The sequence below is a fragment of the Haliotis cracherodii genome, unplaced genomic scaffold, assembly GCF_022045235.1.
Source record: "Haliotis cracherodii isolate W230 unplaced genomic scaffold, xgHalCrac1.p SCAF_13, whole genome shotgun sequence".
Classification (NCBI taxonomy): Eukaryota; Metazoa; Mollusca; class Gastropoda; order Lepetellida; family Haliotidae; genus Haliotis; species Haliotis cracherodii.
In genome coordinates, this window is record NW_027266268.1 from 34,705,057 (window position 1) to 34,849,235 (window position 144,179).

Genomic DNA, 144,179 nt, shown 5'->3' on the forward strand with positions numbered 1-144,179 from the left:
ATACATCAACACGAGTTGATAAAAGTGGAGATTGTTTTTATCATCAAACATCATTGTTTCAACTTTTTCGGTTTGTAGACAATAATAAGCAGTGTCTACGCGTAAAAGTACTGTTAACAGCTTCAGTAGTAGAGCCATTAGTGATGTCATTCGATTGTGACGTCTTGGTAATTTCATTGCAGTGAAATCTACAATGTCGATATTGCTTGATCTCACCAAAGCGATATCTCCTGTGGGAGCCAGTTTTAGATGATAAGTATACCTTACCCATTACCTACTTACATGTCAGTATTAACGGCATTACGTTTTGTTTACCTGATTGGCTCGGATGGTACAACTTATTCCATTTTCAATATTTTTTATTCTAAAGTGAGTGAGTTAAGATTTATAGTCACATCAGCAATATTTCAGCCACATCGTGACTTATTCTAAAGGCTGATCATGGTGCAATGTTGGGAATTATAGCTCAAATGGATAGAATTGTCATTAAAGCGCCCGCATGTTATCAGAAATGAGCGGGCCACTGTAACTTGATAATGCCCTCATATTGCTTGACGATGGGCCTTATCACGCCCGTTGATAGCTGACGTCATATTGATGTTCAATAATGACGTAATTTGGTTCATTGTAAAAGTGGGTCAGTGACATTCGTTGTGTGTTGATTGCAGTAAATGTTTCAAAACCTACATTGTTTTTTAATTTTATTCGATAAAAACTTCTTTCAATTTTAGATATAATAACGGTTACGCTATTTTTCAGGGCATTATTATTCGCCCTCCTTCGTCCTATGTCCTGAAAAATAGCGTTACCCTTTAATACCACACCCACCCCACCCCACCCCCCACACACACAATCACGCACATAGCCACTAACATACGACCACCTTACCTCACCTTCTACACGGGTTAGTTCGATTGTAAGCATATACATCGAACAACAGCTCAAGTGATCACTTTGAACTGCATTCTCTAGGCGTGGAAGAAGAATCCCTCCGACACAGTTATGTGGATTTAGATTTAGAGCAGAGCTGCTACGAATAATCCTAAATGTGATCAATGAGTCCCCCATCCGCACACACCCACGCACACCACCCACTAACATAGGACCACCTCACCCACCCACCCACAACCCATCCACACGCATAAGTTCGAGTAAGGCAAGCTGATCCCATCGAACAACAGCTGTTGATCACTCCGCAATTTATATACGGACATGACCCCATTAGGCTGGGAAGCATGATAGCGGAACTTGAAAGTAAGACAACTGAAGAGATATTAAGTGTTGTAGGTAATGAAATTTAATGCAATATTTCTGTACGCAGTCATTTGTTCAACAACCACAGCTGTTAAACACATTTTTCGAACCGTGTAATAATTCCAACTGACAGCAGACAGAAGGACCAATGTCACAAATTTCACATTCAAACAAACTAGTTTGGCTGACAAATTGAACATTGACAACATATTGTGGGTGACTGACTGTCCTGACTGTACAAACTTGACCGACAGACCGACTGTTATAATGTTCACTGGTTTACAAAGTTGACTTTGACTGAATGACTGAATGACTGAGACTGGTACAAGCTGCAATAAAATAAACAAAGCCTAATAAGTAGAAAGTTCAAACCAAATTAAATTAATCTTCAAAAGAAATAATACATGAAAGTGAATAAAGCATGAAAAAAGCATGAAAATACCATATTATTTACACCATAATGCAGACAGCATTGTTAACATAGTATGGATATTATTGTGGCATTTTCCGGATTTCAAGCAGTTACAACTATCGAAATCTTTTGCCGATAAAACATCCAAATTTACCGTTTTACAACATGTAAGCTACAGAAGAAATATATATTGGCTAAAAACAAAGCATTCTCCGTTCATACTCACAAAATGGTGGTGCCTTAAATCCCCACGAAAGTTTGTCGATAACCGCAGCTATCAACTTCTGAACAAAACGTGGTTTCCAAAATAGTGGCCAAAATCCTAAACGGCACAAACCAAAACCGAGAAATGGAAACAGCGTGAAAAGTCTGGCAAAAACCCAAACCCAAACCGGTAATTCAAACTTGCGAAAACTGCCTTGAAATACAAAAATTGTTTCAATTCCCAACAACATTATTTGTATGAAATGTTCGCAGATGTGGAGGTACAGGTGGACTGCAGAAAATAAGCTAAACTCCTGTTCAGCTAACCCCAATGCAGCAACCGCAGCCCATCATCCGTTGCCAAGCAACAGTTGCTAACCAATGCAGCAACCCTACCGTTGCCAAGCAACCCATGTTACTATGCAGCTAGCGATGCCAGGCAAGTACCATTGCCAAATAATGAGACAGGGCAACTATTGTTGCCAAGCTGACCATCCGCTCTAAAGCGGACACTGAGCAATCTGCAGAACGGATAAATTGTTTCTTGCTGTACAGCGGGCAACCCTGTCCTACATAATTCATAACTTTGGATGCATCCCAAGATGCCAAATGTTACTTGTTTACAGTCCAACAGTACCCAGTACCGAAAAAATGAAATTTGATAATAAAAAAACAAAGCAGATGACAATAAAACCGATCGCTCAAACGCATCACGGCAACGGCCATGGTGACCCGATGCACGTGAATTCCGTGCAAATAGAAATGCACATGCGTTCCCCCATTTCTTGCCCTATAAAAATCCAACCTCATCGGATACCATTCGTTATTGAATTGCTACCACATCCCAAGATTGACAAGAAATCAGCGACACCAAGCCCTTGGACGATTGCAAACTGGACAAACCGCCCGGCATGTAGCCAATGCATTTCAAATCCACGTAAAGACCAAATACAGGCTCCAGCAACGGTACCAGACCACCAGCACTGCAGATGACCGACCACATAATCGAAGATAAAGGGTCACCACCCGACGTCAGGATCGCCAGATTGTGCGACAGCATCTTCAAGATCGCTTTGTTTGTTACTGCTGCGGAAACTGCTCGACAGACCATGGGGACACACCAGGGACATATTAGTGAAGACACTGTGCGATGATGATTGACAAACAGACACATCCACTGTCACAGGCCACACCGAGGACCCATTCTGACACCGGGACCGTCTTAAGTAGGCAACACAGCACCAGAATTGGCGCCACCAGCAGTGGAGAAGAGTCCTCTTCTCAGACGAGAGCCGTTACTGTATCTCAACAGCAGATGGTAGAGAAAGTGTCTGGAGACGCTGTGGAGATCGTTATTCGGATGCTTGTGTTGTTGAGAGAGACTCGTGGGGTGGTCCGAGCATCATGGTGTTGGTTGGAATTGGTCTTGCACAGAGGGTCGGCCCTGTGGTCTTTCAGAACATCGGTCCAGGGAGAGGCTATGGTCTCACAGCAGAACGGTACATTGATCAAGTCTTGAGACCACACGCCATACCTCATTTGGCACGTCGCCGCAACCACGAGTTTCAGCATGATAACGCTCGTGTCCACACTGCCAGAGCAACAAGACACTTCCTCCAGCAGAATGGCATCAGAACCATGCAGTGGCTTGCCCACAGTCCCGATTTAAATCCCATTGAGCTCCTGTGGGACGAGATTCAGACGGCTGAATGACGTCCGACCAAGACCGACAACTGCAGTTGAACTGCATCAGGCGTTCCTCAGAGTGTGGGCTCAAGTGCCTATGGCCTTCATCAACCGCCTCAACCATTCCATGTATCGACGTTGCATGGCAGTCATCCATGCACATGGCCGACACATGAGATACTGACTTGTGATGCCATTTTCTCAGAGACTAGTGTTGTGTTTCACTTTAAGAACACTTCACACTTTAATTTCAACCTTGATGATCAATTTTGCCAAGTTTCATCTTGTTAATATGTCTCAAAGTATGTTCACAGTTTTTTGGACAAATAAGGTTTCTCATATATCTATCCATGGTGACGTTTCTTGTGCGGTTTAGTATAATCATAAAAGCTTCAATGCCCAGACAATTCTTTTCATTTCAAATTCATCGCACAAATACGTCAGGCTTCAGCCACCTTAATTAATGTTATCACAGCGGGCGGGTCGATGCATGTGCATCACATACAAAAAGGCTTGTTTGAATGCAAAGGTGTGAAAATGCATATCAGTTGTCAACTTGGTGTTGATAGTTCAGCATGTGTGTGTGAATATATGTCGATCATAGCACCCGAGTGACGTTTGTACAGACAATATTGTCACGCATTTAGCTGGAAAACAGGTTTTGACCCAAAGTGATCTTGAAAGTGAAACTTTGTTATTTCGATCTGTGGACTTCAAGATGGGAGAGAGGTGTGACATGCGACACTCAAAGACGAGCATCAAAGTTATATGTACATAAGCTGCTATTCAATGCATCAGACATGGTAATATATACCAGAACAGGAGTATGTCATCACATTCTGACTACAATAATCTACGTTTAGAAATGCCTAAATGCTTCTTATAATCCGATCCACTGAGGTCTTAAACAACGAGTAGTTGAAATTGGAAAAATAAGGTTCAGTTACATTTTAAACCGATTAAACTGAATAAAGGACAAACGGCAAAGGCAGCTTTTGATGGTTCTTGTGCACGACTTTATTGGAGGCGAGATTAAAGGTATCGTCTTTTATTTAAAGCACAACAGATAGTGCCGTACACTGTCGCCAAAACGACCTCTCGGCAGAAAAAGGGAAGGAAAACAATTCAACGTTGTCCATAATCATGAGTTATGAAGTCCATTGACCAGAAGTCCATTGTACACAAACTCACAATATATTACGACGAACGCTCCTCGCCATATCCGGCTTTTTTCATAAGTGTATAAATAGAGAATCTCACCCGAGTGACTATTGATATCAAATACATCAACATGAGTTGATAAAAGTTGAAAAGTGGAGATTGTATTTATCATCAAACATCATTTTTCCAACTTTTTCAGTTTGTAGACAGTAATAAGCAGTGTCTTCGCGTAAAAGGTACTGCTAACAGCTTCAGTAGCAGAGCCATTAGTGATGTCATTCGATTGTGACGTCATGGTAATTTCATTGCATCTATATCTACAATGTAGATATTGTTTGATCTCACCCAAGTGATAACTACTGTGGGAGCCAGTTTTGGATGATAAGTATACCTTACCCATTACCTACTTACATTTCAGTAGTAACGGCATTACGTTCTGTTTCCCTGATTGGCTCGGATGGTACAGCTTATTCCATTTTCAGTATTGTTTATTCTAAAGTGAGTGAGTTAAGATTTATAGTCACATCGGCAATATTGCAGCCATATCGTGACTTATTCTAAAGGCTAATCATGGTGCAATGTTGGGAATTATAGCTCAAATGGATAGAATTGTCATTAAAGCGCCCGCATGTTATCAGAAATAAGCGGGCCACTGTAACTTGATAATGCCCTCATATTGCTTGACGATGGGCCTTATCACGCCCGTTGGTAGCTGACGTCATATTGATGTTCAATAGTTGATAACGTATGTTGATTGCAGTAAATGTTTCAAAACCTACATTGTTGTTTATTTTTATTCGATAATCAATTCTATCCATTTTAGCTATAATAACGGTAACGCTATTTTTCAGGTCATTATCATTCACAGACGCCCTCGGTCTTTTCAACAGCACTCCTTCGTCGGGCAGTTAATGGGAGACCTCGGGCTTCTGCAAATGATAATGCCCTGAAAAATAGCGTTACCCTTTTATTATATACCCGATGTATCTATATCTGTAATAGGTTAATTATTATTAACCTAGCTAAATGTCGGTTTAATAATCGATGGTCGGACGCAACATCAACATGAAAGTCGATATCTGATATTCAAATTTGGCCTTCCCGGCCCATAACCTTCCTTCAGAGTTGAGAAATTGCGTAATGAGAAGTGAAATAAACAACCCTTAATAAACATATCGTAACTCTTTATATTAACCAATATGGCTATTGCACACATGATCTTTCAACCATCCTAAAGCTTGTATTCATGTGTTTGAAAATTGTTCGTGAGACTTTATCATTAAATACTTGCTTGATATCGAAAAGATGAATAAATGGTCGCCCGCTCCGAAGCAAACTGCTTCATTCTATCTGCTTTGTGAAAATTCCATTAATTATCACGTATTAGATAATTTAACATAGACTTTCGACAGTCGTAGCCCTACTGTCGCTTTGTGAAACGGGGCCCAGGAATATTCACAGTGAACAGCGTTGGTCTTTAACTGGCTGTGGCATACATGTAAGAGTCACTCAATTGAATGTTCATCTTATTTGTCATTGATAAACAAATAAAATGATTTTAAGGAATAATAAAAGTGGCATAGTAACTACAGCTTTATGGGAGCTGTAGCCATCTCAAAATGACATCTTCTATAATCATACTTATGGTCGCTGATTAAACCAGTTACACCAGTTACAGTTTGCAGATGTGTTGAAGTTTAACATATCCACTAAGTCAACTGAGACTGTAGGGTAGCGTGTTCCTCACTATTTAAAACACAGCATATATCCAATAAATCTTATGAACGGCTTCTGACAGAACCCAGGACTTTTATCTATACACTGTTTAAAACGCTGCAGTCAGATGAATATTTGCGTTGTGTACAGGATGTGAGTTAGACTAAGGCTTAGACTCGGAAAACATTAATCTATGTGGTGATTACTACGAAAGATTACGATAATATCATTCGAAAAAAAATAAAGACGGAAATATTTTTCGTTGCTATCGTGCATGAGAAATGGTTTTGATTTGATATATTTTGTTTAATGAATATTTAGTAGTGATATGTAATGCTATTAAATCAACTTAAACATTATCGACAAAGCGCATAAACTGACGATCCTGGATGCAAAGCACTGCCTCTTGTCATACATATTATTCGTAACTTCGGAACAGAAACAGTCGCGAAGCAAATCCTCTGTGAACTGATTCTAAATATAACGTTGGTTAGATTGTGAAGTACTGACAAACTCTGAACTGCTCTTGATATTAATGAGTAAAAATTGAAACAATGGACACTATTCATGTTATATGAGAGGATGACTTTAGAACGGTAACAGGCGTTAATATATATAAACTGACGTCCAAAAGAAACTTTACCAGAGTTTGAAATTACTCTTGCTCAAAAACAATAAAACATACATGCATGAAGTAAAGTGTATTGAGAAGATCAATATATCAACATAATCAACACTGTAAATGACAATCATACCGCGACCGAGAATGACGTCAGAGCCCCCCGTTGGGTGTGGTACAAAACTCGAGCTTTCAGAATTATGGACAATAGGCAGACGACATAAACAATCGCTCACGTTCAATAACAAGTCCTTAGTAGCGTGTGTGACCACCAAATGCCTCAATACACGCAAAAACTCCTCGACGCACAGAAAAAGTCAGTCGTCTGATGAGGTCAGGTGGGATTTGACGCCATTCTTCTTGGAGGGCCAAGATCAGTTCTTGCCGGTTGGCTGGAGAGTGTGGTCGTTGTCGAACACGACGATCCATCAAGTCCCAGAGGTGTCCTATTGGAGACATGTCGGGTGAGCGTGCAGGCAACGGCAGGGCGTTGACGTTGTTGGCTGCGAGGAAGTTAGTGACAATTCTGGCTGTATGGGCTCTAGCGTTGTCATGCTGATAAATGACACCACGTGGCTGCTGTTGGAGAAAGGGTAGGACAACTTGACGAAGAATGTTATCCATGTAACGCTGAGCTGTTAAGTTTCCGTCAACGATGACCAGCGGTGTCCTCTCCTGCCCACAGATCCCTCCCAACACCATGACACTCCCTCCACCATATGGTACGACCTCCTGCACGCAACACGCCGGCGTTCGTTCACCCCTTCGGCGGTAAACACGTTGTCTTCCATCAGCCCTAAACATACAGAATCGACTTTCGTCAGTGAAGACAACCCTCTGCCAGTCACGTCGTTGCCAACGTCGTACAGTCCGGGCCCATCTCAATCGCAGACGACGATGTTGCGCTGTCAATAGCCGTCCTCTGTATGGTCTAAAAGCCCTGATTCCATGAGCCCTGAGTCTCCTGGCCACTGTTTGTCGACTAACCCTGTGACCTAAGGCATTTGTCGCCGATGACGTCACTGTCAGGAAGCGATTTCGGAGGTGCAAGGTACGCAAGTACCGGTCATCATGGGGCGTTGTCACCCTGGGTCCGCCTGTTCTTGGCCTGTCAGCGGTCCGCCCTGTCTGTCTGTAACGTTGCATCAAGTTGGTAACGGCAACACGGGAGCAACCGAAGGTTCATGCAATATGGGCGTGGGTGGCTCCCATCTGTACCATACCCAAGGCTCGTTCTCGTTGTTCGAGTGTGAGTCGTGGCATTTCTTTTGTGTTTTTTTATCACTGTGGATGTCTGACTTGCCGTTGCAATCGTTTTATACCCTTACCCGCACGTGCATTTGCACGTCCGTGGTGCACGTGTTTTTCACTTTTTCGCGTGTTATGTCGCAAACATGTAACAGACGATTAACATTTTCTGCATACACTATTGTTGTATTTAGTTAATGTGTTTTAGATAGACTTCATCGACAAAAAATTTATACTTTGTCTGAAATTTATATAAATAGTTCGTAAAGTTTCTTTTGGACGTCAGTTTATAACATAAGAGAACAATGTGTGGTACATCCAGTATCTTATATTTAATGGAATTTATTTATAAGTAAATTCATCGGTTCTCCTTTAAATCATGTTTCTTAAAGGTAAATGTAAGAATGTAAGAAGAACTTGTATACCCATACCGTGAAAAAGCCGCAGTTGACATTTAAGGGATAAATTTAACTTCCGCCCTTGACATCAATCATAGAACATAGCTTTTGTTGCTTGTTCTGTTCACTTATTCTTTCTTAAGGTGAATTTCTATTTATTTTTCAGGTAACACCAAGGTAGTTATAGGAATCAACATTTTCCAAAACATCATGACCAATTTTTGAAATTATGTTATAATCATATTTTTAATCAAACAAATATTAATGTTTTAGTTTCGGTAGTATTAACCTTAAGCCTCCAGTGTATACAATGTATATGAAATGAGTCTAACATATGTTTTAGATCATAAGCATTTGTGGCCAATGACACTGCATCATCTTCGTACAGTAATATAAATATTGTGATAATATTTTTTATTCATCATGGAATTCATCTGTTTTCAATTAGACACCTTTACATAAATCCTGTACAAGTGCCGCTTCGGGATGATTTAAAAATATTGCAAACAAGACAGGCGACAGGTTTTCTCCTTGTCTTACTCCAGATTTACATGAAAAGTAAATGTAAGAATACAATCTGGTACACTACCATATCACTTTATAGCATATAATAAAAAATTGGCATCTCTGCTTTGATCGGTTTGGTTGGCAGCCTAGACATCCATTGAATAGACATCTTTATGTCGGAGTGTGACAAGTAATCTGTTAACAATAACAGAACATAGTCGACTAAGTAATAATATCACGCAGATCACCGTAGAGGGTTTGAGGTAAATAATGCGACAAAACTCTTTCCATAACCAAGAGAAAGTCGATTTTACAACACCACGTTTTACACTCTTCAAAATAAGAAACGCACAGGTAGTATGTGGTTCATTGAAGCTGACTACACAAAAAAATCCGTTATATAAATTGGATATACATATATGTTATTGGAAAATGTTGGTGGCCTGATATGCGACAAAAGGTGCGTCAAAACGCTGACATTATCGATTTTCACTTGTTCAAATGTGTCATGGAGGAAAACGGTAAAGCGAAATGCACCTGCACGTTATGGCATTCGTAACTCGTGGTAGTAGCTATAAAAAGGCAAGCATAAGCCAATAATTTATCATTCAATTGTCAACATTTTTCAAGTTCGAAAATGCCGAGACTCAGCACTGCCGATCGGAACATCGCCATAGGACATACCCAAAGAGGTGAATCGCAGTCTTCTGTTGCAAGCCACTTCAACGTCCACCGCTGCACGGTTCAATTCCACTGCATACCGTCCGAGAACCGGCCGACCAAGAGTTACCACCCCTGCATAGGATCGCTACGTTCGACTGTTCCATCGACAGCGACGGCGACGCTTGTGTTGGTACCATACCTTACTTGGAATATCAGAAACTGGAGACGAGTGTGGATTAGCGATGAATCGCGATTTCCTCTTCACCGGCGAGATGGAAGACAACGTGTGTATCGTTGTCGAAAATGAGCGTTTTGCCCCACATTGTGTTCGTGAATTCGACAAATTCGGTAACGGTACTGTCGCGGTGTGGGGGCCATATCCTACACCGCGAGATCTCACTTGGTTGTAATTCAGGGAAATTTGACAGCAAATCGCTACATGAATCAAATTCTTCAACCTCACCTTCCTCCAATCATTTAGAACCTGCGGGAGCTGTTTCAACGGGACAACGCTCTACCGCACACAGCTCGTGTCTCGGTAGACTACCTTCATAATGCCAACATCACGTACTTGTCCTGGTCGTCGAGATCTCCAGATCTCAAACCAATCGAATACCTCTGGGATGAACTCGATCGACGTGTACGTCAACGTCAGAACACGCTGCAGACACTCCCACAACAAATCACCAACAAATGTAACTCCCTTCCAATATCAAGTCGGATAAAAGATGGACTTTCTTCCTATCTGAATGTTGTTATTAAACCATATAGCCTAGTTTACAAAGTCAATACTACCACTAATATTACTACTTGATAAATAATTGCTCCAGGCTTGTAATACATCTTTCAAAAAGTAGTTGTCTACATCAGGAATAATTTTATCAGTGACATATTTAGCGTCTGCCATCCATAATCTGTTAATGTTTGGGATACAATTCAGTGAAAGCAATACCCATTTTGAGTTACTACAAAGTAATATTTTCACCCAGGACAGTTTTTGTGAATCTATCATATCTTTAATAATAGGTACTTTAATCCCAATAATTCGCAATAATTTAAATGTTATAGGAGTCAATTCAAGATTCCACCCATTACAAAGCTTATATTGTGATTTCTTTTTTGAACCAATCCATATCAATTTGGTTTTGTCAGTGTTAACTCTTAATCCTGAAAACCTAGCATAAAAAGTCGAGTGTATGTAACACATTGTAGACGCCTTTTTCAGATCCATCTGACACCAAAGTCGTATCATCTGCAAATTGTGCAAGTAAATGTTCAATACTGCCAGTCTCTATTCCCTTAATATTTTTGTTTTTGTCTTGTCGATTATTGGTTACGTGTGGCCTGCCACTCCGACGATGGTCTCTGACTGCATTCGTCTGTTGCCAACGTTGCCATAAACACCAAATGCTGTTTCTGTGGACGTTAAATTGTCTTGTAACATCACGTTTACTCGATCCTGCTTCAAGCATACCAGTGGCTCGCAGACGTTCATTTTCGTACAGGCGTGGCATTTCGTAATGTTGATTAATTGTGTAATTTTGTTGTTTTTTCTGAGTGGTTATTGTCAGCACAATGCTAAACAATGCATATGGAATCGCGTTAACTCCCGTTTTATACCCATTCTTGGGTAATGAAATGCATGGGGCTTGCATAAAAGTCAACTTTTGCATGGAATGCATGCTTTTCTGTAACAGTTGCGATTTTGTGACTTGATTCCATACATGTACTACGGTATTGAAAACCAAACTTTACTTGTTTGAAAAATACACAAAAATATTGGTGTCAGATGAACTTTTGTTGTTGAGTATAATATTATATCGACTTTACTAGGTACAATAATCTTACTAAAAATCTACCTGTGCGTTTCTTTTTTTTGACGAGTGTAAATGCACTTTATACAAATAACTAAATGCAAACATTAATACTCATGCAAACTGCACAATATAGCAAGTCGTTTAATAAATACATTTATGCGTCACACACTTGTAACTCAACCACCTTTTGCATACTGATGGTCATCAGATCTAGATCCGACCGCGATACAGATCATGATACTATGCAGTAATAGCACACAGAGGAGGACGTTTCACTGGTTCCAACGTGTTGATCATTTGTCTTTCTGTAGAGCAACTGATATGGCGAAGCACGATATTCGACGAGCGACCAGATCTGACTTTGATGCCGTCATGGGGATCGGAGAGGTGTACAATGGCAAGGACTACCTCCGTTACCGCTACAACAGCTTCTTAGACGACCCCAACAACAGGTCATACGTCTACATGGTCGGCCGTGATGTGGTAGGTTCCCAGAACACAATCAGTTGAAAGATTAAATATATTCAATCGAGAAATGAGCAATTTTCAGTATTGCTTGGTAAACACAGTAGCTGCGGGACACTTATAGAACGCTGTACAGAGACACCAGGCACGTTCACATTTAGGTGACTTGACCTTCACTTTCCTGGAGTACCCATCTACAGAGAATATCAGCAAATCGCTATTCTTCAGAGTCAATAATCGAGCCTGGGCTTTTTTCTTATTTTGCGGTCAGAGTTTCTTATTTTTACAACACAAGTATTGTTAATAATGTCTGGAACAAATCATTTGTTTTAATAAAATCCTGTCTTACAGATTGGCTTCTCTGCATCCTTTCTCATTGATGGGGGACTGAGTTTGCTGTCTCGTGGAGGCAGGGTCAAAGCCTCTTTCCAAGGTCAAGGAATTTTTCGATCATTGAAAAAATATGTACGACAGCAGTATAAGAGTATAGAATCCGTCAAATACGAAGTCACGGTTGCAGACAACATTAACTTGAGAGCAAGACCAGGTATAAGACATTCTTTTCCTGAGCTTTCTTGCAAGGTGAGACTTATATATTAGCCTGCAACCTCGGGGTATCGCGGTACTTGTCATGTACGCTGAACGGAACAAAATGTACTCACTAAGCTTTATGATTATTCGTGTTTTCTCTAACAGTGCATATTTTACTGATAAAAGTTCATTATTTACATTAGTAGCTCCGAGTGAAAGCCGGGCCTCGCGCTCAGTTTGACAAGGGAGAGAACTCCATGGTATCGCTATACAGATAAAAGTTGTGTATGGAGGTCCGAATTGGACAAAAAGAGGACATACTTCTACCAATCACTTAGTATGATCATGCCAGACATCAGCGATTTGTCCAGACATGTGCAAAGATAGCACAAGTAAAATTCTAAATGTGTTATCAGTAATAGGTACAATGCATATTTACCGAAAAGTAAGAGAAAAATATTTAAAAAATCAACAACAAAATATCAGAAAGGAAATTCTAAGATTGTTTTGTTTTTTAAAATGGATAACAATAATTTGTCACAAAATGGAAAACTGTTAACAGTCAACAATAAATATATAAAAAGCACTCCTAGTATGCCCAAAATATGTATTTATCGTCTGGCTACTAGTGAAGAACGTATTTCTAAGTTTGGCATTATGGCCCCTATGATCTCCGAATAGATTCTGGGCACAGAGCGGGAAAAAATGTGCGGAATACGTAACTTCCGTTACCTTATTAGTCGCCATGAATATGCAGATGATCTAGTTGGGGTCGAGAGAGAAAGTTTACTTGGGGAACTGTGGGATATATCGTTGGCCATTGACAGATGGGGGTAAGGCAATATTAAAAAAAGATGCCAGAAGTAAGTATCAACGCATTAGTAACTCCTTACTTACAGCAGACGGAACATTCCGAGGAAACTGAAATTGTTTACGTAGTGAGCATTTCCTGGTTACTGATTTGCATTAATAGACAGCCGCTAAGAGGCGTGTCCCGCGTGAACTACCGGAAATCACAAATGCTGCGATACGATGAATGCCGCGGTACCACGGGGTCGAGTATACGTTTTATCGTTTTAGTGTTTTGCTGTATATTTATTATAAGAACTATATCAACATTTATTTTAATTACAAATCGCATCTCTGATACATATGTAGGCTGAAACAACCTTCATATGCCGGTGAATTGAGTGAATGCTGTTCAAAGTCACGTTTCTGTTTTCAAATTGTAACACCCCCCCTGGGGGATTTCGAATTAGATTAGGTCCCCAGCTGATCTGAACTGAAATTTTATTTACACTCAGGCCGACATCAGAGGTACCAAATTATTTCAACAACACAATACATATACATATAAATATGGAATAGATACAAAAAACATCTTTGCCGAGCATGCATGCATATTTATACAGATTCACTGGGGTAGCAATGTATGTGCAATTCAACAAGGGGGGTCGTTCCTTTATAGGTTTAAACAATGACATGATCATTTTACAGAATTTGGACAATTTGAAAAAGTTCGTTTGAGATATGTAATCCATTTATGTTTACATTTTCCAGATAGGTCGTAATTGAATAACAATTTGTATACAAGAAAGGATAATTTAGATGATTTCCCGGAAAGTAATTTTGCCCCAAAACTTATCATTCTCATTTTAGCGATGTTTGATAGATGGAGTCCAAGTTCCCCATGTACCATGAAATTTGGAGTACATTTTCTTAGGGATAAAGGATATTTTAGAAAACGCAAATTGACACCTTTTAGAGTTGAGATGTTTTCAAATCCCAATGCATCGCAGTTGTAGAGAAGAACTGTATAACCATACTGTGAAATAGCCGCAGTTGACACTTAAGTGATAAATTTAACTTCCGCCCTTGGCATCAATCATAGAACATAGCTTTTGCTGCTTGTTCTGTTAACTTATTCTTAAAGTGAATTTATATTTTTTTAAGGTAACACCAAGGTAGTTATAGGAATCAACTTTTTCCAAAACATCATGACCAATTTTGAAAATATGTTTATAATCATTTTTTAATCAAACAAATATTAATATTTCGTTTCGGTATTATTAACCTTAAGCCTCCAATGTATACAATGTCTATGAAATGAGTCTGACATATGTTTTAGATCATAAGCATTTGTGGCCAATAACACTGCATCATCTTCGTACAGTAATACAAACATTGTGATAATATTTTCGATTTGATCATAGAATTCATCTGGTTTCATTTAGACACCTTTACATAAATCCTGTACAAGTGCCGCTTCGAGATGATTTAAAAATACTGCAAACAAGACATGCGTCAGGTTTTCTCCTTGTCTTACTCGAGAAATAATGAAAAGAGTGAGTGAGTTAAAATATAACGTTGCATTGGCATTATTTCAGCCATATAGCGACGAGACCAAGTTGATATTTTCACATACATGAAAAGAAACTTGTTAAATTACCATTACAGGAAACACATAATTTGATATTCTGGTAATATGATAAATAACATTAAAACAGTTTCCAGATAAGTTAGTTTGTAATAGTTTTTGCCAAAGTCCTGATTGCCAAACTGTATCTAATGCTTTTTGAAAATCTACAAACGCGCAAAATATTTGTTCCCAGCTTTTAATAATTCCATGAGGTTATATAGAGCAAAAATGTGATCACTGGTAGAATAAGCCCTTCTGAAACCTGCCTCAGTTTCCGACAGTATAGAGTTCATGTCGATAAATGTTTGCAAACGGTTATATAAAACTACTGTAAAAAAGTTTACCAAAACAGCTCAGCAGGTTGATAGGTCTGTAATTTTGTGGGTTTTGTGGGTCACCTTTACCCTTAAATGGGTTTGATAACACCTACTAACCATCTTTCTGGTAATGTACCAGTATCAAGAACCATGTTAAAAAGTTTGATATAAATATCTATAAAGAAATCAATAGTGGTTTAAATATATTCATAAATCATATTATCAAGACCAGCAACTTTGCTATTTTTACAATTCTCAAACAGTTTGTAATTTCACTGCTTGTAAAAGCTGCATTAAGTATTGTGCTCTCTTCCATGTTTACTTCACTAGATTATCAATATCAAAGTCATCATCGGTTGAAACTTCATTTAAAGATTTAATAGGATGAATAAAGATTCACTATCTGGTAGGTTTTCATCGCCAGGCCGCCGTTCCTTAGAAGTTTCCAAAATGAACGGGGGTAATAAATTTTAACATCATTTGTCTTGAAGATTTTTTAACGCATATTTTGGAATGTTTGACTACTTTTGAAATATCTCGTGGCCTCAAAGTATTTTCCACGGGCGATTTTACAATGTTTTCCAAACTAGATTTTAGAGCGCCTGTGTGATGTTGATTTTATCTTACACTTTTCAACAAATCCGAACACTTTGCCAGCAGTATGAAGAAGCATATCACTTAATTTGTCATTTACGTAAGCATCCTATGTTTGTCGTAAGAAGCAACGTAATTGGTCGTTTGGTCAGGTTTGGTGACATGGTTTGCGATAAGTGTGAATCAATTCCCACAATATCAATTAATGAATTAATCACCCGATTGTTCTCAGAACGACGTCACTTCTGAGTGCGGCGTCATACAACAAACAAACTGTCACAATCAATTTACAAAACCTACTTTAATTACAGAATGTGATCTACTACACCAGCAGCCTGTCTGAGGTGGCAAGGTTACCGCAATCCACATCGTATCCGATGGTAAAGGAAATGACAAAATATGACATGGCGACACTATTCTCCTCCCAACTGTCATGCAGTAAATTGTTTCCCGATGGAAAAGTCACGGTAGATTGGGTGCCACTTCGACCGATGACCTCAAACATAAACTACATTTTTCAGCAAGACTCTCTGATACTTGCATCCACGAACGGCGAAAAGGATGATGTGTCTTTGTTAACCCTTGGAACAGCAACCCCAACCAATGCACGTCGCATGTACCATGTTGACATATTTGGCAGTGACCTCACCGAATTACGTCACCATGTCTTAAGTCATCTTCAGCACATGATGACGTTCAGTCAAGATGATGTTCGTTTATGCTTGGCATCAGAGGAGAAAACGACCCACATAATTCAGGATATTATGAAATCTCTTCGGATTCGTGAACACCTATGCAGATGTAAGAAAATGCATATTTTTGAAAGAGACTTTGTTTATTAACAGTATACACCGACTTCGCTTATGCTCTCTGAACACCTTTGGCCTACTTAATTGTTTTAGCATAAGGGGCTGTAAAGAGAGTGGACATTTTCAAACAGTCGGTGTTTCAAGTGCTAATCGAAGAAAGATTTCGCACATTTATTCCTGATAGATAACAACACATTAATTTTTTAAAAATATCCTCATGTTTTCATTCATACCATGGACCAACGCGAACACAAAATTTGGAATTTTCTTGAACTTACCTGAATAACGTCATTGAAGGTGGTTTGCGTTTCATGCTAGGAACCTTTTTAAATCGTTACATTTGTACAAACTGATTTCAAAAACCATATCTCCGATATCTTAATTGTAACTGAGTATAAATTAGATTTTGTATTGGCAAATAACAGCGCGATGGTAAATTATGAACCATTCCAGGACCCGAACAAACACACATGATCATCCCACAACAGGTGCGAGAAAATGGACGCGACAAAACGTGTTTCAAAATAACATTCATGCGTTGTTGAATATGACAGGATATGTGCGCGTGCGTGATATATCAATATAATGCTACATATATATTTTCAGTGTTAGTTTCACATTGAATTTGGGATAGGTTTCCTTTCAGAATACATTTATAGATTCTAGCAGGATTTTTGAACAATTTCACGGAGCATTTTAACATTTATTCCATAAATATGAAGACCGCCATGATTACGTATTGATTAAAGATTTGTAAATGTTTAATTATGTACAGCTGTTCACAGCTTTTAAAAGTTTAAGTTATACTTTTATTATTAGTTATTATTTCCCACATTGAATATGTGTTTGGACACTAAATATTGGTCAATGCATCAGCACAGTGTTATTGATCAAACTTCAATTCTTATCTTTTGTGTAAACATATTGCATTCAACAATTATCACCTTTCACCTGAACATCAATTATGTGAATAAGTAACTATCTGATGTCATTATTTAATTTTAGTATCCCATGAATAATAAGTCAATAGATAAGATCCTTAACATGTACATACAAAACTCATATGGACAGTAATCTTGTGCATTAAGTGTTTTGTTTCCAAGCAAAACAATTCTAAAATATAATTGTAATATGAATATGAAACATCAATTTCTTGTAACAGTACATGAAACTTTTGCTTATTTAATCACAAGAACCAGGGTGGCTCTTACGCTGATGAAGTACCCAAAGAATGTTAATATCTTTGGAAAAAGGAATAGGGCACATTGACAGTTCTGGCAGTTATGTTCTGTTAGAGAAGAGTACATGGAGAATATCCTACCATACATATTTTTTCTGGGTTCTCACCAGTTAAATAATGTTTAATTAGTCTGGCAGGACTTTCAAGGTCTGTTGCAGTATGCTCAGGTGTGTGACATTGACGCTCATGCATGTCTTTAACGGAACAGGAACCTTTGTGAACTGTGGTCAACAGTTCTTCATCCATCAGTCAATGTGATGTACAAAAATTCCAAATAAATGCAGGTCATCACCAGCCTTGGATCTAACATTCTTGATTATTTGATGGGTTTTTGAACAATCAGTCAGTATAGGTCCATATCATGTTCCATATGCCTCAACCACCTGGGTGAATTGCAAAGCAATGTCCCTGTATACAGGATTACCCTTGTCAGATGTATTTTGTCCTGTCAGCCACACCCCAAGACTTCATGTCACCTTATGTGGTTTATATTGTGCATACATGTACAACTGTAAACCTGTTTTTCCCGTGTGTGCAATCACAATATCACACTCAGTTGGTGTGTATAAAAGTCTTCTTGGCATCATGAAACAGGAATTGCTAAAAGAAAGTTGTATTTGCGATAAAAAAAATCACATTTGTCATAACTTGAATACTCTTTGGTAAAGTGCTTGACATTTTCAGTGTCAATTATATAAAAAATATCATAAGGATTTTTCTTTGACAGACAAACGTTAAACCATCAGACAAGTTAGATAGCATAATAACTTTGAAAGCCCTCATTTCTGAGGTGTCTGCGCATGGGTTGCTCAAGACCGAATAAAATAGAGGTGACTCGTGGATTTCAACTTCTTTCTTCAATCATTTCAGTAGATGCTGGTTCCTTTATCAAGCAAATGATCAACAAATGGGCAGGACATTTTTATATAGCTAAGAGTTACATTTTCCAAGATAAACGAACACAACAAATAAACAAAGGTGACACTGTGACAAATGTTTTTTTTTAGGGCTGAAGCCTGTAACAACATGGTGGTTGACTGCTGTGTGTGGTGCACCATGTCATTCCCAGTTGTTGATCACTTGCCTGATAGATTTACTGGCATCAGTCCATAAACGTTGCATTAAAATTACATCACATATTAAAATGATTTTATTCCAGTATTTGGTTTGGCTAAGCCAAGACATTGGTAACGAAGATTTTGACTACTGCCTCACTCATAATTGGCACTTTTCCCTGACATCATCAACGAAATGCAATTACTACTCACAGTTCAAGTCATTACTAAATGTGGAATCATATATTACTTGTGATATGTCCTCTTACCAACGTAGACTTATAGCCATGTTCCGGTGTAATAATTTCAGACTTGCTGTTGAACTGGGGCGTCACAACAATATCCCATATAATGAACGTGTCTGCACTTTTTGTTGATAGGTCAACAAGTGGTTGTGTGAATATATGTCAATGGCACCCGAGTGAAGTTTGTATAGACAATATAGTCTCATTCTTAGCTGGAAAACAGGTTTTGAACCAAACTGATCTTGAAAGAGAAAGTTTGTTATTTCGATCTGTGGACTTCAAGCTGAGAGAGAGGCGTTACATACGACACACGCGAAGACGAGCATCAAAGTTATATGTACATAAGCTGCTATTCAATGCATCAGACGTGGTAATATATACCAATACATGAGTATGTCATCACATTCTGACTACAATAATCTAGGTTTAGAAATGTCTAAATACTTCTTATAACCCATCCAAGTTACATTTTAAAATGATTAAACTGAATAAAGGACAAACGGCAAAGGCAGCTTTTGATGGTTCTTTTGCACGACATTATTGGAGGCGAGATTAAAGGTATCGTCTTTTATCTAAAGCATAAAAGATAGTGCCGTACACTGTCGCCAATACGACCTCTCGGCAGAAAAAAAGGGAAAGAAAGCAATTCAACGTTGTCCATAACCATGAGTTATGATGTCCATTGACCAGAAGTCCATTGCACACAAACTCACAATATATTACGATGAACGTTCCTAGCCATATCTGGCTTGTTTCATAAGTGTATAAATAGAGAATCTCACGCGAGTGACTATTGATATCAAATACATCAACACGAGTTGATAAAAGTGGAGATTGTTTTTATCATCAAACATCATTGTTTCAACTTTTTCGGTTTGTAGACAATAATAAGCAGTGTCTACGCGTAAAAGTACTGTTAACAGCTTCAGTAGCAGAGCCATTAGTGATGTCATTCGATTATGACGTCTTGGTAATTTCATTGAAATCAGTGAAATCTACAATGTCGATATTGCTTGATCTCACCAAAGCGATATCTCCTGTGGGAGCCAGTTTTAGATGATAAGTATACCTTACCCATTACCTATGTACATGTCAGTATTAACGGCATTACGTTTTGTTTCCCTGATTGGCTTGGATGGTACAACTTATTCCATTTTCAATATTTTCATGGTGCAATGTTGGGAATTACAGCTAAAATGGATAGAATTGTCATTAAAGCGCCCGCATGTTATCAGAAATGAGCGGGCCACTGTAACTTGATAATGCCCTCATAATGCTTGACGATGGGCCTTATCACGCCCGTTGGTAGCTGACGTCATATTGATGTTCAATAATGACGTAATTTGGTTCATTGTAAAAGTGGGTCAGTGACATTCGCTGTGTGTTGATTGCAGTAAATGTTTCAAAACCTATATTGTTTTTTAATTTTATTCGATAAAGACTTCTATCAATTTTAGATATAATAACGGTTACGCTATTTTTCAGGGCATTATTATTCGCCCTCCTTCGTCCTATGTCTTGAAAAATAGCGTTACCCTTTAATACCACACCAACCCCACCCCACCCCACCCCACACACACACAATCACGCACATAGCCACTAACATACAACCACCTTACCTCACCTTCTACACGGGTTAGTTCGATTGTAAGCATACATCGAACAACAGCTCAAGTGATCACTTTGAACTGCATTCTCTAGGCGTGGAAGAAGAATCCCTCCGACACAGTTATGTGGATTTAGATTTAGAGCAGAGCTGCTACGAATAATCCTAAATGTGATCAATGAGTCCCCCATCCGCACACACCCACGCACACCACCCACTAACAAAGGACCACCTCACCCACCCACCCACAACCCATCCACACGCATAAGTTCGAGTAAGGCAAGCTGATCCCATCGAACAACAGCTGTTGATCACTCCGCAATTTATATACAGACATGACCCCATTAGGCTGGGAAGCATGATAGCGGAACTTGAAATTAAGACAACTGAAGAGATATTAAGTGTTGTAGGTAATGAAATTTAATGCAATATTTCTGTACGCAGTCATTTGTTCAACAACCACAGCTGTTAAACACATTTTTCGAACCGTGTAAAAATTCCAACTGACAGCAGGCAGAAGGACCAATGTCACAAATTTCACATTCAAACAAACTAGTTTGGCTGACAAATTGAACATTGACAACATATTGTGGGTGACTGACTGTCCTGACTGTACAAACTTGACCGACAGACCGACTGTTATAATGTTCACTGGTTTACAAAGTTGACTTTGACTGAATGACTGAATGACTGAGACTGGTACAAGCTGCAATAAAATAAACAAAGCCTAATAAGTAGAAAGTTCAAACCAAATTAAATTAATCTTCAAAAGAAATAATACATGAAAGTGAATAAAGCATGAAAAAAGCATGAAAATACCATATTATTTACACCATAATGCAGCATTGTTAACATAGTATGGATATTATTGTGGCATTTTCCGGATTTCAAGCAGTTACAACTATCGAAATCTTTTGCCGATAAAACATCCAAATTTACCGTTTTACAACATGTAAGCTACAGAAGAAATATATATTGGCTAAAAACAAAGCATTCTCCGTTCATACTCACAAAATGTTGGTGCCTTAAATTCCCACGAAAGTTTGTCGATAACCGCAGCTATCAACTTCTGAACAAAACGTGGTTTCCAAAATAGTGGCCAAAATCCTAAACGGCACAAACCAAAACCGAGAAATGGAAACAGCGTGAAAAGTCTGGCAAAAACCCAAACCCAAACCGGTAATTCAAACTTGCGAAAACTGCCTTGAAATACAAAAATTGTTTCAATTCCCAACAACATTATTTGTATGAAATGTTCGCAGATGTGGAGGTACAGGTGGACTGCAGAAAATAAGCTGAACTCCTGTTCAGCTAACCCCAATGCAGCAACCGCAGCCCATCATCCGTTGCCAAGCAACAGTTGCTAACCAATGCAGCAACCCTACCGTTGCCAAGCAACCCATGTTACTATGCAGCTAGCGATGCCAGGCAAGTACCATTGCCAAATAATGAGCCAGGGCAACTATTGTTGCCAAGCTGACCATCCGCTCTAAAGCGGACACTGAGCAATCTGCAGAACGGATAAATTGTTTCTTGCTGTACAGCGGGCAACCCTGTCCTACATAATTCATAACTTTGGATGCATCCCAAGATGCCAAATGTTACTTGTTTACAGTCCACTAGTACCCAGTACCCAGTACCGAAAAAATGAAATTTGATAATAAAAAAACAAAGCAGATGACAATAAAACCAATCACTCAAACGCATCACGGCAACGGCCATGGTAACCCGATGCACGTGAATTCCGTGCAAATAGAAATGCACATGCGTTCCCCCATTTCTTGCCCTATAAAAATCCAACCTCATCGGATACCATTCGTTATTGAATTGCTACCACATCCCAAGATTGACAAGAAATCAGCGACACCAAGCCCTTGGACGATTGCAAACTGGACAAACCGCCCGGCATGTAGCCAATGCATTTCAAATCCACGTAAAGACCAAATACAGGCTCCAGCAACGGTACCAGACCACCAGCACTGCAGATGACCGACCACGTAATCGAAGATAAAGGGTCACCACCCGACGTCAGGATCGACAGATTGTGCGACAGCATCTTCAAGATCGCTTTGTTTGTTACTGCTGCGGAAACTGCTCGACAGACCATGGGGACACACCAGGGACATATTAGTGAAGACACTGTGCGATGATGATTGACAAACAGACACATCCACTGTCACAGGCCACACCGAGGACCCATTCTGACACAGGGACCATCTTAAGTAGGCAACACAGCACCAGAATTGGCGCCACCAGCAGTGGAGAAGAGTCCTCTTCTCAGACGAGAGCCGTTACTGTATCTCAACAGCAGATGGCAGAGAAAGTGTCTGGAGACGCTGTGGAGATCGTTATTCGGATGCTTGTGTTGTTGAGAGAGACTCGTGGGGTGGTCCGAGCATCATGGTGTTGGTTGGAATTGGTCTTGCACAGAGGGTCGGCCCTGTGGTCTTTCAGAACATCGGTCCAGGGAGAGGCTATGGTCTCACAGCAGAACGGTACATTGATCAAGTCTTGAGACCACACGCCATACCTCATTTGGCACGTCGCCGCAACCACGAGTTTCAGCATGATAACGCTCGTGTCCACACTGCCAGAGCAACAAGACACTTCCTCCAGCAGAATGGCATCAGAACCATGCAGTGGCTTGCCCACAGTCCCGATTTAAATCCCATTGAGCTCCTGTGGGACGAGATTCAGACGGCTGAATGACGTCCGACCAAGACCGACAACTGCAGTTGAGCTGCATCAGGCGTTCCTCAGAGTGTGGGCTCAAGTGCCTATGGCCTTCATCAACCGCCTCAACCATTCCATGTATCGACGTTGCATGGCAGTCATCCATGCACATGGCCGACACACGAGATACTGACTTGTGATGCCATTTTCTCAGAGACTAGTGTTGTGTTTCAGCATGTGTGTGTGTGAATATATGTCGATCATAGCACCCGAGTGCCGTTTGTACAGACAATATTGTCACGCATTTAGCTGGAAAACAGGTTTTGACCCAAAGTGATCTTGAAAGTGAAACTTTGTTATTTCGATCTGTGGACTTCAAGATGGGAGAGAGGTGTGACATGCGACACTCAAAGACGAGCATCAAAGTTATATGTACATAAGCTGCTATTCAATGCATCAGACATGGTAATATATACCAGAACAGGAGTATGTCATCACATTCTGACTACAATAATCTACGTTTAGAAATGCCTAAATGCTTCTTATAACCCATCCACTGAGGTCTTAAACAACAAGTAGCTGAAATTGGAAAAATAAGGTTCAGTTACATTTTAAACCGATTAAACTGAATAAAGGATAAACGACAAAGGCAGCTTTTAATGGTTCTTGTGCACGACTGTATTGGAGGCGAGATTAAAGGTATCGTCTTTTATTTAAAGCACAACAGATAGTGCCGTACACTGTCGCCAAAACGACCTCTCGGCAGAAAAAGGGAAGGAAAACAATTCAACGCTGTCCATAATCATGAGTTATGAAGTCCATTGACCAGAAGTCCATTGTACACAAACTCACGATATATTACGACGAACGTTCCTCGCCATATCCGGCTTTTTCCATAAGTGGATAAATAGAGAATCTCACCCGAGTGACTATTGATATCAAATACATCAACATGAGTTGATAAAAGTTGAAAAGTGGAGATTGTATTTATCATCAAACATCATTTTTCCAACTTTTTCAGTTTGTAGACAGTAATAAGCAGTGTCTTCGCGTAAAAGGTACTGCTAACAGCTTCAGTAGCAGAGCCATTAGTGATGTCATTCGATTGTGACGTCATGGTAATTTCATTGCATCTATATCTACAATGTAGATATTGTTTGATCTCACCCAAGTGATAACTACTGTGGGAGCCAGTTTTGGATGATAAGTATACGTTACCCATTACCTACTTACATTTCAGTAGTAACGGCATTACGTTTTGTTTACCTGATTGGCTCGGATGGTACAGCTTATTCCATTTTCAGTATTGTTTATTCTAAAGTGAGTGAGTTAAGATTTAAAGTCACATCGGCAATATTGCAGCCATATCGTGACTTATTCTAAAGGCTAATCATGGTTCAATGTTGGGAATTATAGCTCAAATGGATAGAATTGTCATTAAAGCGCCCGCATGATATCAGAAATAAGCGGGCCACTGTAACTTGATAATGCCCTCATATTGCTTGACGATGGGCCTTATCACGCCCGTTGGTAGCTGACGTCATATTGATGTTCAATAGTTGATAACGTATGTTGATTGCAGTAAATGTTTCAAAACCTACATTGTTGTTTATTTTTATTCGATAATCAATTCTATCCATTTTAGCTATAATAACGGTAACGCTATTTTTCAGGTCATTATCATTCACAGAAGCCCTCGGTCTTTTCAACAGCACTCCTTCGTCGGGCAGTTAATGGGAGACCTCGGGCTTCTGCAAATGATAATGCCCTGAAAAATAGCGTTACCCTTTTATTATATACCCGATGTATCTATATCTGTAATAGGTTAATTATTATTAACCTAGCTAAATGTCGGTTTAATAATCGATGGTCGGACGCAACATCAACATGAAAGTCGATATCTGATATTCAAATTTGGCCTTCCCGGCCCATAACCTTCCTTCAGAGTTGAGAAATTGCGTAATGAGAAGTGAAATAAACAACCCTTAATAAACATATCGTAACTCTTTATATTAACCAAGATGGCTATTGCACACATGATCTTTCAACCATCCTAAAGCTTGTATTCATGTGTTTGAAAATTGTCCGTGAGACTTTATCATTAAATACTTGCTTGATATCGAAAAGATGAATAAATGGTCGCCCGCTCCGAAGCAAACTGCTTCATTCTATCTGCTTTGTGAAAATTCCATTAATTATCACGTATTAGATAATTTAACATAGACTTTCGACAGTCGTAGCCCTACTGTCGCTTTGTGAAACGGGCCCAGGAATATTCACAGTGAACAGCGTTGGTCTTTAACTGGCTGTGGCATACATGTAAGAGTCACTCAATTGAATGTTCATCTTATTTGTCATTGATAAACAAATAAAATAATTTTAAGGAATAATAAAAGTGGCATAGTAACTACAGCTTTATGGGAGCTGTAGCCAACTCAGAATGACATCTTCTATAATCATACTTATGGTCGCTGATTAAACCAGTTACACCAGTTACAGTTTGCAGATGTGTTGAAGTTTAACATATCCACTAAGTCAACTGAGACTGTAGGGTAGCGTGTTCCTCACTATTTAAAACACAGCATATATCCAATAAATCTTATGAACGGCTTCTGACAGAACCCAGGACTTTTATCTATACACTGTTTAAAACGCTGCAGTCAGATTAATATTTGCGTTGTGTACAGGATGTGAGTTAGACTAAGGCTTAGACTCGGAAAACATTAATCTATGTGGTGATTACTACCAACGATTACGATAATATCATTCGAAAAAAAATAAAGACGGAAATATTTTTCGTTGCTATCGTGCATGAGAAATGGTTTTGATTTGATATATTTTGTTTAATGAATATTTAGTAGTGATATGTAATGCTATTAAATCAACTTAAACATTATCGACAAAGCGCATAAACTGACGATCCTGGTTGCAAAGCACTGCCTCTTGTCATACATATTATTCGTAACTTCGGAACAGAAACAGTCGCGAAGCAAATCCTCTGTGAACTGATTCTAAATATAACGTTGGTTAGATTGTGAAGTACTGACAAACTCTGAACTGCTCTTGATATTAATGAGTAAAAATTGAAACAATGGACACTATTCATGTTATATGAGAGGATGACTTTAGAACGGTAACAGGCGTTAATATATATAAACTGACGTCCAAAAGAAACTTTACCAGAGTTGTATTGAGAAGTGTATTGAGAAGATCAATATATCAACATAATCAACACTGTAAATGACAATCATACCGCGACCGAGAATGACGTCAGAGCCCCCCAAAGTTGGGTGTGGTACAAAACTCGAGCTTTCAGAATTATGGACAATAGGCAGACGACATAAACAATCGCTCACGTTCAATAACAAGTCATTAGTAGCGTGTGTGACCACCAAATGCCTCAATACACGCAAAAACTCCTCGACGCACAGAAAAAGTCAGTCGTCTGATGAGGTCAGGTGGGATTTGACGCCATTCTTCTTGGAGGGCCAAGATCAGTTCTTGCCGGTTGGCTGGAGAGTGTGGTCGTTGTCGAACACGACGATCCATCAAGTCCCAGAGGTGTCCTATGGGAGACATGTCGGGTGAGCGTGCAGGCCACGGCAGGGCGTTGACGTTGTTGGCTGCGAGGAAGTTAGTGACAATTCTGGCTGTATGGGCTCTAGCGTTGTCATGCTGATAAATGACACCACGTGGCTGCTGTTGGAGAAATGGTAGGACAACTGGACGAAGAATGTTATCCATGTAACGCTGAGCTGTTAAGTTTCCGTCAACAATGACCAGCGGTGTCCTCTCCTGCAAACAGATCCCTCCCAACACCATGACACTCCCTCCACCATATGGTACGACCTCCTGCACACAATTCGCCGGCGTTCGTTCACCCCTTCGGCGGTAAACACGTTGTCTTCCATCAGCCCTAAACATACAGAATCGACTTTCGTCAGTGAAGACAACCCTCTGCCAGTCACGTCGTTGCCAACGTCGTACAGTCCGGGCCCATCTCAATCGCAGACGACGATGTTGCGCTGTCAATAGTCGTCCTCTGTATGGTCTAGAAGCCCTGATTCCATGAGTCCTGAGTCTCCTGGCCACTGTTTGTCTACTACACCTGTGACCTAAGGCATTTGTCGCCGATTTCGGAGGTGCAAGGTACGCAAGTACCGGTCATCATGGGGCGTTGTCACCCTGGGTCCGCCTGTTCTTGGCCTGTCAGCAGTCCGCCTTGTCTGTCTGTAACGTTGCATCAAGTTGGTAACGGCAACACGGGAGCAACCGAAGGTTCATGCAATATGGGCGTGGGTGGCTCCCATCTGTACCATACCCAAGGCTCGTTCACGTTGTTCGAGTGTGAGTCGTGGCATTTCTTTTGTGTTTTTTTTTATCACTGTGGATGTCTGACTTGCCGTTGCAATCGTTTTATACCCTTACCCGCACGTCCGTGGTGCACATGTTTTTCACTTTTTCGCGTGTTATGTCGCAAACATGTAACAGACGATTAACATTTTCTGCATACACTATTGTTGTATTTAGTTAATGTGTTTTAGATAGACGTCATCGACAAAAAAATTATACTTTGTCTGAAATTTATATAAATAGTTCGTAAAGTTTCTTTTGGACGTCAGTTATAAGAGAACAATATGTGGTACATCCAGTATCTTATTTTTAATGGAATTTATTTATAAGTCAATTCATCGGTTCTCCTTTAAATCATGTTTCTTAAAGGTAAATGTAAGAATGTAAGAAGAACTTGTATAACCATACTGTGAAAAAGCTGCAGTTGACATTTAAGGGATAAATATAACTTCCACCCTTGACATCAATCATAGAACATACCTTTGTTGCTTGTTCTTTTCACTTATCCTTTCTTAAGGTGAATTTCTATTTATTTTTCAGGTAACACCAAGGTAGTTATAGGAATCAACATTTTCCAAAACATCATGACCAATTTTGAATTTTTGTTCATAATCATATTTTTAATCAAACAAATATTAATGTTTTAGTTTCGGTAGTATTAACCTTAAGCCTCCAATGTATACAATGTATATGAAATGAGTCTAACATATGTTTTAGATCATAAGCATTTGTGGCCAATAACACTGCATCATCTTAGTACAGTAATATAAATATTGTGATAATATTTTTAATTCATCATCGAATTCATCTGTTTTCAGTTAGACACCTTTACATAAATCCTGTACAAGTGCCGCTTCGAGATGATTTAAAAATACTGCAAACAAGACAGGCGACAGGTTTTCTCCTTGTCTTACTCCAGATTTACATGAAAAGTAAATGTAAGAATACAATCTGGTACACTACCATATCACTTTATAGCATATAATAAAAAATTGACATCCCTGCTTGGATCGGTTTGGGTGGCAGCCTAGACCTTCATTGAATAGACATCTTTATGTCGGAATGTGACAAGTAATCTGTTAACAATAACAGAACATAGTCGACTACGTAATAATATCACGCAGATCACCGTAGAGGGTTTGAGGTGAATAATGCGACAAAACTCTTTCCATAACCAAGAGAAAGTCGATTTTACAACACCACATTTTACACTCTTCAAAATAAGAAACGCACAGGTAGTATGTGGTTCTTTGAAGCTGACTACACAAAACAATCCGTTATATAAATTGGATATGCATGTATGTTATTGGAAAATGTTGGTGGCCTGATATGCGACAAAAGGTGCGTCAAAACGCTAACATTATCGATTTTCACTTGTTCAAATGTGTCATGGAGGAAAACGCTAAAGCGAAATGCACCTGCACGTTATGGCATTCGTAACTCGTGGTAGTAGCTATAAAAAGGCAAGCATAAGCCAATGATTTATCATTCAATTGTCAACATTTTTCAAGTTCGAAAATGCCGAGACTCAGCACTGCCGATCGGAACATCGCCATAGGACATACCCAAAGAGGTGAATCTCAGTCTTCTGTTGCAAGCCACTTCAACGTCCACCGCTGCACGGTTCAATTCCACTGCAGACCGAGAACCGGCCGACCAAGAGTTACCACCCCTGCACAGGATCGCTACGTTCGACTGTTCCATCGACAGCGACGGCGACGCTTGTGTTGGTACCATTCCTGACAGACTTGGAATTTCAGAAACTGGAGACGAGTGTGGATTAGCTCTTCACCGGCGAGATGGAAGACAACGTGTGTATCGTTGTCGAAAATGAGCGTTTTGCCCCACATTGTGTTCGTGAATTCGACAAATTCGGTAACGGTACTGTCGCAGTGTGGGGGCCATATCCTACACCGCGAGATCTCACTTGGTTGTAATTCAGGGAAATTTGACAGCAAATCGCTACATGAATCAAATTCTTCAACCTCACCTTCTTCCAATCATTTAGAACCTGCGGGAGCTGTTTCAACGAGACAACGCTCTACCGCACACAGCTCGTGTCTCGGTAGACTACCTTCATAATGCCAACATCAAGTACTTGTCCTGGTCGTCGAGATCTCCAGATCTCAAACCAATCGAATACCTCTGGGATGAACTCGATCGACGTGTACGTCAACGTCAGAACACGCTGCAGACACTCCCACAACAAATCACCAACAAATGTAACTCCCTTCCAATACCAAGTCGGATAAAATATGGACTTTCTTCCTATCTGAATGTTGTTATTAAACCATAAAGCCTAGTTTACAAAGTCAATACTACCACTAATATTACTACTTGATAAATAATTGCTCCAGGCTTGTAATACATCTTTCAAAAAGTAGTTGTCTACATCAGGAATAATTTTATCAGTGACATATTTAGCGTCTGCCATCCATAATCTGTTAATGTTTGGGATAGAATTCAGTGAAAGCAATACCCATTTTGAGTTACTACAAAGTAATTTTTTCACCCAGGACAGTTTTTGTGAATCTATCATATCTTTAATAATAGGTACTTTGATCCCCCCAAACTGATGTGGCTGTGACATTACATTTCTTTTAACCTTGTCTGGCTTTCCTTTCCACACAAGAGAAAAACATATTTTTTTTAAAGGTTGTCTATTACTTCATCATTGGGGCTAGGTATAGATGTAAACAAATGATTTAATTTTGATAACAACATTGATTTTAAAACTGTATTTCTACCTACTGGGATCAATAATCTTGTTTTCCATACATTCATTTACCTTTCAATTTTTTTTCAAATTTATCTGTATAGTTTAAGTCAATAATTTCTTCCAAATCAATAGAAAAATTAATTCGCAATAATTTAAACGTTATAGGAGTCAATTCAAGATTCCACCCATTAGAAAGCTTATATTGTGATCTCTTTTTTGAACCAATCCATATCAATTGGGTTTTGTCAGTGTTAACTCTTAATCCTGAAAACCTAGCAAAAAAAGTCGAGTGTATGTAACACATTGTAGAGGCCTTTTTCAGATCAATCTAACACCAAAGTCGTATCATCTGCAAATTGTGCAAGTAAATGTTCAATACTGCCAGTCTCTATTCACTTAATATTTTTGTTTTTGTCTTGTCGATTATTGGTTACGCGTGGCCTGCCACTCCGATGATGGTCTCTGACTGCATTCGTCTGTTGCCAACGTTGCCATAAACACCAAATGTTGTTTCTGTGGACGTTAAATTGTCTTGCAACATCACGTTTACTCGATCCTGCTTCAAGCATACCAATGGCTCGCAGACGTTCATTTTCGTACAGGCGTGGCATTTCGTAATGTTGATTAATTGTGTAATTTTGTTGTTTTTCTGAGTGGTTGTTGTCAGCACAATGCTAAACATTGCATATGGAATCCCGTTAACTCCCGTTTTATACCCATTCTTGGGTAATGAAATGCATTGGGCTTGCATAAAAGTTAACTTTTGCATGGAATGCATGCTTTTCTTTAACAGTTGCGATTTTGTGACTTGATTCCATACATGTACTACGGTATTGAAAACCAAACTTTACTTGTTTGAAAAATACACAAAAATATTGGTGTCACATGAACTTTTGTTGTTGAGTATAATATTATATCGACTTTACTAGGTACAATAATCTTATTAAAAATCTACCTTTCTTTTTTTTGACGAGTGTAGATGCACTTTATACAAATAACTAAATGCAAACATTAATACTCATGCAAACTGCACAATATAGCAATTCGTTTAATAAATACATTTATGCGTCACACACTTGTAACTCAACCACCTTTTGCATACTGATGGTCATCAGATCTAGATCCGACCGCGATACAGATCATGATACTATGCAGTAATAGCACACAGAGGAGGACGTTTCACTGGTTCCAACGTGTTGATCATTTGCCTTTCTGTAGAGCAACTGATATGGCGAAGCACGATATTCGACGAGCGACCAGATCTGACTTTGATGCCGTCATGGGGATCGGAGAGGTGTACAATGGCAAGGACTACCTCCGTTACCGCTACAACAGCTTCTTAGACGACCTCAACAACAGGTCATACGTCTACATGGTCGGCCGTGATGTGGTAGGTTCACAGAACACAATCAGTTGAATGATTAAATATATTCAATCGAAAAATGAGCAATTTTCAGTATTGCTTGGTAAACACAGTAGCTGAAGGACACTTATAGAACGCTGTACAGAGACACCAGGCACGTTCACATTTAGGTGACTTGACCTTCACTTTCCTGGAGTACCCATCTACAGAGAACATTAGCAAATCGCTATTCTTCAGAGTCAATAATCGAGCCTGGGCTTTTTTCTTATTTTGCGGTCAGAGTTTCTTATTTTTACAACACAAGTATTGTTAATAATGTCTGGAACAAATCATTTGTTTTAATAAAATCCTGTCTTACAGATTGGCTTCTCTGCATCCTTTCTCATTGATGGGGTACTGAGTTTGCTGTCTCGTGGAGGCAGGGTCAAAGCCTCTTTCCAAGGTCAAGGAATTTTTCGATCATTGAAAAAATATGTACGACAGCAGTATAAGAGTATAGAATCCGTCAAATACGAAGTCACGGTTGCAGACAACATTAACTTGAGAGCAAGACCAGGTATAAGACATTCTTTTCCTGAGCTTTCTTGCAAGGTGAGACTTATGTATTAGCCTGCAACCTCGGGGTATCGCGGTACTTGTCATGTACGCTGAACGGAATAAAATGTACTCATTAACCTTTATGATTATGTGTGTTCTCTCTAACAGTGCATATTTTACTGATCAAAGTTCATTATTTACATTAGTAGCTCCGAGTAAAATCCGGGCCTCGCGCTCAGTTTGACAAGGGAGAGAACTCCATCGTATCGCGGTACAGATAAAAGTTGTGTATGGAGGTCCGAATTGGACAAAAAGAGGACATACTTCTACCAATCACTAAGTATGATCATGCCAGACATCAGTGATTTGTCCAGACATGTGCAAAGATAGCACAAGTAGAATTCTAAATGTGTTATCAGTAATAGGTATTCAATGCATATTTACCGAAAAGTAAGAGAAAAATATTTAAAAAATCAACAACAAAATATCAGAAAGGAAATTCTAAGATTGTTTTCTTTTTAAAAATGGATGACAATAATTTGTCACAAATTGGAAAACTGTTAACAGTCAACAATAAATATATAAAAAGCACTCCTAGTATGCCCAAAATATGTATTTCTCGTCTGGCTACGTATACTAGTGAAGAACGTATTTCTAAGTTTGGCATTATGGCCCTCATGATCTCCGAATAGATTCTGGGCACAGAGCGGGAAAAAATGTGCGGACTACGTAACTTCCGTTACCTTATTAGTCGACATGAATATGCAGATGATCTAGTTCGGGTCGAGAGAGAAAGTTTACTTGGGGAACTGCGGGATATATCGTTGGTCATTGACAGATGGGGATAAGGCAATATTAAAAAAAGATGCCAGAAGTAAGTATCAACGGATTAATAACTCCTTACTTACAGCAGACGGAACATTCCGAGGAAACTGAAATTGTTTACGAAGTGAGCATTTCCTGGTTACTGATTTGCATTAATAGACAGCCGCTAAGAGGCGTGTCCCGCGTGAACTACCGGAAATCACAAATGCTGCGATACGATGAATGCCGCGGTACCACGGGGTCGAGTATACGTTTTATCGTTTTAGTGTTTTGCTGTATATTTATTATAAGAACTATATCAACATTTATTTTAATTACAAATCGTATCCCTGATACATATGTAGGCTGAAACAACCTTCATATGCCGGTGAATTGCCGGTGAATTGAGTGAATGCTGTTCAAAGTCACGTTTCTGTTTTCAAATTGTAACACCCCCCTGGGGTTGTAGAGAAGAACTGGTATAACCATACTGTGAAATAGCCGCAGTTGACATTTAAGTGATAAATTTAACTTCCGCCCTTGGCATCAATCATAGAACATAGCTTTTGCTGCTTGTTCTGTTAACTTATTCTTAAAGTGAATTTATATTTTTTTAAGGTAACACCAAGGTAGTTATAGGAATCAACTTTTTCCAAAACATCATGACCAATTTTGAAAATATGTTTATAATTATTTTTTAATCCAACAAATATTAATATTTCGTTTCGGTAGTATTAACCTTAAGCCTCCAATGTATACAATGTCTATGAAATGAGTCTGACATATGTTTTAGATCATAAGCATTTGTGGCCAATAACACTGCATCATCTTCGTACAGTAATACAAATATTGTGATAATATTTTCGATTTGATCATAGAATTCATCTGGTTTCAATTAGACACCTTTACATAAATCCTGTACAAGTGCCGCTTCGAGATGATTTAAAAATACTGCAAACAAGACATGCGTCAGGTTATCTCCTTGTCTTACTCGAGAAATCATGAAAAGAGTGAGTGAGTTAAAATATAACGTTGCATCGGCATTATTTCAGCCATATAGCGACGAGACCAAGTTGATATATTCACATACATGAAAAGAAACTTGTTAAATTACCATTACAGGAAACACATAATTTGAAATTCTGGTACATATTATAAATAACATTAAAACAGTTTCTTGATATGTTATTTTGTAATAGTTTTTGTCAAACTGTATGAAAATGCTTTTTCAAAATCTACAAACGCGCAAAATATTTAATAATTAAAGCATTTAATAATTCCATGAGGTTATATAGAGCAAAAATGTGATCACTAGTAGAATAAGCCCTTCTGAAACCTGCCTCAGTTTCCGACAGTATAGAGTTCATGTCGATAAATGTTTGCAAACGGTTATATAAAACTACTGTAAAAAGGTTTACCAAAACAGCTCAGCTGGTTGATAGGTCTCTAATTTTGTGCGTTTTGTGGATCACCTTTACCCTTAAATGGGTTTGATAACACCTACTAACCATCTTTCTGGTAATGTACCAGTATCAAGAACCATGTTAAAAAGTTTGATATAAATATCTATAAAGAAATCAATAGTGGTTTAAATATATTCATAAATCATATTATCAAGACCAGCAACTTTGCTATTTTTACAATTCTCAAACAGTTTGTAATTTCACTGCTTGTAAAAGCTGCATTAAGTAATGTGCTCTCTTCCATGTTTACTTCACTAGATTATCAATATCAAAGTCATCATCGGCTGAAACTTCATTTAAAGATTTAATAGGATGAATAACGATTCACTATCTGGTAGGTTTTCATCGCCAGGCCGCCGTTGCTTAGAAGTTTCCAAAATGAACGGGGGTAATTTATTTTAACATAATTTGTCTTGAAGATTTTGGAATTTTTGGAATGTGTGACTACTTTTGAAATATCTTGTGGCCTCAAAGTATTTTCCACGGGCGTTTTTACAATGTTTTCCAAACTAGATTTTAGAGCGCCTGTGTGATGTTGATTTTATCTTAAACTGTTCAACAAATCCGAACACTTTGCCAGCAGTATGAAGAAGCATATCACTTAATTTGTCATTTACGTAAGCATCCTATGCTTGTCGTAAGAAGCAACGTAATTGGTCGTTTGGTCAGGTTCGATGACATGGTTTGCGATAAGTGTGGATCGTTTCCCACAATATCAATTAATGAATTAATCACCCGATTGTTTTCAGAACGACGTCACTGCTGAGTGCGGCGTCATACAACAAAACTGTCACAATCAATTTACAAAACCTACTTAAATTACAGAATGTGATCTACTACACCAGCAGCCTGTCTGAGGTGGCAAGGTTACCGCAATCCACATCGTATCCGATGGTAAAGGAAATGACAAACTATGACATGGCAACACTATTCTCCTCCCAACTGTCATGCAGTAAATTGTTTCCCGATGGAAAAGTCACGGTAGATTGGGTGCCACTTCGACCGATGACCTCAAACATTAACTACATGTTTCAGCAAGACTCTCTGATACTGGCATCCATGAACGGCGAAAAGGGTGATGTGTCTTTGTTAACCCTTGGAACAGCAACCCCAACCAATGCACGTCGCATGTACCATGTTGACATATTTGGCAGTGACCTCACCGAATTACGTCACCATGTCTTAAGTCATCTTCATCACATGATGACGTTCAGTCAAGATGATGTTCGTTTATGCTTGGCATCAGAGGAGAAAACGACCCACATAATTCAGGATATTATGAAATCTCTTTGGATTCGTGAACACCTATGCAGATGTAAGAAAATGCATGTTTTTGAAAGAGACTTTGTTTATTAACAGTATACACCGACTTCGCTTATGCTCTCTGAAGAGCAAGAATAACAATTTGAAAAATGTATTACAACGGATTAATACACCTTTGGCCTACTAAATTGTTTTAGCATAAGGGGCTGTAAAGAGAGTGGACATTTTCAAACAGTCGGTGCTTCAAGTGCTTATCGAAGAAATATGTCGCACATTTATTCCTGATAGATAACAACACATTAATATATAAAAATATCCTCATGTTTTCATTCATACCAACGGACCAACGCGAACACAAAATTTGGAATTTTCTTGAACTTACCTGAATAACGTTATTGAAGGTGGTTTGCGTTTCCTGCTAGGAACCTTTTTAAATCGTTAAATTTGTACAAACTGATTTCAAAAACCATATCTCCGATATCTTAATTGTAACTGAGTATAAATTAGATTTTGTATTGGCAAATAACAGCATGATGGTAAATTATGAACCATTCCGGGACCTGAACAAACACACATGATCATCCCACAACAGGTGCGAGAAAATGGACGTGACAAAACGTGTTTCAAAATAACATTCATGCGTTGCTGAATATGACAGGATATGTGCGCGTGCGTGATATATCAATATAATGCTACATATATATTTTCAGTGTTAGTTTCACATTGAATTTGGGATAGGTTTCCTTTCAGAATACATTTATAGATTCTAGCATGATTTGGGAACAATTTCACGGAGCATTTTAACATTTATTCCATAAATATGAAGACCGCCATGATTACGTATTGATTAAAGATTTGTAAATGTTTAATCATGTACAGCTGTTCACAGCTTTTAAAACTTTAAGTTATAATTTTATTATTAGTTGGTATTATTTCCCACATGTATGGACACTAAATATTGGTCAATGCATCAGCACAGTGTTATTGATCAAACTTCAATTATTATCTTTTGTGTAAACATATTTCATGCAACAATTATTACCTTTCACCTGAACATCAATTATGTGAATAAGTAACTATCTGATGTCATTATTTAATTTTAGTATCCCATGAATAATGAGTCAATAGATAAGATCCTTAACATGTACATACAAAACTCAGTAATCTTGGACAGTAATCTTGTGCATTAAGTGTTTTGTTTCCAAGCAAAACAATTCTAAAATATTATTGTAATATGAATATTAAACATCAATTTCTTGTAACAGTACATGAAACTTTTGCTTATTCAATCACAAGAACCAGTGTGGCCCTTACGCTGTTGAATTACCCAAAGAATGTTAATATCTTTGGAAAAAGGAATAGGGCACATTGACAGTTCTGGCAGTTATGTTCTGTTAGAGAAGAGTACATGGAGAATATCCTACCATACATATTTTTTCCTGGGTTCTCACCAGTTAAATAATGTTTAATTAGTCTGGCAGGACTTTCAATGTCTCTTGCAGTATGCCCAGGTGCGTGACAATGACGCTCATGCATGTCTTTAACGGAACAGGAACCTTTGTGAACTGTGGTCAACAGGTCTTCGTCCATCAGTCAATGCGATGTACAAAAATTCAAAATAAATGCAGGTCATCACCAGCCTTGGATCTAACATCCTTGATTATTTGATGGGTTTTTGAACATTCCGTCAGTATAGGTCCATATCATGTTCCATATGCCTCAGCCTTCTGGGTGGAGTGAAAAGAAATGTCCCTGTATACAGGATTACCCTTGTCAGATGTATCCCGTCAGCCACACCCCAAGACTTTATGTCACCTTATGTGGTTTATTTTGCGCATCCATGTACAACTGTAAACCTATTTTTCCCGTGTATGCTATCACAATAGCACACTCAGTTGGTATGTATAAAAGTCTTCTTGGCATCATGAAACAAGAATTTCCAAAAGAAAATTTTAGTTGCAATAAAAAAATCACATTTGTCATAACTTGAATACCCTTTGGTAAAGTGCTTGACATTTTCAGTGTCAATTATATTTAACAAATCATAAAGATTTTTCTTTGACAAACAAACGTCAAACCATCAGACAAGTTAGATAGCATTATAACTTTAAAAGCCCTCATTTCTGAGGTGTCAGCGCATGGATTGCTCAAGACCGATCAATCGCCCCTCATAAAATAGAGTTGACTCGTGGATTTCAACTTCTTTCTTCAGTCATTTCAGTAGATGCTGGTTCCTTTATCAAGCAAATGATCAACAAATGGGCAGGACATTTTTATAGCTAAGAGTTACATTTTCCAAGATGAACGAACACAACAAATAAACAAAGGTGACATTGTGACAAAAGGTTTTTCTATAACAACATGGTGGTTGACTGCAGTGTGTGTCCACTATGTCATTCCTAGTTGTTGATCACTTGCCTGATAAATGTTCTGGCTTCAGTCCATAAACGACGCATTGAAATTACATGGGCATCACATATTAGAATGATTTTATTCCAGTTTGGATTTGGTTTTGTTTGGCTAAGCCAAGACATTGGTAACTTGCAATATTTCATGACAGATTTTAAACGAAGACTGCCTCACTCAATATTGGCACTTTTCCCTGACATCATCAACGAAATGCAATTACTACTCACAGTTCAAGTCATTACTAGATGTGGAATCATATATTACTTGTGATATGTCTTCTTACCAACGTAGAATTATAGCCATGTTTCAGTGTAATAATTTCAGACTTGCTGTTGAACTGGGGCGTCACAACAACATCTCACTTTATGAACGTGTCTGCACTTTCTGTTTTTGAAGGGACATGACCATGTTGAAGATGAATTCCATGTTCTTATGATTTGTGATCAGTATTCTAGAGCAAGAAGAAACTCTTTTCCCAAGCGTCTCGTTACCCCTCCCTCTATTGAGAATTTTATAAGACTTATGTCAGCTGAAAACGAACAAATTATAAAAAGCTTAGATTCTACCCCGGAATCTTCACGGATTAATTGGACGTCAACACTGATACCACTGGTAGAGTCAACCAAAAAGTACAGATGACGAAATGCAATAAAAGATGTTTTATTAAAACTGTGTAAAGTGATAAAATGTACAGAATATGTGTGCACATTGACTCATGGAATGACAATGGTTCCAAAGATACATGTGTAAATAATTTTCAGCGATTACACAACACACTGTGTTAATAGCTATGGCACTGAACGTAATACATGTGCACATAGGTGCAGCGCTTACCATAATACAGTGTTCACACTGACACAGTACTGAAGAACCATCGATGTGTACATCGTACAGCGCCAAACAGTAAACATTGTACACATAGGCACAACATTGAAAAGCAGACAATGCACATAGGCACAACACTCACGAAAAGACAATTTACGCATGGACACAGCCCCGATGAGTAGACATAGGCACATTATTGAACAGCAGACAATATGTACATAGAGCTGAGAAGCAGACATTGTACACGTAGGCGTGGAGCTGAGAAGCAGATATTGTACACATAGGCAAGGCTCAGGACAGCAGACATTGTGCACGCAGGCATGGCGCTGAGAAGCAGATATTGTACACGTAGGTATAGCATAGAACAGCAGATATTGTACACGTAGGTGTAGAGCTGAGAAGCAGACATTGTAAACGTAAGCATAGCTGAAAAGCAGATATTGTACATGTACGCATAGCGCTGAGAAGCAGATATTGTACACACAGGCAAGGCTCAGGACAGCAGACATTGTACAGGTAGGCATAGCGCTGAGAAGCAGACATTGTACACGTAGGCGTAGAGCTGAGAAGCAGACATTGTACACATAGGCGTAGAGCTGAGAAGCAGATATTGTACACATAGGCAAGGCTCAGGACAGCAGACATTGTACAGGTAGGCATAGCGCTGAGAAGCAGACATTGTACACGTAGGCATAGAGCTGAAAACCAGACTCATCATCGTCCATACTTTACCAGACTTTTTAAACTACGTTCCCCCAATACTCATGAAAACAAAAGTGTTATATTAGCTGGTTTTAACCAAGGAATCAAGCAACAGCCTGCTTCTAGCGAGGAAAACCACGAGTCCTGTGACCAACGAGTGCTCACTCAAACGGCAACGTGTCACCACAGCACTGCATCCCGGCCCAATGTAATCATGGGTGATGGAGGAACGTGGTGTGTACAGACATACCTCGGAAGTAGTGACGATGTGTACTCGAGGGCACATTACATTGTGCAAGAAGTGAACAGCTGAACAAGTACGTCGTCATCGTGTACTTATAGGCACAGCACTGAACATTACATGGCGCACGAGATGTACAGCTGAATATTACACTGTACGAGGTGCACAGCTGAACATGTACGTCGTCATCGTGTACTTATAGGCACAGCACTGAACATTACATGGTGCACGAGGGGTACAACTGAACATTTACATCAACACTGAACAGGACAGCACTGAAAAGCTAGGCACATAGACATAAGCACAACCGTAACATGTATAGGCTGCATACAGGCCATGTCTCTCCAACGCTTCTACCAAACAAGGCCTTGTGAGAGGACTGTTACACAGCCTCGGTGCTATTCTGCTCGAACTGGACAAAGCAGACTTCTACGGCTCACCCTGCTGTCATTGTCACCTAACCAAGTAATGTCACCATTCAAACACTAACTCAACCATGATACTTTCTGAAGACCAGTGTCTTTGTTTGGAACATTGGGTCAGGTCATATAATCTTGTCCGAATCATTTTCTCAAGACTACCGCTAAAAGTGAATTATATCAATCTGTCAAATATATCAATTTGTTCAGTCAATTCAAAACAATTATTTCGAGGAATTGTGTTCACTATAACATCATTTTCCAAATTGACTGAATTTAGACACTGACTGTATTAGACCTGGCCACAATTGTGAACATTGTAAAGTGTACAGGTAGGTGTTCAGTAACATGATGGTATGTACATTGTAAAGGAAGCTGATGTAAAGAACTGACCATGTCTTTAGAGAGAGTGAGTGAGTTGGACTAAAACCTGTTCCCTCTATTTCTTTGAAAAAGTTCCCCCAAAACACAGACATAGAACAAGCCTAGAATTACACAATTTTCATTTCAAAAAGTGATAAATTATCAGGTAAATGCAGTAATTCTAATGTATCATGTATTTAAAACGAAACATTGCGCTCCTGTTCTGAAAAAAATGTGCACATGAATCCCACACGTCCCATCCACCTCACCCCTCCTGAAGACAACAGCCAGACCTTTTTGAAACACAGCCATCAACTCCTGTACTGAAATATGGACACGACCCTCTTGGCCCGGTTGTGACAAACCCTCATTAATTAATGGGTTCGTTAAACACTAATGGTGCATTAAATTGGAAAAGTTTCATTTGATAAAGGTGGCAATAAAATGGGTAATACAAAGCCATCATATAACTGTCATTAACTAGTGATAATTTAAGCGTAAAATTTATGTCATTAAGTTACAGTATTCCCATACAATTTACCATAATTCCATGGTGCATTAAATTGGAAAAGTTTCATTTGATAAAGGTGGCAATAAAATGGGTAATACAAAGCCATCATATAACTGTCATTAACTAGTGATAATTTAAGCGTAAAATTTATGTCATTAAGTTACAGTATTCCCATACAATTTACCATAATTCCATTTTAGCAAACAACACTTTCTCCTTCCTGTTGTCAGACAGTCGGCATGAGTGATGTCAGTACTCTGGACTGTGGGTTAGTCATAAACACAAAAGTATAACTTCGGACGTTCATTTTGTGATGTACATCACATGTTTCGGGGGCAAAACACATAAGAAAACAGGTTTTGTCTCGATCACACCCTTTTATCTATGTATGAGCTCCTATTGATATGCATGGTTGGTTTGATGATGGTGCCCACAAACCTTCAGTAAGTTAATGGCCTGTATGTACGGATTGGGTCACTAAAAGTTTGATATGACAAAATTTAATGCCCCTTTAGTTAATTGGGGTTTTAGACTTCTTAATCAAGTTTTCATACAACTGGTCCTCATCTATAGCCTCACTTAACACCTCTTCTCACAGACCGCCCATTCATTTACCATGCAGTCTATGTTAGTTTCTCACATTACAGTGAGATGGCCTCCCTTTTTACAGGGAATAAATTTGATAATTGAAATTGATGACAAACTTTACGGCCAAGTAAAGAATTATTGTTTGATAGAATAGCAAGTTCCTCCCCCCAGTCATTTCAGTTAATACTGCTGTCTTTAAGAGTAGACCAACCATTGGCGTTACGTCTACTGTCTGAGTAGACCAACTGTTTCAGATAGGACTATTCCATATACCTCTATATAGAATACAAACTAGACATGTACAGAGACATAAAAAAAGCTGTGTGCATAGACTTTGTGCTGACTCGGACGTTTAGTGACAGCAAGGCCACAATATAGCATCTCAACCTAAGTTTGTACAATTCTTGACTTCATGACTGTCACACACTACAAATCATTCACGCATTCAAAAATAATTTGCATATCACAAACGGTGCTAAATTGTGACTCTATGAGCATGTTTGTATAAACAACATATTCAATAGTACTAAGTTGCTGTGTCAATCATTGTGAGCATGGCACAACATATTCAATAGTACTAAGTTGCTGTGTCAATCATTGTGAGCATGGCACAACATATTCAATAGTACTAAGTTGCTGTGTCAATCATTGTGAGCATGGTACAACATATTCAATGGTACTAAATCAATCAATAAATCATTGTGACCAATGGTCATGAGCTCAGACCAAAAGAGATGAAATTACTATTGGAATGTACCACAAATAATATAAAATAATTCCAATTTAAGCTATTCAGGTTTTGATACATTGAAACTTTTAGGTTTTGGTAAATCTGACCTTCTGACAAGGATAATTTATCAAATTTAGACGAAACACATCAATTTAATTAATCCATTAACAAAGAGTGACTAGATGTTGGATCAAATGTTGCAAATTCAGTCATTTTTCCATATGGTTTTTGAGAGGACGTTTGAGGTGGTCCCACACTTCTGTCCTAGGTGACAGGCTTGATATGTACACTAACTATATACACTAACTCTACATACTCACTCATCTCTGCACATTAAGGCTTCATAACAACATTCTCAGCATTAATAGCATAATTACATGAATATTCCATTGCATGGTGTATATATACATCTATATAGCACATCTGATAAATATACTTGTATATCACATCTTTACGACTAGGATAAACACAGTAGAAGAAAACACATTGTATGCTTTAAGAATGCTTCCAATAGCATTTCAGTTACATGATGGGGTGGAAAGCGTTATGTGAGGCACGGAGTAGACTTTAATGTGAAACCTGTGAGAGCATGCAGGTCATGTATCACAATCAGGTTCATCTCGGAACTAGGATCCTGGCAACAAAGGGACACAACTCTGCACATGGAGTTGCTGCCCCTTTGACCACATGGCACCGATATCTACAATGCTTGACAGGAAAACACAATAAAACAACGTATCATGAGTCTTACACAATCTGTTTCTTATTTAACATTTTTCATTTTGATCAAGCAGAAACAATAAAACAACTGTTTCTCTTGCAATACATTATAACCCTTTAAAAAATTTGCTACCCCAAATTAATCAAGTTTCAAAACAGAACAATATACTTCTATACGGAGGTGTTTTTACTGAAGAAGTGATGCTTTACTGATGGTGTTTTTTACCATGATGACACTTTTAAAAATATACCAGCAATATCGCAGCTAGGGACAGTGAAAATGAACATCACAATTTGTGTCTATTGAACAATTGAGCCCAGTGATGAGTATGAAGAGCCATACCATAAACACAAGACTAACCAACTGACCTTTTACCCTTATTACCATGGTTACAAGAGAGACTGGAAGCCAGAAGTAATTGTCTGTTTACAATAACAGTTTTTAACACTCTACTGTACATTCATAAATTAACAAAATTGCAACACAGATTTTAAATAATATTGCATACGATCAGAAGCTATATGAAAAAAAAGCATCCAAAATATGAAGAAATACTTCTTTGGTGTATTTAATGTAACAAAATATACTGAAATGTAAAGCACTTGTTATATAAAATGTGTCATAATGCTGAGATAAAAAAGACATTCCCATATCTTATAATTCTCTTGCAGAAAGAACAGCAACAGATGAATACTCCTCAAAAGAAGTTAAAGAACACCTGATTCTTTCATATTACTACCATGACAGATTAACAGTAGTAATGTGACAACATGGCGTGTTCCTTAACTTATTTTGAGTGGTACATGATGTAATGAAACTGGACACATGTTTATGTCAGTCTTTCTGAACAATTTACATCTTCCCGAGGCAAGAGAGTTAACTGACTCTAAAAGTCCAGTTTCCATCCTTGCCGAACTAGGCTGGAATTACTGGGCTCGATCATAGCGCCACCAGTGGCTATTACCAGTTATGTCCCCTCTAAGCCTCTCCTATGGACCAATCAGATTCCACCTCTCATATCACTTGCGTTTTCTTCACACAAAATGGTGGCGCCAAGGCAGAATGATCTGATCGATAATCAAGATCTAAATTGTGATAAAACGGGTCTTACATCGCGAAATGCATCAAATTACGTGAGCACCTTGATTAAAAACATGAAAAGATTTGGAAAATATCTGCTGACAACGAGTTGGCGGTGCACATGCTTTGCAAATCCTGCAATCGACCGAAATCTGCATGACAGTTTACGAACCAGATTTTGATTTCGGTGCACGATATTGTTTGGACTATGCATAGACTCGTTAGTCCAGCCAAAATGTAACTCCATAAAACCAGCCTAGTTCGGCAAGGGTGGAAACTGGACTTTTATAGTCAGTTTACTCTCTTGCCTCGGGAAGATGAACAATTTATTGCACAACAGATTTTTATAAACGTTGCCATACTTCATCCCAACTTATATATTATACAACAGAAGTTCACAAAAACAAATCTGGAATAAAGTAATGAAATTTGAAGCATCTTTAGTCGAGTATTCAAAAGTAACCATTTATGTGTGGGCTCAGCCGTCAAAATTCAATTTTGTTTGAGAAATACAACATGAATCGTCTTGATATGGATGTCTGTAGATGACCAAGGTTGATATCCAACAGGTTCTGTGTGACGAGAATGTAAAGTCTTCAACCATCAACACAGGAAACAATCTTTTCATACTTCTGTTTAAATAATTCCACAATTCAATTGACTATCAGATACCTATTTCCATGCCTAAGAAGACCATCACCAATTGATCAAGCACTGAGATATGAACTTCATGCCAGCAAGCAAACACATCTGTTGCCATCAATCATCCTTCTCGATCCTTGTATAATACCAGTAAATCCGGGGGCACGGGTGGCCCAGTCGTCCTAGGCGTCGCGATTCGCTGTGCAGAGTTGCGCCCCTTCGGCACGCCAGAAACCTATGATTGTGGGTTCAAATCCCGGTTCGCCCCGATTATGTTTCTAGGTTTGTCAGCACCATACCGGTGCTCGTGGGTTTCACCGAATACTGTTAAAAGCAGCGTAAAACCCAACTCACTCACTCACTCACCAGTAAATTGATACATGTGAATAATAATATAGCACGAGGATAAAACCACTGTCCTAGGTCTGATGATCTGGGGCAGGGTACCCGTGTCCAATATTCCATTGTATTAGGTCTGCAGATCTATGATTGGGAACATGTGCACAATAATCCATTGTCCCAGGTCTGTAGGTCAGTGATTGGGAACATGTGCACAATAATCCATTGTCCCAGGTCTGAAGGTCAGTGATTGGGAACATGTGCACAAAAATCCATTGTCCTTGGTGTGAAGGTCTGTGATTGGGAACATGTGCACAAAAATCCATTGTCCCAGGTCTGTAGGTCAGTGATTGGGAACATGTGCACAAAAATCCATTGTCCCAGGTCTGAAGGTCAGTGATTGGGAACATGTGCACAAAAATCTATTGTCCCAGGTCTGAAGGTCAGTGATTGGGAACATGTGCACAAAAATCCATTGTCCCAGGTCTGAAGGTCAGTGATTGGGAACATGTGCACAAAAATCTATTGTCCCGGGTCTGAAGGTCAGTGATTGGGAACATGTGCACAAAAATCCATTGTCCTTGGTGTGAAGGTCAGTGATTGGGAACATGTGCACAAAAATCCATTGTCCCAGGTCTGAAGGTCAGTGATTGGGAACATGTGCACAAAAATCCATTGTCCTCTGTGTGAAGATCTGTGATTGGCAACATGTGCACAAAAACCTGGTCCACATGGCCAATGATCTTGAGAACTGTGGGCTGATGTCTGGTGACTCATTTCAAGACTTCTGATATGAACAATACAAGCTTGCTCAACAAAGCATTACAGCAAAACAAAGTCAGCAAACAGGTAGGAATGACACTTCTCTTACACTTCATCACTTCAAAGTTTCCCAAAGGCAAAGCTAGCATACATTATGGCAAATTGCACCCCAAAAGTAACTATTCCTGAACACCATAGATGTCTGAGACATGCATCTCTATCTTGGTTACAATACATACATCAGCTATTTCCTATGTCCCTATCACCTACCACACTGGATGTTCTGTTGAAGTGGACATCCATCAGTAACCCTGAATTTGATCAGTGTCTTAAAAACAGAATCTCCCTGCTGATCGATGAATCATTCATTAACCAAATTGTATAATGTATGTCCATATTCAACAACCAGTATGACCAATATTATGAACAAACAATACAGTGTATTGTCTTATAGTTAACCACCTGAAATTGGCCCCGACAGTTTTTCAATCCCAAAGAAATCATGTATTTCTAACATCAAACTGGTGCTTATTATACAAAGATAATGAGCATGGTCATCAGACTCTTGTTTCAACGTCAATAAAAACATGATAAGAAAGTAACAAAAACTGCCCTCTAAGTTATTTCATAATAATCTCCTGAATATATACCGGGGAATAACAACAATTATGATTCTCAATTTCAACAGGGCCTTATCTACTTCTTCGCATCTTACACTTGGCAAATTACCCTCCGAAAATCTATAAAACAAAACTGGCATGGCCTTCCTACTGGAAAAATGACGTGATGAACACAAGACTATGTGACCTCAAGATGATCCTGATAAAGCAAACACGAGCAACACTCCATAAATAAATCATCAGCTGAGCTCGTACCCAAAAGAAATAGAGAACATCACCCGAGTATCTTCAAAGGTAAAAAATGATAAAGATTCAAATATCCGAGTCTAGTTGAGGATATTTTTACTTTGATCAATGCGTCGTGGGATATTTGAGCTTCGAAGACACGAAGGTGAGATTCTATTAATCATCCAAAGTCATTCTTCCAACTTTTACTGTGTGTAAACTAGGGCTGGCTTAGAAGATTGATAATCGGAATTATCATTGATGGAAAGAAACATTAACAATCCTCGATATGAAATCGATGTCATTGAAAATAACTGATACAAACTATTGTGATGAAATAAAGTTTAGATTTAACGAAACAGACTTGTGATTGTCAATTATTTCAATCGTTGAAGTCAGAAAGCACCTGTTTTGGTTGTATCTCAAATGTCCACAAAGTTATCCATGCATATATGTGTCACTGCTCACCAGTGGCATGAAATATGTTGATTTCTTTCGGGACTTTCTTGCATATTTGTTGAAAGTTATTTCTCTGCTATTTATCGATAATTAGTCAATATTTTGTTTATCGATCTGTAGGATCCATATCGACAGCCAGCCCCATTGTAAACAGTAAAAAGCTGTGTCTTGAGTGCAGGGGTCCGGAAATTGTCATATGCGCCGGACGTATGTTTTCCATATATATCTAAAATGATATTTTTATTATTAATTGTCCGGTGAATTAAACAATATAAATTGAAACAATTCATAATTCATTATTTTATGAATACGTAGATCTAACAACTTGTAATGTGTGTGAAAAGTCGTACTAAAATACGCTATTTGAAGGGGGCGTGGTCTAAATGCAAATGTCCGATTGGGATTTTAAATTTTCTGGACCCCTGCTTGAGTGTAGATAGTAAAGCTACAGCATCAGTGGCACAACGATTAGAGATTAGAAGATATGGCTTGATCTCACCCAAGCGATATCTCCTGTGGAGTTCATGGATGAAAACGGCTATCCCCCACAAGCTCATATTATACCATATTCCTGTCCTTTATGCAGAAGTCAGGCACCCTCCTCAATTATATTATTATATACGAGAACTGAGTATTCTTCAACATGAAAACATATATCAGTAGCACTGTTAATATATCACATTTGTTCGTAAGCCCATGTATATGTAGGTCTGACCACCAGCAGTTAGTGCAGAGGTGGTAGATGACCACTGTGACGGAGACGTCGAGTGTCACAGCGCGGTCCTCTCATTGTAAACTACGATGGCTTCGTTGTGTATGAGTGAGTCAGTGTCATCGGATGCTATCGCTAGGTTACCGCTGCTCCTCATGATGGCAATGGCAGCAGCACTCTCGCTGCGCATCCTATTCTTTCGCTGACTCTTCTCCGTCTGAAAGAATGAAGTCAGTAGAACTCTAAAGACGGCCTCTGTGACAGACTATAATTGTGGCACAAATTGATAAACCCATTGTCCTGTGAAGATTCCAGGATAGAATTGGTCTTCAGTAACCCATGCTTGTCGTAAGAGGCAACCAACGGGATCGGGTGGTCATGCTCGCTGACTTGGTTGATGCGAGTCATCGTATCCCAATTGCATAGATCGAATCTGAACAAGACAATCCATTAATCCATGCAATTGAGATATGGATATGCAATCAACCAAAGCACCGAGTCTGACCCTCCAACCCATAGCCTCTTGTGACAAGCAGAGGTTGCTCGGGACCAATATTCTTACCTGGAATCCACATACATGTATTTGTAACAGGATCATTTATATGTTTGTTAGTTGTAGCAAAATTCCAGCTATATGATGGTAGTCTGTAAATAATCGAGTCTGGACCAGTGATTGACATCATGAGCATTGACATGTGCAATTGGGATACAATGATATGCATCAACCAAGTCAGCGACGTGCATTCACGTGTACGTGTGTGTGTGTGGCTGCTTGTACTAGTCTGGACTGATGCCGATTTATAGTGCTAGCACACTGAGATACCATGCCGCAGTTTAACATGAATACCCCACTCAGACACAGTATACTGACTCCGAGCCGACCAGTCCTTGTTTTAGCCCCTTATTGCCGAGCGCCAGGCAGGGTAACAACAAGTAGCATCTTTTAACGTCTTTTGGTATGACGTGGCCGGATCGAACCCCAGACCTTCCGCTCTCCGGGCGGACGCTCTACCATTAGACCACTGAGGCGGTCTCCAGCTTAGGACATGAAAGTGTCATGTGACAAGGACAACTCTCCTCACCTCTGAATACACCTGGTCTGCTGTCATTGATGGAACACCATGCCGGGGGAGCGTCGCCGACATACGCTCATCAAAATAGGACGGGTTCTCAAAGCCTGAACCTGAACAAAATTTGTAAATTAAAATTAGGAAATGAAAATAATCCTGTCATGAAACTGAATATGATTTCAGAGACTGTCCCCAATTACGAGAATAAACTTCATCTACTCAGCATCAATATACAGGGATTGAATGTTATTTTATGCCAGACATCATAACAGTTCAATCACAACAATATCCCAGGAAACAATTAAGTTTGGGACAGACATACCAGAGGTTGAAAGCATGAACATGATGCATGCCATGACAGACAGATTAGTTTTCATTCAGTATTTGGGTGGTCGGGTAGCCTAGTGGTTAAAGCGTTCGCTCGTCACGCCGAAGGCCAGGTTCGATTCCCATCATGGGTACAATGTGGGAAGCCCATTTCTGGTGTCTCCCGCCGTGATATTGCTGGAATATTGCTTAAAGCGGCGTAAAACCATACTCACTCACTCATTCAGTATTTTGGCCTTGTGGTCCTGAGTACAATTAAATGAATAGAATATAGTTGAAGGACATTTGCTAAATTAACAACTCTTAGAAATCTTACAGAAAATGTGTTACGATGACACACTATCAACCCAGTCACCAACCCTGATGACCCAATAATTTAGGCACCTCTCACCAATTCTGACCCGGAATCACCACAGAGATGACGTTATATCATCACCAACAAAAGAAACTCGAATACAACACATGGTGTAAATTTATGAAGAATTACTCATATTCAAGAAATATTACATTTTTCGATGCACAAATGAACATACTCTTATGTTGTGAGAACCGACAGTCAAAAACACATCACTTGAGACATCATAGATCCATTACTCAAGACGCACCATTTGTCTTGTGCAGGATTAGCGTGTAAAGTTTGGAAATCACGTGCAGAATATTGTGATAAGAATAAGGACACAGTGGCAACACTTGACTGATTATTAGTTTTGTCATTAAGTAGTATACATTGGAAACATTTCTCCTTAACATAGGCATTTCTCCATATGTTTCTATGATTCGCTTTTCTTTTGGCAGTGAATACTGTGAAACTAATGCGTCTCCAAAAGAATGCGACCACTGGCCCCTAGCCAAAAATGCGACTCAATATGAATGTGACACCCACCTCCTCTCAAGCATCAGTGGATTTATGTATAAAAGAAATGTCTTCTGTCATTTTTTCAGAAGAATCCACACCGTAATCCATCCTTACATGAATCCAATCACACACCAAATAGCACCGCTTATTAGCACTGAGTAAAGTAAAGTTGAAATCAGTGTTGTTGAATACATAGCTGTTTGTTTTCAGGGTATGTCTAAGTTGGTATTTCTCCTATCCAAAATGGCTTATTGTTGTTATAAATGTGATGTTTAATAATGCATTTTCGCATTTGATTCACGCTCACGTTAATTTCAAGATTTACAGTGTATAAACCTGAGTCGGTGGACGCTGTACCTGAGGAGATTGCAAACACCGAGTCGCCAGAGATGCTGTTGCGTAAGCTACGGAAGAAGCTGCCTGACCTCTTGACGCCTCCAGGGGATGAAGCCGGTGGGACCTGGGAACAAAAAGGTCAATGGTGATGGAACTCGTGGATATTACCCTTGGATGAAACACACAGTTATTGGTAAGATCTCAGTCCTCCTCAATGATCCTCCTCAAAGGTTTTTTTCGACATCACCATCTCTTATCACTAACTTATCACAGAATATATTCGTGACTGTACAGCTATTTTAGGATCAAGTTAAACGAAACTATGGTAGATGATGGGTCCACGGTATTTATCATAGTTTGTTTGTTTGTTTGTTTGTTTAACACCGCACTCAGCAATATTCCACCAACTTATCAAGTCTGGACCAGACAATTCAGTGATTGACATTCTGAGCATCGATCTACGTAATTGGAATACGAAGAAATGCATCAACCAAGTCAGTTAGCCTGACCAACCGACCATGTTAGTCGCCTCTTATGACAATCATAGTTGCCTTTTACAGCAAGCATGTTGCCTGTCCATCTTCAAAGTTACCTGCCCGCATTCAGTCATCATAAATATTGAAAAGTTGCGAAATCTAAGAGACAAATCACGTCTTGATTCATTAGAAATTATGCAAACAATTACTTGAGAATCTACAAGGAGATATAATAAAACAGATCAGTAAGTAGTCTTAAAATTTTCCGCCAGACAGTAGGGCGAGTGGAGGAAAATGTCATGACGCCTGACAGAAAACTTACTAGCCACGGGCCGGCAAGCAGGCAGTTTTTTCGGACATTGTCTATATGACTGACACAATGATGATGCGACATTACTTTGAACTCACTCATGCTCAATAACTATGTGACAATCCTACTTACCACGTTTATATCTACAGAATTAATGGAGTTGGGTGACTGTGGGATGGGGTCGTGGGAGTTAAAGCTGCCATAGCGTTGCTGTATTTCCTGTGTATTGCTGTCGTCATCATTGTGTGTCGCCATGTCATCATCTCCAGTGTGGGCGGGGTCCAATATTTGTCTACAAAACAGAGAGAAACAGATGATGAACCTTCAAACTGTCTGATTGAAAGAATCATGTTTGTCTCTTTATGCCACAGTCGACAAAGTTCTATACTGTGCCAAAAAGTTTAGGATCATGAATATCTTTGGAGGCACTTTTATGAAATTGTGTGCTCAATCTTCACTACCATAAAATATCCCCGAAATGATTAATGATCCCAATGTGTTTTGTTCAGTATACGCCACACAGAGAACAACCTGTGAATAATCAAGTCGGGACCTGACAAACCTTCTCAAAATTACACTTGTCAGAGGGGTACACAAAGTACGTGATCTAGACTACCAGGTTGTCAGACTTTCATTTTTGTGGAATATTCGGTGGCTGAGTGGGTTAGATCGCTGACTTTGTGTGCTGGCAATTAGGTGCCTCACTCTGGCAGTGTGGGTTCGAATCCCGGACGGGACTCCACCCTAAAAAGTACTAATATCTGTAACTTTACTAAGAAAGTGTTATCCCAAATATAACACTGGTTACTTTTCAAACTAACCATTGCATTTTTAATGCCGCCAAGTATATTTGTCCTGCATGTGATTGTCACTTGACTATGAATTAATAATGAATTATGAAATTTCAACACAATTAATCAAATTAAAATCACATCATTTACTCCAATATGAAACCTCTCTGCTTTAGGATCTGAGGACACCGCCATAGAAGGTCGTGACAGGTGAACACTGACCAAACTTTGACCAGAGTCTGGGCCAGACAATCCAGTGATTGACATCATGAGCATCAACCCACGATGACATGCATCAACCAAGTCAGCAAGCCTGACCACCTGATCCTGTTAGTCATCTCTAACGACAAGCATAGTCTCCTTTTACGGCAAGCATGGGTTGCTGAATTTTACCCCGAATCTTCACAGGTCTATTGAGGCACAATGTACAGTCATTATGTTCATTGTGGACGTTCGGGAAAGTTTGTTTTCAAGATACAGAAATCAGGAATGTTGGTCTGAATGTTTTCCTCACTCACTCCGAAAATATAGAAGCCTTAACACTCACTGGCTCATCAGAATGTTGACCTGACACGCTATCCTCTGGAAGCGCTGTCAGAACTTTGTGTAGAGAAAAATGATGCCAGAGTAAAGATCTGATTTCAATGCAATTGAACACAATGCACATCTCACCTATCAAAGTTTCCTGATTCTCTTTTTGTGATGCGGACCCCGGACACCACGGATTTCACTGAAAGCAAACATCAAGTGATCTTTACAACAAACAATGATTACATCAAATACATCACACGGACAACCTTTCCAGGGTAGTGTTGTAGTTGGAAATTTGAATAAATTTTACCCTTTTGTAAGAAATGTTTTAAAATGAACATGTTTCATTTTATATGACTTCTTTAAAAATTCTGTCATAACTGTCCATTCCTAATGAACAGGTTCGACATTAACACATCAATGCAGATAAAGGGACACTGCTTAGAACAAAATTTTAGTTTTATCCCAGCAATAATAGTAAACTACGTTTATAACAAACACGCTTATAACATGCTGAGTGAGTGAGTATGAATATATTCCAGCAATATCACGGCGGGGGACACCAGAAATGGGCTTCACACATTGTACCCATGTCGGAAATCGAACCCGGGTCTTTGGTGTGACAAGCGAACGCTTTAACTACTAGGCTACCTGACCGCCCCTTATAACATACTGACTGATATAACAACTGCTAATTGGTCCTGGCCATTTGCTGTATATATGCTCATAACAAACGGGGGTTATAACAAACTAAAATTAGTGGTCCCTTTGAGTTGGTTATAACCGTAGTTTACTGTATATTCCACATGTCACATGTCCACATGTCAGCTTGACAGAGCACTAAGTGACTCAGCTTGTAGTTGTTTGTTGTTTAAGCTGCAGTAAGCAATATTCCAGCTATATCATGGTAAATAAATTGAGTTTGACCAGACAATACGTAACGGTTTAATACCAGTTGAATGGTACTAGCCTGAGATACCATGCCACAGTTTGACAAGGTCACCCACTCAGAAACATTATACTGACTCTGATACCTGTCAGCCAGAGTAGCAATAATGTCCCTTTTTAAAATCTTTCGGTACAACACGGACAGGATCAACCAACCACAGAGGCTCCATCCACTAGGCCACAGAGGCGGTTTTAGTGCTATTAGATAATCCTATTTTATAATCAGGATAAGCTGCATGGTGATCAGCAGATCCTGGCAGACATAACCCTGCATAGCATATTGCAGCACATCCTCCCGAGGCAAGGGAGGTAACCGACTCCAAAGAACCACTTTTCAGAACCAGGATGAAATTTCTGGGCTCTATCGTAGCGCCACCAGTAACTATTATGAGTAATGTCCCTTCCATGGCCCCCATATTGACCGATCCGATTCCACCTCTCATATCACTTGCATTTGCTTAAAACAAAATGGTGGTGCCCAGTGAAGATGATCTGATCGATAATCAAGATCTATATTGTAATAAAACAGGTCTTACTTTGCAAAGTGCATCAAATCATGTGTGCACCTTGAATAAAAGATTAGAAAATATCTGTAGATGCTAAGTTGATGGTGCACATGTTTATGCTAAGTTGATGGTACACATGTGCATATCCTGCAATCGATCGAAATCTGCACGGCAGTTTACGAACCAGATGTTGATTTGGTTACACAATTTTGATTGGACTACACAGGCTAGTTCGGCAAGGGTTGGAACTGGACTTATATAGTCAGTTAATTCCCTTGCCTCGGGAAGATGATTTCAGCAACTAAGAATAAAACCACTAGGACAACAACCTGCAATCTGCAGTGTTACCCAATCATCAAATGATTGGCTTAATGTTGCTTTTAGCAATATTCCAGCAATATAACTGCAGGGGACACCAGAAATAATCTTTGCATAGAGAACCCATGTCAGGAATCAAACCCAGCTTTCTGTGTGAGGAGCAACAGCTGTAACAATCGCCCCACTAGTCATTGAAGTTTCACACTTGTGAGTATGGTTTTTCGGCAATATTCCAGCAATATTCCAGCAATATTCCAGCAATATGATGGCGAGGTACACTAGAAATGTGCTTCACACATTGTAACCATGTGGGGAAATGAACCCAAGTCTTCGGCATGGTAAGCAAACACTTCAACCACTAGGCTACCCCACCACACATAATGACACATGAAAAATCACTCAAAAAGCTCTAGGAACATGGGAACATTCTTATAAAGGGCATGCAAGAATGTCCACCAAGCTGCAGGAATAATATCAAACAAAAAAAATAATGAGATCAAGTTTGTGACACAAAAAAAAGGTAAAAATGGTGCTGCAACTTCTAATTCATAGTTTTGGAAGCTTAACCAATGACTCAGAACAAGCAAAACCAAAATAGAGGGAACGAAGAAATCAAAACATAAACTGCAAGCTCTGCAACAAACCAAATCCAGAGATAATGGAATTTGCTGTCTACAATCTCAAATAATAATCTACAAGAACAATATGGTGGAAAGGTACCATTTACAGGACAACTAGTTAAAATGAAGCCAACATACCAACACAGAGGTGAACCCTCTGTTAAAGTACGCCTCATACGCTGCAGGAAAGAAATATCATCAATTATTATCAAATCTAGACATCTGACTGGCCGCACAACATATTGTTAAAAGTTGTGTTCAGTCAAAATATACAGTCTCTGGGATTGTTAAATATATTATTGTGCGTCCCGAGGATGCAGTACATGTATATTTAGTTCTATGTACACAACCTACATTTGAGTGTACTGGACATACAAATGTGCATCTCGTAAAACCCTGCACGCATAAAACATATTAACAATATGTGTTACATAACTTGATATCTGTATGTTTTAGTAGTTGTCAGGAAGACAGTTTTGTGACCTCAGTTGCATGATGAATAAACGAAGAATAAATGAGTGAAATACAAGCTTGTATTATCCCAGTGCTGTCTACCTGGCCAGTAGAAACCCATTCAAGTTGGTGTATGTGCAGTGTTGGAAATAGACATTGGCCCAGAGGCCTGAGGCTGACAGATTTGTGCTTGAGCTGTTAGTTTTAAATTTCAGCAGTTTATTTAAGTAATTATTTTATAAACATTATTTAAGCAATGTGATTAACATAACTTCTATATCTATATTTGTTTGTTTGTTCGTTGTTTAACGCCGCACTCAGCAATATTCCAGCTATATGACGCCGGTCTGTAAATAATCGTGTCTGGACCAGACAATCCAGTGATTGACCTCATTTGGGATATGCAATTGGGATACGATGACATGCATCAACAAGTCAGTGAGACTGACCACCCGATCCCATTAGTCGCTATAAACAGTAGGATTAGACCTTTCAAATGGTGTAGGCCAAGTACATGCAGTCACAATGATATTTTATAAGTTGAAAATGTCCTGATAAATGTATGCTTTATCTTTCACCACCGAGTCTTTGGGAACTCGGTTTAATAGCAGTAAAAGCTTCAGGTTGACTGGTTGTGTTTTGTAAATTATATTATATTATAGAGTATGTCTTCCTGTTTCAACTTAAATGTTTGGGCCTACAGTTTTTTCCACTGGGCCTACAGTTTTTTCCACTGGGCCTACAGTTTTTGAAATGTGCTGGCCCTCAAGGCTCTGAGTTTTCTCTGCTGAGTTTCAGACACTGTGTATGCGTGTATTCATGATGCTTGTCAAGTCACAGATGACAACTGAGGTGTAATTTTTGTTTTCAGCAATATTCAAACAACATAACAGCTGCCTGTAAACAATCACATCTGACCAGACAATCCAATGATTGACATTGTGAATACCAATTCACAAATTTTGGGTATGAAGATGCGAGACCGACAACCCGATCTATTGAGTTGCCTCTTACGAAGCAGGGCATGTTGATGGGCCCAGTTCTACTCTGGAATTCCCACAGGGCTACTGAGGATGGACTGGCAAGTCACCATCAATAAATGCTTGACAGTTGTTTAGTTTGTTCCAATTGTCATTAATATAGTTAACAGGAAATATCTAGCTGAACATAGGTCTAAGGATGTTCAAGATCTTTCAGTCTGTAAAAGTCCCACGGCAATTATAATGACACACACAATCCACATCACATTACACATCATCCAATGATATAACCTTCGAAATACAAAAATTGTCCTCACTGTTACTTACGTAAGCAATATGTCATATTTGCATAAAAAACAATCTCATTAAATTCATATCTTAGTTCTCGCTACCTCTAAACTAAGATCTGAGGACATCCCATTACGGGTCACCTCAGACAGACTTTGCGCGAACTTTGACCGACCAATGGAATGACCAATCAGAAGGCAGCTTTCTCGTGCTTTATGGCACTAATTTCAATTTGGCGACTACGCTTCCAAACATATTTTGACAAATTCTCGCTAACAAAATTTGAAACCTGAACAAAAAAACATTCTCGAATGGCTAATAGATGGTCTAGATTGTAAGGATTCAGTCATTAAACTCGTAACTATGGTTCGGAATACCCCATGTCAAAGTTTTTGAAATTGAATGATTAGAAATCAATTTCCGACTGTCACTTTCATAATCTGGTATGCGATGCTCTGATTGGTCGGATTAAAGGTTGTTCTGATGTGACCCCTAATGGGATTTCTTCAGATCTTTGTTTGGTTGTAGCGAAAACTAAGGTCTGATTTTAATGAGATTGCACAAAAAATCACTTGTTGATAGAGCATGGACCAGAAAAAGTATATAAAATCAAATTTGGACCAGACATTCCAGAGATTGACATTTTGATCAACGTCCATGTACGATGTCAGAGGCCGACCAGCCATTAGAATACCGTAGTCAACGTAATAGGCAGCCCAGGGTGCTCTCAAAATTAGACATAGGGAGCTCTGATTAGAATATAATTTTGGTGAGAAAAAAACCCAGAGAGTTGAAAGATTGTAAATTTTGTGGTTTATGCTTACAGCCTGAAATGATATACAAGAAAAGTTGGTGCGTATTTGGACGACAGATATATTTTCTAGAATTTAATTGCCCATAATTAAGGGTGCATATAACACACAGGTCCGTATTATACACAAATGAATAAGTCTTGTGTACATTGATCAATCGGAAGGGGTGCTAATTTGGATTGTTCACGACACAATATAACAGCAAATATCGCCGTGGGGGCTTATTAAAGCGGGGCGCGGCGCTTATCACATCGAATACGGTAAGTTGCCTCTTACAACCAGCATAGTTTCTTCAGGACTAATTCTAACCCAGAATCCCCACGAGGCACTCTTCCTCTATGAAGTAAACAAGAACTTTTGCTCTTACTGTATTGGTCCCTCCCGGCTTTGCGTTTCTTGAGGCATCTCCAGATGATGATGGCTAGGAGGACGAGGAGGAAAATCCCCCCTGTGAGAGCTCCGGCCACAATCACTGGCAGGTTTCGCCTGGAGTTCTCACCAGGGTCAGTTAACAAATTAGTAGTTGTGTTGACAGAAGCATCTGTTGATATGTCAGTAGTTGGTGGGGGAGGATCATCTGTCAGAGTCTCCGTGTCTGTTCAGGAATAAATAAGTAGCATTGATATCAACATAATAAGATTGAAATATTTGTTAGTAAACAGAGCATGGGCAAGACAGATTCTACCAGTCCCTTATACAAGTCAGCTGGCCCAATATTCTAACACGAATCTGCAAAATACTTGATTCTGATACGTATATCAGAGGTTTCAAATCTCAATAACCACCTCTGATTGAAACAGCTGATTTGAAGACTGCATCACTGCTGCATGTTCAGTGCCAAATAGAATTTAGCATCGTTAAATCTACACGTAACCTCGCTCTACATTGAAAACACAAGTGTGTTTATCTCCTAATTTCAGCTTGATAAACAACGCAAGTACAGCACCATCAACAATAATAACAACAATAAATGGCTGAAATATTCACCAGTAACTAGAGCATAAGCAATACATCAATGACTTGACCCTCAAAATAATTGAATGAATGAATGAGTGAGTTTGTTTATCTATTTCCTGTTTTACGCTGCAGTCAGAAATATTCCCCCAATTTTACTCGCACAAATCAGTGGTTGATATCATGAGCAACGTCCCATGTCATCACCTATTTTTCCCCAAGCGGTGTTGCTTAGTGAGCAATAAATAATTTAGTCTGAGCTGGCAAACCAGTGACAGAAGGTATGAGAAACTATCCAGATCATCACAGGGTTAGAAATTAACACTACCCCGCAAGCCGGGGTTAGTGAAAATTCCTATGTGCTAGCACAAATTTCCACATCACTGCACACTGAGACACAGGCCAAGACAGATGGTTTAACCATCCAGCCCCTTGTTAGTCAGCTTTTATGACATGCATGATCTATTCTAACCCATAATCCACACAAGGATTTATCTAAATCTATCTGTTTTTGAGTCCAAGGTAGATATAAATTTTGAGATCAAGAAATGGACATGGGGGTCCCCAAGAGAGTTAACTGACTTTAAAATTCCAGTTTCCATCCCTGCCAAATTAGGCTGGTATTATGGAGTTATATTTTGCCTTGACTAACGAGTCTATGTATAGTCCAATCAAAATCGTGTAAGGAAACCGAAATCCGGTTCGTCAACTATCGTTCAGATTTCAGTCGATTGCAGGATTTGCGAAGCATGTGCACCGCCAACTTGGCGTCAGCAGATATTTTCCAAATCTTTTCATGTTTTTATCAAGGTGAACAAGTGATTTGATGCACTTTGTGATGTTAGACCCATTTTATCACAAAATAGATCTTGATTATTGATCCGATCGTCTTGATTGGGTGCCGTCATGTTTTTAAAACAAATGCAAGTGATACAAGAGGTGGAATCTGATTGGTCCATAGGAGAGGCATAGAAGGGACACAAGTCGTAATAACCACTGGTGGCGCTACAATCGAGCCCAGGAATTTCAGCATAGTTCAGCAAGGGTGGAAACTGGACTTTTATAGTCAGTTAACTCCCTTGCCTCGGGAAAGTGGTGGGGGGGAGGTCCCGGGCTGGCGACTTATGTACTTCATTGGATTTTTAAGAAATGTACTGATGTCATATCAAGGCAATGATCAGAAGCCTCAGGACTGTTACAGATGGGATTTCAATGCCTGATTGAAGATAACAAACTAGTGGCACTCGGAACTTTCTTACCAGAACAGATGTGTTAGTCATGTGTAAGATGAAAGCTGAAATTGATAAATTTCTGATTTCGAACAGCTGTACTGTTTTGCGATTTGCAATGTAAATTGTTGCGCCAATTCTCAATCTATGGAAGTATGGAATATTTTGCGGCCGGCAAAACCCTAACTAGACAGTAAAAAAATCTGCAGATGATGACAACCTGTGACATGATAACCTGCAACAAACAGTTACATACATGTTGTACTGATCACAGCATACTGGATAGGCCCCTCCCCGGCAACAGTTGCCGCGGTAACCGAGACATTATAGACAGTGGCTGGCATGAGGTCAGTGATGGTGGTGTTCTGTTGGTCTGTCTGATATGATTGTCCTTGACCTTGGTGACTGACTGGTAGCCCTGGCAAGACTGTAAAAGAGACAAGTATCTAATGAAATGGGGATGTAGAGGAGAATCGCTGCCAGATTTAGCCATACTGTCGGCTTATCACAGCTGGGGACACCGAGATATGCTTAGAGTATCCACTTGGGGAACATGTACATATACTCACCAACAAAATACCATAAATACCATACATGTTGGTTAATATTTGAAGACTTACTCATATTCAAGAGATTTTAGATTGGTTCTATGCACAAATGATAAAACTGGTATGTTGTGTGAACCGACGCTCATGAACGCATCACATGTGACGTCATAGATCCATGACTCGAGATGCAGCATTTGTCTGGTGAAGGATTAGCGAATAAAGTTTGGACATATCTACAGTGTGTCACCAGTCCATACCCACCCTGCACTGTGTCCCTGGATCTCTCTACTGGTGTGTTCCCCACAACAACATATCTACAGTGTGTCACCAGCCTATACCCACCCTGCACTGTGTCCCTGGATCTCTCTACTGGTGTGTTCCCCACACCAACATATCTACAGTGTGTCACAAGCCCATACCCACCATGCACTGTGTCCCTGGATCTCTCTACTGGTGTGTTCCCCACACCAACATATCTACAGTGTGTCACAAGTCCATACCCACCATGCACTGTGTCCCCGGAGCCCTCTACTGGCATGTTCCCAACAGGGACGTATGTGACGGTGTAGTGCTGCAACTCCCCGTTCAGCACCTGTGGGGGGAGCCACCATATCAATATACTGGTGTTGGTGGCTGCATGCTCCAACTGTTCCACAGGACCTGGAACTGATGGAACAAAAACACTGATCAGCTGGCCTTGTGTCTTACAGACTATATTCCGAAATACTATGGTGATGAAACCTTTGATATGTTGCAGGCTACATTTTTAATTTTATTTCTGATTGTTAGTGGCAGTTTATTAAGGCTCTCATAAAACAAACCAATCTTCTTCCAACAATGTTTCCTGGATTCAAGACCAGAGCACTTGCCTCGGTCAATACATTGAACAGTGACAAATATTTGAAAGTCCTGAAAGACTGTTACTGTTTGAGACAGATACATTTTCAGTCAGCGCTTCAAAAAGAAATAATCTTATAGGAGGAGAAAGATAATTTAAATTTTCAACAAAGGTATATTTTTCACATTAGCATGTCTAGTGACACATTCAACCAGGCCTTTCAACAAGTCGTGTTCTATTTTCATTCAGCTGCCTGATACTCACTGTCTGGTAGCGTCTTCACTTCTACTGGTTCCGAGAACGGACCTAGCCCTGGCATAACCTGCAGAGTGTAAACAGCAGCACGAACACTGTAGTCAGTCCATGGTGTCAGCTGGCTGGAATACACACCACCATGATGTTAAAATAAATACATTCTAAAGAGTGAATTACTGTAGCTTCATGTCCAAAATCTGACAACTCAATCACAATTAAGCCTTTCCTAATTGCTTAACCCAGTTTTCATCATGCCTCGGTAGAATTTATGGTATCTCTCATCAGTTACCAAGGGATTCTGGTATCAAGAAAGTTCTTCATCCAGACAATATTTCAGAATACGCAAGTCTCTGGTTAAAGCGAGGTTGAACAACATGATAACTAGTCCCTACTAGACACATGACACAAAGACAGATCCATCTTTTGTCTTGACTTATTGCTCGGCTCGCAATAAAACTTTGGTAATTATCAAATGCTGAATTTTATTGAAAATATTCTTCATAATTTTTCCTTCAATAAGTTATTTCTTATGAATATTAGCCTTAAATAAATCCAGCATTCAAATTTTCTTATTATGCCTACTGGATCTTGCCTTCTGTAAACTTAGCAACACAACATTACTTGCCAAATAACAAATAATTTTGGACTTAGAATTAAAAGATATTTCATTCATTCCCTTTGATATGGTTGGTTAGTTGGTTGATTTGTTGTTTAACGCCACACTCAGCAATATTCCAGCTATATGAGGGCGGTCTGTAAAATAATCGAGTCTGGACCGGACAATCTAGTTATTGACATCATGAGCATCGATCCACGCAATTGGGACCAATGACAACCATCAACCAAGTCACCAAGCCTGACCACCCGATCCCGTTAGTCGCCTCTTACGACAAGCATCGTCGCCTTTTACGGCAAGCATGGGTTGCTGAAGGCCTGCCCTGTACACGCGAACTTGGCGATTGCTTGCCCAGAATGGAGCTTGAAGTTTTGAATTACAGGCCATCTGATCCATCTAGTCCCATCTAATGACCACCATAGACTGGTTGGGACCAGCTCTAGCCAGTACCCTGATGGGGTGACAGCAGTGGTTGACGGTCATCCTACTGGACCTGCCTGATATTGACGGCGGTGTCGGAGATGTTGGTGATGGTGATGTTGCTCCATGCTGTGGACGTCCCACCCTTGTGCTGCACCACACAGCCAGACAAGCCAGCGCTCCACTCCCTCACTGGGGGTACCTAGCAGTCAACATCACGTCACAATCAGGATACACTACTTGGAGTCAATTAACCAAATATTTATTGTATACTAGGGCTGTAACGATTCATCGATACTTAGGAACACAATACTTGAATCGTCCGTTTGTGAGATCGCGATGCACTATAAATAGAACAGGAACAGATAGTGTTACCTCCCGTAATAGCAGAAGTAGCATAGCGCCACCTGTAAGCATGGCAGAACACGAGGAAGTTACATTTAACTGTAACATTTATTGACAACCCCTTCATTAAAAACTGTTTTGTTCTTGTGGTTTTCTTTGTTAGAGTTTTTTAGATATATGCATGAAGAAAGAGGTTTAGAGCTGTAATTATGTGATATAATCATTCCTTACTATTTGAAGTAGTGTTTCGTGATACCATAGTATCATCAGTCCATACAGTGTTACAAACACTATCGCAAGACACCAGGCAATACTCAGCTGTCCTATATACTAACGGTACACAAAAAATTATCATTTGAGAAAACAAGTACCCTTAGAATCTACCCCCTGGGATGACCATGACCTTGGACTGGTCAGATGACATAATAACACTAGTACCGTGCAGTCTTACTAACAATCCTCCTTCTGTGACTGGAATACAAATTAAACGCCTCAGTGGACACATACTGACCTCCCAGGTGATTCCCACTCCAGTAGAAGACTTTGAAGTAACTTGTAGGTTTACAGGAATATTTGTTGGAGCTGATAAAAATAAAGGTCAGTCTGTTACAATCATATATTTCTAGACATAAGTTTTAGATTTTATGATGAGGTGAGAATGTGAGGACAAATAGTTTAACGTCACGTTTAAGATTATTGCACTCAAATAGCAACATGCATGCACGTTTGCATGGCTGCTTGTACTAGTCCGGACTTATGCTGGTTTTATAGTGCGAGACCACTGAGATACCATGCCGCAGCTTAACATGGATACCCCACTCCGAGATATAATTCAGATGTTGAGCTGGCCAGTCTTTGTCTCATCGAGCATCAGTCTGCTATACGCAATATTCCAGGCACATCAAAGTTGGACTAATCATCTTGAAGTATGTTCAACATATGTAACGTAACGTAACATATGCATGCAAAGACATTATTTTAATTTGGTCTCATTTAGAAAAATGTTTCGTCCCCTCAATAGAGGTATTATGTTTCTGGTATTCGGATTTGGCCAAAAGTGAAACAACCACGACTATGTTTTTAGTTTTTAGTTTTGACAAGCTCATTTGCTTGATTCACTAACACTAACCTACATGTTACATTATTCGTTTTCTGGAGAGAAAAAAGCAGTTGTCTCTGGTATCAAAATGCACTTTGCCTAGTAGTTCATAAAGGTTGACAAGGTTGACAAGGCAAAGAGGACCCAACCCAAAACACACAACTTGAACTAGAAGCATTCTCAGTCATGTGCAATTTCTACTTTTTTGGGAAAACAGTTAGAGTTACCTGCCCTTGGTTAAACACAAAAGGCTGATGTGACGAGATGAAAATGCAGTGGACAGGGACCGGAAACATGACACTGTTTGGATGAAGGTCCCTACCTTCTTCACATTAAGGAATATGGCCATAGCCGTGAAACCTGTCCTGTCTTTACTTCATATGGTCACATCACAATACAAATGTGGGAAGAATAGTGAGTGAGTGAGTTGGGTTTAACGCCGCTTTTAACAGTATTCCAGTTATATCGTGGCGTGTCAGCTTAATGTGGGGGGAGAGCCCGAAGTGATGCAGGTCTCAGACGTTTACCACTTCGGTGAAACCCACGAGCACGGGTATGGTGCTGACAAACCTAGAAACATAATTGGGGCGAACCGGGATTCGAACCCACAATCATAGGTTTCTGGCGTGTCCAAGGGACGCAACTCTGCACAGCGAATCGCGGCACCTTAGACGACTGGGCCACCCGTGCCCCCAGGGAAGAATAAATAGTTATCCCCGTCATATAGGTTTTCAGACGTTTTAAGAAACACTTGTAATTTTCTTGTTAATCACAAGGAGAACTGTAATACATCTAACTCTTATAAAGGACGACTTTATCTTAAAAAAAGGTCATCATCTGGGTATTTACAATGTCTGTGTGACGCCACACCCCTTGTTTAAGTGCGACAAACATGGCCGTCTGAAAACGTATGTCGTCTGAAAACCTATACCCGACGATACTAATTTCAAAAACGATTTTCAGAATTTATATATGTATTGTGTCAGTACATGACATCACAATACCATACCATACTCCTATCATCATCAAGCATATCACAATGCATCAACACTTGACCATTACTGCCAACATCATCAGTAGTAATTTAGTATCAGGTCAAGAAAAGTTCACCTACTTTCAGGAAGTGTCTGAACAAACACCGGATCAGACAACGGACTCTGACCAGCGGAGTTTTCAGCCTCTATCACCAGAGAGTAGTTCTTCCAGGGAGACAACTCTGTGAGGTTGACGGCGGTGGTAAAGTTGAGGATGTGTTTGTCCGGGTACATGGTATGATACGGCAGCTGTCTGTACCTCACTGTGTACATGGTGATGGGGCCATTCTCGTCTCCAGCAGCAGGTGGCTGCAACACAATAGTCATCAATACCATCCTCTAGTATCCAGGGTATATTTGTCTGTTTATGATAAGTACCCTGGAACCCTTCACCAGCACAGGTTAGTCTTAATTCCAATGACCTAAAATTGGCCATCCAATCAAATTACATTGTTTTTTCATCAGCAATGCCCCATTCAGTCATACGATGTCACACAATCAACCAAGTCACCAAGCCTGACCACCCTATCCATTTAATAGCCTCTCTAAACAAGCATAGGCTATCTATTATAATCTAGAATTCAGGATTCAAACATGACTTCATCATCGTAACAAGTGAACACACTAACCACCATGCCACCTGTTTGGGCAGTATCTCTAAGATCAAAGCATGAAAATGAAACAAAAACATTTTTTACACAGATTCTACTACATCAAACCAAATATGCATAAAATGAATTTACTTTTCAATAATTCAAGATTAGGAACATTGAGAAAACTGTTCAAATTCTGTAAAGCCATCATGCCATTGTTTAAACCTATCAAGTAACCCTCCCTCTTAATGAATCGCACATATATTTCTACCCTAGTAAATCTGTATAAATATGCATGCATGTTCGACCAAGATGTTTTTGTATCTATTCTATATTTATATGTATATTTATTATATTGTTGAAATAATTTTGTACATCTGATGCCGCTGATAGCGGCCTGAGTGTAAATAAAAGTTCAGTTCAGGCAGGGGATAATTGGGCAAAGGACGAACAGTGAAGATGAAGTATTTCTTGTTGCTATTGGCAACTGTTACCTGCCAGGTGACCTCCACAGTGCGGGGACCAACAGCTACCGCAGTCACATGACGGGGACCGGAGGCGGGAGCTGCAAGTCGAAAATCAGAAAGTTCATGTGCTTGCATGTGTTTGGGGGAGCACAACGAAACCGAGGAGAAAAGGTGAGGTGAGGTGAAATGGGGATTAACTTCACGTCCAAGATTATTGTACTTATACAATGACACGTGTGCGTGTGCACACACTAGTCTGGACTGATGCCGATTTTATAGTGCTAGCTCACTGAGATACCATGCCGCAGTTTAACATGAATACTCCACTCAGACACAGTGTACTGACTCTGAGCTGACCAGTCCTTGTTTTATCCCCTTAACGCTGAGCACCAGGCAGGGCAACAACAAGTACCATCTTTTTTATGTCTTTTGGTATGACGCGACCGGGGATCGAACCCATGTCCTTCCGCTCTCCTGGCGGATGCTCTACCATTAGATCATGGAGGTGGTCAAGCAGAAAAGGACAGATAATGTTTTATCAACATTGTAAAACACAACAGTTACATGTTTTCAGATTTATTCATTTTTCAGAGTTGGTTTTTTAAGTTTGTTTTTAGTATTTGATGGTCAGACATTTCACAATTTACACTGTCAGTTCCAAATATCATTTTTGGCATCAAATAGTAAAAAGAACATTCAAATCTGAAAACATGTAATGTTTACGTGCCAGAAGCTTGCTACAGAACTGAGCGACGTACGTGCAGGGCGTGTCTGGAGGGTGAGTGACGGGGAGAAGGGTCCCCACAGGTCCTGTCCCTCGTCGCGGTTGGCTGCTCGCACTCTGACCTCGTACTTTGTGTAGGGGTGAAGGTCAAGCAGGTCAAACTCCTGGTTTGGGAGGCTGGGGTCTAAAATCTCCTGAATGTCGTATTCTGCACAAACATTACATCATAAAAGATTATTTAAACAGTTATTAAAAGTAAGCTTGGTTTAACCCGAGAAGTATATTCTGTACAAAATTCGCTGATTGGCTAAATACCAATGAGAAAACACGAAGCATGACTGTAACACTACACTTTGTACATTAGCGACAAGTGTCATTCCATATTTTGTGTTTCATCAAGCACTAGTAAATGAACTACTCAGAAGAGTTCCTGTTCTTCTGGGTCTAAAGAATCTTCTAACGATGTTCCAACTAACAAATCCACTGAATCCAGAGCGAGCATCAGTGCTAAAACATCTGTTACTACTGAATCATTGTCTGCTGTGTGCGGGGACAACACAAATAATGAAAAGTCAGCAAAATGGTCAACTAGGCCAGTGCCATGTGTATTTCGTGAAGATTGTCTGAAAGATTTGACTGGGTTTGATTTATCAAAAGCATGAACGTGATGACTTTGTTCTGTGTGCCACAAATCCAGGTTTGATGGAACAACAGATTTGGTTAAGGGCAGCTGTAATTTAAAACGAGGAACTATTGTCAAACAGTCACAAAGTGCCAGTCACAGGCTCCGTAGAGACATAACTGTATTCCAAAAGGCGCCCCAAAAAATCTCCTTAATGCTTTTGACACTCTGACGAGAAATGATTCAGAAAAACAAAATCAGATCCACAATAACAAGACAATTTACAGTTGTACACGTGTGTAGAACTCACCTGTGATGCCAGCATCTGTTGCCAGCATTTCCCGGTACTGCACCTGGTATTTCCGGATATTCCCATTCTGCTGTGCCGGCACCTCCCAGGACAGCCTGGCACCACGAGCAGCCGTGGACAGCAGACGTAATGTCACCGGTGCTGACGGCCCTGACACGGACAATGAACCAGCTTAGGTCGAGTTAATATTACCACAATTCTCAATGTAATTCTAATCCTACACAGCCTTAGAAATTGGTTTTCGTTCAGACAGTAGTAAGTACATACCACAAAATAATAATTATCAGTAGAAGAAATACCTTTCTTCTGCTGACGTCACTTCCTGTTGGTGCATTTTCTTCTATTTCTTTTGATTATATAATGTATAGTTTATAGACTTTCTGGTGAAGTTGTATTATGGCAATAAAGGCTATAACTATTATTTTAGTTTTGTGGTGTGTTGATAACGTAGGTTTCAGTAAATAGTCCCAAGGACTAGTGTAAACCTTATTTCACTGGTCCAAGAGTTTGCAGTTAGTCCTGCTTGAACAGGACAATAAATGTCCTATGTGAGCTCCAATTTAACAAAATTTAAGCATTCAGAGGATTATAGCCCTTGAATCAATGAGGACCACTATCATTGGCTTCTTGCATGTCCTCAGAATAATTTAGTAGTCTCAAGCTAACGGACTAGCGTGAATTTCAAAGGCTGTTACGATATTTTGATAACGCACTGAAACATAATTATTGATAATCACAACATTGGCTTGTTCACATAAACTACTCTACCTGCGACAGAAATTGATAACCGTACAATAAATTGTATATTTAACTACTTCTCCTATCTCACACTATTCATTTCTTCCTTCTATTGATCCTTGTGTGGAAACGTCCTAAAACAAAGTTTCCAGCTTCTAAAAACATTTCACCAGAACACATTCCCCACAAGGATCGAAAGGAGCAGAAAGAGATCCATGGTGTGAGAATAGGATAAGTTTAAAAGTTTTATTTTCTAAGCGTGCCACAGGACGCCCATAAAGATGTTATGGTTTACTATTGCAATAGCATGGGGTACTACTGCAATACTATTGCAAAAGTTTAAATAGCCAAAAATAGTAACCCCACTATTGGCCACAAAACACACATTTGCACCAAATTCATTCTGAGACTAACTCCAAAAGAAGAAAACAAAAATAAAAAGCAGTGGGTTTTCTAATTGGTCAAACCCCATTTGTCAGACATCCAATTGTCAGATACGACATTTGTGGGGTGAGACCTTTTAAGTAAAATGTTAAAAAACAGCTTATTTTAGATAATTTAGATAATTTATGGATAACAACTTCTTTATTTACAGTAAAGGCGATGTTTCATTCAAGATCCTTATACCATTGTCAAGCAAGGCTGAATAATAAGCATGGTGCAGGATATATATAGTAGGTGGAGGAATAACAGAGAGATTAACATGAGTAGGTTAAACAGTGACAACAGAACAATAAAACTGTAACAACATGATGGACAGAGAACCATAATGAATAAAATACCATAATTAACACCTGTTGAACATTATCTCAAAATTTACTTTACATTTTGAGGAAAATGAAAAACATATTTGAAACTGGAATTACTTTAAAATTTCTTTTTTGCCCTACCAAACTGAATTTTTGGGTGAAAAACTCTGACCATGCAATCATGTCATATACACAAACAGTGACTAAGGCGACCCCTACCTGCTTCTCGTGTGGTGACAGTGCGTGCATTGCTGGGCGCTCCCAGGCCAGCAGAGTTCTGGGCAGAGATGGTGAAGGTGTACTCGGTGCCAGGGCGGAGGTTCTCCACCTCGTAGTGCAGCAGGGTCTCAGGCAATCGCCCGGGAAACGTCACATACTGTATCTCTGGTCTGCAAAAGGACAGAGAATACAAGCAGAGTTTTCACTCAAAACTAAATGCTATTGTATTTCAACTATACCCAAACAAAGACTATCAAAAATAAACTTTCATACATCCAAAGCATGGTGCCGTTGTACAAAGCGATCATAGCGATAAGGTGATCACAACACCCATATCTAAATTTAACAACATTCGTAGTGCTAAGGTTGTTTTGTACAACAACACCTACATAGACCCTTAAGATGGATAGCATTGCTTCAGAAATTTCATATATTTTAAAAGACTTGTCCAGGGACTAGGGGAAACCCTATTTCACTAGTCCTGGCTCGTTCCAAACTCCTGGCACCTGATCCCTCTAGTTTCCTAGTGAGTGACGGCGCTGTCCCTACCTTCTCTTGTAGTTGACAGCGTAGCCGGTGACGTTGGTGTGAGGCTCCTGGGAGTTGGGGATCCACAGCAGCTCCACAGATGACATGGACAGCGCAATCGCATTCGACAGGACCGGCGGCTTCGGGGGCTCTGAGTTGACACAAGTTGATCATTACTGCTACATCATGTCTTGCACTTGTTTGTTGGCTGTTCAATAACACACTCAGTAAATTCCACCTTTATGATGACAGCCAGTAAACTATAGACTTTGGACCAGTCAACCAGTCATCAATGTCATATTGTTACCACGTCCCAGATCATCAGGTATGATGTCACACAATCAGCCCAGCCACTTGATCCATTAAGTCACCTCTAACGACAAGCAGTAAGCTGGGGACCTATCATAACCAAGAATCCCTGCAGTGTCTTTAGCTTGAAACTTGTAATGATATCACGAATAAAGTATTGTATATCTTGAATTTAACGCAAGCGTGAACTAAATTCGAAAAATGTGAGTGGTCTTTGTAAATTTCTGCTCTGTATTTGAGCAATTCTGTGGCAGAAAAATTCTGCACGGGTTCTGAAGATAATCTTGGCAAGATAGGTACATTTCTACATCATGAGAACAATTTGCAAAACATTCCATGAATGTGGAATCGTATAATACAGCAGAGACTAACGTGAGTATTTCGCAAGATATGCAACAAAGCGGAAAATAATAACACCAGCGCTTAACCACGTAAACAGTTATTCATATCTATGGCAAGCATGTGATACTCGAGACCAATTCTGACCTGGAATCGATAATGATAACTCATGTTGAGTCAGGGCATTTATATTTCGCTCAATTTTCAAAGCGCAACATTATTATTACCAATTGTATCATTGTTCAAACGATTTTCATTCAGCTCCCTGGGAATATGCAACACACACAAGTGAAGACGGTCTCAGGTCTTACCTATATTGATATATATATATCATAAGGCCACTCATATTTAATAGTTCCCCTTTGTATCATTGTTCAAGCGATTTTCATTCAGCTCCCTGGGGAGTATACAACACGTACACAAGTGAAGACGGTCTCAGGTCTTACCTATATTGATATATATATATCATAAGGCCACTCATATTTAATAGTTACCCTTTGTATCATTGTTCAAGCGATTTTCATTCAGCTCCCTGGGGAGTATACAACACTCACAAGTGAAGACGGTCTCAGGTCTTGCCTATTTTATATATATATATCATAAGGCCACTCATATTTAATAGTTACCCTTTGTATCATTGTTCAAGCGATTTTCATTCAGCTCCCTGGGGAGTATACAACACATACACGTGTAGAAGTCTCAGGTCTTACCTACAACATACACCTGGACTGTCCTGGTGGCTGCACCCACATCGTTGCTTGCTCGGCAGCCATACAGCCCTGAAGTGAGGACACATCACTTGTCATGCGTGACATTAAAACACTGAGCAGTGTGAGTGAAAATAACTATGAACACATAAATCTGCTTCATATATCTTGGCGGGCCATGATCATTAGAAATAGTGCCACACTACTGTTACTGTAGCTCACCTGGGTATGTAGTCAACAATTTCAATGTTAACAAGACAGGCACTTAAAAGTAGTTGCTGTCAGCAGTAATTTCCAAAACATTTTGCATAAATACTGAGGATTAAAAAATAACATTACAATCTAATGATTTGAACAAAATATGATCTGAGCATAGGGAGAAAAAACCTGCAAAAGTTCAGATCCCTCAGCCACATATGTCTTTTGAGTTGTTTAAGAGCTTGGTGAAAACAAACTTTAAAATATAGCTAAAAATGGAAACTAAACAAAACAAATACAAAATTTCATTACATTTGGAACAAAAATGGCTGAGTAATGGCCATAAATAGATTTTTCTATATTGCTGAAGTGGCTCATCAGATTGGAACATCTTGAACAATTGGCGTGTCATCATGGATAGGAATAATCATGTAAAAATCAGCTTAATTGGTCTTGTTTTGATGATTACAGGGTAAGGAAATGCATTTTAAGAGAATGTAGAAGCATGTTTAAAGTGTAAAGTCAGAAATGGGTTAAAACGTAAAATATTGTGAAAAATGGAACGTGCCTCACTACCAACAACACGCATGCATACCAAATTTCATTACATTTTTTACAAAACAGGCTGAGTAATGTCAACAGACATAATTTCTAAATTGTCATTTCAAGCACCAGACACTTATCTTAACTGTGACATTATGAATTTGGCCATGCCATCGGCACTAAAACACAAGGAATTTATAATCATTGTCAACTTGAATCATGAGTGAGTGAGTATGGTTTTACACCGCTTTTAGCAATATTCCAGCAATATAACGGCAGGGGACACCAGAAATGGGCTTCACAAATTGTACCCATGTCGGGAATCAAACACGGGTCTTCATCGTGACGAGAGAACGCTTTAACCACTAGGCTACCTGACCGCCTTAAACTTAAAAAACAAACTGACAACGATGACACGATGTTAGGAGGCAAAAATGACTTCTCAGACTACAACAACATCATAAACTGTTGGTTTCTCCCTCCATGCATCTTTTCCTCAGACTTACCAGCATCTTGTTCTGTGGAGAACATTATCCTAAGCTTTCGCAGTGAAGGAAAAGTAACTCTCCCATCTAGAGTTTCCTGAATTATCTCCCCTTTGTGTGTCCATTCAACCTGTGGCGTTGGCGTTCCCTCATTGACACAGTCCAGCAGGATTGTCTCCCCTTTGTCGACTACATTTTGGCCGGTCACGTTCTTGATGGATGGAGGTACTGAAGCAGACACATACTTCATGAGGTGGTTCAAAATTCAGAATATTCAGACAGCCAAGCAATTTTGAGTAATGAACAACATTTTAATCCTCGGATAGTATATAGAATATTTAGTGGGACTACATCAAATTTCAAAACACAGTAGATTTATCTCCATTCTACCATGACGGCATTATAGACCCAGACTCTTTACGGGTGATGGAGGAATGTAGTGGATACAAACTTGGGAAGCTGTCATGACGCATCTTCATCAATAACTTAGCATGTGAGCAGTACAACTAGTACAACTAGGATTCCAAACAAGTGAGTGGGTGAATAAGATTTTACGCCGCTTTTAGCAATATTCCAGCAATATCCTAGCGGGGGACACGAGAAATGGGCTTCACACATTGTATCAATGTGGGGAATTAAACCCGGGTCTTCAGTGAGACGAGTGAACGATTTAACCACCAGGCTACCCTACTGCCCCGATTCGAAAACTATGAGCCCATGTCAGGAACATTGTAACAATGTGTAATATTCTTCTTATTCCCACATGTTCAGAGGTAGGAAGACATTTCATTTCAATATTGCATTCAATGCAATAACATATAACACACCTCTTAAAGCCATAACATTAGTTATAACTATAACAGCATGAATGGGAAAATTTCCAATGCAGGTACATTAACAAAATTTCAGGCAGAATTAAAGAATGCAACTGCAAAATCTGTTGCAGAATTTGAAGATAATGGCTATGGAATTTGAAGAATACTGCCACCAAATTTTGTGTTATCAGGGTGTCCTTACCTTTGAGCTTGATTGTCCCAGACTTTCTGGCCAGGCCGACGATGTTGGTGGCCACACAGGTGTAGGTGCCCACGTGGAGCCAGTCCACATGGGGGATCTTCAGTGTGATCCGGTCCGCCAACAGCGACACGCCTTCAGGCAGGTACTGTGTAGACTGCAATGTTATAATAATAATAATCAGTGCACTTATCAAGGCATTATACACATATCTACAGACCTTTCAAACAGTGCACAGCCTCGTTCAAAACCATTAAACTCAGAAAATCCTGCCCTGGCTGCTCTTGATACAAACAGATATTATTTGCCAAATTCTGTATTGTAAATATCATACGTTATTAACAATAATAATATTATTCGTTATATAATATTTACTTGGACACACATGGTTATAATCTCCTCGGAGTTGTTGTACAAAACAACCTAAGTGCTATGACTGTCATAAGCCTGTTAAGGTGTGAAAGTTAAGATCACCTCAGCGCTAAGATCGCTTTGTACAACGACACCCTGATCATATAATGTTATTCTTGAAGTAGTTGCAGTTTACAACATATTTTCATGACTTAAACAGCAAGGTGACTTTGTTCACATATTTTTCGTATCATGATAGCAAATTTATTTGATCAGTTTAACTCACTGATAACTCTACCCTTTATGTCATAATATAAGATAGCTACGCGATGCATCGCAAAGAACAGTGAAGAACGCAGTGTGGTTTATTTCATGATAAAACATTGTTCTATCATTACGTCATTTATTAAGATTCGAACATGCGCTCGCAACTTGATGACGTCATATATCGGACAATGTTATTTTTGGGAGGGGAGTCACTTGTGCTGACTGCGGTGTTCTATTGTACGATAAACAATTACCGTGAGTTGTTTATGTCTTAAATCAAATAAACATTATTTTGCAATGATCTAAAGGTGATGACATATTGGTACTCACATTGAACAGCCACTGTATCTTGGGCGAGGGCACCCCTTCTGTGTTGCAGGCTTGGAGCACGGACTGACCAATCACGACCACCGTGTCCACTGGGCCCTGTGTTATCTTGGGAGGAACTGGTGCAGCAAGAAGTTATTTCAGCATGGACACTTTGTCAAAGTGTCATTCTATAATCTGAATATCACACATGCTACATCCTGACTAATATAAGTATTTCATGCTGAAACGAGAAACCCAAATGTGTGAGTGAGTGAGCATGGTTTTATGCCACTTTTAGCACTTATTTCAGAAATATCACTGTGGAAGACACTAGAAATAGGCTTCCCACATTGTACCCATGTTGGGAATCTAACCCGGGTCTTCAGTTAAACATATTGGGGGAACCTGATACAAAACGTTGTAATTGTTATCAATACATTATTTATCCAAATCATATAACAACCCTATGCAAAACATATCAACATTTTAATGACATTGAGCTTGCAGCAACCTTGACCTTATTCAGTATGGTTTAGGTCCAACAACTACCAACTCTCAGGATGGAAAAAATTAAAATGAAATGTAAATCAATGATAATCCTTTTTCTCGATAATTTTAATGTCCTTGAACTTTGAGACGTGACATGACATGACACGACACTGGGTGATACTTGCCGAGATATGTGCAAATGGCCTGTTGAAGTAACAGCATCGTTAAAACTGACACTGATGTAACCTTCACAATAACCTGGACCTTTAGCTGGCTTCATCCATAACCTTTTTTGAAACAATTTAGGCCTCATCCAAGGGAATACGTATTGTACATTTGCTGCATCTTCCAGAGGCAAGCGTGTCCACTAGCCAATATCAAATCCTAGTTTCTACCCTTGCCATATCAAGGCCACTTTTCCTGGCTCGACCCTGGCGCCACATCGATGATTGACTGATCATTAAAAGGTATTATAGGTGTTCGGGCAACTTGGCCCATTTACACCTTGCCCATAATAAAGGTTTTCTAAGTACCTAGATATTTTAGAATGTATCAAAACTGCCACACACTTTAATATAAGCGAAAATGACATTCAGAACGTCATTGTGAACAATATTTCCAGAACATAAAAGTCCAGCCAATGAGATGTCAATTATGAGAACTGTTAGAGACTCCACCATTGCCTTACGCTGATTAACATACTTTTGTCAATGCAATAAATAATGAGCTACATTATCAAGCTGATAACACACTGTACAATGTGCAGAAATGTTTTTATTAATAACATTGAGATATGCACCAAGACCACTATGCCCAAGACAAAGTCTGGTTAAGAGAACCTCCCCTCTCCGATTATTTCTAGATATGTGTAATTTAGTGATAAAAGGATCGATGCCAAAGAGCTAACGTCCTTTTAAGGATGATGCCCATCTCTGCTGCCATTTTGTTTTAGCATGGGCCATACCGACGGTACCTAACACTGCGAGAAAGGTAAAATTGTTTCATCCTGTTCTGATTCATCGAATTCTAATGCAGCTATTGCCAATTTATCAGCTTTCTCATTTCCAAGTAATCCAACATGAGCAGGGATCCATGAAAATTCAACATCTAACAGATCTTTACTTAAGTCATTATAAAGGACGGGAATAATGTTGATCAAGTCCTGCCTCGCTACCCGAATTGCTTGCAATGCACTGACAGAGTCACTGAAAAGTACGCGCCACATCGCGAAGATAATGAGTTGTGCCCCTTGTAATGAAAAGGCAATATCCAATCAGATCGCTGTTCTTATCTGTTAAATCACTTTCATACGAAGGTGTACCAGTCGTGGATGTTGATTTTGTGAAATGTTCTCTGATTGGACTGTCTATATGTGCGAGAGTCCAATCATATTTAGCAGAGGGAATTGGGCTTGATGTGGCAAGGGTGGAAACACGACTTTGATAAAAAGGCTAATGGACATTCTTGCCTCGGAAAGATGCATTTGCTGATAAAGCATTCCTACTTTATGAGTAAGTGTAACCACAAACGTTTTAGTGAGCTTTTTCCATCTCCTGACCTTGACCTTTAAATTTGGTAAAAACACACGACACATTAAAAAAAAGGATAAACTCCATTGTAAAATATCATCAATTAAATAATCAATGCATTGTTCCCAAGACAAAACATCACAAGAGGCTTCTGTAACATACACTTTTGCACATGCATTTATTAACACTGCTTAAATAATAGGGCTGCAACGAATACACTGTGAGACGAATACAATTCTTATCACGAATATAGGGTAACGAATACGAATAGCAATTCATGAATACCAAGTAATTCACAAATAACAAGTCAGCAGTTGATGTATTATTTGTTGTAATCAGTGAAACAAAATAACAACATAAATTATTTGACATGGTTTGTTAATTATTAATATATTATACATTTATATACTGCACTTATCCAGGAACTAGTATCTGCACAAATGCGACAATGACCAGTGAACACAATACTGTCAAATTAAATATTATGAGAGTGTTGTCTTGTGAAGACATCTATGCATATAATATGTTCTTATGGATATTTTTAGGTACAGGGTATGTTAATACACATGACTGCATATTCATAAATATTCGATTCTAGTGGCCACGAATAACGAATTCAATTCATGAATGGATACAGTTCGATTCACCGAATACGTGAGTGAATCGTAACAGCCCTATTAAATAACTGTTATTAACAAAACGGCCTACCCTGGACAGAGAGTGTTCCGTTAGCCCAGGTTTCACCAGCTTCATTCTCCGCTCTACAGGCATAGTGTCCCTGGTCGGCGGACGTCACATTCTCTATGTGCAGCGACAGGTCCACAATGGATCTGCGACGATCTCCTTCAATCTGCTTGCCATCTGGAACCAATATCAGAGGAAAATTAAAACTGATTTCTATTTAAAATATTTCTCTTTGAAGTTATTATATTTGTTTTTCATTTTTAATTGCATTTATAAACAAAGATGAGATAGGGTCCTTTTTGGCTCATTGGCAAAATCAAATTTTACAGTCACAGAAAATTTTGAGCTTCAGGTTTGAAAGTTATCAGATGTAGCAATGGCTGCCAACTGGGAGTTATTTTTTAACACTGGATTTCTGTTTTGTTTGCTTGTTAATTTAATGTTGCACTCGGGGCGGTCGGGTAGCCTAGTGGTTAAAGCTTTTGCTCGTCACGCCGAAGACCCGGGTTCGATTCCCGACATGGGCACAACGTGTGAAGCCCATTTCTGGTGTCCCCCGCCGTGATATTGCTGGAATATTGCTAAAAGCGTTGTAAAACCATAATCACTCACTCACTCACTAATGTTGCACTCGGCAATATTACATCTATATGATGGCAGTACCGTAAAAAAATCGAGTCTGGTTCAGACAATCCAGTGATTGATATTGTGAGCAACAATCCACACTGTTCAAAGCAACAAAATCAACCAAGTCACTGAGTCAGACCACCCGATTCACACGGTCGCCTCTTACGACCAGCAAAGGTTCCTGGGTACTATTGTAACATGTAATCACCACTGATCTCAATGGGTTATTGGACTTCTGACATGACCAACTACGTAGATATGTCAAAAATGAGTAAAAACAGCTGCTTTTTCCAAAGTCAAGAGAAATTCTAACAATGAGCAACTCAGTGACCAAGATGATGTATTAATCATATGTTTGTACTGTCTCTGTCATGAAACTTTGCTTGGGTTAAAGATTCATAATTTTGCTCATTTCTTAAATAATCCAGATCTTCTGCACCAAAAAGGTCCCAGATCATATCTTGCTCATTTTTAGCCCCTGGGCGACAGCAAAAGACACACACCAATTGTGAACACTGAACACAACAGACAGCAGTGAATCACTGCTTTCCCAATATTCACTATCACCTCACTGTCACTCATCCTCATCTTTCACAGACACCATGAGATTCTGAGAATATATTTCTACCCTGGAATCCCCATAGGACCGAATCGCCTCCATGGTCTAGTGGTAGGGCATCAGAAGCGGAAGTTCCCGGGTTCGATTCCCGACCACGTCATACCAAAAGACGTTAAAAGATGGTACTTGTTGTTAACCTTCCTGGCGCAGGGCATTAAGGGGCTAAAACAAGGACTGGTCGGCTCGGAGTCAGTACACTGTGTCTGAGATGGGTATTCATGTTAAACTGCGGCATGGTATCTCAGTGGGCTAGCACTATAAATCAGCATCAGTCCAGACTAGTACAAGCAGCCACACACACACATGTTTGCAAGTCGCAATATAAGTGCAATAATCTTGCATAATGATGTTAGACCCCATTTCACCTCACCTCACCCCACCTCACCCCATAGGCCCAGTTTACAGATGCATGTCGTACTAACCTGTGAACCAACGAGCATCTGGTTTGGGATCGCCATACACGTCGCAGGGCAATATGGCCGTGTCGCCAGATGTCACAACAATGGTGCCAAAATCTTTTAAGGTCACTGGTGGGACTGGAAAAAAGATTTTCGCAATTTAAAAAATATACAAAGCGAGGATTTTTACTTCAATAATAATAGGTTCAACAACAACAGAAGGTCCTGTTATGTCTGCCATTAAAACAATCAAGTGGACCTGTCACAACCCGAAGCAGTAGTTTTCAGTCTAATCTCATTGCTGAAAACCTTTCAATGTTGGAATCCTTTTTCATAAAAATGAATTGCAAGTGACTCCATGGCATTTGATTGGCTAACCAAGCAATTTTTTTTTTATCATGGATCCATAAACAGAAAACACTGTTTCTTGATAATAGAATGGGCGGGTCTCGTGTTGCATTATTGCACAGATTTCGTATTGTTGTCACAATTGTTGTGTGTTAATGATTAAATATGCAAGTTATTGTTGTTGGGGTGTTTATTTATAAGAATTGACTTCAGTATGTTTGGGCACTTCTGGAGGTATAAACGATAAAGCCGTCATGGACGCTTTACGTAAATCCACTATGCAGATTGAAGCATGCACATCGGTTTTTAAGTTTATGCCTCCATAAACACAAAAAAACATATTGAAGTCAATTCTTAATTAGATGACACTATCTTTTATCATGATTAGTATACTTACAGACCCTGAGAAAATGAAATAAATATTTGATGTATTCTGACAGAAGAAAAGAATCTGATACTGTTCAGGATTGTACAGAGTGCTGTACTTCTGAGTACTGTATATGGCTGTGTAAAGTACATTTCATGTCCAATCTCATTAAAATCAGATCTTAGTTCTCGCTGCCGCTTAACAAAGATCTGAGGACAACACATAACTGGTCATGTCAGACCGACTTCGCTAACTTTGACCGATCAATGGAATTACTGACAAGAAGTCGACAATAGCCAATCAGAAGGCAGCTTTCTCGTACTTTACAGCACTAATTTCAAATTGGGGACTACGATTCGAAACATATTTTGACAAATTCTCGCTAACAAAATTTGAAACCTGAACAAAAGAACATTCTCGAATGGCTAATATATGGTCTAGATTTTATAGATTGAGTCGTTAAGCTCGTAACTATCGTTTGGAATACCCCGTTTTAAATTTTTGAGGTTGCATGATTAGAAATCACATTCCGACTGTCACTTTCATGATCTGGTAAGCGACACTCTGATTGGTCGGATGAAAGGTCATTCTGACGTGACCCCTAATGGGATGTCCTCAGATCTTTGTTTAGCGGTAGCGAGAACTAAGATCTGATTTTAATGAGATTGATTTCATGTCATTTCATGTCATTGTCAATGTGTTACAAGCTTATAAATAGTACACTCATCCATTAGCCAAATACTGTCCATCTGGAAAGTTTTGCGAGGGGGAAAGTACTGCAAAAACTGTGAGTGACACACACTCATTCACAATGCATTTACATTTGTATATTAAAAATAAACGTTAGTAGGCATAGAGTCAAGCCTCATAATATGACACTCATTATCCGACAATCAGCTTTATCTGACACAGTGCTGATTAGACCCTTTAATCCGACATTCTCGCACTGTGACTCAGCACCTTATTAACAACGAATAACCAAAATTGCTCATAATCAGTCTCGTTTATCAGACACAGTGATCAGCGTACTCCGTGGTCATCTGCCCGCGAGTACACAGCCCATGTTTTGATGCAAGATGAGTCTCTGGATATTACAACGACTTTCGATCACGAACGTTAATACGACTTAATTTTGCTTATCCGACATACTCATCAATTCGACATAATCATATGCAACCTGCCACGTCGTATTAACGGGACTTGACTATATTGCTTCTATTTACTAGCACTCATTGTCCACCAGCCAGTTACATAATTAAATCAATAATCCCTCACAACCTGTTTCCTTAATTACACACTGTCACTAAGAGGCAATAGTCTGATTAGGAAAGTTCACTGACCTGCCACACCTCGTCAAGTTGCTTACATAACACTGAGTAATACAGACATACGCCAGACTATTTTGTTAGATAATCACGTTACTCCAACCTCCTTTGTCAACTACAACACATGCATCAAATACCGTATTCGACGTAATAAGCGCCCCGCTCTAATAAGTGCCACGGCGATATTCGCTAATATATTGACAAGTGAACAATCCCAATTAGCCCCCCTTCCAATTGATCCATGTACACAAAAATTATTTATTCGTGTATAAAACGCACTCTTGTGTTATATGCACCCTTAATAATGGGCAATTACATTCTGGAATAACATATCTGTCGTATATAAACATTTCAGGCTGTCAGCATAAACCACAAAATTTATCTTTCAACTCTTTTTTTCACCAAAATGATATTCTAATAAGAGCCCCCTTTTTCTAATTTTGAGAGTGCCCTGGGCACTTATTACGTCAAATACGGTAGTTAAAACAACACTGACTGACACTGAGCTACCCTTCATCATGCTGCTTCCTACTCATGACAAATAACATGTGCACATGGAGCTTGGATATGTGGTAGTCTCATCAAGGGGGTGTCACAAAACATTTCCAGATACAGTTAAGGTTAGTGTTAGACACTAGGCAATAATTTCATGGCGCAAAACTTTCCAGAATTACAGTACATAGTTCTCTGTGAAGTATAGGCGTTGGTGGGGCAGCAGATTGGTTAAAGTGTTCGCCCATCACACTAAAGTCCGGGTTTGATTCCCCACATGGGTACAATGTGTGAAGCACATTTCTGGCACGATATTTCTGGAATATCGCTTTTTGTTGGTTGTTTAATGCTGCACTCAGCAATACTCCAGCTATATGACGACGGTCTGTAAACAATCACGTCTGGACCAGACATTCCAGTGATTGTTATCATGACCATTGAACCACACAATGACATCTATCAACCAAGTCAGAAAGCCTGACCACCCAATCCTGTTAGTCACCTCTTATGACAAGCATATTCTCCTGTCATGGCAAGCATGGGTTGCTGAAGACCTATCCTAACCCGGATCTTCACAGGTCAGCTATATATATATATCCATACCTATGACATGGACTGACACATTCACGGTCTTGCTTCCGTACATGTTGTGTGTGATGCAGGTGTATGTTCCTTCATGGGACTTGTCCACATTGCTGATCCACAGCTCCTGGTTGCTGGCCCTGAAATCACCAGGAACAGGGTGAGAGAGTGAATGAGTGTATGAATGAACGAGTTAATGATTGGGAGAGTGATCAAGTTAATGATTGGGAGAGAGAATGAGAGAGAGAATGAGTGAGAGAGTGAACAAGTTAATAACTGAGACAGTGAATGGGAGGGAGAGAGAATGAGTGAATGAGTAAAGAGAGAATGAGCAAGTTGAGTTTGATGCCATTTTCCGAATATTATTTCAGTAATATCACAACATATCCACTGAAACCTGTGCGGAAAGCCAGAATAACACTGATTATAGATGTGTAACCAACAAGCACGAGTAGGATTTTATTTACTGGTTGAAACATTCCAGTCAAGGGATGGCAGACCATAAATAATCGCGTCAGGAGGGATGTGACGACACACAATCAAGCATGTCACCGAGTCTGAACACCTAATGCATGAAGTCACCTCTTATGACAAGCATAGGCTGCGGGGCACCTATATTCTTACCCAGAATCCCCTCGGAACTATACATTAATATAAATAATAATCAGGACTAGTAATAGATTTGAACCCATGATCAGTACATACCAAGCCCCTGAAACACAATGTGTGAGTGAGTGAAAAGTATATTCCAGGTATCTTATGACATCTTCCTTAGGCAAGGGAGTCAACTGACCCTAAAAGTCCAGTTTCCACCCTTGCCAAACTAGGCCGGAATTTCCAGGTTCGATCGTCGCACCACCAGTTTTGTTATGTCCCTACAATTTCCCTCCTATTGACCAATTAGACTCCACCTCTCATATCACTTGCATTTGCTTCAAACAAAATTGTGGCACCCAGGCAAGACGATCTGATCGATAATCAAGATCTATTTTGAAATAAAATTGACCCTGAGAAGTGCATCACATCTCCTGAGTACCTTGATTAAAACATGAAAAGATCTGGAAAATATCTGTCTATGCCCAGTTGACGGTACACATGCTTTCCAAATCCTGCAGTCGACCAAAATCTGCACGTCGAAATCCATGTTGTATATGAACCTGATGTCTTGTTTGTTACATGACTTTGATTGGAATATGCATAGACTCATTTGTCCGGCCCAAACTCCAAAATTCAAGCCAAGATGGGCAAGGGTGGAAACTGGACTTTTATAGTCAGTTAACTCCCTTCCTCTGGAAGATGATCTAATGATGGCCTGTAAAATTTGAGTCTGGTCCAGACCAACCAGTGATTGTAAATATGAGCAATGCTCCACGCTGGCAGAGTATAATACTGAACGACAGACTCACCTGAAGCTAATCTGACTGGACGGAGTCAGTTTCCTCCCATCAAACAACCAGGACACTGTAGGAGTGGGTGAACCCTGCACTCGGCAGATCAACTGCAGTAGTCTCCCCTTGACAACTCTCTGGTTCAGAGGAGGTTCAGTGAAAATCGGTGCACCTGCAGAGAAAGTAAACCAAGAGTAAATGAATGTTGTTTATTGCAGGTATATCCCAGCAGGATGTAAAACATCATTATGAGGTCAGGCAAACCAGTGGTTGACATCATGAGCACCTGTGCTACGATTCCAACCATATCATCAAGGACCAATCCAGCATTTTCAAAAGGGAGGGTTCCAAAATATCAAAATCCTCTCTCCAATAATTTTACTACCACCAACATACATCTCTTTTTCAAAAGTGGGGGTCCAGACCCCCAGATCCACCAGTATCCAAAGCTAGTCTACCTTGCTAGGTATCATGGTGACTATCGTGCCTCAGCTTCCGGGACGATACCCCGGCAGGATTTACGTCATCACTTTAGCTACAGGAGGTTGTCCACAATACTAGCCAATATTAAAAAATACGTTGGCTTAAAACACTGGTTACATCAATTATGATTAAGGCCTGGCTATCAATATAGATCATATAAATCGATAATCGTTGATAAAACTGATAAATTATCAATATATATCGGAGAAGTAACTTTGAACAAATATGCGAAAAAGTCAGAAAGCAATCAACATGTTTCACATCACTGATTTCCTCAAGTCTGAATTTGTCTGGGTTTTGTGTGTACCATAACTATAACTTAAGCAAACAGAAAAACATAAAATTTGGTTGTTCTGTAAAATGTGCGGGTTTCCGACCATTTCTACTGGCCTAGGTGACCCATTTAAGCATGGATTACTTTGTGGACATTTAAGATGGTGCTTTCCATCTTCGGCAATTGACTTGATTGACAATATCAAGTCTTTTTCGGTAAATTTAAACTTTATTTTTCATCACAATAATTTATGTAAGATATTATCGATAACACTATTTTCATATCAATACTCATTAACATTTCTTCCCATCAACGATAATTCTCATTATCAATCTTTTTAGCCAGCCCTCAGTATGATAGGAATATGTGTCACAGGGGGAATGTTCAAAAGCCAAAGAAAACACACCTTGTACTGTAACTGTGGCCACCCTGGACGTGCGACTGGTGGGGAGAGCGAGAAGGTTCTCTGCCACACAGAAGTAGTCTCCCTGATCATCGGCTTGCACAGACTGTAACTGTAGATCCCACACTCCAGCACTGGGGGACAATGACTGCTCCCCCGGGACAACAACCAATGGCTGATAGTTCCTGTACCATGTGACTCTAGCAGGAGGCACACTGATTGGTGGAACACAGTTCAAGGTCAAGGACTGGCCAGCAAAGATGGTTGCATCACTTGGCTCAACTTGAAAGTCGACATTTAGGACTGAAATGACAGTAAATAATAGTAATACATTCAGTTACTTGTATAATAATTCTGTCTGATATTCATCAGAAGCCCAATCTAACATTTCTTGAATATGAGTCATTCTTCATATTTTAACAAACATTTATAGTATTCACGTTTCTTTTGTCTGTGAGTATACAACAGAGTCCGGATCAAGCAAACCAGAGACTAAGAGGGTGAGTGAGTGAGTATGGTTTTACGTCACTTTTAGCAATATTCCAGCAACATCTTGCAGGGGACACCAGAAATGGGCTTCACACATTGTACCCATGTCTGGGAATGAACCTGGGTCTTCGGCATGACTAGCGAACGCTTTAACCACTAGGCTACCCCACTGCCCCCTAATATTGTGAGTAATGATCCTTCCCATCAGGGTACAGTGACGCTCGATCAACAAAGTCAACAGAGTCTGACCACCCGATCCAAATAGTTGCCTCTTACCACCTGCACAGGATGCTGGGGACCTATTTTAACCTGGAATCCCTGCAGGGTTGTGGTCAATAGAGTGAGAGATAAACAAACAGGGTGTGTGGAATCATTACTAAATGACTGGTAAATCCAAACACATGTTGTTTATCAGAAAAAATGTTGTTCATCTCTCACTTTTGGTTGACAGGGTGAAAGATGAAGATAAGATTCCACACACCCTGTAAGTATCAGTAAGCATCAGATCCCGTGAAGATTCCGGGTTAGAATTGGTCTTCAGCAACCCATGCTAATCAAAAGAGGTGACTAACAGAATTGGGTGGTCAGCCTCGCTGACTTGGTTCTTGGTTGATGCATGTCATCGTATCTCAATTGCCAAGATCAATGCTCATGATGTCAATTACTGGATTGTCTGGTCTAGACTGAATTATTTACAGACTGTCGTCTGTAGCTGGAATAGTGCTGAGTGTGGTGTTAAACAAACAAACAAACAAACAAACAAACAAACAAACAGTATTTACCTGTGACAGTAACATTAGACCGACGTGAAGTGACAGTTCCCACAGAGTTCACGCCTTGACAGTAATATATCCCAGCATCCTCCAGTAGCACCTTTGTGAATATCAGACTTCCATTGTAAAATATGTAACTTGTTGAACTCCCGTTGGTACCGGCATCGTTCTTAAACCACAAAGTGAGTACATCTTTGCCCTGTGTGAGGCAGTCTAGCACCAGAGATGTATTGACGGGGACGACGACTTGAGCAGCAGGAGGCACCAACAACACTGGCGTCGTGGCGACATCTGAAACAAACGTTACAGCCACTGCTTATACATATTCCGGGCTGCTTCCAATTCACCAAGCGATCTTAGCGCTACGACTGTCACATGTCTACGTTAAAGCATTGGAGTTGCAATCATCTTAGCAATAAGATCAGTTTGTGACTTTTGGATTTATCTGCAGTTGCTTAGGAACTGATATCTGACCCCAAGCCAACAGCGAATGTAAGCAAATATTCCCAAAAGGGAATAAAATAATCCCAATAAATGTTATGATTATTATTTGTATTAACTAACGTGATGGCTTGGTCAAGATGACTTGTATTTCATCGCTAATAGTAGTGAGTGAGTATGGTTTTACGCCGCTTTTAGCAATATTCCAGCAATATCACGGCGGGGGACACCACAAATTGTACCCATGTTGGGAATCGAACCCGGGTCTTCGGCTTGACGAGCGAACGCTTTAACCACTGGGCTACCCGACAGCCCCTCGCTAATAGGACCAATAAGGAGGATCAGGCTCCGAAGCTTAGTTTTACAAGATAAGGTGGTGAGGTGAAATGGGGTTTAACGTCGCATCCAAGATTATTGCACTTATATAGTGACGTGCATGTACGTGTGTGTGTTTGTGTGGCTGCTTGTACTAGTCCGGACTGATGCCGATTTATAGTGCTAGCTCACTGACATACCATGCAGCAGTTTAACATGACTACCCCACTCAGACACAGTATACTGACTCTGAGCCGACCAGTCCTTGTTTTAGCCCCTTAATGCCGAGCGCTAGACAGGGTAACAAAAAGTACCATCTTTTAACATCTTTTGGTATGACGCGGTCGGGGATCGAACCCCGGACCTTCCGCTCTCCGGGCGGACGCTCTACCACTAGACCACGGAGGCGGTCTTACATTATAATGTTTAAACAAACCTGTGTTTCAGGTAACCTACCAACTCAATGTTTCACACTCTTCATCTATTTTTCATTGGAAAAAAAATGTGGATGTTTCTGCATATCTCATCAAATAGAGAGGCTCTAACTATTTTGACAGAATTCGAGAAGTGTTGCAACTCACATCAGGTGTGTATTAAATATCACCTTAAAAAATATTAAATAATTAAAAATATATACCCACTACATAGCTGATGAGTCATTTGCCAATTAGGACAAAATCACTATTTTGTTCAGTATTGAGATTTATTTTATGGTCTCTTCCTCTGAATTGGTCCTCTTATCAGTGAAATACACTATGAAGTTACCTCTACAAAGCCATATTAGTTACAACGTATATGAATTAGGAAATGGCTAATTCTAATTCAGGAAGTTTTAGCGACATTTGCTGAAGAGGCCTAATATGCCCTCTGAGGAGGTGTAGATATATCTCTGCTGAAACATAAGTATATTACATTTTGGCCCGATCAAAACCCTTGCATACCTGACAGGAATATTGCTGCGTCTCCACTACTGACGTTCCGCTTCAAGAGCGTGTTTAGCGCCATACAGCGGAGGATTCCAATATTGGTCCTGTTTATAGTGAGAACCAGCTTCATGGAGTACTGTGCACTCAGCCCCGTGGCGTCGTAGTCTCCGTAGGACGCTGTTACCTGCTCCCCGCCCCGGAACTCCTGGCCATTCAGATCCCAGTACACTTTAGGATAGGGGGCGCTGGAACCTGTGATGCACTCAAACGTCACAGACGCGTTGACTTCTACGCGAACTGATACGGGGCTGAGCTGGAACTTGTTGATATCTGCAAATACAAACACAACCTCTCGGAACTTACATCACCGATATGATTCAAACCAGTTTCATGACAAGGGATGGTATTTGTAACAATGTCAGGGCTCCATTTAAGCAACTTGATTTAACTTGCACCAAGTGCATGTTGACATAAAAACCTATTTGCACCATGTGCATATTCAGATGAAAACCAACTTGCACCAGACAAAACCAGGTTGCACCCTTGTCACATAAATTTATCAAAGTTGAATCACAGGCTGCCCGTGTTACATAAATTAATGACGCATTGTTGTGAAACATACCATAGTTTCTGGAGTATAGTGCACACTTTTTTTCCCAAAAAACACAGCTATGTAGAAGGGGGTGCGCATTATACACGAATAATGAGTTTTGATGTTTTTTCCCCCCATGGAAAGACATTACCGTGAGCACGTAACACCATGTCAACAAATCCATACTGAAGTATGCAAATTATTCATGTCATTACACTGTCTGGCTATAAAAAGTGTTCTTTGTATATCTTGACTTATGTTTGTAACTTATTTCATTAATTTTATTCAAAATTCCTTTTAATATTGTTTTAATTAATTACGGCGAAATCGTGTGTGAAGTGATCGAATGATCGCACAACACACCGTTATTATTTTTTCTGCGCATAATATTCAAATTTCTTTTTTCCAAAATATTGAATCCGCTAGAGGGGGGTGCGCATAATACATGGGTGCGTACTTTACTCAAGAAAATATGGTAATAGGAAAGTGCACATAATCTTGTAGTACCCACATTAAGTATGATACATCACACATAATTTAGGGACGAGTGATGTAGTATGGTAAACAAACCTTAGAGGTACTGAGTGTCAAATGATCAATTTTGTGCGGAGACAAGTGAGTGAGTGAGTATGGTTTTATGCCGCTTTTAGCAATATTCAAGTATTATCACGACGGGGGACACCAGAAATGGGCTTCACACATTGTACCCATGTCGGGAATCGAACCTGGGTGTTCGGCGTGACAAGCGAACGCTTTAACCACTGGGCGGAGACAAGTAAGGGTTAGTCAGACACAAATATGACTTTTTTTACACTTGGTGCATATTTCAACAAAAGGTGAAACTGTTTAATATAGCCAAATTGAGCTTTGTGAAGGCCAATTTTAACCCGGATCTTCATTGGGGTAACTGGCATATATATGTAAATGTACAGTTTGAATAAACATACATCCAGAGTTTCATAGTGTGTCCAACTGGAAGTCATAATCTCGTCGTAGTCAGGTCGTTTACTCTCGTAAGATACCTCTCTGCGTGAAGATCTGAAGACACCCACCTCATGTGAACCATAGTGACCATGATCTCCCACTCTAAGTGAAGAAAGCATGGGTTCTTGTTCCAAATCAGTTGTCAATGCCAGCTTTCCAAAACGATTTGATTAGATCTTCTATGATCACCATTTCGATTTAGAAAATTTGAATTTCACAAAAGAAAACCCACACACAACACAAATTATCAGGAAAAGTTAAAAAAATTACTCTTTCAGCAGAACTCCTGTTTGGGTGTAGATACTAAGGCGGCTAAAATGGGCAGGGATTCTAAAATTTACACAAAAACGTAATGGTCAGAACTCCAGATAAGTTTTTGTGGAATTGAAATTTTACTCTAGGGTTTCGATTTTAATTGAGTAATTACATTTTTCATTGGGAGACCAACATTGTTTCACTCATCTATTCACTCTTTTGAGTTTTTCCCACAATTTGTAAACATTTTAAGATTTAAAAAAAATGAAATAATGTTTTAGATGTATATAACTGTTCTAAATATATGGGCTGGACTCGGAAAGTAAATAAGCTCGTAATTGTGTTTTCGGAAATTAGCTCCTTTGTACGCATGCTGAAAATGCTTCATTGGGTATTTACGCGTGTTGATTTTATACATTTGACTTTTTCATTTAATACATGCGTTTTTGTACACAGGTTAATTGAAAGTAATTGGATTTTTAACATTTATGGGGGTATTTTACCCAAATACGCTGCTTATCTGTACCTCGGATGGTGCTGCGAACATCGTGTAAAATCGGAAAAGGATGCTTAAGTTTGTTTTCGCGATACAGAAGTCAGATGGTATGCATGCTTTGGGATGATAAGCATCCCGAGAATTTAGAAGCCTTTAAAGTTGCGACTTTCAATGGATGTGTCCTCAGATCTTTGCGGGTCTTATCAGAGTAAAAGGTCTGATCTAGTGAGATTGGTTTTGTCACAGCAAGTTCACATCAATCCCAGCAAATATAATACTTACAAGCCAAAATGACTGTTGCAGTTTCTGAGACAGATGAAACATTTCTTGAGCTTGAGATGACACAATCGTAACGACCAATATCAGAGGATGAAAACTGTGGAATCAGCAGAGAATTATTTCCAAATACTGCAGATTTTGTCTGTATCTGGCTGTCATTGAACCTCCATTCATAGACCAGAGTTGTCCCCACTGAGTCCTGGGCCCGACAGTCAAGGCGGACATCACGTCCCGCTATCACAGCCTTGCTCTGAGGACGGCTCAACCATTCTTGAAAAAAGGAAAATAAACATTGGTTCAAAATTAATATTCAAATCCGAGGACGTTTTCCACTTTTATCGACAGATGTGACAAATAAAAGCAACAGAAAGTTTTATTTGTAGTTCTATCTAAGTTAATTGGTTAGCCAAAAATCTGTAAACCAGAAAATATACTCACTGCCAAAAGTAATGCGAACCATAGAGTGAGTGAGTGAGTTTGGTTTAACACCGCTTTTAACATTATTCCAGTTATATCACGGCGTGTCAGCTTAATGTGGGATGAAAGCCCGAAGTGATGCAGGTCTCAGACATTTACCACTTAGGTGAAACCCACGAGCACGGGTATGGGGCTGACAAACCTAGAAACATAATTGGGAGAATCGGGATTCGAATCCACAATCATGGATTTCTGGCATGCCCAAGGGACGCAACTCTGCACAGCGAATCTGAGCATCTGTTCCAACAACATAACAACATCTAATATCTCCTTAATATGAGTAAGTCTTCATATATTAACCAACATGTATGGTATTCGCGTTTCTTTTGGCGGTGAGTATATAACACATACATCAACTCTTGACGGTCTTGTTTGTTGTTGTTGTTTAATGCCACACTCAGCAAAATTCCAGCTACATGACAGCAGACCCGTGAAGATCCGGGGTAGAATAGGTCTTCAGCAACCCATGCTTGCCGTAAAAGGCGACTGTGCTTGTCGTAAAAGGCAAAGTCTAACAGGATTGGGTGGTCAGACTTGCCGACTTCGTTGATGCATGTCATTGATCCCAATTACGTGGATCGATGCTCATGATATTAATCACTGGATTGTCTGGTCCAGACTCGATTATTTACAGACCACCGTCATATAGCTGGAATATTGCTGAGTGCAGCGTTAAACAACAAACAAACCAACCAACATGACAGCAGTATGTAAACAATCGAACCAGACAATCAAGTGATTGATATTGTGTGCAACGATGCACCCAGTCCGGGTGAAATGACACGCAATCAACCAAGACACCAAGTCTGACTATCCAATCCATTTGGTCGCTTCTAAAAACCAGCATAGCTTGCTGGCTACCTGTTCTAACCCGGAATCCCAACAAGGGACTCTTGATGGTAACTGACCTATCTGAGAGGAAACGGCTGGCAGCAGCAGCAGACACAATAATGTTGACCGTAGATTCATCCTCGCTTTACAACCAGGCAGTCTGTAACCAACAACAAAGTACAATCATGGAGGTAATTATCAAGTATTCAGAATCAAGTGCCCTTGGCAGACAAATTGGGATAATTTGGGATAACTTGTTATTTTGTTCAAAATTGGGATTGTTTTAATAGTCATCATTATCTAATAAGATATTCTTAGAGTTTGGGACTCAGCTTCAATGCAATCTTGTAAAATTATGTATTAAATCCTCTTCATTTAAATTGGTCCTGTCATCAGTGAAATGTAAGTCACCTCATCCAGGCCATTTTAGTTATGACTTTAATAACGAGTGAGTGAGTTATGTTTTACGCCGCTTTTAACGGTATTCCAGTTATATCACGGCGAGTCAACTTAATGTGGGAGGAAAGCCCGAAGTGATGCAGGTCTCAGACATTTACCACTTTGGTGAAACCCACGAGCACGGGTATGGTGCTGTCAAACCTAGAAACATAATCAGGGCAAACCAGGATTTGAACCCACAATCATAGGTTTTTGCACAGTGAATTGCGGCGCCTTAGACAACTGGGCCACTCGTGCCCCCTTATTACTTGAATAACATGAAGTAGGATGTTTCTTAATTCCCATTTGGGAATCATGAATTGACAACTGGTGCAGACTTTGGGTCCTAATATTAGCCAGTCGCCAGGTCTGTACATGCCAGACAAATCCCGGTAATGTCCAGCAAGGTATTTAGTGTAAGAAATTAAGACACAAGCGTCATTTACCATGCATGCTAAGACAAAATAAAATAAAAAAGTAACTCTCATTTTGTTTCATTTACTTCAACATTTACTAATAATCATCCAAAATGTCATGAGAAGCTTGCTCATGAAATGGAGGAATGACCTATCATAAGTTGAGAACATTATGAAAATGTCCCAGAGCCACTTGTCCCTAGCAAAATCACTAGACGATGATAGAATGTCAACAATCTGTGCCAGTGTTACAAGCTAAATGTCAATCAATGAATTGCGGAACTTACAATTGACTATTAATCAGGCTTCATTTGGCCATCTGCCATGGAGCCGATACTTCTCCTCTCCTTAATGATTCATAAGAACATCTGCCCAGGAAATTAATTACACAAGTCCGAGTTCCATCATGCATCAATAATTCAGCATCACTAGGTGTGTTATGCCAACAAGGGGAGATGAGTGAACAATCAAAGCACAGTAGGATCTTCACAATTCTAACACAATATGCATAATTCTGATACTATTTCCTCGTAATTCACATATTTCCTATTAAGTAGGAAATAGACACTTGAGAATTACAGGAAAATAGTAGTCATTTGACAAAAGCATTCCACATAATGTTAAATGTATCTGTTAGGCAAATATAAGATTCCTATTCGTAACAGTGTGTCTATGTTATCATTACTCTGCTACTGCTGAGAAAAAATAGTCTTCAACAAATTATTTCTTTTTTTCTTCTAAAGGACAATTTCTGGAAATCTCATAATGATCTTCACTTTCTTCATGATACATGATTGGATATTTAATTGCATGATTGAATAATAGACATATGGGAACACAATCAATTAAAATGTAAAAATATATTTTCTAACTGAAATAATTATTTTATAATTAATGGAAAGGATTTCTTACAGCAGAAACAAAATGTATTTTTAGTGAAAATAAGCCAAACTAATATTTAATCACGACTTTATAATTTAAAATAGCACCTTAACATATTCATGGCCTTTACTTATATACAAATGCACAATGAAAAATGAAAATACTGTCATGAAACGTCATTCACCTTTTAAATGCCATGCAAGCTTCAATCATGAGTCGTCAAATTACCAGACATGTAATTAAACTCTAATTATATTACCAACAGATAACATGCTATGTTTCCTTTAATCTAAAGATGCCGGTTGAAGCAGTTTGCTCGTTCCTAATTCAAATAAAATCATTTACACATGGTACACACATTTGAGTGCACGATGAAACAGACCCTCCCCCTAAATCAACCAATCCAATCAATATAAGGAAGACATGCACAGGTGAATCTACGAATGACAGATACCTACCAGTATGCACATGCATGATAGTCACATCAACATGTTCAAACTGTCGTCTTGTTTACAATGTCCATCAACCAGAATATGTCGTTTCTATGACGACAGTTATTCTGTAGATGATCTATATAGTCCGGTTTCGGTACCATGTGTGATGTATTTTGGTACCGCCTTCCTTGTGTATCACGTGATATAGTCACAATACGCAAAATTTGTGACGTTTTGTGTCAGTTTTCGTTCATACTCCTTCCCTAACGAATGCATCAACGGTTTAGTAATGTATTGTTATTCTAATATAATTAATTACAGGCGAGCTGCAGGAATAATTCGTGGCCAACACAAACAATGGTAACCTCATCCAAGTCCTCGAGTATGATATCGTCTCTTAGACACAACGAGAAATCATACACAAAGTTTCGTAAATATTATTTTATTCATATGGTTCAAGGTTGTCGAGTTGAAAGGTGGCGTTATTACGCACGTGTGTTTAGCGTACATATTTTACGAATTATGTTTATATTCCAATATTGAATCCTGAATTGTTTCACTAGTTTCGTAAAATCAGTAGATCTAGTAAGATTCACAAACAATTGTAACACAGTCATTATAGCTGGAATATTGCGGAGTGCGACGTAACCCTCTGGATGCCGAGGTTTCTTTCTGACGCACATTTTCCTAGGATCGGAAAAGTGAAGGTTGCGCGAGAATTGCACTCACGCGGCACTGGATCTACCTCTGGCTATAAAATTACGCAGAGGTGGAGAATATTAAATTTCCTATTTTATGGTGTAAATTTAACTGTAAATATCAAACCGGTTTTAAAAAAAGACACTCCTAAGTGTTGTCCGAGAATTTTTTCTGCGTTGAAAAACAGTAAATTTCTCCGCTTTTTATCGTACACCGATAAAAGTACTGTGCGACAATTTTTTTTTATTAAGAAGCTTTACGGAAACTGTGAGCGAACAAAATACTGCCTAATATCTGAACGACATAACTACATATCAAATGAAGTTATATGCGTATGTATAACGACATACATTCAATTCCAAAAATAGCATGCCGTAAATGACGAAAACTGCTTTTTCTCTATGACGTCAAAAAGTGACAGAGATGTTACACACGTACAAAGAAAAGGGGGCATAACTCCGCTATGCTTAGCTCTAGTTTGTTGTAACTCGGGTCACTTGGTGAGAATTAGCTGTGGGTAAGGACAACATATTTTCGTGGTGTTTTGTTCAGGAGGAACCAAACTATTCTAACACAAAGATCGATATTGAAACTGTACACGTTTAGTTATAAAATATACTCATAAGAAAGGATGAAATCGTACTTCATAAATAGGAGGTAATAGAGAAATGGATGGCCTTATCTAACCTTTAACTTAGTCCTTAGATTCCAACATTCTCCTGATTGTGTAAGTGTTATTTGACTAATGTTGCATCATTATTAATGGAGCACAAGCCTTATCATCAAATGTAATGAAATACCCTAAACATAACACCATTCCTTTTGACGTCATGGCTGGTTTTATGTCTTTGATAACGTCGGAAAAAGACGACACCGGTATTTTGATTAATATATATCTCCCCTAATTTTCGTTCATGGTATGGAAAATCTCAATGTGTGGAACGGAATTTGACGCTTTTTAGACACAACATAAAATGACTGCTCTCACCAAGTAAATAATGTCTTAATTATGTAAACAATTAGATAGTTTATCGTGTATCTTAATTCGACAAGACACGCACCTGTTTGGCATCAATTTACGTAATAAAATTCCCAAAAGAATATTTCAAAACAACCAAAATTATATTCAATATTGGACATATATTTGTTTCCTGATTATGTTATTATTTCTTACACAATAAAAGATGCAAAGTAAGCTCTATTGGTATAGAATTATCAGGATAATCATATACGTTTGAACCAACGTGGTACCTGGCATGGGTTTTATTTTTATACATTTTACAATTCCTGGAGAAATAAAGTAAACTGTTTACTATCCTGTGATCACAATATTGAAAAAAGAATAAAACCATTGATTATAAAATGCAAAACGAGGGGAATAATTCGTAAATTGTTTGTGACTTACGCGCACCTGGCGAATCGTTAGATATCACTGTTCTGTGTATCAAACGACATAAAAAACAAATCCAAGACCAAAACATTTTAGAAATGTGTGCATATATTTTACCGAAAAATATTATCCATTTTGTTAAAGTAATATATTCAGTTTTAGTTATAAAATAAAATGAAACGGCTTTTCATGGACATTGGTTATGTGAACTTAAAATATTGACTTATTACACATCCCAAGAAATACGTACATGCTGCAGTTACATTTAAACTTCATCTTGTAACACTTCTCCAAAGGAATATCGTAGTCGACACTATAAACCTATCACATTGTTATGTAAACAATGTTCAAACATACAGGAGATTATCAAAGGTTCGTTCATACATGTTGTGACGTATGACATCACTACCTGTGACCCACTTCTACAAAATGGCGTGTACACTGTAAACAGTACGCGGGATTGTACGAGGTGACTTTCGTTGATTCAGGGATCGTATAAACATAAATGTGACATGTAAGTAATCAGAAACATTCTGACAATCTATGTACTGTTATTTGTTGTCATAATTTTCATTGAAACAAACGGAAAAAGTCAGAAATTCCGATAAATACCGTTGTCGTTGTGCGTGATTTTGCGTCAGTCATGGCGTCAACCAGAACGGTAACTTTGACAACTTCTGTTGAAAACTGAAAATTTTATTATAAATTGTATATTTATATACTTATCCTATCTCACACTATGCATTTCTCTTTCTTCTTCCCATTCTGAGTGGAAACGTATCTGAAATAAAAGTTTCCAGCTTCTAAAGTTAATTAAACATGTCATAACTCACATCGCCACGGTCACCTCCCAGATCTCGGTCATGCGCGCTATGCATGCTGGTTGACCTTCTTGCACTGATCACGTGTCTATCCCAGTCAACTCATTCTCTTTCAAGAGCATATAGACTAAGGAATTGCGATGTGGGGATGGACGGGTGGGCATATAACGTGTGAGATAGGATAAGTATATAAATATACAATTTATAATAAAAAAAATAAATTTTTAAACTTATCCTATCTCACACTATGCATTTTATCCCACGGTTGGATTGTGGGGCGCAACTCCCTTGTCTATAGATCACAACCGTAGGATATTTTCGAGGAAGCTGGAACTTAACAGTGGTACAATACTTAATACAGTAACACAGTTAAGTGTCGTAAGACAAAACAAACAAAAAACAAACAAACAAAAAACAACAACTCGTAGACAGGATATGAAGAACACTCTCAAAGAATGTTGAGATCCTGATAAGTGAACAATTGAAAAACAATAAGTCGGGTACAATATAAGTAACATGTTCAAACGTAATCAAGCGTAATCGCATGTCTAAAACGAACGAGTACGACTTATATTCGAGAGAGTATACATCCAGTCGTCGAATCTACAAGACGGGGTATTCTTATCTCCAGAGGACGATAGGTTGGACCCGCTCGGCAGCTCTTTTATCGCTTAGTCAAACCCTCAATCATGTCGGTGATTGAATCGATGGGTAAAAAACGAGAAGAGGAAACGATCAACAATATCCACAAAGGATCATCGATCCGTTACTCAACACACATACCTAAAGTAGAGGTGTTTGAAATAAGGGATCGGGACACCGAAATCGGCCGCGTCTAATGACGACTTCAAGTTGAAGACCAAGGTCTCTACAGACGAGTGATTATACCTTCAAACCGGATACTCAGTCTGGGAAGCCCGAATGAATACAATAAACACCAATAATCATGACAAATGTTTATTATAAATAGAGATGGATGTAATGTAATGCAAATCTGGTTATACATCTCCCTATCTGCGCTGGTGTGTCTTCGAGATCTGTTGTGCGGGTACCAAAGGTCGAAACTGGTGAAGGCCTTGAACGTCCGTCACTGAGATGTCTCGGAGTTAATGGGATCCGAACACCGTATCAGACTTCCAAAAACATCCCTCCATAATTGCGGTCAAGGAGCAGTTACTGTGAAGTGCCATGGTGGAAGCGACAGCACGGGTTTCGTGAGGATTAGATGCGACTGGAGCAGGTAGGCCAGCGAAGGTGTATGCTAGAAGGATCACTGAGCGTATCCAAAACGAGATTGAAGTACGGGATACTTCCGTAGTAGCTGCCGTAGAGAGCGGGATGAATAACCTCTTAGGTAATCGACGAAGTGGTTTCGCCGCTTCCAGATAGATTCGAAGTGCACGTACCGGACACAACGATATGTCTTCGTCAGGGTTTAAGAGGGCAGTCAACGGTGGGAAACTGAATAGTCGATCGGGTTGACCAGGGAGTTGATTTTTGGCGATGAAATCCCATCGTAGTCCCAAAAATACTTTCCCATGTGCAGTTCGTTCGAAACGCACTCTGTTGACGTCTTAAGCGTGAATTTCACTCACTCGAGCCGTCGTTGCAAGGGCCAGAAGGAAAACTTCTTCAAAGAAAGAAAAACTCTGTTCGAAATCTTTCTCCGCGAGAGGTTCATACTCGGCCGAAGTTAGATGGCGAAGTATGATGTTTAGATCCCAAGTTGGTGGTCGAAACTGTGATGTTTGGTCCGCCAACTTGTACGATGTGATCAATGACTGTAATTCTGCGATTGTAGAAATCTTAGTGCCCATTGTAGTTGCGATGACAGAATTGATCGCAGCTAAATAGGTAGCTAGAGTCGAACGTTTTAGTTTACGAGATGATCGAAGATAGTGAAGGTATTCAGCAATTTGTTGCGGGGATGCCTTGGCAGGTGTGGAAATGTCATGTGAATGACAATATGATTCAAATGCCTTCCATTTATGGTCATATAGTGCTTTAGTAGATGACCTGTGCGCCCCCGCAATGGTCTTGGCCACTCGTTCAGAATAACCCTTAGCTATCAATGATTTCTGTAAATGCGCCAGACGCATAGATTGAGAGTTGTTGGCGACGGATTACGGAGCTGAGAGTGTGGTTGATACAGAAGATCGTCCCTTAGAGGTATATGGTGAAACTTTCTGTCTGCGAGACGAATGAGCGTTATGAACCAACTGCGTGTTGGCCAGTAGGGCGCGACCAAAAGTAGAGTGAGGCGATTGGTCGTTGATATCTTCTGTAGAACCCGATGTAGAATGCCGGTTGGGGGAAAGGCGTAAGCATGTAGTCCTTCCCATGGGATTGCTAACGCATCATGGTCCCAGGCTAGGGGGTCTGGGATAGGAGATACGAACTGGGATAGCTGAGTATTGAAGCTGGTTGCGAAGAGGTCGACGTCTGGGCACGGAAATAACTGGCAAATCCACTGGAAAATCACGGGATGTAGACGCCATTCCGTCGGAGATGGTTTGTCGGGTTGGGACAGGGAGCTATGACGTTGACGATGCCGGGAATATGTCTTGCTCGAACTTGAACGTTGAGTGAGTCGATCAGTTTGAAGAAGTCGAGTTCTAGAGATAGAAGTGACGTTGACTTGGTGGATCCCATCTTGTTTATGTACCACACAACCGACAGGTTGTCTGACTGAATCATTAGTGTGGAGGACTGAAGGAGTGTTGACCAATGAGACACTGCCAGAATCACTGCTTTGAATTCCAGATCGTTGATATGAAGCTGGCTTTCTTCTAATGACCACCGCCCTGCCACTTGTAGTTCTTGGCAATGAGCTCCCCATCCGACGGTTGAGGCGTCCACGAACAGGTGGAGGGTCGGGGTGAATGGTTGCAAGGAGACTCCTTCGCATACATTTGATGGAGTTAACCACCATTTGAGGTGTGGGTGTAGATGGTTCGGAAGAGATATTAGAACCTGACAATCGTCGTCCTGAAGGAAGGGCTTGAGGAAGCATTGGATTGGCCGTAAGTGAAGTTGACCTCTCTTGGTGAGGGCTTGTACTGATGTTAAGAGACCGAGAAGTTGTTGCCATTGACGTAAGGAAAGTGGCTGTTTGAGTGCCAATGGAACGAGGCATTGGATTTTCACCCAACGATCTTGGGGTACAAACATCTTGCCCAGACTCGTGTCGAAGAGGGCTCCGATGAACTGGAGACGTTGTGTTGGAATAGTTTCGGACTTTTTTGTGTTGATGATCCAACTTAGTTGATGAAGTAGGCGTTGAGAGAAATCGAGGTGATGAAGTAGAGTGTTCGAATCCTTGTTGGCTTGAATGCAGTCGTCGATGTACGTTTCGAAGACGATTCCTCAAGTGTGTAGGAACTTGACGATGGCTTTTGTGAGGCGAGTAAATAGCCAGGGGGCTGAAGAAATTCCAAATGGGAGCACTCGCCATTGGTAGTGTTGGCCTAGGAACACAAACCGAAGAAAATGGCGGTGCTCTGGCAGGATAGGGACGTGTAAGTACGCGTCTTGTATATCTAGGCTGATCATGAAGTCGCCGGGATGAATAATCGTTCGTAGTAGAGCGAATGATGTCATGCGAAAGTGTGGAGGAGTCTCTAGGTATAGTTTGTTGAAGGTTTTCATGTTGAAGATTAGACGTAGTTGAGGACTGTTTTTCTTGGGAACCAGAAAAATTGGAGAATAGAACCCTGGTATCATTGGCTGAGTGCCCAGACACTCTATTGCGTTCTTTACAAGTAACGTGTTTATGGCGTCTGTGAGAACTGGAAGTTGTTTGGCTGGATACAGATGTTGAGGCGGTTTGCACGTAGTCGGAGGAGTGGTGGCAAGAGGTAGAGGATAACCTGTTTGTAGGAGACGAGACACATATGGGTCGTCTAGGATGGTCCAGTTTAAGGCGAACGTGCCTAGTCTTCCGCCTACGGGAGACGAGAAAATCGGAATGGCTGGAGTCGGAAGGTCCCAGTCGTTCTAATGTTCTAGTGAGTCATTTGTGGTTTGTGTCTCCTGACTGTTAGTGTTTCCTTTACTCCCTGAAAAGGAGACGGTGGGTCCGCCTGATTTCCCTCCTCGCTGATGTTGGCGTGCTCGGCCACGGCCACGAAAAGAAGCAGACCTATTACTCAAGACTTCTCTAAGGTCTTGTTGAGAAGGAGTAAAGGATGGTCGTCTTCGGTCTTTCCTTTGTTCTTCCAGTTGATTTCTCTGGAGACGAAGTAAGTCAACAGTGACTTGCAGAGAAGTGTCTCTTTGAACTTCATGGGCGACCTCCTGTATGTGCCCAGCAAAAAGGGAGGGTGTTGACCATGGCATTTGGTACAGCCTGTTCTTAAATTGATCATCCCATGAGCAATGTTGTAACACCCCCCGTCTACGAAGAGAAGTGATAGATCCCGCATGGTGGGCAAGGAGGTCTAGTATAGCTGTCGTTTTATCCTGGATGAGGGTCACAGCACCTCGAATACAGGATTCTTTCGAGGAAGATGCATGAGCTAGGGCCAATAAAAGTGCTTCAGTTGCTGATAAAATAGTGGAGACCAACTTCGAACAGTGGTGTCGACTTGAACGAGGTCCCTGTCATCCACTGAAGAAGCTGAGTACGGACGCTTTGGAGCTAATGTTGCGATGTCACCATCTAGTTCGGGAGCAATCGTAGACAAGCCATGAGTCCCTGCATCCGCATATACAAAGCATGGAGGTTGAAGCCGATCACGAAGACGGCGAAAGGATCCAAATGCTTTGTCTAAATTGGTGGCCATATCCTGTAGGACTGGTCTCGGATGGAGTGTGATGCGCGGCGACGAGGCTGAAGGCACAACAAATGATGATAAAGTGTCCTCCGTTGAAGTGCTTTTTAACAATTGTAACTTATCTGCTATCCAGATAAGTACAGTGATCGGATCCGCTATGTCGAAGCTCCCAGAAGATGAAGCTGGGGAGGTATAGTGGTCTGATGACTCTGATTTTGGTGGTTGATCGAAAGTACGAACCTCGGTCGGGCTCGATACGTTGGCTGACGTAAGCCCGTCATCCACACTCGTGTCTGACGGTAGGACTCGTCGAATGTCCGAGTCTTGGGATGTGGACGGTAGGTTCGGCTTTGAAGGTGGACTCGTGGATACCTTAGACATGTCGTCTGTGAGAAAAGAGTCAGAGACTCCCTCATCGTCTAACGAGATCATGGGACCAGTTTGATCCCTAGTATTCTGGCCCGCCGGTGAGGGTGATCGGGCCGATCTCGCTTTCTTGACCGGTGTTTTCTTGGCTTTCGTGGATTTTTCTGCAGTCTTAGAAAGACGATCTGACACCCGACGCCGACATTTATGCAGGTACATTTTGAAGGATCCATCCGGTAGATCGGAGCAGAGCTCGCAATCGCAAGGTCAACCAGCATGCATAGCGCGCATGACCGAGATCTGGGAGGTGACTGTGGCGATGCGAGGTATGACATGGTTAATTGACTTTAGAAGCTGGAAACTTTTATTTCAGATACGTTTCCACTCAGAATCGAAAGAAGAAAGAGAAATGCATAGTGTGAGATAGGATAAGTTTAAAAATTGAGACCTTTTCCAACAAATTTCACAAGAAAACTCGGGTACAGAAATTCGTTATTCGACACTGTTTTGTATCATTAAATGTGATATGCAAGGACATTAAATCATTTTTTAAAGAAATCACGTTCGTGACTTTATATATTATAGCGTAGTGGACGAAGGAGGGCAGTTGACAGACCGAGGGCTTCTGCAAATGATAATGCCCTGAAAAATATAGTTGCCGTTATTATAGGTAATGTGGATCGAATTTGTAGCTAATCACCCAAGGAACACTGCAACAACCAGCCGCATACATTTTGTGGCTGTTAAAATAGCTCACAACGGAGAAAGTGAGTGAGTGAGTTTGGTTTTACGCCGCTTTTAGCAATATTCCAGCAATATCACGACGGGGGACACCAGAAATGGGCTTCACACATTGTACCCATGTCGGGATTCGTACCCGAGTCCTCGGCGTGACGAGCGAACGCTTTAACCACTAGGCAACCCGACCGCCCCACAACGGAGATAGAGATTATTTCATGTGCCGAGTGACCTTCATGTTTCTGTCATCGAATGACAATATAAACAAAAGTATCGAAAAATGTTTAGGGTCTCGAAAATTCTTTATTATACATTTAGATATGATTATATACAAAATCAACAAAAAAATATTCTTGAAAACTAGGAGACCACTGTTTGAAGCGAAAGAATACACGCTGGTCAAGAAACGAAAATGGCGCTTTGTGAAACAAACACTCTCGATTGACGAGTTAAATGAAAAATTTACAGTTTATAACGAAACATTTTCGATTGAATAACGAAAGGAAAGAAGTGATATTAACTTCACATATGACCATCTGTCATTATTTTTCCTTGTCAATGTGGCACTAACGTAAAAAGGACGTCAACAGTTTAATTGTGTACTGGCTAGACACTTACAAGCTCCTCAGAGCGATATCCCGTTCGCGCAGCTCTCTAATACACTCTCCTACCCAGAGTTCCATGCGAACAGCATAGTATAATACCTCTGCCACAGGCCAGCGCCACGTGACGATTCCCCACATCTTACACCGTCCATTCAAGATATTGCATATGTTTTTAATCTGTTTCATTTTTGACAAGTCTACATAGATCTATCTAGATAAACATATGTCATAGAATGGTTTACTTTCATTGACAAAATATCCTATATTGTGAAATACTATTAAAGCGCCCCTAAATACTTACATTAGTCCGTTCTATTCTGATTTCTGAAAAAGCGCGTTTGTTTACAAACAAAAGAAAAAAAATTAAGTCCGGTCACGTGATATGCAAATTAGCCTGTGGCAGCGTGTGTGATGCTAAGTCACCACTGCGCCGTAGTTTGCTCTCTATACTACCGAGAGTGTAACGAAGGTGTCACGCGCTGGGAAGGAGCTTGAGACGATAAAGGGAGGCAATTTAAGGGGAGGTAACTCTTGTGTGACAATAGTTCCGTCAAAGTGTTTTGTTCACAGCAGTGAAAGATCAAGTGTTATGTTCACTGCAAAGAAAATATCACTTTTCACACTAAAGTATATAATAAATTACAGTATTTACAAATAGCGACGTCATGGAACATAATATAGGTTGACGTCACAAACAAGAAACGTGACGCCAATAACGCCATATAACAATATAATAGATAGCATCCCGTCGTTAGGGAAAAGCAAGTTGCTATCACGTTACTTGAGAAAAAAATAACTAGTCTGAATAATATTGCTCCTTTTACATGGTGTGTAGCTACAACAATGGCATAAGTGATACACGTAAGAGAGAGAATTTTATGGATTTCAAATTCTTTATTATCATTTATGAGTAACACGCCTCGGAGTATATGCTTACTCCATCAGGCGTTTGAATGCTTTGATTGAAGCCAACAGTTAATTAGCGCTGATTGGTGATTAGCAATGGACAAATGAAAGACAGTACAAATACTGTATTTGCAGCTGCAGGCATTTAACAGATAGAGCTGCCTCCCTATAGTTACTACTGTTTACATAGACCTTACATGCAGGTGATAATGATAATAAGGCTATTTGTATAGCGCAAAATCCACATCACTGAGGGACATGCCCAATGCACAAATTCAGTATATGTACATATATAGAACAGAGAGGGTACATTAAGATAGTAAAAATATACACATTAAGTTGTAGCATTCCAAAAGGTATGTTTTGAGTCCAGGCTTAAACACAGTGATACTAGCTGCACTTTTGAGGCTGAAAAGAAGGGAGTTCCATAGAGAGGCACCAGCATAAGAGAAGGGTCGAGCAACAAAGGACTTAAGTCTGAATTTTGGTACAAACAGGAGAAGTAGGTCATTTGATCGGAGATTTCTGGTTGATTTGTATGAAGAAACATTTCTTGAGATAGGCAGGGCCAGTGTTATGAAGAGACTGGTAGACAAGAGAGAGGATTTTAAAATCAATCCTTTCGCGGATTCGCTGCCAATATAGTGACTTCAAGATGGATGAGATACGTGACTGAAGCTTTGTTCTTAAAAGTTGTCACTATTCGGGCAACTCCATTCTGTATCTTCTGCACATTATATTATTAAGATATACGGAAATATCTACAAAAAGGAAATGAATTGTAACATGAATAACATTCAAATAGGTTGCATATTGTAACCAAGTTAATGAAAGATATTATTTGATTTTGCATGACTATGTGAATCTTGGTAATCAACAAGTTTGAATGTAATTAACAAATATTACTGGCATCAATGCATGTATAGAAAGTATTTCTTAATTCACGAAATCAACTTTTCACCCCAAAGAGATTAATAAAAAATCCTTAGTTTGATGTATTAGTAATGTTTACTGGTGTGTGCATTTTCATTAACGACTTATGATTATTCGCATCGCCAGGAATTGAATCTTTATCCGATATCAGTTGACACAACTGTTAGGGTATTTCGAAAAGATCAAACGATAAAGAATAAATTAATCTAAAAGAATTTAATATCATCCAATTAAATCCCCAGAAGTAGATGCAGAAGTTGATGGCACTCCCAAGAAAGAAAATGAAAGACAAAACTGAACAATCCTGTCTTTTCATCTTCCCAAAGCAAGGAGGAACTTTTCAAGTCTGTTAACTCCCTTGCCTCAGGAAGATGGTGCCCGTTGCGTGAAACCACGGACGTATACGTCTTTGGTGAAACCGATATATGACATGTGATGATATATGATCTGCACATAAATCATCCCTCTAATTCACATCATATCATGCAAATAAAACCGAACAATGTGAGTAACAAAACAGATGACAAATAAGAACACTACTTAAATTGGTTGCAGTCAGGAATGTTTCTTTTTTTACAGTGCTGGTACAGTCTACAGTGTTGACATAAACTGGTCCAGGGTAGTATATGTTTGTTTCAAATAAAATGCTCACTTTATTGAATTTTATTGTGCAGTTCTGTTGTTCTTTGTATGATTGACCCGTGAAGATCCGGGTAGAGAATAGGTCTTCAGCAACCCACGCTTACCGTAACAGGCGACTATGCTTGCCGTAAGAGGCGACTAACGGGATCGGGTGGTCAGGCTCTCTGACTTGGTTGATGAATGTCATCGTATCCCAATTGCGTGGACCGATGCTCATGATGTCAATCACTGGATTGTCTGATCCAGACTCGCTTATTTAGAGACCATCGTCATATAGCTTGAAGATTGCTGAGTGCGGTGTTAAATAACAAACAAACTTAGTGTGGGTTTTTTTTATAGCAAAATGGTGATTGAAAACATATATCATACATTTATTGATGACTTTGTAGAGATATATCACCCTAAAATGCAGTCAAGTCAACACCAGCAACAGTGAATGGCATCAACCAGTGTGCCTACACAATATACTCAGCATATCCCATGTGCACCCCTAGCCCCTAAACTTTATTTCTGTATAAATTACCACCAAAGACAATAAATAGATCTTAGTTGTGCAACCCCCCCCCCCCCCCCCCCCCCCACCACACACACCCCTTTTTAAAAAAAAGAAAAAGCTGTATCCTCCTCTGTAACCCCACCCCTATTAGTACACGGGAACATTGGACCAATGTTGGTACACTGTTGGGCTATTGTCACGTTGACAACATTGGACCAACATGAAAACACTCTGCAAATATTAAATTGGACCAACATCATCTTCTAACATTGGACCAATTGTAATATTCGTCAACATAATCCAATATCGCTGTTTGCTGAGAATGACTAATCGGCTCGCAATCTGTATATATGGTCATATATATTGTGTCTGTGTGGGATATCTGTGTGAAACTGCGGCATTGAATCCCAGTAGGATAGCTCTATTAAAAAAAGCGCAATAATCATGAACGCGACGACCCCGTTTCACGACCCTTTCTTTTTGACAATAAATAGTTGTAAGGAACATACTATATGAAACCGGAACTGGAAATCGACGAGTTAACATGGCAGCTTTACCCACGTGCGATTTCTTCATGTGTTGACATTTTTCACGAAATGCCTGTTAGAATATAGAAACTGCCGCTTTAGCGGCTTCTCGCACACAGGTGAGGACAATACGTACTGGGAATCATTAGTGTTTGTACTTTTGGAATGCTGAATGCTAAATAATTATTTTACGGACTCCTCTGGCCCGCGCTTCGGCTTGCCTTGTAATGTTTTAGTATTTCGCTTGTTTCAATTTTCGTTCAATTTCGTCGTAACTTTAGGGTATGGGATGCACTCAGTCGTTTTTAATGAATGAAATAGTGTATGTGACTTGTAGCTCCAGTGAGTCAGATATTGTCCACATTTGATTTAAATAGAAGTGGAGTACATGGGGCGCTCTTATGTAGCGCTACATCTGTTCTAGCTGAGAGACGCAATAGGGTGCGACAGTCACGACATGATGCTACACCACTTAGGGCCATGTCTTGACTGTTGGACCACATCGTGGCGTTTGGCTAGACGCATCTATGTTCTTGAAATAAATCACTTGTTTTAGACCAGAGTGTAAGGAGGTAAGTCCAATGTTGCTGAAGGGGTAGTTGTGCATGGGTAGGCCTCTATATACACAGATGTGTACCCCAGGTACGTTTGAGTAGTCAGAAATGTACCCTAGCCAAAATCAGAATACAGATAGGTACTAGGGCTGGGACGAGTCCAAATTTACTAGCCGGGTACCAACCCCCCTATTACCCAACCCTACCCGGGTACCCACTGTAGGTCTCAGGAGATGTCTCAAAATGTCTGATTGGGAACATTTTTAGAATAGCCCTGGTAAAACGTATTTAGATACATGTATTTAAACAATCTGGTCATTCATACACTGAAGTTTAATTAAGTTATATCTTTATTCAACCATATGAAAAATCAGAAGGAATGGGTGCATAGTCAGAAAGAAATGCAAACATTAGTGACTTGTAGTGTAACCATAGAGTTTTAGATAACTTTTGTCAATCAACAACATATCACGTGACTAACCACGGGTCCGGGTAGTCCTGTGGGTACCCGGGTCCTACTTAGTACCCACCCGACCCGGGTTACCCGTCACAGCCCTAATAGGTACCCAGTACACTAAATGGCGGACGAGTCCATAAACCTCAACCAGAAATCAAAACCTTTTCATGTTGACATTTGTTGTAGTTCCGGGTCGCCAGATGACGAGTGCATGCTGGATAATGCTGTGCTTCGTGAAATATTACGTCACTGTGTATGCTCGTTTTTTTATATATCTGGGTTTCCAAATCCTGCATGAAATAATTTCAGAGTGTGACGTCCAATGCCTGATTCAATTCTCAAACCAAACCAGTATAGCTCTGCACAGTGAAGCCATGGACGCAAGCGCTGCACAGAGTAAACTAGCTTCAGTCTTGTTTTTTACTAGAGGCAAACTGAAGAGAAAGCTTGTTTTTTTTCATACAGATGAGTTTCAAAAGACTAATTGCCACCTTGCTTATATTAGAAGCCAGTGTTTATCAAAGACTTATTAATATCAAAGGTTACAATATTAAAATGCCTTGGTCATATGAAGTCACTCTCCTTGCAGTCAGCCGAGTACCTCTCACATCGTCTCATCTTGCACAGTCCATTCATGTATTTTTCATGTATCATTTTGGACAAGTCTACACATTTAGATGAACAGACTGTCATGAAATGTTTAACTTTCATTGAGAAAACTGAAGTGTGAAAAACTATTGCCGTTTGCATATTTATCCTCTACTTCTTGTCATCAAAGCCCTACGGAGGTAGCGATGTACGTCACTTTGATGTGTAAAGCTATATTATGTCATGCACCTCACTTTTTGTACCAATGCTGATTAACGATATGAATATGCAGAACAATACTGAACACTATCATTCATACCTATGCTTGTTGATTTCACCAAAGTGGTATACATCTAAAACCCTAATTATTTCGTACTTTCCTCTGATATCAAGCTGACATGCAGTGATAACGGAAACACTGTTCCAAGCTGCAATAAACAAAGATCACTCACTCACTCACAGACAGTCGTGGCTTGCCCACTTGGCATAAGTGTGTGTCTGTGACTGTATGTTTGATTTAATAGATGCTGAACACTTTATTTGACTGTAAGTTTGATTTGAAAGACACAACATTTTTTTTTTGATGTAATGCCAGTAGGCACTGAACACTGTTAGTTTGATTTGAAAGACACACCGCTGTGTTTTTGATGTGATGCTAATAGGCACAGAACACTGTTAGTTTGATTTGAAAGACACAACAGTGTATTTTGGATGTAATAGGTACTGAACACTGTAAGTTTGATTTGAAAGGCACAACAGTGTATTTTGGATGTAATAGGTACTGAACACTGTTAGTTTGATTTGAAAGACACAACAGTGTATTTTGGATGTAATAGGTACTGAACACTGTAAGTTTGATTTGAAAGACACAACAGTGTATTTTGGATGTAATAGGTACTGAACACTGTTAGTTTGATTTGAAAGACACAACAGTGTATTTTGGATGTAATAGGCACTGAACACTGTTAGTTTGATTTGAAAGACACAACAGTGTATTTTGGATGTAATAGGTACTGAACACTGTTAGTTTGATTTGAAAGACACAACAGTGTATTTTGGATGTAATAGGCACTGAACACTGTTAGTTTGATTTGAAAGACAACAGTGTATTTTGGATGTAATAGGTACTGAACACTGTAAGTTTGATTTGTTTAGTTACAGAGTTCAGCAACTGTTTGAACTTGGCATCATGGCTGGGAGTTCTACGGACAGTTTTGAGCAGGACAACAAGTTCTTTAAGGGCTTGTTGGACATGGTACCAGCACGAGTTCTCTTTGATGAAGAAACAAAGAGGAAGATAAGGGGGGAGGACGAGGAGGAGGAAGAAGACTCCGGCCAGCATGGTCAGTATGGTTGTGTAATATAAGATTACACATCGTGGGGATTCATGGGCAGAATAGGTCACTCAGTGTCTATTTGTTGTTTTGTTGAATGTGAACTCAGCAATATTCCAGCTATATGACGGCGGTCTGTAAAGAATCAAGTCTGGACCGGCAAATCCAATCTATGCAATTGGGATGTGATGACATGCATCAAAACCAAGTCAGCGAGCCTGACCACCCGATCCTGTATGTCACATCTTACAACAGCACAGTTGCCTGTTCCGGCAAGCTACGGTTGCTGAAAATTGATTCTGACCCATGGCTGGTGCCCTGATTGCCATGTTGTTGTCAGACAATGAACATGACAACATGATCAACAAAGGACCTAGTTGTAACAACAGCAGTTTCTTTGCAAGTTACACTGTTTGATTAACCTTTTTTTTGGACAAAAGATCAGGTCATGTGTGGCCAAGATATCGTGGGTGAAAAGATTAAACAGTTCATTTGTCAAGACTTGCCTCCCTTAGCTGTGTCAGGATCTGCTGATCTTTGCACCCATTTATGATTATATCCATGGGTCTGCTCTAGCTCATCATCAGTGCCAATGTGTTTCACTGCAAAATGTACATGTCTGCGACCACAAGTGCTTGAGGTTTGCTAACCCAAGCAGCAAAGAGCCAGCCTTTATGATTTTGGTGTAATAGTTACCATGGTTACAATTATGAACCCAAATTTTGAGCCTGTGTTTTTTCTCATTCTTTTTGCAAATTATTTACATGCATTAAGTATCACAGAGAGCAAATTGTAAATGCACAAGCGACATCAGACATTCAGCAGCAAAACTGTACTGACCAATGAGAGCCATGCTTTCAATTCACATGGTGTTAAAATGTCCATTATACAGTAATATGAGGTCTCTGATTGGTTGCAATGTTAAAGGACACTCAGTCATTATATTTAGGGAAGGCATCTCTGCAAAAGCCTTATACATATAACTGATAATGCTGTTGAAAGAGACTGAATTATAGGAAGTTGAATGTCTTTGTAAATATCACCTTTTTTGTAGGCTCAAAAAAGAAAGGGAAACAGGAAAAAAGGAAGAAAACAAAATTTGATCCGTTGCAGAGAAAGACTGTGACCCAGCTCCAGGAAGAACTGGAACAGAGAGAAGGACAGTCTTGTAAGAGTTAACTCCCTTGTCCCACAATGCATTCAGATATTCTTAGGGATTGTTGCGAAGGAATTTTTAAAGGAGTTTGAGAGTCATCATGTTGGAACATAATCATGACAATAAGTCTTGACACCTACAGACTTCGCCAAAATATGATGAAGTTGCCTTACCATTGTTACTATATCATCTCCCGAAAAGTTTTTGTAGTCATGTTTCTAAATAAGTTTTGGTGTGTATGCAGATGAAAATGCCAACTGAAAATCATTTTGAAGAAAAATATTGCTGTTTAGCAAAATGGTTAATTTTCCAGAAAAGTTATTACTCCAGAATTGCTTTGGGATGAACATGATGAAGTTTTCTTCTTTCTTGAATTATGAGTTGGTGAAGTTCTTTTATATCTCAGGTTTCATTTACCTAAATCTATTTTGCAGTCACTCAGTTAAAAAAGAGTAAACACAAGAAGAAGCAACCAGGTGCTGAACAAAAAATCCGCAGCATCACCCACGACCTCGAGGAGCTGAGGTCACGTCTGCAGGCTCGCATCTCCGAACTCTCAGGTAGAGCAACCCTGTATGGCAGAGTCAGGGATTGAGTCAGGGGTAGTCAGGGGTAGAGCATCCCAGCAGGGCAGAGTCAGGGGTAGAGCATCCCAGCAGGGCAGAGTCAGGGGTAGAGTCAGGGTCAGAGCATCCCAGCAGGGCAGAGTCAGGGGTAGAGCTTCCCAGCACGGCAGAGTCAGGGGTAGAGCATCCCAGCAGGGCAGAGTCAGGGTCAGAGCATCCCTGTAGGGCAGAGTCAGGGGTAGAGCATCCCAGCAGGGCAGAGTCAGGGGTAGAGCATCCCTGTATGGCAGAGTCAGGGGTAGAGCATCCCAGCAGGGCAGAGTCAGGGGTAGAGCATCCCAGCAGGGCAGAGTCAGTGGCAGAGTCAGGGTCAGAGCATCCCTGTGGGGCAGAGTCAGGGGTGGAGCATCCCTGTAGGGCAGAGTCAGGGGTAGAGCATCCCTGTATGGCAGAGTCAGGGTCAGAGCATCCCTGTAGGGCAGAGTCAGGGGTAGAGCATCCCAGCAGGGCAGAGTCAGGGGTAGAGCATCCCTGTATGGCAGAGTCAGGGGTAGAGCATCCCAGCAGGGCAGAGTCAGGGGTAGAGCATCCCAGCAGGGCAGAGTCAGTGGCAGAGTCAGTGGCAGAGTCAGGGTCAGAGCATCCCTGTGGGGCAGAGTCAGGGGTGGAGCATCCCTGTAGGGCAGAGTCAGGGGTAGAGCATCCCTGTAGGGCAGAGTCAGGGGTAGAGCATCCCTGTATGGCAGAGTCAGGGGTAGAGCATCCCTGTAGGGCAGTCAGGGATTGAGTCAGGGGTAGAGCAATCCTGTAGGGCAGAGTCAGGGGTAGAGCAATCCTGTAGGGCAGAGTCAGGGGTACTCAGGGGTAGAGCATCCCAGTAGGGCAGAGTCAGGGATAGAGTATCCCTGTATGGCAGACCACCTCCATGGTCTAGTGGTAGAGTGTCTGACCGGAGAGCGAAAGGTCTGGGGTTCGATCCCAGACGCGTCATATAAAATGGCGGCATGGTATCTCAGTGAGCTAGCACTATAAATTGGCATCAGTCCGGACTACTAAAAGAGTTTAGGGGCAGAATACCGTCCTTGTTGTAGGGATTCGAGGTTAGGGGCAGAATACTGTCCTTGTTGTAGGGAGTCAGGGTCAGAGGTTTGGGGCAGAATACTGTCCTTGTTGTAGGGAGTCAGGGTCAGAGGGTAGGGGCAGAATACTGTCCTTGTTGTAGGGAGTCAAGGTTAGAGGTTAGGGGCAGAGTAGTTTTCCTTGTAGGGAGTCAGGGTTAGAGGTTAGGGGCAGAGTAGTTTTCCTTATGTAGGGAGTCAGGGTCAGAGGGTAGGGGCAGAATACTGTCCTTGTTGTAGGGAGTCAGGGTTAGAGGTTAGGGGCAGAGTAGTTTTCCTTGTTGTAGGGAGTCAGGGTTAGAGGTTAGGGGCAGAGTACTGTCCTTGTTGTAGGGAGTCAGGGTTAGAGGTTAGGGGCAGAGTACTGTCCTTGTTGTAGGGAGTCAGGGTTAGAGGTTAGGGGCAGAGTAGTTTTCCTTGTTGTAGGGAGTCAGGGTTAGAGGTTAGGGGCAGAGTAGTTTTCCTTGTAGGGAGTCAGGGTTAGAGGTTAGGGGCAGAGTAGTTTTCCTTGTAGGGAGTCAGGGTTAGAGGTTAGAGGCAGAGTACTGTCCTTGTTGTAGGGAGTCAGGGTTAGAGGTTAGGGGCAGAATACCGTCCTTGTTGTAGGGAGTCAGGGTCAGAGGTTAGGGGCAGAGTAGTTTTCCTTGTTGTAGGGAGTCAGGGTTAGAGGTTAGGGGCAGAGTACTGTCCTTGTTGTAGGGAGTCAGGGTTAGAGGTTAGGGGCAGAGTACTGTCCTTGTTGTAGGGAGTCAGGGTTAGAGGTTAGGGGCAGAGTAGTTTTCCTTGTAGGGAGTCAGGGTTAGAGGTTAGGGGCAGAGTAGTTTTCCTTGTAGGGAGTCAGGGTTAAAGGTTAGAGGCAGAGTACTGTCCTTGTTGTAGGGAGTCAGGGTTAGAGGTTAGGGGCAGAGTAGTTTTCCTTGTTGTAGGGAGTCAGGGTTAGAGGTTAGAGGCAGAGTACTGTCCTTGTTGTAGGGGGTCAGGGTTAGAGGTTAGGGGCAGAGTAGTTTTGCTTGTTGTAGGGAGTCAGGGTTAGAGGTTAGGGGCAGAGTAGTTTTCCTTATTGTAGGGAGTCAGGGTTAGAGGTTAGGGGCAGAGTACTGTCCTTGTTGTAGGGAGTCAGGGTTAGAGGTTAGGGGCAGAGTACTGTCCTTGTTGTAGGGAGTCGAGGTTGGAGGTTAGTGGCAGAGTACTGCCCTTGTACACCATGCTGTTGGTACTTCAAGATGAAGATGAAGGTTCAGGGTCAGGGGTTTATACATTAACAATGTATATACAGAACACTGATTGCTAAAATATTCAGTCGAAAATTTCTATTGATACTTGTTGAATTATCTGGTGGTCCTGACCCTGCAATAAACTTTCAAAGAGTCAACTTTTCGAGTGTCCCAGGCATGAAAACAGGCGTTTGTGACCTTCCATATATCTTCAGGCTGTCTCTGTATGCTACAACTGATCTAGATTTTATAGTAGTATAGCGCCACCTGTAAGCATGGCAGAACACGCAGATGTGGCCACTGAGGACACCTCTTACCTTTGATTATGATCCCTTCATTTAAAACTGTTTTGTTCTTGCAGTTTACTTTTTAAAAGTTTTTGAGATAACAATAAATGTATGAAGCAAGAGATTTTAGAGCAGTATTTCAGTGAGTTCTTCATTTCTTTCTATTTCTTGTGGTATATCGTGGTACAAATGGTATTGTCAGTCTTGTTTTGTGATACGAATTGTATTGCAAGGTAGCAGGCGATACTCAGCTCTAGATACAAACATACATAATTTTGTGTCCATTCTCAATCTCTCTGCAGGGGGCACGGGTGGCCCAGTCGTCTAAGGCCCCGCGATTCGCTGTGCAGAGTTGCGTCCCTTGGGCACGCCAGAAACCTATGATTGCGGGTTCGAATCCCGGTTCGCCCCAATTATGTTTCTAGGTTTGTCAGCACCATACCCATGCTCGTGGGTTACACCGAAGTGGTAAACGTCTGAGGCCTGCATCACTTCGGGCTTTCCTCCCACATTAAGCTGACATGCCACGATATGACTGGAATACTGTTAAAAGCAGCGTTAAACCCAACTCACTCACTCAATCTCTCTGCATAAAGGAAGCACTATTTTGTCTCTGGGGAAAGCCTGACCATACCCTGTGATATATACAGCAGCACTTCCTACTTATATAGTGACTTTGTTGTCTTGTTTCCACAGGAAAGAAGAGTAAGCTGACTGACAGGGAATCCAAGGAGAAGATAAGGCTGATGAAGAAGAATAAGAAGTTGAAACTTAAGTTGCGCGGTGCACAGAAGCAGAATAAACACAAGGGTGAACACGGACAGCAGACAAACGCTGACGATTCCCCATCTCTGTCGGAGCCGTTGATGGTCTCCGAGAAACCTGTGTATAACAAGGAAGGCAAGCTTGTCTTCAGTAAGTTTGATTTCACGGATTCGGGGGAGGTTGAAAAACCAAAGACAGATTTACGGGGCAAAAATTACAAAAGACTGTTAGAAAAATTGGAAAAACGGAAGAAGAAGGCTGAAGAGGTGCGCGAGAAGAGTGTTGATGCTGCGCAAAAGTTGGAGGACAAGACAACGTGGAAAACTGCTTTGTTGAAGGCAGAGGGAGAGAAAGTTAAGGACAATGAGAATCTGCTGAAGAAAGCAGTGAAACGGAAAGAAAAAGATAAAAAAAAGCGTCAGAAATCGTGGGAGTCCCGGACACAGCAAGTGGATCAAGACCAGAAAAAGAGGCAAGACAAGAGGAAGTTCAATTTGGATGCAAGGAAGAAGCAAAAGCTTGATAAGAAAAAGAAAAAGGCGGTTAAAAAGGGGAGGCTCATTCCAGGGTTTTGATATTGAATCTATTTGTACAGGAAAAGAAAATAAAGTTGTACATATTCAGTTTGGCTTTATTTGATTTGTTTTATATTAGTCTTTTTCTGTTAATCTGTGTGGGGGTATTGGTAGCATCATTGGGCTGACACATATGATCGTTTGTTCGAATCCTGCTTCACCCCGATTATTTCTAAGTTTGTCAGCACCATGCCCATGCTCATGGGTTTCTCCAACACTGTAAACGTCTGAGACCTGCATCACTTCGGGCTTTCCTGCTACATTAAGCTGACATGCTGTGATATTAGTGGAATACTGTTCAAAGCAGCGTTAAGCTATGGTGGGGCGGTCGTGTAGCCTAGTGGTTAAAGCGTTTGATTCCCGACATGGGTACAAAGTGTGAAGCCCATTTCTGGTGTCCCCTGCCGTGATATTGCTGGAATATTGCTAAAAGCGGCGTAAAACCATACTCACTCACTCACTCACTCACGTTAAGCTATGGAAGAAACACTTCCCTCTTGTTCTCTTAAGACATGCATGTAACAATGACTGTCACAATCTCATTAAAATCAGATCTTTTATGGTACCATATCACTATGCATTGACTGCCTCTGTGGTCTAGTGGATAGAGTGTCTCCCTGGACTGAGGAGGTTTGATTCCCTGGCAGTGTCATACAACTAGATGTTGAATGATGTTACTTGTTACCCCGCCTGCCGCTGGAGCTAAGGGGCTAAAACAAGGCTCTGAGTCTGTAGTATGAGACCTGCATCACTTAGGGTTTTCCTCCCACATTAAGCTGACACGCCGTCGTATGACTGGAATACTGTTAAAATCAGTGTTAAACCAAACTCACTCTGAGTCTGTATACTGTATCGAAGTGGAGTATTTATGTTAAACTGCTGCATGGTATCTCGGGGTTAAAGGGGTATTTGTACAGATAAGTACAAGCTTTTTTTATTTGTTTTGTTGTTTAATGCCACACTCAGCAATATCCCAGCTATATGACGGCGGTCTGTAAATAATTGAGTCTGGACCAGAAAATCCAGTGATTGATATGAGCATCAATCCACGCATTTGGGATACGATGACATGCATCAACCAAGTCAGCGAGGCTGACCACCCGATCCCGTTAGTCTCCTCTTACGAAAAGCATAGTCGCCTTTGCTCTCGACCACGCGGTCGGGTAGCCTACTGGTTAAAGCGTTCGCTCGTTACGCGGAAGACCCGGGTTCGATTCCTGACGTGGGTACAATCTGTGGAGCCCATTTCTGGTGTCCCCCGCCGTGATATTGCTGGAATACTCACTCACTCGACCATGCTGAAAGCTGAAACTTCCTATGGCCATTATAGTGATGCATTTCTTTTCTGAAATATAATTGGGTACATATATGTGTAGTTTTTAGAGCTCCACATATACTACTATGTTCCATTTATCACAATATTATAAATTATCACGTTGCCACTTACGCCGTCCTCCAAACTTCTCTAAAAATGTTTTTCCTTGCCACTTCGCCCGCCAGGCGACTATGCTTGTTAGAGGCGGCTAAAGGTAAGGGTCACTGACATGGTTGATGCGTGTCATCGCATCCCAATTGCCCATCGATGCTTATGCCATATTGTAAAACTAACTGTGGCCCTTACGCATTTCTGTTCAGAATGTAATGAAGTTTGGTACATGTACCGCCTCCGTGGTCTAGTGGTAGAGCGTCCGCCCGGAGAGCGGAAGGTCCGGCTTTAGATCCCCGGCCGCGTCATATTAAAAGACGTTAAAAGATGGTACTTGTTGTTACCCTGTCTGGCGCTCGGCATTAAGGGGCTAAAACAAGGACTGGTCGGCTCGGAGTCAGTCTACTGTCTCTGAGTTGGGTATTCATGTTAAACTGCGGCACGGTATCTCAGTGAGCTAGCACTATAAATCGGCATCAGTCCGGACTAGTACAAGCAGCCACACATACACACACACACACACGTACATGCACGTCACTATATAAGTGCAATATCTTGGACGCGACGTTAAACCCCATTTCACCTCACCTTCAAAGGAGTATGGCAAACCATTGTTTTAAGTTTGCCTGTTCTAAATGTTCCTGGCTAAATCTGGTGACCCGAGGTGTTTGACACTTTCATGTCATACATCAATTATTTGTTTCTCTTTCAAAATCTCTTAACGTAACCGAAAGTATAATGAAAGAAGTAACATTATTTGAACTTGTTCACCTACATTTTATCCAAGTAAAAATCTTGTTCAGATATTCTTGTTTTGGTTAGCAATGTGTCAGCTGAGAACATTGTTTGAAAACATGGTGGCCTTGTACACAAATCTGGCAATTTTGAGTGAGTGAGTGAGTGAGCATGGTTTTACGCCGCTTTTAGCAATATTCCAGCAATATCACGGCGGGGGACACCAGAAATAGGCTCCACTCATTGTACCCATGTCGGGAATCGAACCCGGGTCTTCGGCGTGACGAGCGAAAGCTTTAACCACTAGGCTACCCGACCGCCCCTCTGGCAATTTTGAAATGTACGTTACAATTGTTGTGGGTCTTGGTCCATGCTGTGGTCGGATATATATAGTTGTAGCTATACAAAGCTGAGGATATGATGTCCAATAATTGCAGGTCTTGGAGTAACCATTGTAAGGGTTTGACTGAACCAGATTCATTTTCATTTTACCATTTGAAATATTTGAAAAAAACCGGTCACTTGTCAGGGTAAATCCTATTGTGAATGTCTGTTCTTCAAGAGATGATGTATCATGTCTATTGTTGGAATTACTGAAGTTATGATAACGTATTTGGAGATACATAAATTATTCTCCTGTTGTATACTGCTTTATATCAAATATTATCTTCGGTTCCTTAATTTGTAACGTACATTTCCATACATGTTCCCTCAGAAGCATACCCCTAAACTTTGAATGCTAATCCTGAGCTAATAATACAACTTAACCTGAAATCCAGTGATATACATACACAATATGTACAATGCTTCTAAACCAAACAGGGGCGGTCGGGTAGCCTAGTGGTTAAAGCGTTCGCTCGTCTCGCCGAAGATCCGGGTTCGATTCCCAACATGGGTACACTGTGTGAAGCCCATTTCTGGTGTCCCCCGCCGTGATATTGCTGGAATATTGCTAAAAGCGGCGTAAAACCTTACTCACTCACTATAAGCCACACAAGTTACATGTGTGCTCTATTAAGTTCATTTATGTGAAAGTTTGGGGGTCAAATGACTCTTCTTATTGAACTTGAGTGACTTTCTATGTTCCGATCTTGGTTATATGGTAAACTTTGACAATGCTCTTCAATGCTCTCAAAAAGCAGGACATAACACAACATCCATCTCACACATGTCAAAGGGTTGATCAACGGAGCTTTGCTAGAATCACCCCAGAGGCATGACAAGGGGCTGAAGATCTCGTTTGGAATTAGAACGTCAGTTCCGCAAACGTGATGACGTAGATATAAGCCTTGTGTTGCACTAGTTATAATACCTTTGGGTGATAGACAGATGCAGATATGTCAACAGCAGAGTCCGATGCTGGGGAAAGCAACCGTCTGTAGAACAACAAATACTTCTAGACTCAAAACCCCCAATCTTCCAATACTCATCCCGTTTTCATAGCTTTTAAGTATTCTATCATTTCTCCAAGCAAATATAAAACTTACGTATCTTAATTGCTACCCCGTGAACGCATATCTCAATCAAGTAAAATAACAGCAATATTTTGAGACCACCCCCAATTCAGGTGACATTTGCCTCTGTGAGAATGCACGGGCCAATGTGAGGTCACCTACTGAGGGCCGCAGTTTATCATTGGTTTACCTGTAAAAGAACCTTTTAAGGTTAATCAAAGTGTCAGGAAGGGCTCGATGAGCCTGTAGGGATTCCAGGTTAGAATAGGTCCCCAGCTTCCTGTGCAGGTGGTAAGAGGCAACTATTTGGATCGGGTGGTCAGACTCTGTGACTTTGTTGATCGAGTGTCACTGTACCCTGATGGGAAGGATCATTACTCACAATATTAGGGGGCAGTGGGGTAGCCTAGTGGCTAAAGCGTTCACTCGTCACGCCGAAGAACCGGGTTCGATTCCCCACATGGGCAAAATGTGTGGAGCCCATTTCTGGTGTTCCCCGCCGTGATATTGCTGGAATGTTGCTAAAAGCGGCGTAAATACATACTCACTCACTCCCTTTCTTTGCGTGGGTGGCCTAGTGGTCTCACGCGCCGTAGTTCGCCGTGCAGGGTTGTTTTCTTTCGGCTTGTCAGAAACCATGATCGTGTGTTCGAATCCCAGATTCGCCCTGTTAAGGTGTATTGGGTTGTCGGCACCATATCCGTGCTCGTGGGTTTCACCAAAGTGATAAATGTCCAAGGTGAGGTGAGGTGAAATTGGGTTTAACGTCGCGTCCAAGATTATTGCGCTTATAAAGCGACGTTCATGCACGTGTGTGTGTGGCTGCTTGTACTAGTCCGGAGTGATGCCGATTTATAGTGCTAGCTCACTGAGATACCATGCAGTTTAACATGAATACCCCACTCAGACACATTATACTGACTCCGAGCCGACCAGTCCTTGTTTAAACCCCTTAATGCCGAACGCCAGACAGGGTAACAACAAGTACCATCATTTAACGTCTTTTGGTATGACGCGGTCGGGGATCGAACCCCGGTAAACGTCCAAGATCTGCATCACTTCGGGCTTTCCTCCCACATCAAGCTGACACGCCTTGATATAACCGAAATACTGCAAAGCAACAGTCTTTTCTCTCAAATAATTAACGTAGAATTATATATATGAGTAATATATTATTTTATTGAGTTCGTACAAAAGTATTGTCTATATATATATATTCAATGGAAATGGGGATTTACCAGAACAAAATAACATAAAAAAAATGTAAACTATTTTTCTTACTGTTCACTAATCTTCCTATTCTTTTCTTGCCTTCTGTTGTAAATCAGTTGTGTAAATATCTGGGAGTAGGTGTCCTAAGTTGGAGAACTTGAACCCAATCCCATTCACATTTTGTGAATAAAATATGTTTTAACCAAACATATATTCACATTACAAATGCAATGATAGGAAGTTATTTACAAAATGTTGGTCGTGTATTAATATTTAAGATGTTAAATGTTGAAACACTGTGCAGCATAGTTCATGGAATTGGACAACTATTTTCACACTAGTCGAAACCACCCATTGAAAACTATAACGGCATGTTTTCCTGATACACCTCGTGTTATTAGTTATCCAAGACGAGACCAAGACGACCCCAGCTTTTGCTTCCGGTACCAGCGGGCCAGGTGGCCCGTGAAGATTAGGGGTAGGATAGGCCTTCAGCAGCCCATTCTTGCTTAGAAAAGCGACTATGCTTGTCGCAAGAGGCGACTAACGGGATCGGGTGGTCAAGCTCGCTGATTTGCTTGATGCATGTCATCGTGTTCCAATTGCATGGATCGATGCTCATGCTGTCAATCACTGGATTTTCTGGTCCTGACTTAATTATTTACAGACCGCCGTCATATAGCTTGAATATTGATGAGTCGGACGTTAAACAACAAACAAACAAATAAACAGTAGTCCATGCAGGTCGTTCCCCGGCAGTTAGACCCCAAACCAGGCCACTTGTAAAATTGTAATCTTTGTCGTATAAATGTACTATAGCATTTCGAATGTATCCAGCTTATCACATCGGGAATGAAGATTCATGTAAGTAATCAGCAGCTACGACTTTCTATGTTCCAGCATTGTCGTCACTAGGTTAAATAATATGTACATATTTACATGGCAAAATTGATGCTCCCTCAAACAGTTAATGCACCTAATATGCAAGGAGCGCCCATCTCAATAATATCAGAATGTTGAATCGTACGTGGTTGTTACTGGAATCTTACAGCATTTTCATCTCATGCGAATATTTGCACCGTATTTCAAGGCCCTCACGGGATCATGTCGATAAGGAGGACACTCTGGGCCCATTTGAAGGGCAAGGCTCATTACAGGAACAACGTTAATATCGGTAGCTTTCACATGGGTGCCTTTCTTCACCATCCACACGTTTAGACGAACCGTCGCCTTTTACACCATGAGCGAATCCTCTGGGCTCGACCTAGTTCATTTGGAGCTAGTTTCGGTGGTCGTGCATGTTAATAATTGTTCAAATTGTTTCCATTTTCTTGTGTTCAGATCAAGGTGTATGCCTATTTATTGGTATCACGGAATAATCTCGCTTCAAGAAACAGGCGTCACGTAATACGAATTACAGTCATGCAATATATCAACGCAAGGTAACGTAGGTAACGGAATAATAGACTCGAGTGGACCCGAGAGGACGACATCGTGCCATGACACCGTGATTTGAGATGAGGTCTTCACCCAATGTCTTTACCGTTTACCACAACAAAAAAGCGCCCAGTGTTGCAATGTAACGCTTTTCTGAAACGTCTTAATCCGCACAATTTGACACAATATAACCGTACTTTTTACTTACTGACGTAGCCAGTCTAAAACTTAGGAAAACATGCAAAACGTTTTCCGGTTTTCTCTCTCGAAATCTCAATGATTTCAATTTAGTTTCAGTGTCGTTTGCAGCTCTTCATCATAACACTGTACAAGTCAAGGGAGATAACCCTTTCAGCTCTGTCTCGGGTATAGGTGCCAGCTCGTTGATGCAGGGTCGTAGGGGTTAATATTCGGATTTCTTCTCTAGAAGGAAATTCAAATGTAGGTTATCCGCTGAGTCGTTTCCTGGGCGTTGGGATTGCTACTCGAATTATCACAATGTCGTTGACGACGGTACACGTCCATGGGATAAGAAACATCAAGTCAGTGCGTGATAAACTTCGACCCTACTGAACACTGTCCGTAGCTGCCTAAATATGACTATATATTAAGATTAACATTTAGTATACTTTCACAGAATATCAGAACGAAACGGGCAACATAATGCCGACATGGTGAGTGAGTTGTGTTTATCGCCGTTTTGATCAGTCATATCACGGCGTGTCAGCTTGATGTGAGAGAGAAGCTTGAAGTGACGAGGATCTCAGACGTTTGAAACCCACGAACATGGGTATGTGCTGACAAACGTAGAAACGTGATCGGGGTCCAGAGTTGCGTTCCTTGGGCACGCCAGAAACCTATGTGTGTGAGTCGAATCCCGGTTCGCCCCGATCATGTTTCTAGGTTTGTCAGCACCATACCCGTGCTCGTGGGTTTCACCGAAGTGGTAAACGTCTGAGACCTGCATCACTTCGGGCTTTCCTCTTACATTAAGCTGACACGCCGCGATATAACTGGAATACTGTTAAAAGCGACGTTAAATCCAACTCACTCACTCACTCACACTCACGCACGTCTAAGGGACGCAACTCTGCGGAGCGAATTGCGGCACATGGTCGACCTGGTCGCCCAGACGACATACTCACCAACCATGTTATAAGTCTGTTATTTCAGCAGGCAAAACTAGTTTATAAATTTGAAAAATAATTAGCCATAGTCATGACAGATTAATTATAGCCGTATGAAAATATCGGGTGTCCTTAACGTTTTTTGAGGTAGTATACAAAGGTTTTGTCACTGTTTGAAAAAAGATTCTTTAAAAAAACCAATATTTCTACATTTAACTTTGAAACAATATAACGAAATTAAAATACAAATCCACAGGCAGTCAGATTAGGTTCATGTTTCAGTGAGGCGCTATGAACGATGATGTCAGCTAAGAATATTTACACACGACATGAGGTTGTATATTGGCATCAAACAGATTTGATAGAATCATCGTCAACCTTGTCCGATTCTTTGGATTTTTTAGACGACTGAGAACTGCATGATCCGCTCTTGGACAACTGGCCAATGGTCAGTGGCTGGGAGAGCTCAGGAGCTACCGGGGCCGCAGAGGCTAGAGAGTGGACCCTGAAACATAGAGTGAGTGAGTGAGTTGGGTTTTATGTTATTTCACGGCGTGTCATTTTAATCTGGGTGAAAGAGACCAAAGTGACTTATTCATCGACGTGTACCACGTTGGTGGCGCCCACGTGCACTGGTATGGTGCAGTCAAACCTACAAACATAATCAAGGCGAATCGGGATTCGAACCTTTTTTTCTTTTCTTCTTCTTGGGGGGGGGGGGGGGGGGGGGGGGATTCGAACCTGTGTCTTTATTTCGCGCAGGTTGAGGCACATCTAAGAAAGGTTTTAGCTACTTCTTATAAACCTATTCATAGGGATCGCTATTAAGTAAGAGACTTCTTTCTATAGGCATTAAAACCTGATGTGAGGTTTTACTTTCCAGTCGGGTTAAATCTCGTAAACAGGGATGTTGTAATGTCCCTGGGATTTTATTAATATAACTTCCGTTCAGATTGTAACATGTAATGAAATGTAAAATCAAATGACAAATGTTTTCTTTATATTCCCGAGGATCGAATTCACACCCTTCATATCTGCAGTCCAGTGAGTGTACAACGAGGCTACAGAGGTTTTGATAAGCCTCACTGGTTTTTAGAATGTCCTTTTCAAGATCCGTACGCCAGCAACAGATATTTTACGCGCGTTTCCTAAGGTTCATGGAAAGTAAGTTCGAAACATAAAAATGTTGATAAATGTTGTTTTAAGTGAAATTGAAAAGGTCAATCGATATGTATTGGAGAAAACACTTTCCCTCGGTTTTGGTAGACAGAGCATGCCCTGGGGGTCGGGAAAAACAGCGGGGGCTTTGCCCCCTTGGTTTTTTCCTCTCCCCAGGGCATGCTCTGTCTGCCAAAAACCTCGTGAGCGTGTTTTCTCCAATACATATCGATTGACCTTTTCAATTTCACGGAATATCAGATCAAAATCAGCGACATAAAAGACGATATACTGACATAGTTTCTATGTGATACAACCTCCGGCCGTTTCCTTAATTCCGTATTCTAATGAGCCTTTTTTTTAAAAACCCAACATATTCATCCATATCAAAGTGTAATGCGTGTTCTGACGCATCTGTGAAAGGTATCTTTCCGACTGATTACGTTGTCGACGGCGTCGAACTAGCAACACGGGGAGGACGGTGCGCAGTTGATGACGACGTGGGCGTTGGTGTGAGAGGACGTCATTGTGTTTACATCTCGGCAGGTTCGTATAACATTCAACCCGGAGGCACTTACGGTAGTAATTGATACTTCCTAGACGCCTTTCCGGAGGATCCAAAATCCTTGTTATTATTACACTTTAGCAGACAGACAGACTTTAGGGTTCATTGGTATTTTTGATCATTATATTGAGTGAGAGAGTAAACTTTGTTATGCAAGCGGGCCATTCCCATTTCCCGATAACCCCTAGATGACCCCCAGCCCTCACTGTACCTGAACTTGTGATCACCGCCAAGGGCAGATCCAGTAGTCCAAGCGAAGGGTCCAAAATATCAATATCCTCTCTCAAATAATTTTAACTGCCTGGACCACCCTCTATGATCACATGCACCCCTCCCTTCACAAAAAGCTGCATTGGCGTCTAGGGCCACCCCCACGCCCCATCCCCTTTCACCACGCCCCGTTCCCTCTCACCACGCCCCGTTTCCTCTCACCCCACCCCGTCCCCTCTCACCACGACTCGTCCCATGTTACTTCGCCCCCTCCACTCTCATCACGTCCCGCCCCCGACGCCCAGTCCCCTCTCACCACGCCCCCTCCCCTTTTAAACCACGCCCCGCTCCCTCTCACCATGCCTTGTTCTCTCTCACCACACCCTGTCCCCTCCCACCACGACTCGTCCCATGTTACTTTGGCCCCTCCTCTCTCATCATGTCCTGCCCCCGACGCCCAGTCCCCTCTCACAACGCCCCGTCCTCTCTCACAACGCCCCCTCCCCTCTCACCAGGCCCCGCCCCCACACCCAGTCCCCTCTCACCACATCCCGGCCTCTCTCACCACGCCCCTCCCCTTTCAACCACGCCCCGTCCCCTCTCACCATGCCTTGTCCTCTCTCACCACACCCTGTCCCCTCTCATCACTCCCGCCCCCACGCCCCGTCCCCTCTCACCTGTACAGGTATTCCCTCTGCCTCCAGTAGCCCTTGTCCCTCCGGCTGATCATGTTGACCCTGATCCGGAGGAAGCACATGATGGACATGACGACGACAGGGAAGAGGAAGATGAGGATGATGATGTAGTTAGCGACGGCGGTGGGTTTGTTGAAGTCGGACACTGGAATCAAATCACGCAGACAAGGTCAGAATGTTTTACTCCGACAAGATGCCTCTCTGCGTGAAGACATGGCGACCCCATTGAAGGTCATAGCAGGACACGTCAGGTAAACCCAGGCGAGATTTACTGCCAAATGTAAATGAAGAATGTATTCTTGAGGCAATCAGCTTTCTAAAACGATTCAGCCTCATTTCTCTAGAAAATTTCGACTTTTACGCAAAATCCCACATGGAACTAAAATCATCCTTCGATTGTGCTGCCTTTCGGTGAAGATGCCATGGCCCTCAGAAACGACAGAGTTTATAAATTATGCGAAACAATGTTAATGCGCGGCCTTTAGTATTTACATTCGGGACTGGTCGGTCAAAACATCAAATATGGCATTGGGAAAGATCAGCTCACTCGTACCGAGAATTTAGAAGCCTCGACGCGACCTTTGAAGATGTCCTCAGATCTTTGCTCAGAGAGGTATCGTATCGAAGTAACATATCTGATCGTTATTACCTTCATCACACATAAAGCGGAAATATGCAATCGATATCTCAGAAATGGTGTTTGTAATTATATTTAAGTAGCTTCTAGGTTTCTGGGGTAGCTTAGTGGTTAAAGCGTTCGCTCGTCACTTCAAAGGCCTAGGTTCGATTCTCCACATTGGTACAATGAGTGAAACTCAATTTTGGTGATGTGATATTGCTTAAGCAAAGCAGCGTAACCATACTTACTCAAGTCTCAGGGTATAAATCAATATAATGTCGCGGCCTATATTAATAACATTCGGGCCTGGTCGGTCTGGAAATTAGATATTCTGTTCTGAATGATTCGCTCACTCGCACTGAGGAATCAGAAGTCTCGACGCTGATTGGATGAAATTTAGGCTTGCAGGATACATGAAATATAATTTCACTATTTGCTCTGTTGCAATAATTAGACTTGATACTGATGAAATCTTTGGCCATCAATGTTGTTATTTGTAAAATAACTCCGTCCCACGGCACATGCGTATTTGTTAAAAAAGGTGGAAATATAGTATTTGTTGGCTGCTTATAAAGGGACCTGATTATGCATGTTTCGTTACGTTGAGATTGAAGTAGGTCAAGTGAATATTATTCCAGTGTCAGCTTAGTGTGGGAGGAAAGCCCCAAGTAATGCAGGTCTGAGGCGGTGTGTGTGTGTGTGTGTGTGTGTGTGTGTGTGTGTGTGTGTGTGCGTGCGTGCGTGCGCATATTTTGCTAACTACCAGACCCTAGATAATGTTCAAATATATAATTATTTTATGACAATGAAATTACCGCTGAATAAGTTGTCCGTATATGTCACACGTACTATAACATGAATTAAACATTGGACACAGAAATATATACAGGAGATCCGATAGTGGAGATAATATTTGCATACTGTACACATATTAGAACAGAACTACTCTGGATATATCATACACTGCGGACGACCCAGTGATTGTGCTGTGGTTATAGAAAGGATACACATAAACTGTTTTGACAATACTGTTTTATATTTTCCTTATACCACATTATCTATAACGGCCCAAAAGGTTGGCACACACTTATATTATCTTAATATATCTTTTTGTAATAATCATGTAATTCAATGTGAAAATATACGACAAATAGTGAGTGAGTGAGTGTGGTTTTAAGCCATTTTTAGCGATATTCAAGCAATATCACGGCGGGGGACACCAAAAATGGGCTTCACACATTGTACCCATGTCGGGAATCGAACCCGGGTCTTCGGCGTAACGAGCGAACGCTTTAACTACCAGGCTTCCCCATCGCCCCTGAGAAATAGAAATTGTATAAATTTTATATACTAATAGTTATTTGGTATATGTCCTCTTTGTATATATTCGTATATATCTTTTTATTTTGATGTCTCTCATAAATTGATGACCGATTGGTTGTGTAGCCATTATTTTTCATTTTGATATGATGTATTTATTAAATTAGTCGCTGTTTACAAGTGAAATGTCTATAAATTATTGATTGATTTGGGAGAACCCGCTACTCATAGCCTATGCAATATTCCATCTATATGACGGTGGTCCGTAACCTGACAATCCAGTGATTGACATCATGAGCATCAATCTACGCTATTGGGATATGATGACCGCCCGATCCCGTTAGTCGCCTCTTACGACAAGCATGGGATGCTGAAGACCAGTTGTAGCCCGGATCTTCACGGCACACCTGCAATACGAGGGATTAAGTTATACCTACGTGTAAATGATGACTGATTTCCACGACCATCCCCTGAAAACAAAAACAGATGTGCAGTAAAATTATTTATCTTTTATTTTTCTAAAAAAAAAATGAAAAAAAAAAATGATGCCACATTTAATTAATTATTTTTTCTTCGACCATGACCTGTATTCCATAATACTAGTATTCTTTTTAAATGTGTAGCTACTTCTATATCAATATCACTTTTCAATGACGAATGTAACCGGTCAACAGAAGTAGTGAATAAACAGTTCAATGTATGATACAGTTCAATACTACTATGGCACAGTGATAAGGGGGGGGAGAGGGGGGGGGGGGGGGGGGGGGGGGGCACGGGTGGCCCAGTCGTCTAAGGCGCCGCGATTCGCTGTGCATAGTTGCGTCCCTTGTGCACGCCAGAAACCTATCATTGTGGTTTCGAATCCCGGTTCGCCCCGATTATGTTTCTATGTTTGTCATCACCATACCCGTTACAGGGAATACTGTTAAAAGCGGCGTTAAACTAAACTCACACATGCCAACGGGCAATCTGGGACGAAACTCTCTCACCACATTGCGGCACCGTAAACCACTGAGCCATCCTCATTGGCGCACTGTATTATAATGCTGAGAACAAATTACATAGTCACACATGAAAGGCCAATCACAAGAGAGCGGAGACTTAAAGACCGTTAAGCAGCTCCATGACTACAGGACACTTCATCGGTAAGGACTACTGCTAATTAAAGACTAAGCGTATGTTGGATGCATGTGGACCGCATGCTAATGCCGAATACGTTAGGAACTACTGCTAATTAAAGACTCAGTCACAGATAGTTAAATATGAAGACGACGGTAATCTGGAATCAGCCAAAGATAGTTAATTAACAAAAGATCAATTAGAAAGAGATCAAAGATAGAGAACTATGTAACTGGCGGTAACTTGGAAGCAATCTGTTAAAAGATTGTTAAAGAGTCATGAATTGTTTCGAAGATAGTTAAGAAATGATCAAAGAAGATTGTGGACAAGGGGTTGAGAAAGTTGTTGAAATATTTGTGTACCTAGTTTTTTCATTTATTCAATTCATGTTAACTTTTACAATATATCCAAACAATATATATCAATAATATATTTAATGGACATTGTTTAATCACAATAAAATCAAATGGTATCAGTAATAAACAACAAACAGGTTTTGTTTCACTCGCTGAAGATCTAAACAAGAGCCGTAGTCAGAAAGTGAATAACAATTTCTGTTTTTTATCAAGATATCCGAATTACCAGTGCCTGGGAGAGCATTGTCCAAACGCTGGATAATTTACTTGACCCAACGCAAAGACACACATGACCCACCTAATTTGCAAGGACATGGATAGGCACATTGGATCGATAGGGTTAATCATTTAGACGCGTGAAAGGGAAGCTTGAAGATCGGCACGACGTTTTCTCAAGGGGGTGGCTGTACCGTGTAGATGGATGAATTATTTGGATCGTTGAAAGGCTGCGGAAGGAGTAACGTTGGAGGTTGTATGATCACATCACCTGTCATATTCTCCCGAAGAGACGGAATAATTATTCCTGTTAACATAAATTTCTGAATGTTTAACGTTCGTCAGACAGCCCCCGCCACTACACCATATCAAAATGTGATGGTGTATAAGAAGGGATTTTATGGAACTACAGCTACAGCTACCAAATTAAGACGTCAGAATATTTGTTTTAAGAAAGACACCTTGCATCATTGTACTTTTTTGGTGGCAGGCAATTTCTGTTTTTCAACAGACTGAAGCATATTCTTTTGGGCGATATCAGACGTTTACCACTTCGGTGAAACCCACGAGCACGGGTATGCTGCTGACAAACCTAGAAACATAATCGGGGCGAACCGGGATTCGAGCCCACAATCCGAACCCACAATCATAGGTTTCTGGCGTGTCCAAGGGACGCAACTCTGCACAGCGAACCGCGGCGCCTTAGACGACTGGGCCACCCGTGCCCCCCTTAACACTGTGCCATAGTAGTATTCAAGTTCATACATTGAACTGTTTATTCACTACTTTATTGCTGCATCAAGTACTTCAACGTATCCAAACACACGTCACATACGTATTGCAGAGTGTGAATATTCGCAGAATAGCTGCCAACATAATTGTCGGCACAATAACACTAAGTATGATAATTGATGTCGTATGACCTTACACAATTAGATAAGTTACTTACTATATAAGTAGATCCTAAATACATTCTGTGTGACAACATGTCGATCGTTAAATGTCACTGGCGGTCCAGTTACAGCATGTACGCTGTAAGAATGTCATGCATATTTGGGATTGTTAACGGTACTGGTTACTGACAGACAACTTTCATATTAAAAACAATTGTACATCATAGACTTTATTCCATATTTCTACATATTACAGTTCATGGGCCCTGGATAGGAAAAGGTATTAATGGTCGTAAGAGGATCCTAAATTGGATAGTTCTTGACTTGGTTGAATGCTGTCGTACCTCAAGCGCGTGCTCATAATATCTACCCCGAGTTTGTCTGGTCCAACCTCGACTCGTCCGCGATGGAATGTTGCAGACCTTAACGTTAAACAAGAAATAAACTTATACTGCTCACTGGCCTCATCCCATTATGACATGTTTCTGACTGATGTACAACGCATGATGGACAAATATGAACCAATCAAGGCTCTCTTCTTGTAAGAACCGCCGTTTAAAACAGCGCCATGAAATGAATAATTCGCCTTTCCTCACTCACTCACTCACTCACTCACTCAGACACACAATTCACTCAGGCACGCACACACTCACTCACTCACTCACTCACTCACTCACTCACTCACCCAGCCTGTATTCTTCATCTCGTATCACTCTGATGTCAACTTAAAGGAGTGAGACTGAGGCGATATCACCCAGGGTACCACAGATATAAGGGTAGAACTACCCAGTGTATAAAGCATGTGGAGGTAGAGCTACCCTAATACAAAAATGTGAAGGTAGAGCTACCCGGGGTATCTGGTGAGGTGAGGTAAGGTAAAATGACATGTAACATTGCGTTCGACATGATTGAACATTTTTGCGACGTGCAAGCATGTTCGAACTAATTCTGATTTTTTCTTAGTCCTTACCCACTGAGATACCATGTCGCATTTTACCATGGATACCCCACTCAGACACAGTATACTGACTCCGAGCCGACCAGTCATTCTATCCCCTGAATGCAGACCGCCAGGCAGGGTAACAACAAGTACCACATTTTAAGTCTTATAGTATATCGCGACCAGCCGACCAGTCATTCTATCCCCTGAATGCAGACCGCCAGGCAGGGTAACAACAAGTACCACATTTTAAGTCTTATAGTATATCGCGACCGGGGATGGAACCACCGACCCTCCGCTCTCCGGGTAGACGCTGATGCTTTATCCACTAAACTACGGAGTAGGTCCCGAGATTATCAAAATTATGGAGGTAAGTTAGCATTCGTGACCAACTCGTGTTATTCCGGGAAAAGCCGAACAGCGACTCGTGCCCCTCTCATAGCCATTTTTGCGACCGGGTTCCGTCTTGGCGCAAACGGGCATACCTAAAACAATTGTCAACTCGTTGCGTAATGGTTCACAAATGTTTCCCCAGATGCAATTTAAAGCACATCTGGACATGCGGAATTATACAGTATGATTGAACACATTTAACTGTGTCTTGGGTACATTTTTAGATGCAAGACATATGTAAAATCAAAAATTATTTCTAAGGGATTCTTTGATGAACAACTTGAAATCATGCGCGCATTTTGATTAGTTTGTCGTATTTTCGCAAATAACATGCATCGTTAGGGGGACGAGTCTTCTTGCAGGTTACGAAAAGGGGCGAGTGGTGACGAATGGTAAATTAGATCTATCTTGGGTACTACAGAGATGAAGGTAAAACTACCCAGTGTATAAACAGTGAGTGAGTGAGCGTTGTTTTACGCCGCATTTAGCAATATTCCAGCAATATCACGGCGGTGACATTTGAAATGGGCTTCACACATTGTATCCATATGGGGAATCGAACCCGGGTCTTCGGCGTGACGAGCGAACACTTTAACCACTAGGCTACCCAATCGCCCCCAGTGTATAAATAGATATGGAGGTCAAGCTACCCAGGATACCACAGACAAGACGAAACTACACAGGGTTCAACAGCAAGGATGAAGAGGCCGTATCTGTGTCTCCTAATCATCCACGTAAGTGCCACCAGTCGTATTTTGCCTTTGAGAATAGCACTGTCCACAAGAGCCTACCTCAACACTGACGGCCAATCTCATTAATAGAGAAGCCAAACTAATTCTGCGAAATACGCTGTCTTCGAGAATCATTGAACCGACTGTGAGCAAAGCTGGAAACAGACGAGCTCTGCTCTGCAACTAAGCTGGTGTAATCATCCTGAGTATTGGCCCTCGAGACAGGCAAGCCACATCGCACCATTCACAGAAGGAACATGGACGCCCGCCGCTACTGGTGACTTTCAGGATTTTTTCTTCTGTCCTATATTCAATTTTTGTCCCCGACCTAGCGTGTCGGGAATGTAGGCCGTGATTCTGTAAGAGTCAGTCGGCGGTATGTGCTGTTTCCACTCTGCGTTGATGAAGAGATCAACTAGATTGTCGTGCTGTCGATCAGATGCCAACGCTGTGGTTGGCCTCTTCATCACATTGAGCAGGATTATTGGAATTAGTTCAGCATCAGTTTGATGTCGTGTGATGTCAGCATCGTGTTATTTATGAAAGAAATTCAGACTTGAGGTGCACATTTAATCAAGGTTAACAAACTAACCCATAACGTTGTCACGACGTTGCGTTAACGTTCCAGGATCTGTGAACGTTTCTATTACGTTGTCACAACGTTGTATGAACGTTATCAGGTTGTTGAACGTCTCCATATCGTTGTCACATCGATTTATGAACGTTATCAAGATGATTTAACGTCTCCATATCGTTGTCACAACGTTGCATGCACGTTATCAAGATGATTTAACGTCTCCATATTGTTGTCACAACGTTGCATGCACGTTATCAAGATGTTTTAACGTCTCCATATCGTTGTCACAACGTTGCATGCACGTGATCAAGATGTTTTAACGTCTCCATATCGTTGTCACAACGTTGCATGCACGTTATCTAGATGTGCGAACGTCTTTATAACGTTGTCACAACGTTGCAGGAACGTTATCGGGATGTAAACGTTTCTATTACGCGGTCACAACGTTGTATGAACGTTATCAAGATGTGTGAACCTCTATTACGCTGTCAAAACGTATGAACGTTATCCGATTGTGTGAATGTCTCTATTACGTTGTTACAACGTTGTGTGAACGTTATCCGGTTGTGGACGTTTCTATTAGGTTGTCACAACGTTGTGTGAACGATATCCCGTTGTGAACGTTTTCCAGAACGTTGTCAAATGCTACGTTGTATCTTCATATATCTTCCATGAGCTGAATATGTTGATCTGGGTATTATGTCTGTTAACTGTTTATCGACACACCCAACGCTATGCGATATGATGGCCCGGGCCGAGTCCCAGAGCCTGACCGCCAAAACCATTAAGTCGCTCTCACCACACGCACGGGGTGCTGCGCATTTTCAACTGATTTGTTTTGTTTGTTTGCTATTTTTATTTATTGTTTAACGCCGCACTCAGTAATACTCAAACTATATGACGTTGGCCTGTGAGCAATAGAGTCTGGATCAAGGGATTGACATCATGAGCAACGATCCATGTTGTTGGGGTACCAAGTCACCGAGCTTGACCATTCGCCTCTTACGATCACATACGTTTATTAGTTTTCTTTTCATTGTGCTGCATTCGGTACACGGTCATCTTTCAATTGAATGAGAGACCGGTCCAATGGCGGCGACACTACGGTTCAAGCATTTTAGCCCTCAATTTATGAAGATTTATGCTCATGGGAGTAGGAACCAACACACCCGTGAAGATCAGGGGTAGAATAGGTCATCAGCAACCCATGCTTGTCGTAAAAGTCCACTATGCCTATCGCAAGAGTGGACTAACGGGATCGGGTGGTCAGGCTCGTTGACTTGGTTGATTCATGTCATCGACATCCAACTGCGTTGATCGATGCTCATGACGTCAAACACTGTATTGTCTGGTCTAGAGTCGATTATTTACAGACCGACGTCATATCGCAGGAATATTGCTGAGTGCGGCGTTAAACAACAAACAAACAAACAAACAAAGGAAAAAACATAAAGTAAATTCGCTAGTGGACTTCACCAAACCCGGCGATTATGGAACACTATATTCGCTGGCAGATGACAATCGATGCAGCAAACATATATGTCAGGGGTTCACTTAATATCATCTGTATTGATTTCCGTTCTAGAAACAATCTTTAGCTTATATATTCACGAATAAAACAAATAACATTGGCTATTGTGGACTGGCGATGTCATCCAAAATAGAATATCATATTAAGTCAATATCATTTACGAGGGATTTCAAATTACGATCATATTACTCATCGAAGGTATTTTTATGTATATTGTTACTGATTTAACATTAATCCCCGACACAAAATCCACTTACACAAAATAGCCCTTGAGACAATAACCCCAGACACATTAATCCTTGACACAATCCCGACACAATTAGCTTGACATATTAACCCCCGACACAATAGCCCTTGACTACTCCCGACACAATAGCTCTTGACATCACAACCCCGATACAATAGCCCTTAACATTACAAAACCCGACACAGTATCTCTTGACATTACAACCCCGACACAATAGCTCTTGACATTACAACCCCGAAACAATAAGCTTTGACATTACAACCCTGACACAAAAGCTCTTGACATTACAACCCCGACACAATAGCTCTTGACATTACAACCCCGACACAATAAGCTTTGCCATTACAACCCCGACACAATAACCCTTGACATAATAACCCCGACACAATAGCTCTTGACATCACAAACCCCGACACAATAACCCTTGAGATTACAGCCCCGACACAATAACCCTTGACATTACAACTCCCGACACAATAATCCTTACAGAGTGTCCATTCTACCGAGGTTTCACTGTATACAAAAAGAATAATGGTTCTTTGTAACATTTATATTAAATAACATGATACTGACTCTGACCTTGAGTTGGTTTGATTCAGGCAAATCTCCTTACACTTACGCAACAGAACTATCTTGATAAACATGAAGCTAAATCATATCAGTTAGATATTCACTTACCGCTTTTTCCGTTTATAAATCCGAGAATATCCAAGTACGCCACTGTCAAGTTCGCGTTCAACGACGACGAGTTGACACTCATGGTACTGGCACCCGTATTGAAGGAGCACACATCTAAACACAACCGTCACATTTCCCTTCTCCCAGTCACCCGCTAGTCCCAACACCAAGCATAATCTGCCATTGGTACAAACACTCCAGACAGCCTCCCACCACAACCTGTTCGCCTGTTCGCCACAATGATCAAGTGCTGAGAGACGTCTGGCTGGTGGAGGAGATCTGTCGCCTTCTCTACCGCAATGTTTCCCAGCCTATCAACTTACCGGCTCTCTACAAGCAAATGGTCTGTTGAGTCAATTATCTCGTTTGGACCCAGGATTGATTTTCCGAGTATTATGAGCTGGGGGAGAAGTGTAAGGACATCGGAGAGAAACAATTAGCAGCTACAGATGTATGTGCTGGCGACAGTAGCCGAGTCTTGCCGAGTCACCGGTCTGTGGAAGATTGTCACTGGGGGGTTCCGCAGGGTGGTGAAACCTAAAGAGATTGTTACTTACAGGACGGTAATCATGGCACTAATCAATGGTACTATAATTGTAACTATTTCTTCAATGATAGACTTGCACAAGTCTCTAAGGCAATACTTATTAGTTTAAATCATAATTTCGAGATTATGTAAATAATAAGAACAAAATGTCCCTGTCAGAGACTGGAGTCATAATTATCCACGCATGTGACTTTTCTTTCAGTTCAGCCTTGGAGCAAGGCTAATTCAATGACAGAAGCTAATGATGCAGATGCTACTTCCACTGTAACTACCGTTTCAACGTTAGATGCAAATACCACGCTGTTGCTACGACGGTTACTACCTATCTATTGTTTCAGCTAAAGGGGCGCACGGGTGGCCCAGTTGTCTATGGCGATGCAATTCGCTGTGCAGAGCTGCGTCCCTTGGACACGCCAAACACTTATGAGTTTGGGTTCGAATCGAATGGGTTGAGTTTCACCAAAGTTAAACTTCGGGCTTTCCTCCCACATTAAGCTGACACGCCGTGATATAACGAGAATACTGTTCAAAGCGGCGTTAAACCCGATTCACTCACTCACTCAAAGCTGTCCCATTTGCTGTGGTTGTGTGCAGCTACTGTTTGTGTGAAGGTTGCTTTGTTTACTAAAATGTCAGTTGCTTCGATCAACCTACTGAAATCAGTTCCGATATAGCTTCGTCGCGATATGGCTGAAATATTGCCGATGTGACGTTAAATATTATGTCACTCTGACACAGCTACTGTATAACTTTCTGCATTATTAGTAACAGCAACAACTTTCAGTAAAGCTGGTTTGGTTTCTACTACAGCTACTGTTTCTGTCAAAGCTGCTGCGGTTACTGCTAATTCAGCTACTGTTTCTGTCAATGTGATAGGCGACCCGTGACGATCCGGGGTAGAATAGGTCTTCAGCAACCCATGTTTGCCCTAAAAGCCGACTATGCTTGTCGTAAAGGGCGACTAACGGGATCGGGTGGTCAGACTCGCTGACTTCGGTGATGCATGTCATCGTATCCCAATTGCGTGGATCGATGCTCATGATGTCAATCACTGGATTGTCTGGTCCAGAGTCGATTATTTACAGATCGCCGTCATATAGCTGGAATATTGCTGCGTGCGGCGTTAAACAACAAACAAACAAACCAAAAAGTGATTGGCATTCCATGCAAAGATGTCAAAGCTGTAGCTACTCCTCCTGTTTGATAATCATTATGCCGCTACACCACTATGGTAATAACTATGCTGATACCCCACTATGGTAATAACTATTCTGATACTCCACTATGGTGATAACTTCTGCGTTCAAAACTCTCATGAAACCCTGACGTTCGAACACTGACAACATACGACTTAGAAGGCAGCGGAATCTACAATATAATGAACATTACAGTAACCATGGTTATTACATAAAGAGGCAACTGGTTTTAACAGATGAGGGAGACAAAAGTAGATCTAATCGAAGATCTTGCATGATCCAATGGCACTGCGGTCGAGTGATTGAGTATCGGTGACAGATGTAAGCTGTATTGAATATATGGGGAAAACAATGAGTCATTTTGTCATATTACCTGAGACATTATGTTTTTAATACCAAGGAAGAAAAATGAAACAAAAGTGTTTAGAAAACTCAAAATTTAAACTAGTATCATGACACATAATTCAGCTCATATTTTAACTGAATTCCACTAATATATGGCGTTATTGAAACATTTCGCCCATGGGTTGCATTTGAGCAGAATTTAAAAACTCAAACCATGTATACAGTTGATTTTACCATCTCAACCTACCGGGTACCCGTTCGCTGTTTCGTCAACATAGGCACATTTCGAAATAAAAAGCCTAAATAGACACCGTATTTGTCACTGAATCTCATTTGGCTGCAGCCTGGAGCGAGTAAGGATGGTTTTATGCTGCTTTAGCAATATTCCAGCAGGATCAAGGCGGGTGACACAAAAATTAGTTTCACTTTGTACACAGGGAATCGAACTCGGGTCTTCGGCGTGACGATCACACCCTAGGTTGTCCCACCGCTCATGAAGCTCTGAAACTCACTTTACACAACACAACTTAGGGGCAATAGTAAGGTGAAGTTGAAATGGGGTTGAAAGTCGCGTCCAAGATTATTGCACTTATATAGCGACGTGCTGGTACGTATGTGTGTGCGTGTGTGTGTGTGTGTGTGTGTGTGTGTGTGTGTGTGTGTGTGTGTGTGTGTGTGTGTGTGTGTGTGTGTGTGTGTGTGTGAGAGTGTGTGTGCGTGCGTGTGCGTGTGTGTGTGTGGCTGCTTGTACTAATCCGGATTAATGCCAATTTATAGTGCTAGCTCACTGAGATACCATGCCACAGTTTAACATGAAGATCCCACTCAGACACAGTATACTGACTCCGCTCCTAGCCAACCTTAATGCCGAGCGCCAGACAGGGTAATGGGCAATAGTAAACCTTTCATGGCTGTCAGCTTGCATTTGTTCAAATCAAAGTGTACACCTGATATCATCCCTAATTGGAGTGAGTGAGTATGGTTTCACGCCGCCTTTAGCAATATTCCAGCAATATCACGACAGGGGACACCAGAAATGGGCTTCACACATTGTACCCATGTCGGGAATCGAACCCGGGTCAGCGGCGTGAAGATCGAACGCTTTAACCACTGGGCTACCCATTCGTGACCAACTCGTGTTATTCCGGGACAAGCCGAATAGCGACTCGTGCCCCTCTCATGGCCATTTTTGCGACCGGGTTCCGTCTAAGCGCAAACGGGCATACCTAAAACAATTGTCAACTCGTTGCGTAATGGTTCACGTATGTCGCAAAAATGGCCACGAGAGGGGCACGAGTCGCTATTCGGCTTGTCCCGGAATAACACGAGTTGATTACGGGGGGCAGAAGAAACTACGTGTACAGATCGTTACAGTGCACGGTTGTAACTCTAGATAAGACGTAATGATGATATGTTAGATACCGCTGTTATATATCGGCTAAAACTGGAGCCTTATTTTCAGAAAGGTCCTTGTAATACATTAGTAGAAGGAGGGTCATGCAATACGCTCTATAATCGAGTATGATATAACTCGAGACATTCACTGAATGATATTAATCCCCCACCCCCTCTCCCGCCTCGACACATACGGCCCGAACACACGCATACACACACACACACACACACACAACAAACACACACACACATACACACAGACACGCACGCACGCACAAACTTGTCGTAACAGCCAACAAATATGTGGATCGGTCGTACACAATGGGGATGTTTGTTATCGTAACATGTTGAGTTCATGACACTGACGTTCTACTGACGGGAAATTAAGTTTCACTCTGGTCATCTCGAAGTTTCTTCGGAGAAGTCCCGAAAACGGACTTACATTTTCACCATTTATATATAATATATTCGAGACCAGATGGAATGAATGTGTTACTCCAAGGTACATATATTTATTCACATTTTCTAAAACAACATTATTTATAGTAAATAATCCCTCTATGTTCCACCAAATATTTATCCAAAGTTTCATTTATCAGAAAACTTGTCACATGTAGAAAGAATTCTTTGAAAGTCATCCTTATTTGGGGGGCACGGGTGGCCCAGTCGTCTAAGGCGCCGCGATTCGCTTTGCAGAGTTCAGTCCCTTGGGCACGCCAGAAACCTATGATTGTGGGTTCGAATCCCGGTTCGCCCCGTTTGTGTTTCGAGGTTTGTCAGCACCATGCTCGTGGGTTTCACCGAAGTGGTAAACGTCTGAGACCGGCATCACTTCGGGCTTTCCTCCCACATTAAGCTGACACGCCGCCGATATAACAGGAGTAGTGTTAAAAGCGGCGTAAAACCCAACTCACTCACTCACTCACTATAGACACAAGGCAGTCTATTATAATGCCTGGGTCCGGGCTGTGGTGCACGGACGGTCTTCGTGACCATGACAGGAATCAATGTACACTAACAGTCCACTAGAAACTGACCCTTCGGGGGGACAATGGGCAACCAATACTGGGGCTCTATACAAGAGCCACATAGCCGGGATAACATGCTATATATCTTCTGGTACTAGTCCGACGACCTCCGTGGTCTAGTCGTCATAGCAAAAGACATTAAAAGAGCTGGGAGTCAGTATACTGTTTCTGAGAGGGGTGGTCGTGGTAAACTGTGGCATGGTATCTCAGCACCATAAAATCAGTCCTGACGAATGCCTGTGTTATAGTGCTAGCCCACTGAGATACCATACCGCAGAACAAGAAGACGCACGCACGCACGCACGCACGCACGCACGCACGCGCGACTTTAAATCCCATTTCACCTCACCTCACATGACGAATGCCTGTGTTATAGTGCTAGCCCACTGAGATACCATACCGCAGTTTAACATTCCCAACGGAGACACAGTGTGCGAACCCCGAGCCGACTAGTCCTTGTTAACCCCCTTGATGCTGACTGCCCGACAGGGTAACAAGTCCTATCTTTTACTGATTTTTGGATAAAACGCGACCGGGGATCGAACCAGTGACCTTCAGCTCTTCCAGAATACGCTCTATACATGTGCATGAGAGTACATGAAGTATTTTTTATGAATCTGACTCCTCCATCGTGTTAAAGACGCGGACAAATGAACTTCTTAAGGTTTTCGTATTTCGATTTGATACACATGCAGTAATATGGTTTCTCGTTGATCCGAAAACCCCACTTTCCGGACACTTGCTACTGGAACAGCTTCCATGTTTACAAAGTTACTGTTAGTTGTCAAACTTTCTTAAATAACGACACAGACTTAAAACTTGACATATTTTTATTTAAGAGATCGATCATAGCGCTGTTGGAAAAGCTTACACCAAATTAAAACTCAAACTCATCTCCAACAGCAACTGAATTACGTCACCTCATGATCATGTCCGGATTATTTGTTAATCCGGACGATTTCACTGAGGACGGTGCTTTACGGGTTGACGGGGTTTAACTGTTTATGATATGGTTGTGCAGCCAGTTTGTTGAAGGACAAGGCCGACGATCACTTAGTTACATCACATATTTATCTATAAAACAAGATCACAAAGTAGACACAATTTGTGGATAAGAACTTCTATATTTTACTGTAATGGCGACGTTTCTGTATAGATCCTCATACCGTTGTTTGACGACGGTATAAGGATCTAAGGATCTATGGTATAATATCTATACCGAAACGTCGCCATTGCAGTAAAACAAGCAGTTGTTATCCATTCATTGTGCCTACTTTGTCATCCGTCAACTAATAGTAATGCCTATCAAACACTTGAAAACAATCGCTTCAATGTGATACAATCAATGGTCATGTATGGGTAACATTGTTATTTACGGTTAATTAAGAATATTTTTTGCGTTTATTGAGGTATGCAGTAGGCAGTGAGTACGTATACACCAGTTTTCGTGGTTTTACTTTACAAAATGCAAAACATATTGAAGTCAGTTATAATAAATTAGTCATCATACATAACTTCACAGACTGCTTATCCAATCTTTAACACAGCGCTGTTGACAACAGTACGAAATCAGTGACATCATACAGGGCAAAAGTGCAACACAAGCCCACCCTATTATTAGCCAATCAGGAAGCAGTACTTAGACCGATAGTGGGCGGGGCTTATTTGGTTTCGGTTTATGGAAACATAAGCGCAAAATTTGCTTTGTTGGCCAATCAAATGCCATGGAAACACTTGTATCTAAGATCCGGAGAAGAATAGGTCTTCGGCTATATGCTTGTCGTGAGAGGCGACTGACGGGATGGGGTGGTCAAGCTCGCTGACTTGGTTGATGGAGAAATTTATTGCTATATAAAAAAGATGACAAAAATAACTTTAACAAAAAATGGTCACTTTCATACTCAGCATTTGATCCTAAGCTCTCTGTTGATACAAGCTATGTTTGAATCTGATTGTGTGAGAATACTCTCACTGGCGAGGCATGACATGGTTTACTTTTTATGGCAATGTGAAAACAATCTTTTACTCGAAATAACTCATCTCAAGAATCATCTGAACGATGTAACCGTGCACTCCTGGCATATACCCTATCGACATTACTGTCCGCATGTCTCGATCCACGACAGGATGGCACATACTCGATGTTCTCAGGCCCTCGAGATAACAAGGTTGTTGTGTGTATATCACCCGCCATGGAATATAAGTCAAATCAGAGACAGCCTTTAATAAGACGATGTTGCCTGTCACCTTTCCAAGAAATATTCATTCGGCTCGGCACTTGTGTGTGTGTGTGTGTGTGTGTGTGCGTGCGTGCGTGCGTGCGCGCGCGCCTGTGTGTGTATGTCTGTGTGAGTGTGTGTATGTCTGTGTGTGCGTCTGTCTGTGTGTGTATGCGTCTGTGTGTGTGAGTGTGTCTGTGTATGTGAATGAGTGTGTCTGCGTGTGCGTCTGTGTGTGTGTGAGTGTGTCATTGTGGGTGTGCTTCTGTATCTGTGTGTGTCTATGTGTGCGAGTATGTGAGTGTGTGCGTGCGTGAGTGCGTGCGTGCGTGCGTGCGTGCGTGCGTGCGTGCGTGCGTGCGTGCGTGCCTGTGAGTGTAAAATGGAGAAACACGGATATGATGCTATCAGATCAAAGATAATTTACTCGTCATAATCAAACTGTTCTCAAATGTTTATGTTACCGAATGCCAAACCACGTTACGAGCCATCCTTACACAGCAAGAATTTCGCTATCATCTGACACTTATTTTTCTTGGAGCCGCTTTTACCAACAAGACCAATCCCGCGACGACCACCGACTGACTGATTTATTATAAGCTTAGTATAACTCATATGATTTAAACACGTCGAATAATCCCCACGTGAACATGACGAACCAGTGCCACAGTGACAACAGCCATACAGTTGGACTATTGTTGAGTGCGGCCTTAATCAACAAAAAAAACACAACAGTCACAATGAGTACACTGCAATCCCCGTCTTGTTATTCAGGGTCTCGCCGTCGACAGCTAACTGACTCTGCGACGGACTATGTAAGAATTAGCTCTACTGTATTACTTATAGATACCAATGTCAGATCAATAAACGACAATGTCTTTGCTTAAATCGTCGCTGCCATCACTGACCATTGGGTTTCACTGTATATTGCAACCGTGACCAGTCCAGCTTGTCCGCTGTCCGGTACAAGTGATATTTCTATCGGTCGTGCAGATGAATATTGCTATGGTAACGTAACTAAAGTATCTTTCCATTATCGTAATAAATCGCATGTACGATTCCTATTACATCACAAGCATGTATTCATGATTCACTATCAGAGTGTGATGAAATCAGGTGTTCGAAAACACATGTAAAGAAAAGACAATTGTTTAGATGAAAATAGACAATTGGCTCGTCTTTACACATTTTTTCGAACTTGTGTATATGATACAAGCCAAATTAACGACGGGCGTTGATATAACTTGTTGAATATTTACATAATTATGATGTGCACGTGATTTTAAGTGCGCTTCAAATAATAGCCATGTCATAAGACTATTTCAACGAAACACGATCCTTTACGTATTGAGGATATGAAATATATTGTTTCTCTCATCGAATGACGGGGGTAGGGAATATCTTCACTCGTCGCTACGCGACTTAAAACATAGTTCCGAGTTTGCAAAATTTTAAAACATATAAACCAATGTAATAAAACATATTTGAGGTCGCTAAAATTCTTTATTATTCATTTGGATATGGTTATATACAAAATCGTCTTCAACAAAAAAATATTCTTGAGAGCTATGAGACCACTGAAGCGAAGGAATATACGCTGGTAAAGTGAACAAAATGACACTTTGAAAACGAACAGTCTCGATTGGCGAGTTAAATGACACATTTACAGTTAATAACAAAACATTTTCTTGAGAATAACAAACGACAAGAAGCGAAATTATCTCCATAAATGACCATCTGTCATTATTAGACTTGTAAATGTGAAACGTACGTAAAAAGGAAGTCAGTTTGTGTACAGGCAGACACTTACGATAAAGGGAGACAATTTGCGGGTAGGTAACTCTTGCATGACACTAGTTCCTTCAAAATGTTTTGTTTACTGCAGTGAAAATATCACATAGAAGAATGTAATAAAAAGTGAACCATTTCAACGAGTTGACACCGGATCTGTCCCATTCCCAATTATGTCATGTTGCCTTACATTAACGCTCCCATGACGTTCGTAAACACGTCTCCAGGTACGTCTAAGGCTACCCAGAAAGGATATGGTTCACGTGCAATGTTTCAAGTGTTTGGGGCCTATACTAGTATATAAGTATATTTTAGTAGTACTGTAAGACCACAGGTTCATGATACATAATGTGAAGAAAACTGAAGAGTTTGCAGAGTTTACAATGATGAACTTCTTAATGACAGTACCGCCTCCGAGGTCTAGAGTTAGAGCGTCCGCCCGGAGAGCGGAAGGTCCGGGGTTCGATCCCCGGCCGCGTCATACCAAAAGCCGGTAAAAGATGGTACTTGTTGTTACCCTGTCTGGCGCTCGGCATTAAGGGGTTTAAAC

At 40.6% G+C, this 144,179-nt stretch overlaps 4 protein-coding genes across 5 annotated transcripts; 2 read left to right on the plus strand and 2 right to left on the minus strand.

The window, feature by feature from the left end:
- Positions 1-12,006: 12,006 nt before the first annotated feature.
- On the plus strand, positions 12,007-35,735 carry LOC139459238 (uncharacterized). Its single transcript, XM_071240684.1, has 5 exons — positions 12,007-12,168; positions 12,502-12,732; positions 31,949-32,101; positions 32,435-32,516; positions 35,704-35,735. Exons 1-5 carry the CDS (start codon positions 12,007-12,009, stop codon positions 35,733-35,735), a joined length of 660 nt encoding a protein of 219 aa, XP_071096785.1.
- A 3,459-nt stretch (positions 35,736-39,194) lies between these two features.
- On the minus strand, positions 39,195-94,128 carry LOC139459884 (contactin-5-like). Its single transcript, XM_071241598.1, has 31 exons — positions 93,982-94,128; positions 91,865-91,947; positions 90,483-90,749; positions 87,889-88,203; positions 86,201-86,482; positions 84,933-85,232; positions 83,788-83,941; positions 82,403-82,521; positions 79,292-79,405; positions 77,648-77,800; positions 74,943-75,058; positions 73,998-74,151; positions 73,002-73,208; positions 71,758-71,826; positions 70,421-70,550; positions 69,872-70,041; positions 68,166-68,315; positions 67,268-67,441; positions 66,537-66,607; positions 65,530-65,758; positions 63,828-63,898; positions 63,045-63,173; positions 61,945-62,053; positions 61,347-61,508; positions 60,551-60,721; positions 58,479-58,706; positions 53,328-53,385; positions 51,997-52,156; positions 51,100-51,202; positions 49,572-49,672; positions 39,195-48,706 (listed from the first exon to the last, which is right to left on the minus strand). The coding sequence occupies exons 2-31, from the start codon at positions 91,923-91,925 to the stop codon at positions 48,548-48,550; spliced, it is 4,686 nt and encodes a 1,561-aa protein (XP_071097699.1). The 5' UTR covers positions 91,926-91,947; positions 93,982-94,128; the 3' UTR covers positions 39,195-48,547.
- Positions 94,129-106,871: 12,743 nt separating this feature from the next.
- LOC139459239 (surfeit locus protein 6 homolog) lies at positions 106,872-115,485 on the plus strand. 2 transcript variants are annotated; one of them, XM_071240686.1, is made up of 5 exons: positions 106,872-106,974; positions 109,610-109,797; positions 110,843-110,956; positions 111,379-111,504; positions 114,826-115,485. In XM_071240686.1, the coding sequence occupies exons 2-5, from the start codon at positions 109,644-109,646 to the stop codon at positions 115,467-115,469; spliced, it is 1,038 nt and encodes a 345-aa protein (XP_071096787.1). In that variant the 5' UTR covers positions 106,872-106,974; positions 109,610-109,643; the 3' UTR covers positions 115,470-115,485. The 2 variants fall into 2 exon arrangements, with proteins under 2 accessions (XP_071096787.1, XP_071096788.1); XM_071240687.1 differs by having other exon boundaries at positions 109,616-109,797.
- A 7,008-nt stretch (positions 115,486-122,493) lies between these two features.
- On the minus strand, positions 122,494-135,361 carry LOC139459240 (uncharacterized). The gene is made up of 4 exons (XM_071240688.1): positions 135,109-135,361; positions 127,865-127,897; positions 125,471-125,633; positions 122,494-123,365 (listed from the first exon to the last, which is right to left on the minus strand). The coding sequence occupies exons 1-4, from the start codon at positions 135,188-135,190 to the stop codon at positions 123,209-123,211; spliced, it is 435 nt and encodes a 144-aa protein (XP_071096789.1). The 5' UTR covers positions 135,191-135,361; the 3' UTR covers positions 122,494-123,208.
- Positions 135,362-144,179: the final 8,818 nt, after the last annotated feature.

Coding starts and splice junctions, on each gene's coding strand:
- LOC139459884 (XM_071241598.1), bottom strand. CDS start 91,925: ATGAATCTACGGTCAACATTATTGTGTCTGCTGCTGCTGCCAGCCGTT. Junction 85,233..86,200: donor GTCTAATGTTACTGTCACAG/GTAAATACTGTT, acceptor CTGTCATTTCAG/TCCTAAATGTCGACTTTCAA. Junction 83,942..84,932: donor GGCCACAGTTACAGTACAAG/GTGTGTTTTCTT, acceptor CTTTCTCTGCAG/GTGCACCGATTTTCACTGAA.
- LOC139459239 (XM_071240686.1), top strand. CDS start 109,644: ATGGCTGGGAGTTCTACGGACAGTTTTGAGCAGGACAACAAGTTCTTT. Junction 109,798..110,842: donor AGAAGACTCCGGCCAGCATG/GTCAGTATGGTT, acceptor CCTTTTTTGTAG/GCTCAAAAAAGAAAGGGAAA. Junction 110,957..111,378: donor ACAGAGAGAAGGACAGTCTT/GTAAGAGTTAAC, acceptor TCTATTTTGCAG/TCACTCAGTTAAAAAAGAGT.
- LOC139459238 (XM_071240684.1), top strand. CDS start 12,007: ATGGCGAAGCACGATATTCGACGAGCGACCAGATCTGACTTTGATGCC. Junction 32,102..32,434: donor ACATGGTCGGCCGTGATGTG/GTAGGTTCACAG, acceptor CCTGTCTTACAG/ATTGGCTTCTCTGCATCCTT. Junction 32,517..35,703: donor GGTCAAAGCCTCTTTCCAAG/GTCAAGGAATTT, acceptor CTTAAATTACAG/AATGTGATCTACTACACCAG.
- LOC139459240 (XM_071240688.1), bottom strand. CDS start 135,190: ATGAGTGTCAACTCGTCGTCGTTGAACGCGAACTTGACAGTGGCGTAC. Junction 127,898..135,108: donor ATTTATAAACGGAAAAAGCG/GTAAGTGAATAT, acceptor TTTTGTTTTCAG/GGGATGGTCGTGGAAATCAG. Junction 123,366..125,470: donor CAGAGGGAATACCTGTACAG/GTGAGAGGGGAC, acceptor TCTATGTTTCAG/GGTCCACTCTCTAGCCTCTG.